This window comes from Nyctereutes procyonoides, unplaced genomic scaffold, assembly GCF_905146905.1.
Source record: "Nyctereutes procyonoides isolate TBG_1078 unplaced genomic scaffold, NYPRO_anot_genome, whole genome shotgun sequence".
NCBI classification, from domain to species: domain Eukaryota; kingdom Metazoa; phylum Chordata; class Mammalia; order Carnivora; family Canidae; genus Nyctereutes; species Nyctereutes procyonoides.
The window spans coordinates 11,777,198-11,882,208 of NW_026575132.1; the positions used below are offsets into that span (position 1 = coordinate 11,777,198).

General features: G+C 35.9%; 2 protein-coding genes and 1 pseudogene across 8 annotated transcripts; 2 read left to right on the forward strand and 1 right to left on the reverse strand.

The window, feature by feature from the left end:
- Positions 1–2,659: 2,659 nt before the first annotated feature.
- On the reverse strand, positions 2,660–27,019 carry WDR12 (WD repeat domain 12). Of its 2 annotated transcripts, none has more exons than XM_055345165.1 (14): positions 26,898–27,019; positions 26,254–26,319; positions 21,112–21,206; positions 18,387–18,481; positions 16,966–17,072; positions 15,955–16,070; positions 15,191–15,345; positions 13,984–14,029; positions 11,746–11,831; positions 7,107–7,247; positions 6,900–7,005; positions 6,604–6,736; positions 4,721–4,793; positions 2,660–3,544 (listed from the first exon to the last, which is right to left on the reverse strand). In XM_055345165.1, the coding sequence occupies exons 2-14, from the start codon at positions 26,292–26,294 to the stop codon at positions 3,467–3,469; spliced, it is 1,272 nt and encodes a 423-aa protein (XP_055201140.1). In that variant the 5' UTR covers positions 26,295–26,319; positions 26,898–27,019; the 3' UTR covers positions 2,660–3,466. The 2 variants fall into 2 exon arrangements, with proteins under 2 accessions (XP_055201140.1, XP_055201139.1); XM_055345164.1 differs by having other exon boundaries at positions 26,254–26,373; positions 26,898–26,973.
- Positions 27,020–27,102: 83 nt separating this feature from the next.
- CARF (calcium responsive transcription factor) lies at positions 27,103–97,128 on the forward strand. 6 transcript variants are annotated; one of them, XR_008666989.1, is made up of 19 exons: positions 27,130–27,165; positions 28,283–28,607; positions 31,300–31,467; positions 44,271–44,388; positions 45,270–45,497; positions 52,965–53,085; positions 54,108–54,237; positions 55,898–55,982; positions 59,266–59,455; positions 64,157–64,277; positions 66,351–66,494; positions 68,903–69,136; positions 70,742–70,904; positions 73,503–73,566; positions 78,818–78,948; positions 79,357–79,726; positions 82,026–84,390; positions 94,169–94,308; positions 96,983–97,128. XR_008666989.1 is itself a non-coding variant. In XM_055345162.1 (16 exons), exons 3-16 carry the CDS (start codon positions 44,311–44,313, stop codon positions 82,142–82,144), a joined length of 2,178 nt encoding a protein of 725 aa, XP_055201137.1. In that variant the 5' UTR covers positions 27,103–27,165; positions 31,300–31,467; positions 44,271–44,310; the 3' UTR covers positions 82,145–85,179. The 6 variants fall into 6 exon arrangements, 1 of the variants encoding a protein (XP_055201137.1); XR_008666988.1 differs by lacking the exon at positions 28,283–28,607 and having other exon boundaries at positions 27,103–27,165; XR_008666990.1 differs by lacking the exon at positions 28,283–28,607 and having other exon boundaries at positions 27,103–27,165; positions 82,026–82,203.
- Positions 39,790–39,891, forward strand: LOC129523075 (U4 spliceosomal RNA; annotated as a pseudogene).
- Positions 97,129–105,011: the final 7,883 nt, after the last annotated feature.

Here is a 105,011-nt window from a genome sequence, read left to right on the forward strand (position 1 = left end):
TTAGCTTATATAACAAAATAGTAACATTATTATTTTTTTTTTTTACAGCTCCCACCCCTACCCCACTCTTATCCCTTATTAGTATGTTTGATACTAGAAGTCTAGGATAGTCTAAAAATGTCAGTATTATAATAAATAAAAGTTCCTGGTGTGTGTTTTTTTTTAATTTATTTACGATAGTCATACAGAGAGAGAGAGAGAGAGGCAGAGACACAGGCAGAGGGAGAAGCAGGCTCCATGCACCGGGAGCCCGACGTGGGATTCGATCCCGGGTCTCCAGGATCGCACCCTGGGCCAAAGGCAGGCGCCAAACCGCTGCGCCACCCAGGGATCCCAGTTCCTGGTGCTTTTATTGGCAGTTTCTCATTAGTAAAATTTGGATTTCACTTGCCTTTTGAAACCTGATTCCAATTAATGAATTTTTAAATAAAAGGAATAATTGAATATTGATTGCCTTGTCTTAAAATGTTATTTTTTTTTGTCCTTTTAGGAGCTACAGTAGTATCAAAATTATTTCTCCTTATGTTTGCTTCATATATGTAGTTTTTCAAAATTAGAATACATAAAAATTTTTTTTATGAAAAGATTTCAATATTATCAAATTTCCAGAGAGTATGTGGTTAGCAGGATTGTTCAATTATCCAACTATGTGTATTTTATATCAATTTAAACTTTCATTTGTTCTTTTCCCCAACAATGCTAGGGAGCATTTTGATATATTATGCATTGATGACAATAGTTCCAAAATGGCCATTCGAAATTCACAGGACAAAGCAGATACTGGTCATCTATTCCTAAAAATCTATTACGTTTTCCTGCATTCTATGTAGAATTAAAAAATCTTATATAACTTAACTGTCTACCTGGATAATCTCTAGGTATTTGCCACAGCCAGGTTTTGTTTTCATGGTTTCCAATATAAAAAGATAATCATGTCTTAGATAAGACCTGGAGGCAGCTTTAACTAAATGAGGGAAGCAAAACTGAACTTCTTAGCATATGAAGAAATATATTTTCTTCCTTCCTCATGTTATTTCTTAGCTATCATTTCTGATGCTTTTGTGCTGCTCCCTGTGCCAGAGGGACCATCTCTACCTTCCCAACCAGTATCTGTCCAGATCTGGCTCAAATATCACTATTCTACAATATTTTTCTTGACATCCAACTTACTTCCCATAAAGCTAGTTGCTTCCTTTTCTATGCCACCTTTCTACCTTATATTTACATCTTTTATACATTTAAGTCACCGTTATAACTAATTCTTATTTATATAATATTTATATAAGTATTTCCATGGAAGGTTATCTTTTCTGGAGGTAGTGTCCATGTCTTAAACATTTTCTGCTTTTCTCCCCTTTCCTCCATCTTCAAAGAGACCCTGGTACATGGGAGAAGTTCAACCTTTGTTCTTGAACTATTAGGTAGACTTTGAGGCTGATTTTTAATGTTAATGCTTATCATTAAGCAGTAAGAAAGGAATTTCTTAAAACTTTGATGAGGTAAGAGCAAGTATCAACAAGTTTATGAATCTCATTACTACGGCAAGATAGCATAAGTAATCTTGTACCAATCAGCAGGTCCTGAGCACTGCACTGCCTCATTCCTAACTTTGCCATTGCTAGGAAAGCAGCAACACTCATTTTTCCACAAGAATCTTGGGAGCAGATAAGTCCATGTAAAGCCCTTGTCTCTGGTGTAACTAAAATAGAGGAAAATGGACCATTGAAAGGGAGACGCCTACTTTGGAGGAAAAGGTGGAGGATGGGAGTAGGAGACCAATATGTTCTAAGGGCACTGAGTCTTCTAGGCTTCAGTTATCCTCTCATACTTTTCCTGTTTGAAGAATAAGATCTAACCACTTGAGTTACACAAGGAGAAAAACTGGGCAGAAGATTGATCCCAGAGCCTTGATCTTTAATGTTACACCCATCCCAAAGGAGAATGCTTGAAGCATGAATGTATCCTTGGAACCAGGGTTGAGAATAAGTGAGGAACCAATAAGTGATGCCACTTCCTTTTCTGTTCACTACATCTAATAAATAGGCCTCTTTACCTTTGCTTCAACTACCTAGTGTATGCATACTACAACTGAAAAGCCCAGATTGGGTGTGTAACGAAAACCTTTAAAATAACTCTGCCCTTAAGGCTCATTCAGGGAACATCCAAAACGAGAATATAAATTCTTCTTTGTCCTATAGAAGTTAAAAAAAAAATGAAAGTAAGAAAGAGAGAGGGAAGAAAGAATACAGAGGGAGAGGGAGAAGATTCCCCACTAAGCCCAGTGTGGGGCTGAATCCCAGAACCCCAAGATCATGACCTGAGCTGAAGGCAGATGCTTAACCGACTGAGCCACCCAGCCACCCCTATTTTTTGGCATTAAAACATACTTTCTTTTAAGAGATGTTATAATAACAGTAGCTCTAGCTCTTGTGTGAAGATGAGGACCAAATCCTATGGAGAGACAGAGCTTGGGTCCCTAAGAGTGTGGAATGAAACTTTCCCAGACCTGGACTGCCTCTGGATTTCATCTTGTAAGAGAACTAAACTTCTGGCTTAATCTACTGCTAATTCGGCTCTTAATTGCAGCCAAGTATACGTATTATTTCCTAGACCTCTGTTAGGAACATTTTGTGAGATTTACTGAATTACAGTCTAGTGATGAGATTAAACTTATTTTCCATATATTAGAGGCTGAAGTGCTCTGCTTGAGGAATAAGTCACACTTTAAGAAGACATTTACATTAAACATCTGGTATATAATGTATGCATTAAAATAAATGCTAATGATATAAAATTTATAGAATATTATCTAATACTGATTGAAAGGTTTGTCTAAAGATTCTATTCTATACAAGGATATATTAGGGAGAAAGATTCCAGGTTACCATGAAATCTGTATGTAACTTCTAGAGGATTCTAACATCTTTAATACAAATACTTCACTTAAAATATTTCAACAAACTCTTCATTGGCAGCATCTAAATGTTTTAATTTTCTGAATACCCACAAAGTCTTATTATTTTACCCTAAGTAAATTATATTTCTAATTTTTTCTCTATTAGAATGTATTAATTTTCTTATGATGCTTTTTTTAAACAGCTAATGTACAAAAAACCTCAATTTTCCTCATCAGAAATAAATATCTGGACAATTACTATATTTTTAATACTTTTACAGCATCTCAAAAGCAAATCTTATTCAAATGAATACCTCTAAAAGGAAACTAAAAAACTTAGTTTCAAGAGTTTGCATATGGCAGAGAAGGCAGGTCACATTTTATATTTTAACAACACAAACTACTGTATAATAAATATAAAATGAAAAACAGTGATAGCAATTAACAAGGGTGAAAACATTATATAAACTTAAAGAGGCTGCTTTCTGAACCGTCACTGATACAATCTGAGGATTCTTTATCAATTTCATTTACAGAAACAATCTCTATAGTCAAATTTGTCATTCACTTTCATGCTCCCACGTGAGAAGTAGTAGGTGAATATCTGTAGGAATACAATTTATTGTCTGCTCCTCCACTCAGAAGTAACTGCATAAAGGGAGAGGAAAAAAAACACGTAAACATAATTATTTCATATGATAGTGAAACATAGTTAAATACCGATGATTCTGATTACAGAAGGAATTATAGATGAGCAGTTAACTCACATTCAGAGTTAATACTTAAAAGGACCAATTACATCAATTTCACTACCATATTATAATACACTAATATTAAAACTTTAAAAGTGATCATTTGAATTTGGTTGAGGCTACTGTACTTTCTATGAAGCATTTGTTAAGAAATGTAATAAAATTTAAAAGTCTGAGGGGTGATAAGAGTTTTTAATTAATTTCTATTTAAGAAAATTAAGGTTGTTTTTTTTTTTTAAAGATTTTATTTATTCATGAGAAACACAGAGAGAGGCAGAGACATAGGCAGAGGGAGAAGCAGGCTCCCTGTGGGACTTGATCCCAGGACCCCATGATCACGACCTGAACCAAAGGCAGATAGATGTTCAACCACCGAGCCACCCAGGTGCCCCAAGAAAAGTATGTTTTATAGGAGAGTATCTTAACTGTTTGCAGGTAAATGGATATTACAAATTATTCAAGTATCCTTAGGACCTGTATTTGGAAAGAATCCTTAGGCAATAAGAGCTAATGTTTACACATAAAAAGAAGTAAACTCTAATTCTTTAAGAACATTATATAGTCTAGACTTAATTCTGCAAAATTTAAGTGGGAAATAGATCTGTTTAGTCTAAAGGAGCAAATTTATGGACTTAAAACATTTCATTAAAATACTTGAGAAAAAGGGATGCCTGAGTGGCTCAGCAGTTAAGCATCTGCCTTCAGCTCAGGGCATGATCCTGGAGTCCTGGAATCAAGTCCCACATCAGACTCCCTGCATGGAGCCCGCCTCTCTCTCTCTCTGTCTTTCATGAATAAATAAATAAAATCTTTAAAAAAAAAATTGGGAAAAAAACTGCTTCAAAATTTTCAAATTTTACTACTCCTTATTATAAAAAACAAATTTGTTTCTTCTTTGAACGTGATGGGAGACTTTTTTTTTGCGATGTGAGATTTTTATGAGTAATATTAAGGAAAACTTAGAATACAGAATTATAATTATCAGATAGAATGAAATTAATAACTCCCTAAATACAAAGACCAGATTTATTCTCTATTTTTCCTCTTTACCAGATAACTAATAAATTCTTACCCCTGTGTCTGTCCAGTCTACGCTCAGAACTTTGTCTTCATGAGCAGCCAGATCATAGAGAGGAGCTTTACAACTAAAAAAAATCAAAGTATTACCATGTTATATGCATTTCACAATATTAAAATATATGACACATCATATTTACTTTTCTGAAAAGTTTACAGACTTTACCATCCTTGCCCCTATAACCAGTTAATCTTAAAATCCTGAGTACTTACTTGACCATCTCTCCTGATTTTCCCCTATCATTAGCAGAATACAGAGATTTACTATAACAAATATTCAAATAGGAAAAATGCTATTTATAAATATTTATTCATAATTAGTCTCATTTTCACACTTCCTTGACCATTTTTCTTTTACCATCAACTCATGACCTTATATATCCTTCGTCTATCCATGTATATGATGACAACTCTCAAGTTTCTATCTTTAGTCCAAACTCATTCCCTGATTTTGATGTGTATCCAATTACTCAACATGTGGATGTCTTATGGGCACTACAAATTTAAACCAACAAAAACAAAACTCTTGATTTTCCCTCATAAACTTGTTTCTCTACTCTTTTCCATCAGAATAAATTGCACCACTAATGGCCCAACTGCTCAGGCAGAAAATAATGGACATTATTCCTTGATTTCTATTTCCATATTCTGCCCATGAGCCTATCCTGCCAAAGAGATGTCTTCAAAATATACCAAGAATCCAACTTAGAACCTCTCTGCTTGGGATCCCTGGGTGGCTCAGCGGTTTAGCGCCTGCCTTTGGCCCAGGGCATGATCCTGGAGTCCCAGGATCAAGTCCCATGTCGGGCTCCCAGCATGGAGCCTGCTTCTCCCTCCTCCTATGTCTCTGCCCCTCTCTCTCTCTCTCTATGATAAATAAATAAATAAATCTTTAAAAAAAAAAAAAAAAAAGAACCTCTCTGCTTCCATTCTTCCTACCCTAGTTAGAGCCCCCCAAAGCCTTCCCCATTATTGGGTACTTAGAATGATTCCCAAATTCCTTACCATGGCCCATAAGGTACTACTCAGTACAACTACTACCTGGTTCATCTCCTACCACTCTTCTCCTTGCTTACATTCCATCAACACTGGCCTTCTTGCTTATTTTGCCAACACGCTAAGGTTTTCCCCACCTTGTCTGCTGGCTCCCTCTAATCATGGGAACATGATTTGTGCATGGCTAATACCTTACCATTGTTCAATTCACTAGAAAATCACTTTCAAGAAGAGCCCATCCCTAAAGAAGTATCCTTTTACTCTGCTTTACTTTCTTCATAGCACTTAACTACTATTATCAGAAACTATATGCTAATGGCTATATAAAGTATCCAACTAAAATGTTAACAACTTTCTAGATAATAACAAATCACACATCATAAGGTAGTGTAAGGATGTTAGAATACAGATTTAGGTAAACAACAAACAGGTATTTGATTAATGCCTCTCCATTCTACTTGTAAAAATATGTACGTAAATTGTGTATGCATTTCATTGGAGGCACTCTATATACAATATCAAAAAAGAGAACTTTAATATCTAGTTATCTTTTAAAATATGTATATTTATTTAATTTCCTACTAACATGTAATTTCTTATTTGATTACGTTTCCATTTATTTAGAAACCACTGGCTTCCTATATCATGTTTATATTAAGGTTCAAGATGATTTTTTTCAGAATGCAAAAAATAATCAATAATGAAGAAAATTCCTTTGACCCTGGCTTCTCTTTTAGACATGAATATTTATCATATCAGGTCATATAACCACAACTTTTTCACCCTTCTGTTTCTGGATAATCTTTTCAGCATTCATTTCATTGTCATTGTATATAATAAGTAATCGATGTATTTTCTTTGTAGATCATAAATAGGATTTACCTCCTTGTATCCCACAGTTTGACAATGTTATCTAAAGAGCCTGAAATCAGCTGCTGCTCATGGGTAGGAGACCACTTTAATGATGTGACCCAGCCTGTATGTGAGGTCAGGGACAGCGACACCAAAGAACCATCTGAACAAAATAAAAATAATAATAATTATTGAATTTTAGAAGATAAGTAGGTAGAACCCAAAACAATGTTTGTAGAAAATTATCTTTTAATACACTTCTCTAGTGAAAGGAGAAACTGATGTTATTTACACATATTTCTCCTTCAGTGACTTACACAACTCACCTTTAGTTCGGGGATCCCATAGTCGGATATGTCTATCTGTGCTTCCAGATGCTAAACGTTTACAAAGTGGAGAATAGGAGATACAATTAAACACTTTATTTCCTGTCTGAAAAACAAAGAGAAAGAACATTTGACCATGTGGACTAGAAATAACTATCTTTAGAAGCTCAAAGTTAATCAGAGAATCACTAAATTTATAAGTCTTACCAGAGTTGACTTAAGACTGCCAGACTCTACATCCCATACTCTAATTGTGTGGTCCCAAGATGCACTGCAGATTTCTTCAGCATCTGACCAAAGAACCGAGGAAATTGCTTCCTTGTGGCCAGAGAGGGTCACTATAGGAGTCTAGAAATGAAAGATACCCAAAAGGAAAAGCATTTTCAGTTTAGAGTAATTGAAACAATAATATTTACTTCTGAAGCCCCTATGCCAGATGCTTTAGCTTTCTTAGTTCTTTTTTTTTTTTGAAGGTTTTATTTTTTTTTTATTTTTTTTTTTAAGTAGCTTTCTTAGTTCTTTATAATAACCCTCCAAAACAGATACTTGCTTTTATTTTATAGATGAAGCAGAGAAAGGGAACTTGCTCAAGGTCATACAGCTTACACATGGCAGATTTAATTTGAACTCAAATATTACTCCGAAGTTTGTAGTCTTTCATCAATATCCTGCTGCCTTCCCATCTACTTTTTATTTTGAGAAGTATTAATATTAACCCTAACTCATATATAAATGTTATATATAGAAGTTAGCTGAAAAGCTCTGGGGTCAGAGAGATCTAGGTTTGACTCCAGATGCTGCCATGTTCTTCCTAACTCTTCCAGGTAAATGAATCTCAGGTTACTCTCACCCTTTCCTCAGCATCTTTTAGTTCTTTTATTCAATCTTTAAATAATGCCCATGGTTCATTTAATACTTCCAAATCTCTAATTTTTTCTCAAATTAAAATTCCCAAACTAGGTGTAATGTCTATCTTAAATATAAAGAACACGTGATAGAGAGAGGGAAAGAGTTCTGAAATGGGAGACAATCTACTTTTCTAACTTTATTATATTTAACCTCCTTAAATATTACCTCATATTATAATGTGAGAGGGTTATATCAGATCAGAGATCAGAAAAGTTTCTCATAAAGGTCCAGAAAGAATTTTAGTCTCTCTAGTCTCTGTTGTATGTTCTTCTTTATTTTAAAAACCCCTTAAAAATGCAAAAAACATTCTTAGCTCTTTGCAGTATAAAAATAAGCCACAGCCAATGAGCCAGTAAGCTGTAGTTTGCCAACTCCTGGACCAAATGACCAAATGACCAATGACCAAATGACCAAATGACCTCTCTTCCAGCTCTAAAATTTTTCTGGATGATGTAAAGGAGCCTGATAAGAGGAATGAGTATCAGAACTACTTCTGTCATGATCTGAAGCAAAATTAAGAGTAAGGTAACAAAGATAATCCAGCAGAGGCTCTAGGATAGAAAACAGCAAAGTAAAAACAAATGGGCAACAGTAGTGTTAGGAGATGATAAACTGTGTTGTATTTGGTTATGCAGTAGTTATTCTATGCATTTATCAAAAATTAAAAGTTACAAACCAAAAAAAAGTGACTTTTCCTAAATGCAAAATTTTTAAAAAAATAGGTAGGAAAGTCAACTTTGGCACTGCTTCAACAAATAAACTCAATAATACTGGAGGGGAAAAAGAAGTTTCGAGTGAAAATGAAAAAACCTGACTATATGTTAATGTATGAAGTGGATGACAAGTAAATTAACTGAATGGCAGTATTACTCATATTAATACATGCAAGGTACTAGAAAGAAAACCAGAGAGAAGATAACTGTTTTTGAGATCTGTCTTGTCTAATCATTTGGCCTTAAGAATCCAACCTTTCTATTATTTCTAACTGCAGCACAATTGTCACTTCAAACAACACTTCAAGGATTTCCAGCACAACTTCAGTTACTTATAAATGCATGAATCTAAAGCCTACCTACAAAAACCCACTTAAGTGAGAAAGTGAATATATTATGATTTCTCTCAAATAAAATGGACAATGGAAGCAAGCTTTAAAGTGCACACCTATCAACAAGGTACCAACTAGGAAAAAATACTTAAAAGTATTTAAGACAATGAATTGATAATATAGAACTCTTACAAATCAGCAAGAAAAAGATAGACAACACACCTTTGTTTTCTTTTTTTAATCGTGTATATTTTTTTCTTGCACTTTAAAAAAATGGGCTAAAAACATGAACAGGCACTTCATAACTAGGCATCAAAGGGCCAGGACTTACACTACACACCACCAGAAATCAACAAAATGATAGATTTTTAACAGTTAAGTAAATATATAACATATATGTTAAATGAAATTAGTTATGACAAAAAAATTGACCATACTGAGTGCTGGTAAGGATGTAGAGTAACTATGAATCTTTGTACACTGTCAGTGGAACTACAAACTGATATAACCATTTTGGAAAACTTTTTGGCAATATCTAACATTTGGAAAACTGAACCTGTACCTACCCTGTGACCCAGAAATTCTATTTCTGTAATTCTATAAATGCAGAAATGACTGAATATGTACACCAAAAGACAAGAACTTTCTTAGCAACTGTATTTATGGTAGCCAAAACTAGAGTCAATCTAAATGTCCACCAAAAGAAGAATGGATATAGGCTGGTAGAGTCAATGCAAAGGGATGCTATACATTAATGAAAAGAACTGTTACATGTAGCAGTATAAAGGAAATCTCATAGATATCACCTGAAGTTTAAAAATATCATCCAACGTAAGATGACCTCAGTTAGAATGGTGACTACCTAACTTTAGGGACTACTGATTGCAAGGGAGGCTAGAGGGAGTCTTCTAGGGTGTTGGTAATTCTGTTTCATTTGGTAATTTCATTTCATTCTGTTTCATGATTACATCTGTAAAACTCATTGTACACTTAACCATATGTATGTCAGAATTCAATTGAAAGAAAGGAAGAAAAGCTACCATCTGAGAAAGAAGTTCTTTAATTCAAGACATCTTTTCCTACTCACATATTTCTTAAGGTTGATCAGAGAGATGCATCACTAAATTACCACTGGCACAATATCCAACTGGTAAGGCACTCAGTTTTAATTTAAGACTAAGTGATAAAGAAGTTAAGTAGCTGCCAGATCATTCCCCTTGGAATTCAGCAGTCCATGTTTATATGTATTAAATTGGGGGCTGGGTGGCTCAGTTGGTTAATGACCTGCCTTTAGCTCAGGTCATTATTCCAGGGTCCTGGGAAGCAGCTATGCATGGGGCTCCTTGCTCAGTAGGCAGCCTACTTCTCCCTCTGCTTGTGCTCTATCTCTGTCAAATAAATAAAAATCTTAAAAAAAAAAAAAAAAACAAAACCCACACACAAAAACTTATAGGGGTGCCTGGCTGGCTTAGTTGATAGAGCATGCGACTCCTGATCTCAGGTCTGTCAGCTGGAGTCCCATGTTGGGTGTATAGATTACTTAAAAAAAAAAAAAAATCTAGGGACCCCTGGATGGCTCAGGTAGTTAAGCGTCCAATTCTTGACCTTAGGATTGTGAGTTCAACCCCCACGTTGGGCTCCACGCATGCGCATGGAGCCTACTTAAAAAAATAAATAAAAATTTTTTTTAAAGATTTATTTATTTATTCATGAGAGACACAGACTGACAGAGAGAGAGAAAGGCAGAGACACAGGCAGAGGGAGAAGCAGGCTCATCACAGGGAGCCCGATGTGGGACCCAATCCTGGATCCCAGGATCACGACCTGAGCTGAAGACAGGCGCCCAACCACTGAGTCACCCAGGCATCCCAAAATAAAATCTTTTAAAATCTATTGAGAAATTATAAATCACTACTTTCAGTTGGAACCAGTTAAGTGCTGTCTTTTATTGCATTTTATGTGAGTCTGACAAATCATTTTATAATCATACTTTATTCCTCCTTTTCAACCATTTCTTTTTAAAAGATTTATTTGGGTGGGTGGGGGGCAGAGGGAGAGGCAGAAAGAATCTGAAGCAGACTTGGCACCAAGCCAGAGCCAAGCTGGAGCCAGACATGAGGCTCAATCCCAGGACCCTGAGATCATCATCCAAGCCAAAACCAGGAGTTGGACACCTAACCGACTGTGCCACCTAGGTGTCTCCCTTTTCAACCATATTTATAAAATATCTTGTTATTGGTAACCATAAGAACTTAATATGCTTTATTGCACATTCATTACAGCTATAAAAAGTGAGTGAAAAACAAGTTTTCCTAAACCTGATTTAGTACCATCCTTCCCATTAAGCATATTAACATAGATAAGATCAGATTATGATAAATATTTTCCTAACAAAACAGAACAAATAAGAATCAGGACGAACTTTCTGAGTTTGATTTAACTGGATCTAATAGCTAAATGACAGAATAGAAAATCAGATTAAACTCTTGGTTTCTATTGATTTAGGAGACATAATTAGCCTTCCTTGTAAGAATTATATCCTCAGTGTAAAACAATATTAAACAGTCAGGTAGTGAAATGCTTCATTTAACTTGGGTGTAAGCTTTCACAATTAAAAGATTCTACTACAAAATGCACCATGAGATCAAACATAATAGCTAAATAATCGACCTACCAATCTGTAAGCCTGGCTCAATATCACTACATTCAAAGACTCAGATCAATGTTGCATAGTACAGTATGTGTAATAAAAATTTACAAATCTACTCCAAGAAAGCCTAATTATGATTGAGGTAGCAAGGCAAGAAAATGGGAAATTTAAATAGGAAAGATTAAATTGTCGTATATTTGTCAATATAGGCCAAATATAGTTAAGTTCTCAAAAATACTTACCCTTGTCAGTCCCAACTGTTCTGTTTTCTGTTTCTTTCTTGGTCGATTTGTGGGTTCCTCCAATTCATCCTCTTCATCTGTAGGAACTGTATCACAGAGAATTAAATTTGATATTTTAAAAATTTATGGTAAATATTAATTGCAAAGTCTTTTATCTATTTAAGTAATCTGTATGTCAAACATGGGGTTCGAACACATGACTCCAAGATCATGAGTTGGGTACTCTACCAATTGAGCCAGCCAGGTGCTCTCTGATTGCAAACAGTCCTAAAAGAATTCTTGTATTTTGGGCAGCCCCGGTGGCTCAGCAGTTAGCGCCACTGCAGCCCTGGGTGTGATCCTGGAGACCCAGGATCCAGTCCCACGTTGGGCTCCCTGCATGGCGCCTGCTTCTCCTTCTGCTTGTGTCTCTGCCTCTCTTTCTCTCTGTGTATCTCATGAATAAATAAATAAAATCTTAAAAAAAAAAAAAATTCTTGTATTTTGAAGTTAAATTTTTTTAAAAAGTTAAAAAAAAGAATTCTTATATTTCTGAGTATGTTTTCTCCATGTTATCTCAAGTGGTTAAGGAATAGCTATGCCTCCTTATTTTGGTTAACAGAAATTTATATTTAAAAACAACACCTGGAAAAAAAAAAAAACACCACCTGGGTTATCAATCTTCTAAAAGGAAAAAGCAAAAAATAGAGCACACCAAAATCATAAAGTCTAACCAGTTTGTTATTTTGCCATGTCTTTAAAATCATCATTATGAATATTAATCACTTTACCGTATCTATGAAAAATTACTTAGTATTAGTTCACCCACATTACATTTTTATTACAAAGAAGGGAATGACAAGGTTAAACAAACACATTAAAAGGAAATATAATCCAGTCATGTTTATTTTGACTATTTTACTTTTCTAACAATGAAATAAGAGTATCTCAGACAATGAAATATACACTAAAATATACTTTCCTACAAAAGGAAAATTATCCAAATAAACCACTTTCTGCCTCAAAACTATTTGCTTAAAGAGGTGCCTGGGTTGCTCAGTCAGTTGTGTCTGACTCTTGACTTCAGCTCTGGTCATGATTTTAGGATTATGAGGTCAAGCCTTGAGCTTTAGGCTCCCTAGGGCAGGAAGTCTGCTTGAGATTTTTTTCTTTCCCTTTCCCTCTGCCCTGCCCTCCAACCCCCACTCTCGCTCTCTAAAATAAATAAATAAATCTTTAACAAAACAAAACAAAGCTGTTTGCTTATTGGGAAATCTACTGAAATGACTTCTATATTTCTTGCCACCATTTAAGCTTTTCTTGATCTCCCAAATCAACTTTGTGAACTGTACGCTATTTTACTGTAATACGGTTATTCCCTCAGACATAATAGAGATTCTGCTTCTGTTTACCTCTTTAAGTAATTCTAGACCACAGTTCTTTTTAATTTAAATATCTGTGGGTCTTCCCTCTCTTTTTTCCGTCACTAATGTCAAAGCACCTTCCTCTAAGAGTCCTCCCTCCTTCAACTCTTCCTCTTCTAATTGTTCCTTTTATGATTTCAAAGTAAAAAAAATTAAGTTTGGCAAAACTGCATTAAAAACTTAAGTAAATCAGCTTAACTAAGAAATTTCTCTGGGCAGCCCTGTGTCTCTGCCTCTCTCTCTCTCTGAATGAATAAATAAATAAACCTTTAAAAAAAAGATTTTATTTATTCATAGAGACAGAGGGAGAGAGGGGCAGAAACACAGGCAGAGGGAGAAGCAGGCTCCATACAGGGAGCCCGACATGGGACTCGATCCGGGGTCTCCAGGATCACACCCCAGGCTGCAGGCGGCACTAAACCGCTGCGCCACCAGGGCTGCCCTGAATAAATAAAATCTTAAAAAAAAAAAAAAGAAAAGAAAAGAAAAGAAATTTCTCTAACAGTGGAGTCTATCAAAATGACTCAGAAAGTATTTTTATTTCCAGGTTCCAGAATAAGAGAACTCTGAGAACTAAGTTATGTCTTATTGCATCAATCATGTTGTTGGTTACTTGCAGCAATTCAGTGACACGGTTCAATAAATAAAAGTGTGGTAGAAACACATTTTGAAACAGAATGAAGTATATTAATTTTTCTCTATATGCTCCTTTATTTATGTCCTCAAAAGCTCTGGTCCATTTTTATGGAAAAATGTGTTAAATAGTATTCTTTCACTGAAATTCTTGAAACATCATTAATAAGTCAAAGTACAACAAAAACTTAATTTAATTTACCTGCAGACCAGATCTTTAGCATCTTATCCCAGGAGCCACTGCAAAACTAAAAAGATATACATGAAGAGAAAAAGAGTATGCAATATAATCATATTATTTGCCTTGTTTTTTACTATTTATAACTTAAAATCTTTACTTTGTTCTGAAATCTTTTACTACTATCGTACCCTCTGCATGGCTTCCTAGTCTCCTGGGAGTTGTATCATCAATCTCATGGCAACTGAAGGAGCTGCCATTTTTATATGGCCCTGTGCCCGGGCTATGGTTGCTTAGATCGAGGTGGGAAACTGGTCTATACAGCGCCCACAGATCTCTCCCTCCTCCAGGATCTTTTTTTGAAAACTTGTGTTCCACCGAGTTGAAGTTAGTCTTTTCCAGAGACTGATGGTATAATGTAAAACCTAGGAATACTGAAGGTCAGGTTTTAATGCCGTATGGAAAAAGTCCATCTGAAGTGCAAGAGAATAAAGTCAATTTAGGAAGATAAGTGAGGGAGGTATGTTGGCCACATTCAAGCTTCAGTTCCTGAGACTCAAATGCTGGTGATAGGATTATTCACTCCTTCCTGGATCTCATAATCTTTTAAACTGAAAAAAGTTCAAGATGAGTTTCTGTCTCTTATAGCCAAAAGATAAGGTATGAGTAATTCATTTAAGTTTTGACTTGACAAGGTAAACCTTATTTATGGCTCAAATAAATAATCATACATCTTTACCTCTGAATGCATGAAATTGTCCTCTGTTATGCTAATTGGCAAAGAAATGCTGAAGAAGCACTCTGAAATTCAGAATTTTAGGTAATTTTCAAATGGCATAACCCCTCAAAAGGCACAAGTAGTAAAACAACCTATATTAACACTAACCTTAGTGTACCTAAGGCTTAGATGATCAACTAGACATTTTCAATTCATGACAGCACTGAGTAGCTCAAAGGTTGAAAATGTCAATCACTATGAATAAAGTTACACTGCTTATTAATCTGATTTCATAAAATTTCTGCAGTTCATATTAAAGTTCTAAACCAAAGAAACCCAGACTGAAGAAGTGAATCATTATATCTCTTATTATAAGACTATGTACTTTGGGTTCAATTTCATATTCTTTGTTATGAAAGTAGGACAATCACAATGAATACATGAAGAAAAATTTTTTTGCATAGGAAGTTCAAACTCTAATTCAACAGTAGTAGTAACACACTAGCTACTTACTTTAGTTCCCGTGCTATCAACAGCTATAGAATCCACACTTCCAGCATGACCCCTGCAGCAGTGCAGGGCTTTCACTTTGTTTCTCTCCACATTCCACTCCCATAAGAGAATAGTTTGATCCATAGAGGAACTCAGTAGTAGGCAAGACAAATTATCTGGAGAAAGGAGATCAGAAGAATAAGAATAAATTAGTAAAAAATTTAAAATACACTGTATTCTGAAACTGAAGAATTGACTTATTTGTTGTGGAGAAAGACATTAGCCAGCTTTGAAAAATAAAAAGGGGCACCTGGGTGGCTCCATGGTTGAGCATCATCAGCCTTTGGCTCAAGGCGTGATCCCGGAGTCCTGGGATCAAGTCCCCCAATCGGGCTCCCTGCATGGAGCCTGTTTCTCCCTCTACCTGTGTCTCTGCCTCTCTCTCTCTCTCTCTATCTGGGTCTCTCATGAATAAATAAATAAAATCTTTAAAAAAAAAACCCAGTTACTTATGGTTTAAAAGGACGAGTCTTCAAAAATACTATAAAATATGAGTTTAACACAGTATTAACTTCGAGGTATATTTTGTTATAATTTAGTAAGGATTGAATTCTACCACTCTTACATAATCTTTTTCTTCTTGCAAACTATATTTTTGAAAGACCTCACAATAACTGAGGTATGAGGTACTTCCTACCCCATCCCCATTCTGCCCCAGCACTGAAAATGGCTTATTTCCAATTCCCTATGCAGGATTCCTTTCAGTTTAGGCAAACAGTCCTAACCTTTTTTCACCCAGGCCACATCTTTTACAACATCTGTATGTCCCACAATTGTCATTATTGACTTTCCTTCCAAGGACCAGATCCGAGAAGTCTTATCATAAGAACCAGTCAAGATCCTGTGAAGAGAAAAAAAAATTCTATGAAATACAAAAAGCTTTTTCAAAACCTGAAATCAATTATATTCCTAAAGCAATGACAAAGTAAACCTTCAGGAGTATACTTTAAAAACTTCTTTAACAGGAAGACTAAGATTTCAAATCACAACAGAATAGATCAGAAGATGTTACATTTGACTTCTCCTGACCTCCTAAAAGTACAAATGTAACTAAAAAATGCTAGATTTCATTTTCACTACTGTTGTAAACACTACAACTCTCAGGGAAATTGCTTGTAAAACCTAACGGTCCTTTGTCCTGAACCAGTGAAAACCATTTAACAGAAAAACAGTAAAACCATCTAAAGTAAAATTAAAACCAGTAAAAGCATCACTTGTATACCAGCTCCAGGAAGATATTCTTTAAAAGAAGTAAGGTTGTACTATAATCATAATCCATTCTCAAGTGCTATTCTACAAGTAAGGCCAGTAAGGGTTTGCACTGAGTCATCCATACCTGCTTGAATCTAGTCTTCCCTTTTTATTCCTAAAATAAATTGTATGATCTACATCTTCACAGGAGTAGGCTAGGAGATCTGTGGCTATACAAGGCTTTTTCCCCCTCTGTGAAACAAATGATATCTTTGGTCTTAAAAGCAACACACTCAAACAAAATGCCCTAAGACACTTGACTGATTCCATAGACGAATGTCACTACAACATCTTGAGACAGATAAGTTTCTTCTTAAATAAATTGAATGAAAAGATCTTCGGCATGGTTCACTGACACAGTTATCACGAAACTACTTTCACAAAGAACACAGAGTGAATCAACGAAAAATATTCACATAGTACATTTAAAAAGACTGATAGAGTAGCCTAATGAAATGGATAGAAGAACATTAATAGGGTAATACCATTCTTCTGCCCCTCTGACTGAACTGATCCAGTCATCGTGGAACAAGCATTGCTCTGGCTGAGGTGCAGTGTACTTCTCCACATATTCCAGTTCTACAACCTCTTCCTAGTCACAGAGAAAAACCAGAAATCAATGGGTAGGAAATATTAGAAAGGGAGACAGAACATGAAGACTCCTAACTCAGGGAAACGAACTAGGGGTGGTGGAAGGGGAGGGCGGGGGGTGGGGTGAATGGGTGATGGACACTGAGGGGGGGCACTTGATGGGATGAGCACTGGGTGTTATTCTGTATGTTGGCAAATTGAACACCAATAAAAAATAAATTTATTATTAAAAATAATAAGAAAGAAAGAAAGAAAGAAAGAAAGAAGAAGAAAGAAAGAAAGAAAGAAAGAAAGAAGAAGAAAGAAAAGAAAGAAAGAAAGAAAAGACAAGACCAGAAACCAATCAGGCGTACAGTTTTAAAACAATACACTATGGGGCAGCCAGGGTGGCTCAGCGGTTTAGCGCCGCCTTCAGCCCAGGATGTGATCCTGGAGACCAGGGACTGAGTCCCATGTCAGACTCCCTGCATGGAGCCTGCTTCTCCCTCTGCCTGTGTCTTTGCCTCTCTCTCTCTGTGTCTCTCATGAATAAATAAAATCTTTAAAAAAACAAAACAAATAGTACACTATGGAAATAAAGGACTCCCAGTTTAACATGTCTCCTTTCATGTCAGTCCCCTTCACAACTCAGAAAATTTGGAGCCATGCAAAAGGTGAAAATTTTATCTGACCTAACAGAAGTATTAAGAAATATTTAGACCTTGGAAAACTTATGCCAAAAGTGAAGAGGGACATGGAGAATAAAAAAACTTTAAAAGATAAAATCATAAAAGCATTTTGTTTAATGATGATGATGAAAGAGTTCTGGATATGGACAGTACTGATGCATACATAATATTGTGAATGTACTTAATGCCCCTGAATTATACACTTTGATAAAAATGGTTAGAATGATATATCTTAGTACATTTTATCACAGTTCTAAAACTTGTACAAAAAAGTGTAAAAGCTGTATTTTAAATTATAAAAGCAATATTAAGGAAGCTTTAAAAATTAGAGGAAGGGGGAACCACTATAAATCACAATAACCTAACTTGTAAGTTTTTGTATGCGCACATTTTGTACACTTTTATTTGTAGTAAACGTATATTTGCTATTCCCTTTCCTTGTCATATTTGTTCATCTGCATTTCTTAATACACCCTCAGAAGAGAGGATTTCAAAACTGAATACACAAAAACTGAAGTTCAAATTTCTAGAAAAAAACAGTAATAAAAATCTTGGTTGCTAAAGATTCAGGATGATTCTAAAAGTTTTCCACATGTCTAAGAACACCTGACATAAAATAGAGCAGGTAAACATTTGAATGAACTTACTGATGAGATGTTTTCCAGTTCCATGTGTTTGAGCAAGGGCAACCGGAGAAACTGGCCCTTGATAAGGAAATCGAACTCCACATGTTTGTGGAACTCTAAAAAAAATACATAATAAAATGATCACTCTTAGAGCCTGAAGTAACATTGGTAGAGATATATGAGTAACCCCAAAACAACAGGTACCTATTATCCTAGTTGGCCTCTAAATTTCTCCATAGCATAATCAGGCCATGTATTCCACTACCCTACATGATTTTTAAGAACAGATCCTTTCTTCTGTTGTTATAATTTTTTATTGTTATTGTTGGCATAATGATCTCTATTTAAAAAAAAACTTTTCATTCTCTGGATAATTCCAAATATATATAAAAGTAAAAATAACATTGTAAGCCCCCATCCTTATCACATATTTTGACAATTACCAACTCATGGGCAATCATCTATACATCTTACTCTACGCCTCTGCAGGTTTTTTTAAAATCAAACCTTAGAAATGCTATCATTTTATCTGTAAATATTTAGTATGTATTTCCAAAATATAAGGACTTAAAGTAGTGATGTTAAAAAATTTAATCACTATTCCTTTTAATAGCAAATATTCATGTTTTTTTGTTTCATAAGTCTTTTTACAGTGAATTTTTTAGAATCAGCATGTAAAGTCCACATATTATATTTGATTAATATATTTTATTTAATCTTTAGCAGTTCCCCCTCCTTTTTCTCCCTTGCCATTTATTTGTAAAAGAAACTGGGTCATCTATCTTCTAATATTCCTTACATTCTATATTTGATTGGTTACATCTCCAAGGTGTCCTTTAACATGTTCCTCTACCATCTATACATCTACCACCTGTACACTTGGTGGATTTAAACATGTAATTAGACTTCAGGCTTGCTTTTTTTTTTTTTTTTTTGTAAGAATACTTAAACACACAGTATTATGTGTTTCCTATTGCATCACATCCATACACTGGTATTACAAAGTATTTATTTCACAAATAATTTTTTTTTTTTTCCCTTAAAGAAAGAGTGTAAGCAGGTGGGGAAAGGCAAAGGGAGAAAGAGAATTCCAAGGTGGCTCCACACTCAGCAAGGAGCTAATGCAGAGCTCAATCTCATGACCTCAGCCAAAATCAAGAGTCAGAGGCTTAATCAACTGAGCCACTCAGGCACCCTATTAAAAGAATAATTCTTATTCCAGCTCAAACACTTTTTCAGTAAGTAGGATATATGACAGTCTTGTAATTTAGAAGTAATTACTTGTCAGAATCTCTATATATCAACAGATAAGGTAAAGACAAGAACCTATGGGCAATGCTATGGGACTATCTCTGAATGAACAATCGCCTGGTAGTAGTGAAAGAATTGCAGACCCTGACCACAGCCTTTGCCAAAAAAGAAGAAAAAGTTGTTCAAAAACATCTCAGGGGCACCTGGCTGGCTCAGTGGGAAAACCATGAGATTCTGGTTCTTAGGGTCATGAATTCAAGCCCCACATTGGGTGTTGAGATTACTTAAAAAAAGAAAAACAAAATAAAACATATCAAACTTCATAAAAAAATTATGGGATTATTTGAAGATGGAGAAGGGGAAAATATTGGGCATTACTTTATAACTCTCACCTCCCATTCCTCCAAGTAGGGTAGAATCAAAAGAACTCTGAAGTATCAGAAATACCCGTTTAAAAATATGCTTGCTTTGGGGCACCTGAGTGGCTCTGTGGGTTAAGCATCTGCTTTGGCTCAGGTCATGAGCCAGGAGTCCCAGGATTGAGCCCAAGTTGACTTATGATTCCTGCTCAGTGGGAAGTCTGCTTCTCCCTCTACCCCTCCCCCTGCTCATGCTCTCTCTAATAAATAAATAAAATCTTTAAAAATAAATAAAAACATGCTTGCTTCTAAATGGTGACATCATTGACAAAATTTTGTTTTTAAAGGTCATACTTTGTTATTCTTAATTTTTCTATTTTATGTATAATTTCAATATTTTTTAAAAAACATCTTATAATACAAAATGTCAAACATGCAAAAGTAGAGAACAATAATAAACCTTCATACATCTTCCATCCAATTTCAACAATTATCAACTCATGGCCAATCTTCTTTCATTAATATTTTCGCATATTTTGTTCATACCAGTTTTATGGGCTAATAATTTATTTTCATACAACAGCATATGTTTAATATTTATACCTTTTAAATGTTTTACTTGATATCCTTTATAAACCTTTATCCATTAATTTTTGAATGAATCCTAAATACTTTAAAAATACTAGTATTAATATTGGCATCTGTTATTACACAAAATAAATACTCAAATAGTGACATTGTCATTTTGCTTTGTAGAAGTGTAGCAAGTAAGACCCAAGCACCTAGATGCTTGTTCTATGCCTACCCATCCCAGGTCTCCTTACTATAATCAGAATGTCATAAATAACACTAAAACCTTATTTCTAAATCTCAACCACCTTATCTTCACATTGCCTTAAAATCAGATTAAATGGAAATAATTTTTTTCTGTAAACTTCTATCTCAAAGCACTTAAAAAAGTATCATGCAGCAGGGAAACATGTTTTACAGTCCCTAAGTTTTACCATTACAAAATACATAAAGTGTTATAAAACAAAGCCCAAAAAAGGGAAATAAAATTAAAATGTGATGTATTTTAGTGTAGTTAGTGGCACTGCACCCTCTCCTAACTTCTCAAAGCCTTTATTTATACACACCATTTTTGGCCTCCAGCAATTTATTGATGATGTTACTAAGGTCAGCAATTTCAGAGGCTGCAGGAATTGAGAAGGGTACATCATCTACCACATATCTGTAAAAAGGAAATGATATATCAAAGTCAAGTCTACAGATATTTTAACAAATGTGCATTTATTCATTCAACAAATATTTATTGGGTATCTAATAAATGCCAGACATTTTGCTACATGGTATTAACAAAAATGAATTAGGACATGATCTTTGTTCTCAGAAAGGGCCAAAGCCTGGTAATCAAAATACAATAAAAGCATGTAAGAATAATGTCATAAGCGTATATAGAATGGGAGAACAAAGAAGCTGTAGATCATTTCAACCAAAGAAAAGGATAGACAAAACAAAGTGTAAAAGAATACACAAGAAAGGTCTTTCTTAAGCTACCTCTGGAGAGTGACTGTCAGGTAAGAGGGGGCAGACAGAAACAAGGGGTGCAGAAAAGTAGCAAGAGCAGCAACCAATAGCAGCTAAACTGCCCACGCAGCCTATTCCACAAAGGGTGATCTTGCTCTAAACAGTGACCAAAAATAAGGTTAAAGAGACGTGCATGGAGTGGTTAATCTACTATGTGAAGTAATTTTTACTTCTTTCCCTAGGCAATGAAGTACCACTGAGTCCTAACGAAAGAATATCACTGGAATTTTGTTTTGTTTTGTTAGACCTTTTTGGCAGCACTGTTGAGACAGGATTAGAGGAACATACAATGGTCAAATTAGAAAACTCTTGTAAGAGAGAATGAGAGAAAATATGTGCAAATCACATTTCTGATAAAAAACTTTTATCTAGGATATATAACCTACACTTATAACTCAATAACAAAAAGATAAGCCAATTTAAAAAATGGGCAAACAGGGACACCTGGGTGGCTCAGAGGTTGAGCATCTGCCTTTGGCTCACGTCATGATCTCAGGGTCCTGGGATTGTGTCCCACTTTGGGTTCCTTGCGGGGAGCCTGCTTCTCCCTCTGCCTGTGTCTCTCTGCCTGTGTCTCTGTCTCTCTCACGAATAAATAAATAAAATCTTAAAAAAAAATGGGCAAAGGATTAAAATGTACATTTCTTCAAAGAAGATATGCAAATGGCCAACATTTGCATGAAAGGCACATGAAAAAGATGCTCTACATCATTATTCACCAAGGAAATGTAAATCAAATCATAAGATATCAGTTTGCAGTCACTTTAACAACTACAATAAAAAAGACTCGCAGTGTTAGTGAGTAAAGAAATTTAAACCCTTATTCATTACTGATGGGAATGTAAAATGGGGCAGTTGCTTTGGGTAAACTTGGCAGTTCTTCAAAAAGTTAAACACGGGGGGATCCCTGGGTGGCTCAGCGGTTCAGCGCCTGCCTTTGGCCCAGGGCGTGATCCTGGAGTCCAGGGATCGAGTTCCAGGATCGAGAGCCACATCGGCTCCCGGCATGGAGTGTGCTTCTCCCTCTGCCTGTGTCTCCGCCTCTCTCTAGGTCTATCATGAATAAATAAATAAAATCTTAAAAAAAAATTAAACATGGAATTATCACTTGACCCAGTAACTCCACTTCTAAGTATATACCCAAGAGAAATGAAAATATATGTCTACACAAAATCTTGTACACAGGGGCGCCTGGGTGGCTCAGTTGGTTAAGCAACCTACTATTGGTTTTAGCTCAGGTTGTGATCTCAGGGTCACGAGATTGAGCCCTGCCTCTAGGCCTGTGCTTAATTCAGAGTCTGCTAGGGACTCTCTCTCCCTTTGCTTTTTCCTCCTCTCCCTTGCACTCTCTCTACTCCTCTAAAACACATAAATAAATCTTTAAAACAACATCAACAACAAAACTTTGTACACAAAAATTCACATCACGACTACTCATAATAGCCAAAAAGTAGAAACAACCCAAATGTCCATTAACTTAAAAATTGGAAATGGAATTTGGTATACAGTATATTCATACAATGGAATATTTGGCCATAAAAAAAATGAGTACTGATACATATTACAATACGGATGAACCTTCTAAACGTTATCTTAAGTGAAAGAAGTCAGTCACAAAAGACTGCATATTATATAATTACATTTATACGAAATGTCCAGAACAGACAAATCCAGAGACAGAAAGTAGATTAGTGGTTGTCTAGGGCTGGGATTGGAAGGATTAGGGGGAAATAGCTAAAGGGTGATGAAAAATGTTCTAAAATTGTAGTGACAGTTGTACAATTTTGCTACTACTGGACATTTTAAAATGCGAATTCTGTTGTTTGTGAATCACATCTCAACAAAGCTATTACTACAAAAAAAAAAAAAGTCTAAAGCCTGAGTTAGAGCCATAGTTGTAGGGAATGGACAAGTTTCAAAAGATGTTAAGATAGAACCAGGGGCTCATCAAGACAAGATGTTAAGATAGAACCAGGGGCTCATCAAGACATGATACAACAAATTTCTTTTGCCATAATGAGGTAGACAAGGGGGCTTCAGATCTTGTAAAAATGTGGAGTCGCAATCAGTAGGTCTGCGGTGGAGTCTGAGATTCTGCTTTTTCTAACAAGCTCCCAAATGCTGCTGCTGTTGCTGATCTTCAAACTATACTTTGAGTAGTAGTAAGGCTACAGTTATATTTATATGTATATGTATCAAGCCTTAAAAAAAGGTAAGCAGTAACTTAGGTCCTCCAAAAGGTAACAAAACCTAGAATTAAAGTTTTTGTTTTTTCCAGAACACCTGGGTGGCTTGTTTGGTTGAGCATCCACCTCTTAGTTTTGGGTCATGATCTATGGGTCAAGAGATTCAGCCCAGCCTTGGACTCCATGCTCAGTGGGGAGTCTGCTTGGAACACTTTCTCTCCCCCTCCCCCCACTCATACATACACACGCCTCTCTCTCTCCAAGATAAGCAAACTTTTTTTTTTTAATTGAAGTTCAATTTGCCAACATACAGCATAACACCCAGTGCTCATCCAGTCAAGTGCCCCCTTCAGTGCCCGTCACTCAGTCACCCCATCCCAAGTAAACAAATCTTTAAAAAAAAAAGGTTTTTGTTTTTCCTTGCATTTACTATTGGGTCAGTAAAATGAAGCGGAAGGAGTAACATAATTCACATACACACGTATATGTAAAATATATACACATAGGTGAAAAAACCAGTCCCCCTCCATTTGATGCACCAGAATATACTATGTGTTAAGCAAAAACTTAATTTTTAAGTGTTGTTACCTTTTTGAAGAATTTAAACACACACATACACAAACATATATGTATTATTTGTTCATTTATCTCAGGGGTTAAAACATAATGGTCTATTATTTCTGAAAACTTCATGTAAATCTATGATTATCTCAATAAAAATTTCAATTCGAAAAAAAAATACAGGGACATCTGGATGGCTCAGCTGTTGAGTGTCTGCCTTTGGCTCAGGGCATGATCCCAGGGTCACGGGATCGAGTCCCACATCGGGCTCCCTGCGTGGAGCCTGCTTCTCCCTCTGCCTCTGCTTCTCTCTCTGTTTTTCATGAATAAATAAATAAAATCTTTAAAAAAGAAAAAGAATACGGGGGGGGGGGTGCCTGGGTGGCTCAGTCAAAACACCTGCCTTCAGCTCAGGTCATAATCCCAGGGTTTGGGGGGATCCAGCCCCTGTGCTCTCTGCTCAGCAGGGAGCCTGGTGCTCCTTCTCCCTCTGCCTACCACTCCCCCTGCTTGTGCTTGTCCTCTCTCTCCCCCATCCTGTCAATAAACAAAATTTTAAAAAAGAAAAAAACCATAGGGGTTATGCTATTGTACCACATTGCTTGAAAAGTATTTGGACCAAGTATAAATACTCCTGTGCATTCATGACACAGTTTAGGTATACTGCAAGCAACAATACAAGAGGAATGAATATAATTTACCAGGTCAACTCATAAAACTATGAAGAATCAAAGATATAATCTTAATTGAGGTGGGAGGTTTTTTAGTTTACCAATGACGTTAGCTTATTAATACAACAAATATTCATTATTTATCATCAGTAAGGGGAAGAACTTGACATTTGGTGACTCAGTCAATCCAAGAACTGTAATACACAGTCCCTCCCATCAAAAGACTTACAATATAGCTAAACAGACACTAAAGAAAAATTATGGGCAGCCCCTGTGGCTCAGCGGTTTAGTGCCTGCCTTCAGTCCAGGGTGTGATCCTGGAGACCCGAGATCGAGTCCTGCATCGGGCTCCCTGCATGGGGCCCTGCTTCTCCCTCTGCCTGTGTCTCTGCCTCTCTCTCTCTCGTGAATAAATAAATAAAATCTTTAAAAAAAATTAGTACTGTAATACATACGTTAGGTTTCAAATGAATGCTACTGACGCAAGAGCCGTGAGTAAAAATGCTCATATATACATGCATGCATATAAATACACATACATGTCTAAGTATGTATATAAATACACAAACTGTAACTGAATTGACTTTGCATTCTTTTTTTTAAGATTTTATTTATTTATTCATGAGAGACACGGAGAGAGAGAAGCAGAGACACAGGCAGAGGGAGAAGCAGGCTCCATGCAGGGAGCCCGACGCCGAACTGGATCCCAGGTCTCCAGGATCACGCCCTGGGCCGAAGGTGGTGCTAAACCACTGAACCACCCAGGGATCCCTGACTTTACATTCTTATCCAAAACCAGTTCTGCCAAACCGCTATTCAGAACTCCACTTTCCAGCCTGGTTTAGAAAAGCATCGTCTATGACCTCCTCCAAATAAACCTGTGTGTTCAGAAACTGTGAAACACCACTAGCCGGCAGCCTGTACCGACCAGGTCCATTGTTCATTCTTAAAAAGATGTACGTGGGGAAGCAAACCCGAAGCCCTTCAGATCCCTCCACACTCGCAATTCAAATCATACACAGCCTGAGAAGCTGGGCAAAAAAAAAAAAAAAAAAAAAAGGGATCAGTGATCGCAGGGATCCATTCCCGGGAAATCCCGGAAAGGTAGAACTTTCAATTAAGCCGAAAACTTGCAGAAGCCAGTAATACAGTGGAGGGGAGTAAAGGGGGGGGAGCGGAGGAAAACTGACAGCAAAGACAACCGAGGCTTCACAAAGTCATACTCTTGGAAAGGATCCTAGGGAGGCGAAGAGGAGAGGCAAAGGGTGCTTACTTCTTGTTGTCAGTGAAGAAGCGTGTCTGGAGCTGGGCCATGGCGAGGAGCGCGCACGAGACTTGTCTACGGAAGCGTAAGGGGGAATGGTCAGACAACAGGCGAGCTGGTCTCTTAAGACTGCAAAAAAAAAAAAAAAAAAAAAAAAAGCAGCAGCAGCTCAAAATTAGCTCGCACAGGTACGCGAGGAGATGCGGTCCGAACGGGCCTCCTGAGCCCGGAGCCAACCACGAGGCCGGTCTGACACCAGAGGCCCAGCCCACAAATATCAACTACCGATTCCCAGATTTAGGAATCATCGATTGGCGAAGCATAGTCTTAAAGGCAGACTGTCCCTAATTTTCTTTTTCCTTTACCGTATTTAGGCCTGTGATCGATTCTGAAGATACAGGAGAGCCCAGTGCAAACTGTTTCTCTCTCCCTTTTTAATTTTAAGAGGTTATCTTCAGACCCGATACCTCAAGCACACTTTCTAGGCACTACCACTCCCAGAATGCAGCGCTTCTCAGACGCTTAGCCACTGGGAATTGTAGTCTTTTTTTTTTTTTTGCCATGCTGCCCTCACGATTATTTTATTTGCATTAAACTTTTCCAACTCCAGCCAGGTATCTATTATACTGCCTCTGCCTTCAGCTTTAATTTACCAAAGGCTTTCAGGCTTTGTGTCTTTACGTATATTCCCAATCGGAACCTCACTCTCCCGAGACTTTCCGAGGGCTCCCGCCGCTGGAGCTTCAGGCTGTCTCTAGACGTAGGTGGGAGTCAGGAACGCGAAGACGAGAGACTCGAAAAGGAAACGGACGACGGTGGCCGATAGTGGTCTAGTCTCACAGTCCTGCGCTGCGCGCTCTCAGAAGGATGCGCCTGCGCATTGTGCTGGTCTCCATGGCAGGGCCTCGGAGCCAAGACGAGGTTGAGTAGACTCGTTTTGAATTTTCTCCCCTCTGCTCCGGCAGCTTGTGGACTTCCCTCCTCGCCCTGTGGGGCTCTCGGAGGCGGCGGGACTGGAGGAGTCGGAGGTTTGGCCGAGCTGTCCGCGCCCGCGGACTGGACGCTGCCTCCCAACCCCCATTTCTTTCCTTCCGCCTCCTCCCACCACCTCCTGACCCGCGCTCCGGAGCCGCCGCTGGCCCCCGCCCCCCGCCGCCGTCGGGCCCGGGTGGTGCGGTCCGCGCCCCGCCTCGGGGCCGTCCGGGGCCCCACGCGCTGAGGCCCGCTCCTCCCCTCCCGGGGCCGCGCTGTGGGCCTCGGGGAGGCAGGCTGCAGAAGGTGGAGGTTAGGTGCCTGGAGGAGGGTTGACGAGCCCTGGGATGCGCCACCGCCGCGGAGACGCACCTGGACCCCCGGGGCGGGAGCGCCCGGTGTGTGGTCCTTTGCGCAACCAGGAGCCCCGCTTCTTAGGGTGGTTTTGTTTTTTTTTTTTTAACTTCCTTTTTTTTTTAATTTATTTTTTATTTTTTTCCTTTTTTTTTTTTAAATCCCCCCCTCTTTATGAGCTCTTTTATATTTTATGGTTAGAAGTCGTCCTCCTCTACATTCTCCTACGCTTTTTGATCTCCCCCTCCTCCCCCCTCCAAGTCTTGAAGTTCCCTAAAAGGCCTCTGCCTGACTTGAAATGGTCCGGAGAGTTAACCCTAATTTGAATTTAGTTTCTCTGTGGGAGGATGGATGGAGAGATACCATGTAGATCTCAAAGTCACTTTTTAAGTCGTCCCCCCCCCCCCAAAAAAAAAAAGCTGCAAGAAGGGGACTTCAAGAGACAGCATTTTAGAATCAGGCAGAACTGGACTGCAGAATTTGTGGGCAGAGCGGTCTAGTGTGCAGGTGAAGACCAGGAAAGCCTTCTTCCTTCACGTTGCTTAAAGATGCGCTGCAGTGAAGTAGGCACCTGGTATTTAAATCAACCAGAGCCTACGCGGAGGTATTTAAACAATTGCAAGCGAAAAGTAATCTTTTATTGGAAAGCAATGATAATGAAAGTGGCACTATTTTCAGTTCACTCACCTATTTTTTTTTTTTTTTTTTTTAGAATGCGGGCTCTGGAACCGGAATGCCTCAGCTAGTTATTAACCTCTCTCTCAGTGCTACACTTGGGTCACTGCGAGAATTAAATGCCACGTAATATTTAGTTTATCACCATCATTATCATTGAGATGTCAGTTTGACTAGGAACTTTGCCAACGTGAACAAATAAGAGAAAGTAGCCTCATGGTTCGAGAAATAAAAAACAAAACAAACAACAACAAAAAAAACCCTCGTTGCTGCAGTCCTACCTAGGAAAGGAAGGACTGGGCTTGCAAATAGAACCTGTAATCTAAAACGTGGTCATTTAACCACGTGGACTCATCGTAATGGTGAGAATCGTGTGCCTTAAATAATTTAGACCACCTGAAGCTTGAAACACTTAACTGAAGTCTTGCTATTTAATCCATGTTTTCTGACTTGGATAGACGGGAAAGAAATTTGACAGTTTTAAACATTCTCCTTTGATAATTAGGTTCTGTTTCAGATAGTTTTGTTTTGTTTTGTTTTACTATTGTTAAAATATCATTGGTTAAAAGATCTTTTAAGAATTTATAGTGAGAAGGGTGCCTGACTGGCTCAGTCAGTGGAACATGCAGCTCTTGATCTCCAGGTTGTAAGTTCGAGCTCAATGTTGGGTGTAAAGTTTACTTAAAAATAAAGTCTTAGAAACAGCAACAAAACACACATATGTTTAGTTTAATAAATTTTAGCGATCATTAATTTGATATTTGCCAAAATAACAAAGTACAATACCAGATAGTTATTATCAGTTGATCTTAATTTGAATTGGAAAGTATGACAGTAAGATACAAAACCTAAATATATACTTAATAAGATAAAACTTCAATTTGCAAGGCAGAAATGTTAAATCCACTGAAGTACATTTTTCATTCAAGACCTTCCTTTAATTAAGGAAAATTATAAGTGTTCCAAGCAAACTGAACATCCACTGTGATGGCTTTGGTGTTTTTTTCAGTAGTGACTCATGGCATATTTGGTGTTCCTTCCATGCAGTACTTAGGGTAGTGCTTTTACTTTGAGTGTTTTTCTTAGAACATTAATTTCACGCTTTTTGTTCTTGATGATTTCCTATATGATTCATTTACTGTGGTCCTCATGAAGACACATTATTACTTGAAAAAATCACACCTTGGAAAATATGTCTATTATAGGTTTTTTTTCTTTTTTCTTTTTTTTCTTTTTGCATATAATGCCATGGTATATGATCTGAGGACTATGCATGGGCTTCAGAGTCCTATTTGTTTTGGGGGTTTTTTCCAACTTAGTTTTGAATCTGAGCTCTAATGCTCTCTGTGATTTTAGGCAAGTTACTTGACAGCTTTGGTTTTCTTATCTATAGAGACTCAAAGATCCAACTCAGTTATTGTGAGGATTAAATGAAATAATCTGTATAGTTTGCAAAGAGGTAAAAAGAGGTATGTATTTACAGGGTAAGAACTGTGTAGAAACAAAGATTATAGGGAAGTTTATAGAGAGGGCAAATCTTAGATAAAAGACATTATGAACATTAGCCTTAAGTTTTCAATGAAAAGTTAACTTATTTTAACTTTTTATTATTTTTATATATTTGCATACATTTAAATTTTTAATATTGACATAATTTTCCAAACCCATCTTTTACAAAAATAAATTATTCTATCAAATATTTGTGAACTAGGAGTCTTGATTTAATTTTTGACACCACTGATTCACAGTAATTTGGCATACATTGTAGAAGGAAACACTGGGTCATTTACCTACCCTAGAAGATGAGAAAATTTTAATTTTCTAAAGTACTTTTGAGCAACATTTTTTAATGTTAATAAATTGTAAGATCTGGCACTGATATTGAATATATTTCAAGATCCTTTAAATTTTAGGACACTAAAAGGTACCTAGAATTAGGAGAATCTCTAGGACTAAATTAAAAGTGGCTTCATCTTCCAGTTATCCTGTTTGGGGATTTATTCTCAGGTAATGGGTTTTAACAGATACAATTTACCATACAAAAGTTTGTAGAGGAAACAACAAAATAATTGAATGTTAAGACAGGATTACCTCTAAAGTTTTGAACAAATAAAATTCGTTGTTAAACAAAAGCAGTAGGTCAAATATGTACCACAGAAATCTGAGTGACTATGGTCTGAATAGTTTTCTGTCATGCATTCAATATGTATAAACAATAAAAAGTCCTTTTTCCCCATAAAACATGAAACTTCTAATTTAACAGTTTCTAATCTTTGCTGTTGGTATAAGGTAAAATCCACTTTTTAAATGTGATGTGAAACATTCTAGAAAGCAATTTGACAGCAAAATATAATGCTTTAGTGTGTGTTCTGAACTCCAGTCATTAACTGTCTATACATGTAATACTTCTTTTTCTTTTTTTCTGTTTATATAATCCTACTGTTTGCTTAAGAACTAACCTTGTCAAATCAATTCCAGGATTTTTTAGAGGGTGTAGTTTGGGGAGGGGGACCTTTATTCTTAAGTTTCTATGGTTCCAAAAAAAAAAAAAAAAGCCCTGTTAGTAAATATTTCATGATAGAAATGCAATTTGCTGGGGAGGTCTTTGTTTTCGGTAATAGATACAGAACATGAGTTGAAACAAAACTATAATCCAAATGCTTAATTTTTTTTATAATTTTTTTAAAGATTTATTTTTATTTATTTATGATAGAGAAGCAGGCCCCATGCCAGGAGCCCGACGCGGGACTCGTTCCCGGGACTCCAGGATCGCGCCCTGGGCCAAAGGCAGGCGCGAAACCGCTGAGCCACCCAGAGGTCCCCTCAAATGCTTAATTTTAGATAAGGAAACAGACACAGGTTAAGTCACCTACTACTGAACACATGCAGTTATTTGTAAAGTCAGTCCTAATCTTTTAGTTTTCTTCAACTAACTCAATTTAGGGTTCTAATGTACTGGGCTTGTAATGGCTATTTTATAATAAAACCTGGAAAATCTAATAGTTTTCTTCATATGTAGGAAAAGAAAATACATTGAATACCTTCTCATTACAGAAAAAAAATGCTGCTGTGAAGATGTAATTATAGCTCTCACACAGATGAAGCCACAACTATCATGATTTAGTGCTCCCAAAAGGAGGAACTTCAGTGGACAAGAGAGGGCATTTCTGAGAATAGTAGAATGCTTGAGGCCTGAATTTAAACTTGAACTACTATCTGAAGGTAATACTTTTATTTTTAACTAATTGAAAGTAACAGGTTTATAAAAGTTAACTATTATCTCTTATCTATTAATGAAAAATGAAATTACACTTGGTATACAGGTACTTCGTTCTGTTTGTGCTTACCAGTTGGAAGAAAGCATTTTATACCTAGCTACTTAATACCTTCTTTCTTAAAAATTTCACTTTGACATAGTTAATTGAAAGTAACGGATTATAATTTCTATCTAGCTTGTACTGACATTGAGATTAGACGGGAAAATTGGATATTTTAAGTTATCCTGCAGTTGTCAGGATTGTAAAGTCTTAACGCATTTTGATGGGGAAATCAAGGGAGGAAGTAGTATTACTTTTCTTTTCACTTCATTCAAATTAAAAAGAAATTTTTTTTGGAAAGGATGTCTGTAACATAGAAATATACTTTCAACTTCCAATTCAACGATGGGCTAGTCAATAGATAGTGAAGCTCCTTTTTTCCATAAAGAAACGACTTTAAGTAGCATTTTCCCAGTAAACACAAAAAACTTCTTTAACTTGTAGTATAGATCTACATACTGAAAAGGAAATTTTGAGTTTTCAGTTTCAAAATACAGTGGAAAAATATCTTTGAGTGGCAAAATTCCAGTTTGAACAAAGTCCTGAAGTAGGTGGTTTATGTTTGGCAGTGTTCTGTTAACAACATCCCCACAACCTTTGCTGCTGCAGTTCCTTAGGGCATTTATTCTGTCCTCTTCATTGCAGCAGAGCTCAGACCTCTGCTGAAGCCCTATTAAATGTTGTAAACTTGAAGTGTACTTGCTTTCTCACCTTTAAATTAAGCTTTCCAGGGTAGCTATTCTGAACTCATCTTAAATGAAGGGAGCTATATAAATTCACACAAATTTGGTAATGACTGATACTCTGTCCAGTTTTTTCTTTCTTTCTTTTTTTTTTTTTAAGATTTTATTTATTTATTTGAGAGAGTGAGAGAGAGCATGAGCCAGGGGAGAGACAGAATCCCTGCTGAATGTGGAGCCCAATGTGGGGCTCACTGTGGGGCTCCATGGGGGGCTCCATCTTAGGACTGCAGGATCATGACTTGAGCTGAAGGCAGACACTTAACCGACTGCATCACCCAGATAACCTGAGTTTTTTCTTTTAAGAGAAAATCCTAATAAATCTTTGCCTTTTACACAACTGTGGCTCAACTTTGAGGCTTTTCCTGGGATTATGCTTGCTGCATGTATTTTTGAGGCACACAAGATAAAAAAATAAGTAGAGAAATTTTTCTCTATAATGTATAAAATAAATGATTGTCATTACCTGCCCACCCCCCACACCCCCCAAAAAAGAGAAAATCCTTGTTAACACCAATGAAAATTTCAGCTAGGGTAAGAGAAAGTAAATAAAATGAAAAAAAATGTAGGCCAGTAGGGATAATTTGTAATAGGATCAGGACAGCTATTAGGAGATTGGTAGTGGGTTTTTAGAATTCTTTCTCCTAAGCTGTTTGCACTTTTCACTACTCCTTCCCAAGTCCCGCTTTTGAATGTTTGCAGAATGTTTTCTCAGTTACTGCAGCGCCTACAAGATTAGAACTCTAGCTTTTTCAAGGGATTAGAGATGTTTATTTATTTATTTTTTTTTGAGATGTTTAGATTGTTTGCAGGAGTGCTTTGAGGACGGCCTCTAGCTGAATTTCAATTAGGAAAAGTTGAGACCAAAATTAACAAAGAATTTTTTTTAGCATCTATAATTTGTTAACCTATCAAAAAAAAAAAAGATTTAAAGCCATGACTAATTAAAGAAGGAGGGAGTTTTATTCTGTTAGTTTGATAAAATTCCTATTGTAATAACGAAGAGTGGGCTTTGCTCAGCCACTAAGTATACTGGTAATTTTGGGAAAGTTACTTAATTGCCTGAGTCTTATTTCCTTCTATGTAAATTGGAGCAAATAAATGAATCACAGGGCTGTGAAATGATTATATAAAATGAAATATATAAAACACTCTTAGGGGCACCTGGGTGGCTCTGTTAGTTAAACCTCCGACTCTTGATTTCGGCACAGGTCATGATCTCAGGGTTGTGAGATCCAGCATGGTGGTGTGCTCCACGTTCAGCAGGAAGTCTGTTTCTCCCTCTCCCTATGCCCCAACCCCTGCTCCCACCCACTTTTTCTCTCAAATAAGCAAATAAAAAGAAAAACTTTTAGGGGCGCCCAGGTGGCTCATTTGGTTGGGGTCTGCCTTTGGCTTAGGTCATGATCCTGGAGTCCTGGGATGGAGCCTGCTTCTCCCTCTCCCCCTGCTGCTACCCCTGCTTGTGCTCTCTTGTGTGCTCTCTCTCTAAAGTAGATGGAATCTTCAAAAACAAAATAAAACCCAAGTGCTTTACCATAGCGCTCAATAATTGATAACCTTATAACCTTGAGCAGTAAGCCTCAATTTCCTTTTTTGTTAAAATGGTGGTAATAAGTTCTACATCACAGAATATAGAGTGATTATTAATAATTCTATATAGTTATTAGTATAATAACCATTAGATTATATAGCTATGAAAAATTAATAATCTTCATCTATTTTTTCATAATGTGCTTATATTTAAAACTCAAAGAGCTCTCAAAAGTATTTTGTTGGGTTTTTTGTTGTTGTTTTTAGAGATTTATTTTAGAGTGTGAGGTAAGGGATATGGGCAGAGAGGAGCAGAGGGAGAGAGAGTCCTAAACACATCCCACACTAAGCATGGAGCCAGACATGGGACTTGATCTCACAACCCTGAAAACATGACCTGAACCAAAACCAAGAGTTGGAGGCTTAACCAACTGTCTTATTCAGGTGCATCTCAAAAATATTTCTTAATCTTGATGTCATTATGTTTAGATAGTGAATGTTTCAACATATTTAATTTACTTTAAAAAATTGAATTGTATTCCTGACAGCAATTATTTTAGTTTTTTTTTAAGATTTATTTATTTATTTATTCAGAGAGAGAGAGGCAGAGACACAGGCAGAGGGAGAAGCAGGCTCCATGCAGGGAGCCTGACGTGGGACTTGATCCCGGGTCTCTAGGATCACACCCCGGGCTGCAGGTGGCGCTAAACCGCTGTGTCACCAGGGCGCCACCCAATTATTTTAGTTTTAATCCATCCCTCAATAGGACTTTATTTTCAGTTGAGTCTAACTTTGTAAGAAGTTTCTTTTTGAGTGCTGTTCTTTATTTTCCTACTCCGTATGTTGGGACATTTACAGGAAAATCAGTAGATTTACAGAAAAATTGAGAAGGGGCACCTGGGTGGCACAGTCAGTTAAGCATCCAGCTCTTGGTTTTGGCTTGTGTTGTGGTCTCAGAGTGGTGGGATTGAGCCCTGCCTTGGGCTCTGTGCTCAGCGTGGAGTCTACTTGGGATTCTCTTTCCCTCTCCCTGCCCCTCCCACTTGTGCGCTCTTTCTTTTTCTAAAATAAATAATAATTTAAAAAGATAGAAAGAAAGAGAAGAAAGAAAAGTCAAGCAGGGAATACAAAGATATCTGTATCCACCCCCACATACCCTGTCCTTCTTCTATCTGCTAGCACACAGTTTATTAACATTTTGCATTACTGTGGTACATTTTTTTAATTTAATTTTTATTTATTAAATAAACTCTATCCCCATCCTGGGACTAGAACTCATAACCCCAAGATCAAGAATTGCATGCTCCACTGACTGAGCCAGCCAGGCTCCTCTAGTGTGGTATATTTCTTAAAGTTAACCAATATTGATACATTATTTTGAACAAAAATCTACAGTTTGCATTAAGGTTCACTATTCTGTAATTTTATGGATTTTGACAAAACCTGTGTCAGATGTCATGTATCCACCATTACAGTATCAGAAAGCATTGTTTTATCACAATAAAAATCTTTCAACCTCTAGCAACTGTTGATCTTGTGTCTGTAGTTTTGCCTTTTGAAGAATGTCATATATTTGAAATCATATAGTATATAGCCTTTTCAGAGTGACTTCTTTCAGTTATCAATATGCATTTAAGGTTTTTCCATGTGTTTTTGTGGCTTTAATAGCCTTTTTTCTTCAATTGAGGTATGTATGACATAGCAGTTTCAGGTGTACAACATAATGATTTGACAATTATAAATATTGTTAAATGCTTATTGTGATAAATGTAGATATCATCTATCATCATACAAATTTATTATAATGCTGTTGACTATATATATTCTGTGTGCTGTACTTTTTGTGCCTTTTATTGTTACCATTATTTGAGAGAGATTGAACAGGGAGGAAGTGCAGAGAGAGAGGGTGGGAATCTTTTTTTTTTTTTTAAGAATTTATTTATTTATTTATTAATGAGAGACACAGAGAGAGAAGCAGGCTCCCTGCAGGGAGCAGGATACGGAACTTGATCCCTGGACCCTGGGATCATGCCCCAGGCTGAAGGTAGCCACTCAACCCCTGAGCCACCCAGGTGTCCTGGAATCTTTTTTTTTTTTTTAAGATTTATTATTTTAGAGAGAGAGAGACAGCATAGGAAAAGGGGCAGAGGAAGAGGGAGAGAAAGAATCTCAAATAGACTCCCTGCTGATCAAGGAACCTGACTCCAGGCTCCATCTCACAACCCTGAGATTGTGACCTGAGCTGAAACCAACAGTTGGACTCGATCCCAGGACCCCGGGGTCATGCCCTGGGCTGAAGGCAGCGCTAAACCGCTGAGCTACTGGGGCTGCCCTTTATGATAGTTTTAAAACAGATTTTATTTCTCTTCATATATGGTGAGGTCAATGAATCAGGAGGTGATTGCCACTGAAAAGATAGTTTATTACTCACAGTTCCTAAGAGGAGGGAAGGTGTGTCACATAGGGCCACACAAGAGAAAACCCAGGTCTGTAGCAGGCACAGAGAGAAGAGGATATCAAATCCTGGACATCATAACATATAATTTCATCTATAATATCATTCACATACCTAAAAAACAAAGAAATTTTTAATAAATATCTAGTCCATATTTACATTTTCCTGATTGCCCTACTCACATAACACATGCACACATTTATATATGTATATGTTTTTTCTTTTTGGTAAGAAATTTAAAGAACAGGTGAAATTCATATAACTTAAAATTAATCATTTTTATTTTTTTTAATTTTTATTTATTTATGATAGTCACAGAGAGAGAGAGAGAGAGGCAGAGACACAGGCAGAGGGAGAAGCAGGCTCCATGCACCGGGAGCCCAACGTGGGATTCGATCCCGGATCTCCAGGATCGCGCCCTGGGCCAAAGGCAGGCACCAAACCGCTGCGCCACCCAGGGATCCCAAATTAATCATTTTTAGATGAACAGTTTAGTGACATTTTCTACATTCGCAGTGTTGTATAAATATTACCTCTATCTAGTTCTAAAATATTTCCATTTACCCCAAAATAAAATCTTATACTCAGTAGGTAATTTTTTCCTGTTCTTGCCTTCCCCAGGCCTTTAGCATCTACCAACCTGAGCTCTGCCTATATGAATTTATCCATTCTGGATATTTTATATAAATGGAACCATGTGATGTGTGACAATTTGTGTCTGGCTTCTATCAGTATGTTTTTGAGGTTTATCTATCTTATCTATGTTTTGAGTACATCTATCAGTACTTTTTTTTTAAAGATTTTATTTATTTATTCATGAGAGAGAGAGAGAGAGAGAGAGAGAGAGAGAGACATAGGCAGAGGGAGAAGCAGGCTCCATGCAGGGAGACCGACATGGGACTCGATCCCAGGTCTCCAGGATCACAGCCTGGGCTGAAGGTGGCGCTAAACTGCTGAGCCACCTGGGCTGCCCTCTATCAGTACTTCATGCCTTTCTGTGGCTTAATACTATACCATTATATGGATGTAACACATTTTGTTTATCTGTTTATCAGTTGATGAACATTAGGGTTGTTTCTACTTTTGATTCTTGTGAATATTGCTGCTGTGAAAATTTATGTACAAGTGTATATTTGATGCTGGTTTCAGTTCTTTCTGGTGTATACCTAGAGAGGAATTGCTGTCATATGGTAATACTATGTTTAACTTCTTAAGGAACTGTGAAACTTTTTCATAGCACCTGCACCATTTTATATACTCATCAGCAATGCATGAGGATTCCATTTGCTCCATATCCTCATCATTGTTATTTTCTTTAAAAAAAATATTTTAAAGTAGGCTCCACATCCAATATGGAGCTCAACACAGGGCTTGAACTCATGACTCTGAGATCAGGAGTCAGTCAACCAGCTGAGCCACTCCGACATCTCTTGTTGTTTTCTTTTTTAAAAAGTATTATCATCCTAGTAGCTGTCAACTGGTATTTCATTATTGCGTTGATTTACATAATTCTGATGACTATGACTTTAAACATCTTTTTAATATGCTTGTTGACCATTTATGTCTTCTTTGGAGAAATATCTATTAAACTCCTTTGTACATTTTTAAATAGGGATGTTATGCATTGTTTTATTTGAGTTGTAGGTGTTCTTTCTATGTTATTTTCACTGATTTATTTATTTATTTTGAAGAGAGAGAGAGAGAGCTCAGTGAGGAAGGGCAAAGGGGCAGGAGAGAAGGAATCCCAAGCAGATGCCCGATTAAGTGTGGAGCCTGATGTGGGGCTATATCTTAGAACCCCAAGATCATGACCTGAGCTGAAATCAAGAATCAGACCTTAACTGACTAGTCCAGGTACCCTCCCCTTTGTATATTCTTTATATATTCTAGACCTAATCAGATATTTGATTTACAAAAATTTCTCCTGTCTGTGGGTTGTCTTTTTGTTCTTGTCATGATATTCTTTGCACAAAATTTTTTATTTTGATAATGTCCAATTTATAATTTTTCATTTTAATTCTAGTTTCTTTTTTTTTTTAAAGGGTTTTTTTTTTTTTTTATTTACTTATGATAGTCACAGAGAGAGAGAGAGAGGCAGAGACACAGGCAGAGGGAGAAGCAGCCTCCATGCACCCGGAGCCCGACGCGGGATTCGATCCTGGGTCTCCAGGATCGCGCCCTGGGCCAAAAGCAGGTGCTAAACCACTGCACCACCCAGGGATCCCTCTAGTTTCTTTGTGTTCTAGCTATGGAACCATTGCCAAATCCAAGGCCATTAAGATTTACCCTTATATTTTCTCCTAAGAATTTTATGGTGTTTTACATTTAGGTTATTGACCTATTTTGGGTTGGGAATTTCTTTTTATATACTATGAGGTAAGGGTTCATCTTCATTATTTTGTATGTGAATATTCAGTTGTCCTGGCACCAATTGTTGAAGAAAACTGTTCATTTTCAATAGATGCTTTTGGCACACTTGTTAAAAATTATTTGACCATAGATGTTTAGAGTTTCTTTCTGGACTCTCAGTTCTACTCCATTGATCTATGTGTCGATCCTTAAGTCAGTACTACATTCTTTTGAGAATTGTAGCTTTATACTATTTTGAAATTGCAAAGAATAAATCCTCCAACTTTGTTCTTTTTCAAGATTGTTTTGGCTATTCAGCTTCCTTGGAATTTCATGTTAATTTGACTTTTCCATGACTGAAAAAAGGCCGTTGAGATTTTGATATGGATTGCATTAAATCTCTTGATTGCTTTGGGTAGTATTACCATGTTCATGTCTTCCAATTCCAGGAGCATAGTATGTCTTTTCATTTGTTTAGATTTTATTTAAATTTTTCAGCAACATTTTATAATTTTCATGTACAAGGCTTATACTTCCTTTCTTAAATTTATTCATCACTATTTTATTCTTTTTTTTTCAAAAAGATCTTATTTATTTATTCATAGAGATGCAGAGAGAGAGAGAGAGAGAGCCAGAGACACAGGCAGAGGGAGAAGCAAGCTCCATGCAGAGAGCCCGACGAGGGACTCGATCCAGGGTCTCCAGGATCACGCCCTGGGCTGCAGGCGGCGCTAAACCGCTGTGCCACTGGGGCTGCCCCACTTTTTTATTCTTGTTGATACAATTGTAAATGAATCATTTTCTTAATTTCATTTTTGATTGTTTATTGCTAGGATAGAGAAATCAACTGAGTTTTGCATATTGATCTTATATCCTATAACTTTGTTGAATTTATTAACTCTGATAGTATTTTGGGAGCTTCTTTGGGCTTTTCTATATATAAGACTATATATGAATAGGGATAGTTGTACTTTTGTTCTTAGTATTTTCTCATAATCCTTTTAGTTTCTGTAAAATTTTTTAGTCATGTCCACACTTTGATTTCTGATTTTAGTTATTTGTGTCTTTCTTCTTTTTTTGTCAGTCTAGATAAAGTTGTTTTTTTTTTAGATAAACGTTTTTCAATTTTGTTAATCTTTTTGAAGAACCAAGCTTTGCGCAGTGACAGTATCATAGCCAATAAGGTATATTCGAGGCACGATTATTGCTAATTGAAAACTTTTTGAAGAGTCAACTTTTAGATTCATTAATTCTTCTGTTTTTCTATTCCGATTTTGCTTATCTGTTCTCTAATCTATATTATTTTCTTCCTTCTGCTAGATTTCAGGTTAGTGAGCTCTTGTTTTTGAGGAATAAAGTCAGGTTGTTTTGAGATTTTTTTTTTTATATAGGCATTTTTACTCTAAATTTCCCTCTGAGCAGTTTTGATATACCGTGTTTATCTGCCATCATCCCCTCCTGAGTTACATGTATTATTTAGTTCTTCGGTATTTTACTTCTATTCTTAAAACACACATACACAAAATTATAATAGCATTATCGTTTATACAGATGGTGTTTCTTTAGATTTTTTTTCTTTCTTCTTCTTTTCTTTTTTTTTTTAAGATTTTAGTTATTTATTCATGATAGACACAGAGAGATAGAGACACAGGTAGAGAGAAGCAGGCTCCCTGCAGAGAGCCGAATGCAGAACTTGATCTAGGACGCTGAGATTAGACCTGAGCCAAAGGCAGATGCTCAACCGCTGAGCCACGCAGGTGTCCCTATTTAGATTTTTCATAGAGCTTTTAATTTACTAGCTTACCATTTTTCTAGCATTCAGGGCTTCCTCTGGTATCATTTTTATTTTCTGTAATAGAGTTTTCCTTCATGCAGGATCTATTCATTGTAAACTCTATTTTTTAAAATCTTAAAGTATCTTTCTCACCCTGTTTTGTGAAAAAATATTTGAGCATATGTAATCATATAGTGATAATTACTTTTTTTAATTCCCATGAGTTCCACCATTGTTGCACTATATATATGTCTAATGTCAGTACTCCGGAGGAGGGTGATCTCATCTCTAGTTACATTTTAGATTTTCCTTTCTCTTCAGAATTTTGTACTTCTATTACATTTATTATGAATTTCTTTCTATTTATTTTGATACATTTTGTACTTTGTAGATTCATGTATTCAGTTTTGAAAAATTGTTAACTATTATCTCTTCAGATATTGTCTCTCACTCATTTTTTCTTTTCTATTCTTCTGAGATTCCAATTGTAAGTATGCTATACTTACTCTATTTTTCCTAGTTTTAAGTCTCTTCTTCATATATTTTACCTTCTTTTTTCCTGTGATGCATTCTGAGTAATTTTTAAAAATCTGACTTCTAAATTTAGTAGTTCTTTCTTCTGCATGTATTCTTCTATTTTATGTATCCATTGACTTATATTTTTTAATTTCTGAAAATTCTATTTGGTTTTCCTTCAGATTAAACTTTTCAGTCTTGTTTGAGTATTCCTATGATTCATTCATATATATCTCTTTGAACATTAAATGATTTTTTAAAAGATTTTATTTATTTATTTAAGAATTTAAGAGAGAGAGCACAAATGGGAGGTGGGAGGATGGGCAGAGGGAGCGGGAGAAGGAGACCCCCCCCCCCCCCCCCCAGTGAGCTGGGAGCCCAACTTGGGGCTGAGATCATGACCTGAGCTGAAGGCAGACATTTAACTAACTGAGCCACTCAGGTGCCCCTAAATGATTATTTTATATTCACTGTTAGATGATTCCAATATTTGAAGTTTATAGGGGGTGCTGACTCTTTTTTTGATAATTTTCCTGTTTTTTTTGGCACTCTAAGCTTATGTTTAATTTTTTTTTCAGATTTCATTTATTTATTTGAGAGAGAGACATAGATAGTTACAGAAATAGTGAGAGAGAGTAGGAGCAGGGAGGAGAGGGAGAAGCAGGCTCCCCACTGAGCAGGAAGCCCTACACAGAGCTCCATCTCAGTACCCTGGTATCATGACCCGAGCCAAAGGCAGACACTTCACTTAGCCAACTGAGCCCCAAGCTTATATTTAATATTAATGTAAAGAAAACTAATGCCTTACTTGGGTTTGTGTTCCTCCAAATAATAACTGCATTAAGCTAGACTAAACTTTTGTTTCAGGATCTTTCAGGTTCCTAGCCTTATTTTGGGATTTTAAGTTCTCCCCTAAGAACTACTTATCCTAGCCCCATTTTCCCAACCATTAAACCTGTGTATTAGCACTGCTCTTGCAGAAATTTTCCTCTTTGCTTGTGCTTATCACTTGGGTTTGGCTCTCAGCATTTGGTTTTATTTTTATGGGGGGAGGGATCGTAGAGGTCATTAGGGAATGACCTTTGATTTTGTTACTTCTTGTAGCAGCTCCCAGTCTCAAAATATTTTGTTTTAGATCAACTTTCTGTTTCTTGTTTTCTAGCAAGAGAGCCTTCTATTATCTAATATGCCATTATGTCATTAGTAGAACTTTGTTTTATTTTTTAAACCATATATAAAGGATATTATTCCTAAATTTTATATGTATCAGTAAAAAATTCAAAATAGAACCAGAACATTATAAAATAAAACTGCTCTTACTTCAGAGGGTAAGAGTTTTGGGGATTTTTATAGTAAATTAAATTAGAATACAAGTGATAATTTAAAATCTTAGAAGCAATTTTAAGATATTTTATATTTATTAAAAATAAGACTGATTTTTAACCTATTAAAATTTATGTATGATTAGAAGTATTTATAATATTTTGGAAATATGAAATGAGAACCTTGTAGATTTCCTGAAATGGTTAATTTTGCAAATGTATGTGTCCATGCTATCACAGAAGAATAAATTTTTAGTGTGTTCAAAAACATGTACCAACTAAGTCTTTTTAAAAATTATTATTTTTTAAATTTATTTCCAACTAAGTATTAAGTACAAGATATATAAATTTGTATTAGTGCTTAGGATGATTGAATTATTGTATATTCTGGTTGTGATGTGGTCACATGTGTTAAAATCCATAGAACTATACACCAAAAACAAAAAATTTAATTTAATGCATATTAATTTTAAAAGACAGTTTTCAGGATTTTTATTTTATTAAGATTTTATTCATTTATTTGAGAGAGAAGGCACACACAGTGAGGAGGGGGCCAAGGAGGAGGGAGACAAGGAGATTCCATGTTGAGCAGGGACTCCAGACTTGGGGCTTGATCCTAGGACCCTGAGATCATGACCTGAGCCAAAGGCAGATGCTTAACCGACTGAGCCATCCAGGTGCCCCAATTTTCAGGTTTTTTTTAAAAAGAATTTATACCGTCTTATGAAAAATAAAATTAAATGTGTGGGTTCTTAAAAATGTTACGTGAAGTTTATTTTATGTTAAGGTAATAGAGAATTAAGTGTTTGTTATAATGTATTAGGCCAAGGTTTCTGAACCTCATCACCATTGACATCTTTGTTGTGGGGGCTACCTTGAGCATTCAAAAATATTTAGCAGGACCTCTAGCTTCTCCCTGTTAGATTCCAGTAGTGTTCTGCTCTCAGTTTTTGACAACCAAAAATATTTCCAGAAATTGCCAAATATCCCCAGGGGGCAGTGTGTGTGTGTGTGTGTGTGTGTGTGTGTGTGTGTGTGTGTGTGTGTGTTTAAAGACAAAATCACCACCAGTGCTAACCACTGTACTCAGCCTATGTGGCTCAAACTTTTTGGAATATATATTTCTTTATTTTCAAAGTTTGTCAAGCCAATATTAGTAGTATAATGTATGTTATGGTAAAAGCTATATGTATAAAATCTCTACACCAAAACATCTTTTCTAAAATTATCTAATGCATACCCATGAAATTAAGAACCTTTATTGGTATTAAATCTTTGTAAAATGAGAATTTTAGAAGGATTTGGAAGAGTGAAAAATACCTGTCCCATAATAACAATCTTAATTAACTAGTACATGAGTGTAATTAAGAGTAAGATGAGGGGGGGGAATCCCTAGGTTGCTCAGCAGTTTAGCGCCTGCCTTTGGCCCAGGGAGTGATCCTGGAGTCCCGGGATCGAGTCCCGTCAGGCTCCCTCCATGGAGCCTGCTTCTTCTCTCTCTCTCTCTCTCTCTCTCTCTCTCTCTCTCTCTCTCTCTCTGTGTGTCTATCATGAATAAATTTTTTTTTTAAAAGAATAAGATGAGGGAACTACATAATGGTAATCTCTGCTTTGCCTTAAATGTGTTCTGGTGCTTTGGCAAGTCATTTACCAAAAATGTTTATTTTCCTTATAGAATGGAAATAATTGGGCAGCCCAGGTGCCTCAGTGGTTTAGCACCGCCTTCAGCCCAGGGTGTGATCCTGGAGACCCAGGATGGAGTCCCACGTCGGGCTCCCTGCAGGGAGCCTGCTTCTCCCTCTGCCTGTGTCTCTGCCTCTCTCTCTCTCTCTCTCTCTCTCTCTCTCTCTGTCTCTCATGAATAAATAAATGAAATCTTAAAAAAAAAATTCCCTTTAAAAGGAAATGATTTAATCTGAATTTTATAGGGTAACACAATAGAAGAAATGGGAGATTTATTTAAGACAAACATTCCATAAATATGTTAAGTGCTTTAATCACATACTTATATTTTTTCAGCTACTAAATAACAGAAGAAAATGGAATTGAATATACCAGCATGGAACAGGCTAATGATTCACTAAGAGTCAACCATAATGATTCCGAAGAATCAGAAACAGATTCTCATGTATATGAGGTAGGAATTCAACTGGGAACTTTTTTCCATTCCATTTAACAACTTTTTCAGGATGCCTGGATGGCTCAGTGGTTGAGCATCTGCCTTTGGCTCAGGCTGTGATCTCAGAATCCCGGATTGAGTCCCACATGGGGCTCCCTGCAGGGGGCTGCTTCTCTGTCTACCTGTGTGTCTGCCTCTGTGTCTCTCATGAATAAATAAATAAATCTTTTTTTAAAAATGCTTTTTTACATATAAGAAATAGTGTTACATTTGTTATATTCAAGACTGTTGGGATCCCTGGGTGGCGCAGCGGTTTAGCACCTGCCTTTGGCCCAGGGCGCGATCCTGGAGACCCGGGATCGAATCCCACGTCGGGCTCCCAGTGCATGGAGCCTGCTTCTCCCTCTGCCTGTGTCTCTGCCCTGTATTTTATTTTTTAAAGATTTTATTTATTTATCAGAGAGAGAGAGAGAGAGAGAGAGAGAGAGAGAGGCAGAGACACAGGGACACAGGCACAGGGAGAAGCAAGCTCCATGCAGGAAGCCTGATGTGGGACTCGATCCCAGTACTCCAGGATCATGGCCTGGGCTGAAGGCAAGTGCTAAACTGCTGAGCCACCCAGGGATCTCAGGTAGTTGTATTTTTAATTTTGAGGAATGTCCATACTGTTTTTCACAGAGATAAACTTCTATTTTTTTTTTTTTAATTGTAGCATTAGGGACACTGGGCTGGTTCAGTCAGTAGAGCATACTACTCTTGATCTTGAGTTTGTGAGTTGGAGCCCTGTGTTGGGTGTAGCTTACTTGATAAAATCTTTTTTAAAAAATTAAAAATACGCATTGTGACATTATATTTTACAAACACCCAAGTGCTTTTTTTTTTTTTTTTCTTTGCAAAAGCATCTAACCTGTATGGACTCCAGGGATCCTTCCTTTGGACAGAATGATTCTCCTAGAGATTTACCCATCACTTCTCATGAAGCAGATAATTCACTCACATCACAGAATATACCAGGGGCGCTGACTCAGACACAGACTCTTTCTGCAGAACAGTTCGATCTAGTGGACCAAAATGGGCAACCTATACAATATGAACTCCAGTCATTGGGGGATTCTAATGCACAAATGGTGAGTGTATTTTAGAAATAACTTGTTTTATGCTATTAAGCAAAATGTAATAACCTTATTAGATCACCTTTATTTCTTGAAACTGTTGATTTGCATTGCTTTGAAAATACTGTTTCCATGATGTTCATTTTTAAGTTATGTGAAGATTTTAAAAGATTTCCTTTTAGGACTACTTACAGAATGCTAAACCAATACTTCCCAGCCACTATGTCTAGGTACGCTGTCACTTTGAGGTTAGTTGGAAATGTGTCATAATTTGTAACTAGTGCCAGCATTTACATGTAACATATTTATTTTTGTGTATACATTTGACTAAACTCAAGGTTATTGCTTTACCTACCTCTCAGTCACTAATTTCCAGTCTCTTAAAGCAAAAGAAAGCAATGGAAGTACCAGTGGTATACTGGCAATTAGACATACCTTTACTGTTGGGTAGATATGTATGTGCCATGTAAATAACAATGCGTAAAAGTGAAAATATTGCTTTAAACTGTTAGCTGAAGTATTTATGGCCAAGTTTATAGTTTGAGTAGAAGAAATGAAAGATGGTTTTGATTAAAATAAAGATAATTACTAAGAAAAACTTTTAAGTTTCTCTCTGATTAATAAGAATATCCTTACATTAATTATATGAAGAATGACATATCTCTTGTTTACCTGTTTCCCAAATTTTCTACAATGGGTATTTATTAATTTCATAATAAAAATTATGTTAAAGATTATAACTTCAGTTATAAGTTATACCACAGGTGAGCAACCATTTTACCTAAAATTAATCCCTCTTTTGTTTCCATTCTAGAGTTAATCTATGTCCTATTATATGAAGGGTTATTTTAAAAGCACATTAAAGTCCTTTTTTTTAGTCTAAAAATTGTTAGAGTTCCCATTCTCTTTGTAATTGTATTAAACTTTCTATACAAAGTGGTCATAAAGGTGATTTGTCTGAGGTAGGAGATAATGCAGAGGGTTACCTGAAGCTATGAAATAGAAGATCTGTGGCATGAAGCATGGAAATAAATGTAAGAAACAGAATATAAGAAAGTATTTTCAACATTACTTTGGCTATTCAGGGTCTTTTCTGGTTCCATACAAATTTTAGGATTATTTATTCTAGCTCTGTGAAAAAAGTTGATGGTATTTTGATAGGGATTGCATTGAATGTCTAGATTGCTCTAGGTAGCATAGACATTTTAATGATAATTGTTCTTCCCCATGAGCATGGAACATTTTTCCGTATCTTCCTCAGTGTCTTTCATGAGTGTTCTATAGTTTTCTGAGTGTAGATCCTTTGCCTCTTTGGTTAGGTTTATTCCTAGGTATCTAAGCATTTTTTATGTAATTATAATGGGATTGACTCCTTAATTTCTCTTTCTTCTGTCTCATTGTTGGTACATAGAAATGCAACTGATTTCTGAACATTGATTTTATTTTTTTTAAAGATTTTATTTATTCATGAGAGACATAAGCAGAGGGAGAAGCAGGCTCCATGCAGGGAGCCTGATGTGGGACTCGATCCCAGGACTCCAGGGTCTCGTCCTGGGCCAAAGGCAGATGCTCAACTGCTGAGCCACCCAGGTGTCCCTGTGCATTGATTTTATAACCTGCCTCTTTGCTGAATTCCTGAGAGTTCTAGCAATTTGGGGGTGAAGTCTTTTGGGTTCTCAGATGGTGGCATCACAATTCCAGACTTTAAATTCTATTACAAAGCTGTGATCATAAAGACAGTATGATACTGGCACAAAAACAGACACATAGATCAACGGAACAGAATAGAGAACCTAGAAATGGAAAATCAACTCTGTGGTCAACTAATATCCAACAAAGCATGAAAGAGAATCCAATGGAAAAAAGTCTTTTCAACAAGTGGTGTTGGGAAAATTGGACAGCTACATGCAGAAAAATGAAACTGGACTATTTCTTACACCATACATAAAAATAGACTCAATATGGATGAAAGACCTAAATGTGAGACAGGAATGCATCAAAATCCTAGAGGATAACACAGGCAACAATCTCTCTGACCTTGGCTGCAGCAACTTCTGACTAGACACATCTCCAAAGGTAAGGGAAACAAGGCAGAAACAAACTATTGGGACTTCATCAAGATAAAAAGCTTTGCACAGCAAAGGAAACAGTCAACAAAACCCAAAGACAATATATTGAATGAGAGAAAATATTGCAAATGTTTTATCAGATAAAGGCTAATATCCATAATCTACAAAGAATTTATCAATCTCAACCCCCCAAAAAGAAAACAAATCCAGTCAAGAAATGGGCAGAAGACATGAACAGACATTTCTCCAAAGAAGACCTACAAATAACCAACAAACTCATGAAAAAATGCTCGACATCACAAAGCATCAGGGAAATACAAATCAAAACTACAGTGAGATAGCATCTCACACCAGTCAGAATGGCAAAAATGAACAAGTCAGGAAATAATAGATGTTGAGGATGTGGAGAAAGGTGAACCCTCTTCAGCTGCTAATGGGAATGCAAGCTGGTGGAGCCAGTCTGAAAAACAGTATGTAAGTTCCTCAAAAAATTGAAAATAGAGCTACCCTATGACCCAGTAATTGCACTACTAGGTATTTACCCAAAGATACAAATGTAGTAATCCAAAGGGGCACCTGCACCCCAATGTTTGTAGCAGCAGTGTCCAAAATAGCCAAAGTATGGAAAGAGCCCAGATGTCCATTGACAGATGAATGGATAAAGAAGATGTGTGTATATATGTACACACACACACACACACACAGTGGAATACTACTCAGCCATCAAAAAATGAAATCGTGCATTTGCAAGGATATGGATGGAACTAGAGGATATTATGCTAAGCGAAATAAGTCAATCAGAGAAAGACAGTTATGATTATGATCCTACCTATATGTGGAATTTAAGAAACAAAACAGAGGATCATGGGGGAAGGGAGGGAAAAATAAAACAAGACAAAATCAGAGGGATACAAACCATAAGAGACTCTTAATCATAGGAAGCAAACTAAGGGTTGCTGGAGGGAAGAGGGTGGGAGGATGGGGTAACTGAGTGATAAACATGAAGGAGGGCACGTGATATAATGAGCACTGGGTGTTATATAAGACTAATGGATCACTGACCTGTAACTCTGAAAGTAAGAATACCCTATTTGTTAATCAATTGAATTTAAATTAAAAAATAATTTTAAAAAATAAAGTTTAGGAAAGATCTATGAAAAAACAAAGAATGAAACTAGACTGTTTTCTAACACCATACACAAAGATAAATTAAAAATAGATTGAAGACCTAAATGTGAGACTCAACACCATAAAACTCCTAGAAGAGAGCACAAATAACTCTGAGATAGGTTGTAGCAACTTTTTTTTCTAATTAGATCCCTGAGGCAAGGGAAACAAAAGCAGAAATAAAGTATTGGGACTTCATCAAAATAAAAAGCTCTGCACAGTGATGGAAACAATCAGCAAAACTAAAAGGCAACCTTCAGGTGGGAGAACATATTTGCAAATGACATACCTGATAAAGGGTTAGTATCCAAAATATTTAAAGAACTTATAAAACTCAATACCCCAAGAAACCAATTAAAAAATGGGCAGAAGACACAAACAGACATTTCTCCAAAGAAGACATACATATGGCCGACAGACACATGAAAAGATCAACATCCTGATCATCAGGGAAATGCAAATCTAAACTACAATGAGATTCCACCTCATACCTGTCAGAATGGTTAAAATCAACAACATAGGAAACAACAGTGTTTGCAAGAATGTGGAGAAAAAGGAACCGTCCTCATGCACTGTTGGTGAGAATGAAAACTGATATAGCCACTGGGGAAAAAAGTATGGAGTTTCCTCAAAAAGTTACAAATAGAGCTACCCTATAATCCAGCAATTGCACTACTGGATATTTAACCAAATACAAAGACACTAATTCAAAGGGATACACGCACCCCTGTATTCATAGCAGCATTTTTTACTCAGCCAAATTTTGGAAACAGCCCAAGTTTCTATCTACTGATGAATGGATTAAGAAGAATGAGGTATAGATACACTGGATTATAATTCAGCCATTAAAAAAATAAAATCCTGGGGATCCCTGGGTGGCTTAGCGGTTTGGCGCCTGCCTTCGGCCTAGGGCATGATCCTGGAGTCCTGGAATCAAGTCCCACATCAGGCTCCCTGCATGGATTCTGCTTCTCCCTCTGCCTGTGTCTCTGCCTCTCTCTCTCTCTCTCTCTCTGTCTCTCATGAATAAATAAAATATATATATTTTTTTAAAATTAAATCTTGCCATTTGCAACAACATGGATGGAGTTAGTATAAAGCTAAGCAAATAAGGCAGTCAAGGGATCCCTGGGTGGCGCAGCGGTTCGGCGCCTGCCTTTGGCCCAGGGCGCGATCCTGGAGACCCGGGATCGAATCCCACGTCGGGCTCCCGGTGCATGGAGCCTGCTTCTCCCTCTGCCTGTGTCTCTGCCTCTCTCTATCTGTGACTATCATAAATAAAAAATAAAAAAAATTTTAAAAAAAATAAAAAATAAGTCAGTCAAAGACAAATTTCACTTAAACTAAATTTCACTTAAGTCAGTCAAAGACAAATTTCACTTAAAAGTGGAATTTAAGAAACACAAACAAAAAAACAAAACAAAAAACAAAAAAGAAACAAAACAAATGAACAAAGAGGGAAAAAAAGAGACAAACCAAGAAACAGACTCCTAACTATTGAGAACAAACTAGTCGTTACCAGAAGGGGAAGTGGGTGGAGAAAAAGGTAAAATAGATAATGGGGATTAAGGAGTGCCCTTATCATGATGAGCACTGCGTGATTTATGGAATTGTTGAATCAGTATACCTGGAACTAATGTAACATTGTATGCTAACTAACTGGAATTAAAATAAAAATTTTAAAAGGCAGTGATGTTTTGGGAAATATAGTGGAAATTTCGGGGGGTTTTGTTTAATAGACCATTTTTTAGAGTAACTTTAGGTTCAAAACAAAACTGAGCAGAAAGTATAGAGATTTCTCATAAAGCCCTTGCCCCTATACATGCATGGCCTTCCGCATTTTCAACATCTCCCACCAAATGGATCTTTTTTTAAGGATATTTCTTTCAATCAATTTTGTTTATGTAGAAGTTATGAAGGAAGTAGTAAAGATTCTGTAGTGACTGAATCTGCAATAGATGAAGAGGTTTTCAAGTGAAACAGGAATGGCATTTTGGATTTATTACATATATTGTACAGTACACAAAGAGCCCAGTAAATATGACTACTTATTAGCCAAGGTTTTCTGATAATGTCAATGCCTGACTCAAATAGAATGCTTATTTCAACAGATGACTTTTCAAAATTATTTGTTTCCATTACAAGATTAAAAATAATTAACTTCTTTTAGAATAGTAAAAGTAATATACTGTCACCATTATCAAATTACATGAGCTGAAAATATTTTTTTAGGTACCAGATAGAATTAGCTAAGGAAAGAGAAAATGAAGGAGATTCTTCTCCATTGTACATAGAAAACATATTTTCAAAATTAAGAAGATATTCCACAGATCATTCTTAATTATGAATTTTTTGTATGATTGAATGAATTATAAATATATGTGTTTTATTTGGATTTAGTAGTAACCACAGCAATATTTCTTATTTTCTAAGAATGAATGGAATATTTTTTACAAATCAAATACTTAATCTCATTTGAGGAGTAAAGGATTTAAAACCATATTATTGCTGTTACTTTTTAAAGTCCAGCAGTATTTTTTGTATTGTTTTAGTCTTTTTTTTAGGTTAAGTAACATCATTAGATAATGGAAAGAAATACAGAGTAATTTGCATTGGGTTTGAATTTCAACTCACCACTGTATAACCCTGTGTTATCTTGCATAAGTTGTGTAACCTCTTGTGACAATATCCTCAAGTATAAAATGTGTTTACTTCATATACATGTGATAAAGATTAAATACGGTAATGCATGTAAAGTCCTCCACTAGTATGCACTCAACAAATGTAAAGCAGTTATCATCATCAGAGTTTACAGTTGCTTTCTCATGATGAGGTGATAAGAGGTATAGCAAGATATCTTTATCTTAAGAAACTTGATAAGGAAGGGTAACAATTACTTACTCTTAATTTCTGGGAAATGTTTATGTATTTAAAGAATCTACTTTGTTGGGATCCCTGGGTGGCGCAGTGGTTTGGCGCCTGCCTTTGGCCCGGGGCGCGATCCTGGAGACCCGGGATCGAATCCCACATCGGGCTCCCGGTGCATGGAGCCTGCTTCTCCCTCTGCCTGTGTCTCTGCCTCTCTCTCTCTGACTGTCATAAATAAAAAAAAAAAAAAAAAAAAAAAGAATCTACTTTGTTGAAGTTTTTTTCAAATTTAATTTTTTTCAAATGACCCTCTTAAAACTAGGACTACAGTCTCTGTCAGGCATCAGTCATGTTTTCATGCATAGTATAAAGGCAGTCTTGGAAAGTAGAATGGTTACAAAGAGTTATTTGAGGGAGAACTGAGAATAACAGGCTTTGGGTAAAACACTAACTGTCAATAGAAGAGTAGTAGGGTAGGTAATAAAGTTTACAAGGTGTCTGAAAAGCCTGGAAATACAGGATAAACTTATTTTCAAATAATATATTAGTTTCTCTCTCTTTTTTTAAGATTTTTTTATTCATGAGAGACACACAGAGAAAGGCAGAGACATAGGCAGAGGGAGAAGCAGGCTCCCTGTGGGAAGCCCCATGTGGGACTCGATCCCAGGACCCCGAGGTCACACCCTGAGCCAAAGGCAGATGCTCAACTGCTGAGCCACCCAGGCATCCCTAGCTTTATTTTCAAATAATAGGCTCAAAATGTTTTTCTTCAGATACTGTTTTAGTTGACAGTCCTCTAAATTTAAGGCAATGGATTCAATTGGTAAACTGAAGGGAAAAAAGGAAATAATAAACATATGATTTTTCTTATATTTTCAGAATTTGGGGGTATTTTATGGTATTCCTTATGGACCATGACAGGATATATATAAATTCATAGATATAAAAATAAATTCTGTTTAATTAGATATCTAACAAGGTACTGTTTTTAAACTAATGAAAGTGACTTAAAATATGGAATAAATGATTACCATACAAATAATTCAGACATAGGGATATCATACAGTAAGTAGAAAAAGAGTAAATATGTTTAGTCCAGTCAGAGCCTTGTTCACATTACTAAGTAATTAGGCCTCATACATGTATAATGATTAATACCATAAGTGGTTAAGATTATAGGAACTAGGACCAAACTGCCTGTTTTGAATCCTAGCTTTACCACTTACCAGTTCTGAAACTTTGAATAAAATTTTTTATGTTCCTCAGTATTTTCATTTACAAAATGATGGAAATAATAGGATCTACCATATAGATAGGTATGTCTTCTATTAAATCCTTGTTGGTTTATGTATCTGATTTCTTTTTTAATGCTTCCAAGATGATTGTTGCTAATCCATCAGAAAATGGAGAGGTGCTCCGTGTAATTCCATCTACCCAGACAGGAATGGCACAAGTGATTATACCTCAGGGGCAGCTTGCGGATGTGAATAGTACTCGGGGTGAGTAATCATGAGATACAGGGGATTTGAGAATTTTTAAAGAACAGATGTATATTTCAGAAAATCACCTCATGAAACTCGGCTAAAATTGATCTCTTTGGGTAAGATTGCGAACTGAATAATTAGAAAAACGTTTTTTTAGCTCAAATAAATTTCATTTTTCAACTCCTGTCTAGGTTAGCTGTCTATTTCATTTTGGAATTCAATGAAGCTGGTTGACTCTTGCTTCCTCCCAAATCACCAGTGAGCATAAAATAAATTCTTCTCGATTATAATAACAGTAATAATAACAGCAACAATAACAAGAATATAGTGCTAATAGCTACTGGAGAAATTTTTACATTTGTATTTTTATCCATATTATTGTTATCCATGTGACTCATTACTCTTGTATTTAACTATTCTTTGCATCCTCTTTGCTCTTTTCCTCTTACCTTTTTTCCTTCAGATTCAGAAAGGAGAATCATGCTCTTCATTTTTCATTCTTTTCCTTATCTATTTGATAATATTCCTGTTAGTTCTCTTTTTTTGCTTCCTTTCCTTGTCTATGTGTTTCAGTCCCTTTTCTAACACCATAGCCACACTGTTTAATTGTTCATTCAGAGCTAATGACTTAAGAGTAGACAGTTTTACCTTAGTGATATGATTCTTTGTTAGCAGTTAAAACGTAAGGAAAAAACAATTTGCAGACAAAATGATAAACTTGGCATAGAAATGAAAAAGAGTTTTACATTTTCCTATTATATTATGAAGTTATTAACATAACAATTCTACTTTGATATCCTGTCTATTCGATATAAGCTTCAAAAACTTAATTATAAAATTTTAGTAGACAGTATTATAATCTGAAATGAAACAAGTTCATTAGAGAAATTTTTAATAAAGCATTATAAGTTTTGCTGTCTTTATCTTTAGAACATATCTTGCCTTTCCTACTTCAAATGTATGAGCTCTAGTTAGTTATATTCTCATGGTCTAATTCAAGATGTTGATGTTGCTTTGTTCTTGTTATTGCTGCTCAGATGTCTCTGAAGAGAAATCCAGTGATAGAAGTTTACCAACTGTAAAAGTAGATGTTCTAGCAGACAGTACCAGTAATTACACTCTTCATTCACAAGCATCCGTCACATTGCCCAAAAAGACAGTGGCCAGGTGAGTCAGTGGGAAAGAGGAGTTCATGTTTTGAAATCATCATAGAAATCTTTTTTTAAATTATCACATGTAAATTGGGCTGACTGTAGAAAAAATCAGAAATTCAGGAAATAGAATAAACTGTCATCAAATTATTAAGTATCTTTAATTATTTTAATGGCATCTTGGCAAGTAGGAGACTATCCCTGAGTGCTACTTTTCTTCAGTGACACCCGTTATCTTTTGAAGCAATTTGAAAACATCTGAGACTGGGACACCTGGGTGGTTCAGCGGCTGAGCATCTGCCATCAACTCAGGGCATGATCTGGGGATCTGGGATCATCAAGTCCCACATTGGGCTCCTTACAGGGAGCCTGCTTCTCCCTCTGCCTGTGTCTCTGCCTCTCATAAGTAAATAATAAAAATCTTAAAAAAAAAAAAAAAAGAAAACATCTGAGACTAATAGCATTTTTAGAATAAAGAAATGTCCATTCTAGTTCCTAAAATGTTTAATGGTTCATCATCTTTTTATGCATTTAATTCCTCTGTGGTGTAAAGTATTAAATGTTTTTTGTTAACATGTTTCTGTTTTTATTTTTGACAATACTGTTTATAATAATTTAGGCAGCTATAGACATAAGTTTTTTTTTAAAGATTTTTTATTTTATTTTTTTATTATTATTATTATTTTAATTTTTTATTTATTTATGATAGTCAGAGAGAGAGAGAGAGAGAGAGAGAGAGAGAGAGAGGCAAAGACACAGGCAGAGGGAGAAGCAGGCTCCATGCACCGGGAGCCCGACGTGGGACTCGATCCCGGGTCTCCAGGATCGCGCCCCGGGCCAAAGGCAGGCGCCAAACCGCTGCGCCACCCAGGGATCCCTAGACATAAGTTTTGTATTATTTACATTCTTTTAACTATTGGTGACAATATTTAAAAATTAACACAATATTTATGACATTTAGTCTTAGAGCTTGCCATAAAATCAAGTTAACTCTTAACAAGTCACTTGAAGATGTTTATTGGCTCATTTTTTTGTCAAATGAAAAACAATTATATAAAGAGAAGACTACAAAATAAGGTTTAAGAGAGATATATAAAGCACTTAAATTTGTTGGGGTTATAGATATTTGGAGGAAGAAACTTAGGCCTTTACTTTAGCAATTAATAAAATAGTGATGTTTAAAGAAAATTATAATTAATACACCCATCAACTGTATTGTTATTATTTCTTCTTTTGTTTTAAGCTTTTGTTTTTATTTTTATTTTTTAAAGATTTTATTTATTTTTTCCTGAGAGACACAGAGGGAGAGGCAGAAACACAGGCAGAGGGAGAAGCAGGCTCCGTATGGGGAGCCTGATATAGGACTTGATCCTGTGACTCTGGGATCATGCCCTGAGTAGAAGGCAGACGCTCAACTGCCAAGCCACCCAGGCATCCCTTGTTTTTTAGTAAACTCTACACCCACCTTGGGGCTTGAACTCATGACTCCCAAGATCAAGAGTCACATGCTCTTCCAACTGAGCCAGCCAGGCACGCCTATTATTATAGTTTCTTATTGGTAACCTCAATATATTGTCTTTAACACTGGATAATGAGATAAAACAATTGAATGTCATATGTGTGTTTGTGTGTGTAACTTGTAATATATATTTATTTATATTCTTCCCTTGTCCCAGAATGCTTGAAGAACCCTTTCTGGCTCCTCTCCAGCCACTTTCTTCTAACACACCTATGTGGGCCTGCCGTCTTAGGAGCTGTGAGGTGAGTTAAAAATAAACCTTACCTAGATTCACTAAATTGATATAATGCATCCCAAAATGTCCTCTTTTAAGCACAACTTAGAGACTATATCTGTAATACCTTGTTCATATTTATGCTAACTCTGATCTCATCTATTCTTTTATTCCATAGAGATTGTAGGCTCTGTTAAAACAGAGATCATATAAATCCCTTAGTGCTTTACTATCATTTTTTCTCTTACAACTCTTCTATAAAACTTCACTATCATGTTTCTGGTTTTTATCTATTTATTTGACCATTCCTTCTACTTCTTTGTTTGAACTTATTTCTTTTCATATTCTCAGTGGAAATTCTTTAAGTTTTACTGTTTGACCTTGCCTTATTTCTCTACATTTTATCCCTTGGATAGCTGATCAACTTTGTTAACTTTCAATTCTCACTTTTATAAAAATGATTTCCAAATCTATATCACTGGTTCTTTTATTATCCCTTTGCTCTTGCCCCAGATCTCCAGCTACTTACTGAAGTTTTACTTGAATTTCAACTCAAATTTACCATATGCTAAACAAATTACCATGTCACAACTAGCTCTACTTCTTAAATTCCTTGTCTTTTTAATTCTTTGGTATTTATTATCATTACCTTTCTTAATTATTTGCTTAATTATTTATTCATTATTACATAGCATTGAGCAGGGGAAGGAGCAGAGGGAGAGGGAGAAAGAGAATCTCAGACACTCCCTGCTGAGGATGGAGCCATCTCAGGGCTCAATCCTATGACCCTGAGATTAGGACCTGAACTGAAATAAGAGTTGGATACTCAAGTGACTGAGCCACTCTGGTACCCCTGATGAGAGTTTTTAAAATCGTTGTTATAAACTTTACAGAATTCTATAAACATTAAAGCATTAGCAATTATATGGCCAAAACACATTGCTTTACAATCATGTGCATTGTGTGGCTTACCTAATGTTACAAATCTTATAAGAAACTACTTAAAACTGTCCAGCAGAATGGATCATCACCAGTGAAGGATTCTTTCTTCTCTCCTAAGCTATATCAGTAGTGAAAAACAATTTTGGTTAATGGCTAAAGGAATGTTTTCTGCATTTTGTTTTGTTTATTAAAAATATTGTTTAATAGGGGTGTCTGGGTGGCTCAGTCTGTTGAGTGTCTGACTTTGGCTCAAGTCATGATGTCTGGGTCCTGGGATTGAGCCCTGCATTGGGCTCCACACTCAATGCGGAGTCTGCTTGTCCCTATTCCTCTCCCTCTGCCCTCTCCTCTGCTTGTGCTCTTTCTCTCAAATAATATCTTTAAAATATGTATATATATATATATAGGGGTGGGCAAAAATAATAATAAAATAAAATATGTATATATATTGTTTAATAATCCTTATTACTTTTTGACTTTTATGTTTTTCTATAAGCATTTATTAGGTTTGACTAATATGTACTAATTGGATAACTTTTAAAACTATGTTAAACTTTTATCTCCTGACAGATGCCTGGTTATATTGTACTAATTCTAGAATTTTTCTTGTCATTGACAACATTATAAACTCTATTCATTTTATTTATTAAAAAATGTTATAGCTGGACTTTATGTTTCTACTTTTGTTTGTAATCAATGTTTTGTGTTTTTTGTTTTGTTTTTTAAAGATTTTATTTATTTATTCATGAGAGACACAGAGAGAGATAGGCAGAGACACAGGCAGAGGGAGAAGCAGGCTCCATGCAGGGAGCCTGATGTGGAACTCGATCCCGGGTCTCCAGGATCACACCCTGGGCTGAAGGCAGGTGCTAAACAGCTGAGCCACCCAGGGATCCTCGTGTAATCAATATTTTGATGAAGAAATATCTAGGCTAGAAAGAAATGTGTAAGCCTAGGAATCTTTATTTTTGTTAGGAGAAATTGGAGATAATGTATTGCTTGGCATCAGGTTATCTCTTCTTAATGTGGCCCAAAGTGCAGCCACAACAGTATTTTGATACCTTCGTTCTTGTTAAATGTATTCCTGCAGGGTGAAATATTTAATCTAATAAAGAGGAAAAGATTCCTAGTCCCACATCTCTGCTCTTATTCCCTTTAGTGGGGAAACACACTTGGAGTCAGTTCTGGGTCTGTATGCATTTTACTGTAGAAATCACAGTTAACAGATTTTTCTCTATTGGTATAGAAAAAGCTTCCCCTCTTGTTGAGGGATACATGGTTGTGGGTAGATAATACCAATTTTTTTTTACATAATTTATTTATACCTTCCTTGTTTGAGGAAGAATGAAAACAGCTTACAGAAATACATAAAATATATTAGCAAGGTAGAAATTAAAATGGGAACTAAAGAATAAAGAAAAATAATAATGTAACCATAAAACGGAAGTTTATCTTAATGAACTGTATGTACACACATGTATGTATGTCCACATACACACACACTTGTCTATAAGCAACTTTATTTCAAAAAAGAAGCAACTCAGTTATTCTGTGTCCATTAGATAAAAGTAATTAAGTTAATTTCCATAAAATAAAACCATTAAAAAAATAAAACCATTAACTATTTTTGGTACTAAATTCAAACAATTTTCTCTCAGAGAAGGATCTTCTTAAAAAGAATCTTAATAAGCAAATTCTTTGATATCACTTAGGAGATACCAACACAATTTTCATAGGCTTTCAAAAAGATACATGTCGTATCAAAATTAATTTCAGGGCAGCCCGGGTGGCTCAGCGGTTTAGCGCCACCTTCAGCCCAGGGCATGATCCTGGAGACCCGGGATCGAGTCCTATGTCAGGCTCCCTGCATGGAGCCTGCTTCTCCCTCTGCCTGTGTCTCTGCCCCCTCTCTCTCTCTTTGTGTGTCTCATGAATAAATAAATAAAATCTGAGAAAAAATTTAATTTCAGCAAAAGAAAGGTAACCTAGTTAGTTACCTGTGGCTAGTTTTATGCTGACCTGATCGGATCCAGAGTTAGAACTTAAATATAAGGAAGAATGGGTATATAATGTGTTCCTCAAACCATTTTCCCTAAATATTATTTTTCAAGCAAAATTTTGATACTGATGATGTGGCCATGAGTTTGACATTATGTTCTCTAACAAATATTTAGAGAATATCTATTTGATAATGCTGGCTGAAAGTGGATCAGATATACTGATTGTAATAAGTCATTGATAGCAGGGAGAATGACATTCTCTTTTGAAAACTGATGAGCTTTTATCTTGGATAACCACTTCATTGAATTTTTTTGTACAATGAAACATATTTGCTAATAATTTTGTTATTTAATTTCTACTTCATTCAGAAAATTGGAGATTCATACCGTGGCTATTGTGTAAGTGAGACTGAATTAGAAAGTGTCCTAACATTTCATAAGCAGCAAACACAGAGTGTTTGGGGGACCCGCCAATCTCCAAGCCCAGCAAAGCCAGCTACACGCTTGATGTGGAAATCTCAGTATGTCCCATATGATGGAATTCCATTTGTCAATGCAGGTACTTTTTAAAAGAACTATTAAAAAAAAAAAAAGAATTACTTTAAAAGGTTCAGCACAGCCATGATCATTTGTGAAAATGTTGTTTTCCTAAAAATTTTGCACCAAATTTTCATTTTTGTGGATGATAACTGAATGTTAATTGATGAAAATGCACATAAAACTAAAAAGAAAATTGAAGTAAATATGACCAATTATTTTGTTGTGAAATTGTATTTTAGTGTATTAGAATAAATAATACTTAGATATTATGCAGATAAATAGAAAATAAAAATATTAATGGAGCCAATGTTATTAATCTAAATATGTATATCTGTTAGGTTTTTTTTTTTTTTTTTTATTGAGTCCAGATAAGTCTCTTGTCTCTTGATTCATCTTGCGGGATTTATTTATTTATTTATTTATTTATTTATTTATTTATTTATTTATTTTTGTGGGACAAATTTATATTCATTTTCTATAGCTTATAGTTTATGACTCTGGAGTTACTGTATAGAATTTGTATGCAATCTGGGGTTGTGTTATATAGATTTCCAATATTAGGATTCTCCAGTATCAGATGTCCTACATACACTATTCTGAAATATTGGGCTAGTGTGTATTAAAGTGATAGAGTTTGTGAAGTTTTTTTAAGATTTTATTTTTAACTAATCTCTATATCCAATGTGGGGCTCAAACTCACAACACCCAGGTCAAGAGTTGCATGCTCCACTGACTAAGCCAGCAAGGCTCCCCTAAAGCAGCAGAGTTTCAAACAATTTCCAGAATTTCACCGTAGGGCTAGTTATACATGAAAGAACGTAAAGATAAGTGATTTATTTTAGGACTATGGGAATGCTGATTCAGCTGGAAGAGTTGCAGTCTCATCCCGGCCCTCTGAGGATATAAAAAAATATGTGAAGGAAGATGAAATAAATATAATCTCTTCTTCCTAGGTTTCATTAGTATCCTATAAAAGAAATGCAGCATTTTCCCCTTCCCTAGTTCTAATTCCCATGTTAACTCTCCACAGGCAGCCACTACATAAATGTGGTGTGTATCTTTCCAGTCTATATTTTTATACTTTAACACACATATTTTATTTGTAATAATGTATTTTACTGTTTTGAATATTTTGAAATATTCACAAATAGTAAACTATAGACATTGTTATGTAATTTTTCACTCACCTTGATTTCTTGAAATCTATCCACATTGATACTTTTATAGATCTTAATTTAACCAGTACATAATATCCCAGCATATGACCAAACCACTATTTTTCTACTAATGATCATAGGGTGTTTCTAATTTTCAACATTATAAGGAATTCTGTAGTCAAACCTTAACAATATATATTTTCTGTTGAAAAGTTGTAAATAAGTTAATGGTGTATGCATTTAAGTGGAATTGCTGAGTTGCAAAGTATGCCCATTTCGTCTTTACAAGATTATCTCAAATTGTTCTCTGAAGTGATTGTACAGGTCCAAAATCTCTAAAGATTTTGGGCCACATGTATTTCAGAATTTTTGGAATGTTATAATATTACAGAATACTTCCAGCAAATATTCTGTAGACCATATCACATAATCAAATACAGTAATACTTTTTGGATAGTAATACTAAGAGGAATAAATAAAAGACTATAAATAGCGCCATAAAGTTCAGGTCAAGTTTTGTAGTCTGATGGGTTCCCCAAAATTTTGTTTTCTGAACTTTTTAAATTTCAGAATTATACTTGAGGAATTGACAACTTGTACCAATTTTCACTTGTTTCAGCAATGTGTGAAAATTTCCCTTTCTTCATTTACCTTAGAGTTGCACTGTCAGACTTTAGAAATCTTTATATTCTGGAAATTTTCATATATATACATATATATATCTCAAGTTAAAGGCAATATATAAAAATAATACATATATATGTCTTAAAGTTAAAGGCAATATATAAAAATGATACATATATATATGTCTCAAAGTAAAGGCAATAATATATGAAATCCCACGACTCCCCATCTATCCATCATCCAGCTTCAACAGCTATTAGCATATGGTCAATCTTATCTCATTTCCCTACCAACTTCTCCATTCCCCATCTCCAAGATAATTTTAGAGCAAATTCCAGATATCCTATTGCTTTATCTATAATTACTAAAATATATTTTATATATTAAAGTATATATCTCTAAAAGATAACTCTTTTATATATATATATATATATAAATCACATACTTTAAATGAATTAATGGTAATTTCTTAATGTCATAAAATGTCCAATGTTCACATTTTTTTACTTATCAAATAATGCTATTTCCAGAGGTTTGTTCAAATTCACATCCAGGGTTCACAGATTACATTTGGTTAATTTATCTCTTAAATATCTTTTCATCTAAAATTATTTCTCCTCTTTTCCTCTAGGTAGTTTATCCTGTAGAGCTTGCCATATTCTGAGTTTAGCTGATTTCATCTCTGTACTGTAGTTAACATGTTTTTTTAAAAAATCTCCTATATTTCCTGTGAACTGTTAGATCTGGAGGCTTGATTAAATAAAGATTTAATCTCTGTTAGTATTTTGCAAGAATACTTCATAGGTGTGCTATGTACTTGTTATTGCTACCTATGTGCAATACCTTTTTCTGATGTTAAGATTGATTGGTGGATTCAGTTATTTAAGAATATTGTTAAATTTTTTATTTTTGCCAATCTGAAGAGTGTGAGATAGTATTTTATTGGTTAAATTTGCATTTCCATATTTACTAGTAAAGTTCAACATCTTTTTATTGTTCATGTAATATCTTTTTTTTTTCATTCTGAATTGCCTATTCATAATCTTTACCAAGTTTTTGTTTGGTTCTTTATTTTTAAAAAATTATTTGTAGCTCTATATTCTGTATATTAATTCTTTGTTATATGTATTATAAAATATTGTTTTTCAACTTCTTTACCTTCTAGTGTCTTTTAAATTTAAGTATTTAAAATTTATATTTAAAATTTTTTAATTTAAAATTTTAATGTTGGCTTTATCAGCACTTTTATTTCTGATTGTTTATTTTATATTTGAAAAGTTTCTGTACTTGAATAGGATATTTTTACTTACAGCCATAACTTATAGGGACACCTGGGTGGCTTAGTGGTTGAGCTTCTGCCTTTGGCCCAGGGCATGATCCTGGAGTCCCGGGATCGAGTCCCACATTGGGCTTCCTGCATGGAGCCTGCTTCTCCCTCTGCCTATGTCTCTGCCTTTCTCTCTCTCTCTCTGTGTCTCATGAATAAATAAATAAAATCTTTTTTTTAAAAAAGCCATTACCTATATAGTTTTCACATTTACTTATTTATAGTCTATTGCTATGTAACAAATTACCCAAAACTTGATGACTGAAAACAACAAACATTTATCTCGTGGTTTCTGAGTCAGGAATTAAGAGTGGCTTAGCAATGTGGTTCTGCCTCAGGTTCTGTCAGAAGACTGCAGTTAAGGTGTTGGCTTGAGCTAAAGTCATTTCACCACTTGACTGGGGGAGGATCTGCTTCCTAGCTCACTCATGTGGCTTATTCCTTGCCACATGGGCCTCTCTACAGAGCTGCCTCACGGTAGACAGCTGAGCTCGCCCAGAGAAAGCAATTCAAGCAAGAGCAAGAGAGTGCCCAAGATGGAAGTCACAGTCTTTTTATAACCTTATATCAAAAATAACATCTTGTCACTTCTGCCATATTCATTAGAAGTAAGTTAATAAGTCTATCCCATGCTCAGGGGGAGGGAATTACGCAAGGACATGAGTACTAGGGGGTAGGGATCATTGGGGGCCATCTTAGAGGCTGGTTGTTACATTATTTTAGTCCCCCCTTATCCGCAGTTTCACTTTCCAAGGTTTCAGTTGCCTGTTCTCAACCACAGTCTGGAAGCAGATGATCTTCCTCCTGACATATTGTCAGAGGGTCAGTAGTAGCCTAATGCTACGTCACAATGCCTTCGTCATTCACCTCACTTCATCTCATCACATAGGCATTTTATCATCTCATATCATCACAAGAAGAAGAAGGGTGAGTACAGTACAATAAGATATTTTGAGAGAAAGAGAGACTTCATTCATGTAACTTTTATGACAGTATATTTTTAGAATTGTTCTATTTTATTAGTTATTGTAGTGAATCTCTTACTGTGCCTAATTTATTAAACTTCATCATAGGTATATAGGTGTAGGAAAAAAACATAGTTTATATAGGGTTAAGTACTATCCATTGTTTCAGGCATTCACTGTGGGTCTTGGAATGTATCCCCCGCGGATAAGGGGGGACTACCGTATTCTAACAATACAAATAGAAATAAGGAAATAAATAATTATAAAAGGAAATAAAACTTCACATGACAATATTTACTAATAAATGTAGCTTTTGTAATTTCTATATAAAAGAGTGATAAAAATTTTATAATTAAAAAACATGTATGTAAATATCCATTAACATTCAGTAAATGTGGTATTTTCAGATTTCTTTCCCATAATGTACATTTGGTAAATGTAACTTTTGGTTACATTTTTACATTTAGTAAAAATAAACTTTTAAATTTGTGTGTTTATATTAGTAAGACTTACTGATGTTTTCTTTCCTTAAAGTTGTGTAAATGAAAGTGTAAATTTTAATATTGCCAACACCAAGTTATTTTTATTATAGTGTCCAGAACAGATGGATACTTAAATTAATATCAATAGTTGGTTTTGGCCCACAGGGAGTAGAGCCGTGGTAATGGAGTGTCAGTATGGGCCAAGGAGAAAAGGTTTCCAGTTAAAAAAAATCAGTGAACAAGAGAGCAGGTCTTGTCAGCTCTACAAAGCCACTTGTCCAGCCCGGTAAGCTTTATTTTTTGTTTCCTTTTTACTATGTATTTATTTTCTATTAACTAATATACACATTTTTATTAAGCTTAAACTGTGCCAATAAGCATACGTGAAATCTAAGTTTCCTTTTACTCCCACTCCCTATGTCTCCCTTTTTTTTTTTTTAGATTTTATTTATTTATTCATGATAGGGAGAGAGGGGCAGAGACACAGGCAGAAGGAGAGGCAGGCTCCATGCCTGGAGCCTGACGCGGTACTCGATCCTGGAACTCCAGGATCACGTCCTGGGCCAAAGGCAGGAGCTAAACTGCTGAGCCACCCAGGGATCCCCCCTATGTCCCTTTTTAAGGCAACATCTCTTACCAGCTTCTTAAAGATCTCTCCAAAGATATTCTGTGTATATATGCATACATATATCCTCCTTTATACTCATAAATGTTGAAATCTCAGTAAAACTTACTAATATTTTCTCTCCTTAAAGTTAGGTAGTAGTATACCTTCTTTCTTGCTGTGAATTCGCATTGCCTTATTTCTATTCTGAATACCTATTATGGTTATTTACTGCACAACTATTTTGCTTCATACTAGAATGAATGTAATGACATATACCACTCTATGCTTTGCTTTTTTTTTTCATTCCCAGTGTACCTAAAAACTGCCTCCATATCTGTACATAAAAGGACTGATTCCTTCTTTGTTTTTATTTTAGAAATAAATAAAATCTTTAAAAATATATATGTATATAATTGACAATAACTTTATATTAGTTTCGTGGTTCCTTCTTTTTGATAGCCATAAAATATTACATTTGTGGATGAATTGTCATTTACTAAATTAGTCCTCTGATAGATATGTAGACTCTGAAAAATATTCTTTATTATTATATACAAAGTTGCAGTTAAGGGATTTCTGGGTGGCTCAGCAGTTTAACGCCTGCCTTCAGCCCAGAGCGTGATCCTGGACTCCCAGGATCGAGTCTCGCATCAGGCTCCCTGCATGGAGCCTGCTTCTCCCTCTGCCTGTGTCTCTGCCTCTCTCTCTCTGTGTGACTATCATAAATAAATAAAAATTAAAAAAAAAATAAAATAAATAAAATAAAATAAAATATTGACAGGTATTATAAAGACAGTTGCTCTACAGAGAGATTTTACCAATAATATTCATACTAGCAATGTATGATACCAACACAGTAAGTTTTAGATAGACGAAGACTATAGATTTGTCATTGCTTTGGGTTTTACATTTCAGAGAACTATTCATTGCTATCCAGTATGTATCCCTTGGGGCACTCCAGTTAAGCTTAGGAAATACACTGCCTGCCTCCAGGGAACTGATAGTTTCTTGACCTTTAGAGGTGAGTTTGGGAAATTCTGGTGCCATAAGGGTAGCCATGTTCTCATCATCTGACCGCTGTGTTTCTTCTGCCTTATCATCACTGGCTGAGAATGTTTTGGTGGATCTTCCCTTCCTGAAACTACCAGAGTTCCATTATCAAGTAAATAAATAATGCTTCACATTCTGAGGAAGTGGAAGAAACATTGGCTACCACATGGAGAATTGACAGTGCAGCACATGCTCCTTCATCCTCTAGCTGCCCAGACTACTGTCTCTCTCCTCCTGTAACCCACAGGCATGAGTTTTTTATGGCTTCCAGAAGAGTTGAGAAGAGGCAAATCCAGAAACAAAAGTTAATATACGGGGTGCCTGGGTGGCTCAGCAGTTGAGCATTTGCCTTTCACCCAGGGCATGATCCTGGAGTCCTGGGATTGAGTCCCTTATTAGGCTCCCTGCATGAAGCCTGCTTCTCCCTCTGCCTGTGTCTCTGCCTCTCTCTATGTATCTCTCATGAATAAATAAATAAATCTATAAAAAAAGTTAATATACATGAATATCCAGATATTTTTACTGATGTAATTATTGTTAATTTGCTAATATGCACGGAGAATATGGCTTCTTTTTTCTGCATAATCCTCTGAATGCTTTGTAGTTTAATTGATTTTTCTCTAAACTTTAATGCTTAAACTTCTGCTTGGTAAGTTTGATTTTCTTGACGTTATATATGAAATAATTTCTTCTTATAAACAGGATTTATATTAAAAAGGTACAGAAGTTTCCTGAATATGGAGTTCCTACAGACCCCAAAATTGATAAGAAAATAATCCGAATGGAGCAGGAAAAAGCTTTTAACATGCTAAAGAAGAACTTGGTAGATGCTGGTGGTGTTCTTAGGTATGACATTTATATAGTTATTTTATTTTTACAAATTAATTAGCTCCATTTACAAGAATGTTTTCTGTAAGAGAAATTATAATTGTTTTCTAATTACTTTATTAAGAATATTTTTTATGGGCAGCCTGGGTGGCTCAGCAGTTTAGCGCTGCCTTCAGCCCAGGGCATGATCCTGGAGACCCAGTATCGAGTCCCACGTTGGGCTCCCTTCATGGAGCCTGCTTCTCACTCTGCCTGTGTCTTTCATGAATAAATAAATAAAATATTTTTTAAAAAGAATGTTTTTTATAAGGGAATTGTCTCCCTAGTGGTTCCCTAGGTATTAAAATTTGCCACTGTATAAACCGTTGTGTTTATCAGCCAAACGTTTGGATAATGCCTACTTAAGAATTATGTATACCATATGGAAGATTTTCCCCAAAATGACACATGCATATTTAGCAACACATATCATTATATATTTCGTACTTTGTTTCTGATACTTCTTAGGAGCCGAACTTATAGTCACCTGTATATTCTTTTTAACCCATCTTCGATTACTTATAGTAGCCAGAATTCTAAGCTCTACATAAAATTCTATTTTATACTTGTTGTGCTTCAGATTTTACATAAGAAGAAATACTAGCTTGCTTTCTTACTTTTCTTTATGTTAGTTCAGGTGAAGAACTTATAATGGGATTAAGTGCATGGAATATAGTTTTGGTAAAAAATTTTTTTCTTTTTTTTTTAAGTTTTATTTATTTATTCATGATAGGGAGAGAGAGAGAGAGAGAGAGAGAGAGAGAGGCAGAGACACAGGCAGAGGGAGAAGCAGGCTCCATGCCGGGAGCCCGATGTGGGACCCGATCCCGGGACCCCAGGATCATGCCCTGAGCCAACGGCAGATGCTAAACTCTGAGCCACCCAGGGATTCCCTCCCTAAAATTTTCTTTGCGTATTGGCACCTGGGTAGCTCACTTGATTGGTTCTCCACCTCTTGGTTTCAGCTCAGGTCATGACCATGAGGTTGTGTGATGGAGCCCGGCTCTGGCTCTGTGCTCAGTGTGAGTCTACTCTCTCTCCCTCACCCATCTCCTGCTTATGTGTTCTCCCCTCCCTCTCTAAAATAAATAAATCTTTACAAAAATAAATAAATAAATACCTAAACTTCTGGAAATGTGAAAAATGAGTAGCCAATAATTAAATCATTCAGTTTGGAGAACATTGCATATAATTTTTAAATAGCCTCTGTTACATGTATAGTATTGGTCATTGCAAGCACTTTGTACGAAAGTATCGATTAAAACAATATGCTACCAGATTATTTCATTTTCCTAGCATCTGTGTTTTTGCAGTGCTATTTGAAAGATATGTACTCATGTTCTAGTTGATTCTCTTGTTCATTGGGGCAATAGGAGCTGTGTACAATAGAGGGGCTGTGGCACAAGAGAGGGGCTGTGGTGCAATAGAGATAGTGTATTGAGCTCCTATCAGAGAAGATTCTCCTGCACATCTCAGTCTTGGTAGACTCCAAATTATAGTCACCTTTTTTTTTTTTGGAAGGATTATAGGTGGGACACAGAATTTATAATTTGGTGATAAAAATCATAGAAAATGCACAGTTTAAAAGATGGTGACTTTGGAAGTCTTACTAAATTTACTTAACATTTTGAAATTTAAAATACCATTTTCACGTATACCTAACTGCTGTACACTCTTTAACTATAGGGCTATAGTGAAAGTATGTAAAGATTTATAAAGATTTTGATTTAATTGGGTATAGCCAACTTAGAAGGGAGTCTGGGTGGCTTAGTTTCTTGGCTGTCCAGCTCTTGGTTTTGGCTCACGGTGATGAGATGAGCCCAAATCAGGCTCCATGCTCACCAAGGAGTCCGCTTGAGATTCTCTCCCTCTCCTACACTCTCTCTCCCCCCTCCCCCTCTCCCCTTCCCCCTCTGCCCCTCCCCCAGCTTGCACACGTGTGCTCTCTTTCGTGTGTTGCACTCTCTCTCTCTCTAAAACAAATAAAATTTGTCAAGTAAAGCATCAAGCAGAGGATATTTTAAATTTTATTTACATTTATTGTTTTAAAATGTTTATTCTATTTATTTAATATGACATAATCATATAATCTTTTCTTAAAAGATTCTTTTTTTTGATGAGTTTTTTAAAAAGGGTTTTATTTATTTATTTGACAGAGAGAGAGCACAAGTAGGGGGTGCAGCAGGCAGTGGGAGAAGCAGTCTCCCCGCTGAGCAGAGAGCTGAATGTAGGGGTCAATCCCAGACTCTGGGATCATGGCCTGAGCTGAAGGCAGTTGCTTAACCAACAGAGCCACCCTGGCACCCCTTCTTGATGAGTTTTAACATAAGTAACTATGATTCTTGCCTTTGTCTAGTAACATAATTCAAAATATTTCTTCTTGTCAGGTGGTATGTACAGTTACCAACAAAGCAAGCTCATCAGTATCATGAATTAGAGACTTCCTGCCTCTCTTTGCCACCTTCCCCTTTTCCTGTTTCTTCTCTTGAAGAAGAGGAAACTACAATTAGGGATGAGAATTGTGCATTACCCTCACGTCTGCATCCTCAAGTAGCACATAAGATTCAAGAATTAGTGTCACAGGGAATAGAACAAGTATATGCAGTAAGGAAACAGCTAAGGTATGTAAAAACAAATTGTTCTTGTACATTTTTCATTTTTGTTTGTTAGTTTAAATAATATATTTACCATCACAGACATTTTCCAGGATGTATGCTATCAGAGAAGATAAGAAATATAATTTATTAATTTATTAAAATAATCTTATTTATGAATTGACCGGTTTTCTAGCAGATACTTGGCAAGCCATGAGTAATGACTCAATTTACTCATTTTAAAGATTCCATATTCAGATTGAGCAAATTGAACTATTTCTGAATTATATACCAATTGAATTATATAATAAATGCCTTTACAGAAAAAAACCTTCATAGAACTAAAGATTTTAAAACCTAGGCCAAGATACTTATTTAAGCTATTCAAAATGCAATTAAATTGTGTTACAACAAAAGAAAATGGATAGTTCTTTGTATGATAGAAGTTTACAGTAGCAGTCTGGTCCAATGTTATTGATACTCAGGTTACAATAACAATTATTATTATGTGGCACTTAGTATATGTGTGCCAGGTATTATATGCCCTTTATATGCATGATCTCATTTATTGTGACTCTATAAAGTTGGTATATTTGTCTCCATCCTGCACATGAGAAAATGGGTGGTATGAGTGGTTAAATAACTGGTTGAAGAGGTAGAGGTAGGACTGAAATCTAGATCTAATTCTACAGCCTGTGCTTTTTTAAGTACCATGATTTTGGGTACTTAATTGGCCTTATTCCTAATGGTCATCCTGTAGTCTGATCTGAACAACACAATGAGTATTTCCTAGGATTATATCTTAATTAATATATGATTTTCCCATTTAGCAGCTTTCTTAGACATTTTATATTCATTTTCATTGGGGCATTGTTAGAGCAGAGCCAAAATTTGGTAAAGCCATACATTATCTACTAAACTTGAACCTTAAGAACAGAGGTATAATACAACTCTAACATATGATCTATGGAATATAATGCATAAACCATATAAATTTTGGACTTTATAATAATTTTTATGTATTTTTACATATTGATGTGTCAATGCTGACTCCTATTTCTGTATTCTCTTTTGTCTACTTATAAAATTCAAGCAGATCATATTTCATATAGTAAGTGATGCCTTTTGGCTGAAGTGTAACAAGATGTTTATGCACATAACCTGGGTGTAGGCCCAAGCTCTCTTACTTACTGCTAGATGTTAACTTTGGCAAGTTATTTGACTTCAGCAGCCCTTAGTTCCCCTCTTTGTAAAGTGGGAATGATAACTGCGCTTACCGCACAGGATAATAGTAAGTGTTAAAGGAGATCCGTGGTAAGAAGTGTTCGGTACACTAGCATTCAAAACATACTATGCTTAAAATGAAAATAATGATTCCTTTAAAAATTCTTAAAATTGTCAAAGCTTACTCTAGACATAGAGATATTTAACCAATGAAAGTATTATGTTGCTTTAGTCTGCATGATTTCTTTGATTTGGTGTACAGAAAAAATTAGAAGTGGAAAAATATAAATTATAATGCTGTAAAACATGCTTTAAGAAGTTTATGCTAAAAAAGAACCATTTTCTCATTTGATCTGAAATATATTACTAGATTATTTATGTTTTAATTCTATTTTATGCTCTCTACAGAAAATTTGTAGAAAGAGAACTATTTAAACCTGATGAGGTACCTGAAAGACATAATTTATCCTTTTTTCCAACTGTAAATGATATTAAAAATCACATCCATGAGGTACAGAAATCCTTGAGAAATGGAAATAATGAGTATAACTCAGAGATTATTCCAGCAACGGTATGATTACAATTTCAATTCTTCATTTTATTATAGAATCTTTCTCAATGTCTCTTACTATTTGGCCTAATGGTGGAGTGGTTGTTATTAGGCCATACAAATAACTGTGATGAGGACAGCCCAGGTGGCTCAGTGGTTTAGCACCGCCTACAGCCCAGGGCCGGATCCTGGAGACCCAGAATCAAGTCCCACGTCAAGCTCCCTGCATGGAGCCTGCTTCTCCCTGTGCTTGTGTCTTTGCCCCTCTCTCTCTCTGTCTCTCTGTCTGTCATGAATAAATAAATAAAATCTTAAAAAAAAACAAAAACAAATAACTGTGATGAAAGAAAAATAGTAGATTTGGGGGTGCCTTGGTGGTGCAGTCGGTTAAGCATCCAACTCTTGGTTTCAGCTCAGGTCTGATCCCAGTGTCGTGAGATTGAGTCCTGCTTTAGGTTCCTTTCTCAGTATGCAGTCTACTTTAGTTTCTCTCTCCCTCTTCCTGTGCCCCCTCCCTCGGCCCTGAGCTTGCTCACTTTCTCTCACTGAAATAAATAAATAAATCTTTTTTTAAAATTTTTATTTATTATTTATGATAGTCACAGAGAGAGAGAGAGAGAGAGGCAGAGACACAGGCAGAGGGAGAAGCAGGCTCCATGCACCGGGAGCCTGACGTAGGATTCGATCCCGGGTCTCCAGGATCACGCCCTGGGCCAAAGGCAGGCGCCAAACCGGAGCCACCCAGGCATCCCATAAATAAATAAATCTTAAGGAAAGGGAAGGGCCACTTGGGTGGCCCAGTTGGTTAAGCATCTGCCTTTAGCTCAGGTCATGATCCTAGGGTCCTGGGACTGGGTCGGGCTCCCTGCTCAGTGGGGGCTCTGCTTTGTCCTTTTCCCTCTGCCCCCCGCCCCTGCTTGCTCTCTCAAATAAATAAATAATATCTTCTTTTAAAAAAGAAGAAAAAATAGTTTCTTTTTCAATGTGAACACTATGAACCTTCATGATGATTTGACTAAAATTTTATATTACTTTCAGAAGAAATATCTGAATTTCCAGCTCTGAGTATAATAACAATAGTTATCTTCATTTAAAAATCAATGTATTGGGGATCCCTGGGTGGCTCAGTGGTTCAGCGCCTGCCTTTGGCCCAGGGCGTGATCCTGGAGTCCCAGGATTAAGTCCCACGTCGGGCTCCCGGCATGGAGCCTTGCTTCTCCCTCTGCCTGTGTCTCTGCCTCTCTCTCTCTCTCTCTCTCTCTATCATGACTAAATAAATAAAATCTTTAAAAAAATAAAAATCAATGTATTTTATCTCTGTAAAAAGTATATCTTATTCATCAACAAATATTTATTGAGTATATATTGTGTATACCTCCCCCTCTTTTAAAAACTAGACAAGGGGCAACCTGGGTGGCTCAGTTGGTTAAGCATCTGACTTGATATCTGCTCAGGTCACGATTCCTGGTGGTGAGATCAAGCCCTGCACTTGTGAGGCTTTACCTCTGCAGGGTGTCTGCTTGAGATTCTTTCCCTCTCCTTCTGCCCCTCCCTGCTCTCTCTCTCTCTCAAATAAATAAATCTTAAAAAAATAAAACAGACAAGTTTCAGTAGGATAATTCAGACTTGAATACATAAAGGGATGATGTTCATTCTATATGCCATCTTTGGATGTAAATTTTACCTCATACTGTGATACTGTAATTATCCCCTGAATATTGGTCAGTTCTGTAAAAATTTTGCTAAAAAACTACTAACTATAATACAGGCAGTAATTATGGCATTAAATCTCAGTAGCAGGGCACCTGGGTGGCTCAGTCAGTTAAGTGTGTCTGACTTGATTTTGACTCAGATCATGATCTTAGGGTAGTGAGACCAAAGTCCCACTTCGGGCTCTGTGCTCAGCAGTGAGTTTGCTTGGGATTCTCTTCCTTTACCTCTCCCCCTTGCCCACACTTGCATGTGCTCCCTCTCACTCTCTAAAATAAATAAATCTTTTATTTTTATTTTTTTAAAGATTTTATCTATTTTAGAGATAGAATGAGCAAGCAAGAGAGAGAGTGAGAGAGCATGGGCAGAGGGAAAAACAGACTCCCCACTGAACAGGGATCCCCATGTGAAGCTCAGTCCTGGGATCATTCAGTCATGACTGGAGCCAAAGGCAGATGCCTAACCAACTGAACCACGCAGGCACCCCAATAAATAAATCTTTAAAAAAAATCTAAGTAGTAATACCCTTTGTTCTCCAAATTTTTATTATCCAAATTGTGTCTTCTTAACTAAATAGATTCAGATTTTAGCTACTGCTACTATTCTTTTCCACCCAAAACTCTCTTAATTATTCACTGTCCAAAGTTCAGGAAGTAAAACATTTGGTTAGCAATGATCTTTGCCATCTACACTTGCTATCCAGATTCGTGCTATCTGAACTTGGGAAGTTAATGTATTTGATAATGAAGTATACTTATGTTTTGAGAATATAAACAAGTGAAGAAACTAATTTCTGAATAAAGCACAATTATGCTATCACTGAATAAGATGATAGTTGTATTGATACTTTAAAATACTTTTAATATAAGTGCTTTATTGTTTTTACTGAATTAAATGTTCTCATTTCAGCTTCAATGGACTACAGATAATGGGCATATTCTCAGAGAGACTGTGACAGTTACATTTGCAGAAGGTAGGTTATCTTAAATATCTTTAATATATAAAATCAATGTTAAAGCTGGAAGATATTGAAGATATTATCTCACCTAATCAAATTTTATGGATAAGGAAACCAGGGCCCAAAGAGACAAGTGCAGCTATGTTAAGATTTGTCAAAATAATTCTAGCTGTTTAAACATATATACTTATACTTACTCCTATATACTTTCTCATATATATTAATCAGATGTAAAAAAGGATGAGATGTTGCCTTTTGTAATGACATGGATGGGCCTAGAGGGTATTATGCTAAGTGAAAAAAGTCAAACTTCTCATGAGAAAGACAAATACCATATGATTTCAATACATATGATTTTTTCATATGTGAAATCTGCTAAACAAAATACATGAATAAACAAAAAGTACAATCAGACTTACAAATACAGAGAACGAACTGATGGTTGCCAGAGGGGTGAAGTAGTAGAGGATGGGCCAAATGGGTGAAGAGGAATGGGAGAAGGCTTCCAGTTAGTATGAATAAGTCACGGGAATAAAAGGCACAGGAGTACTTAAGTGGCTCAGTTGGTTGAGCATCTGACTCTTGGTTTCAGTTCAGGTCATGATCTGGGGATCATGAGATCAGGCTCTGTGCTCAGAAGGAGTCTGCTTGAAGATTCTCTCCCTCTACCCTCCCCCCTCAAATAAATAATCTTTTATTTTTTTAAGATTTTATTTATTTATGAGAGGCACAGAGAGAGAAGCAGAGACATAGGCAGAGGGAGAAGCAGGCTCCCCATGAGGAGCCTGATGCAGGACTCGATCCCAGGACCCCAGGATCACAACCTGAGCCAAAGGCAGATGTTCAAACACTGAGCCACCCAGGTGCCCCAATAAATATTTTTGAAAAAGGCACAACATAGGGAATAGAGTCAATGTTACTGTGATCACATTGTTTAGTGATAGATGGTAGCTACACTTGTGATGAGCATAGCACAACATATAGAAAAGTTGAATCACGGTATTATACACTTGGAACCAATGTAACATTGTGTATCAACTATACTCAAATAAAAACAAAAATGAGGAGGGCCTGGCTGACTTAGTTGGAAAAGCCTAGGACTCAATATTGAGGTTGTAAGTTCAAGCCCACATTAAGTGCAAAGATTACCAAAAATAAATAAATAAACTTAAAAAAATAAAAAATAAATAAATTTCCTCACATAATCAGCTTTTATGCTTTATGACTAAAATTTTGAGACTGATTACAAGTATACCTGACTGTAAAGCTAGGCTACTTCCTATAATAACCTTAAGAGATCTTGATCAGGAAACTATTATTCGTTTTATATGGTTTATATGGTTTGCTTTTTTTCATATACTCTTACTTCTGTGTTCTCTTGCTATTCCAAGCTTATTTTACTCTTTTTTCTCTTTTCTGGAGATGCGTTTTCTCTGCTTCTATATGGCAAACTCTTCTCACTATTCAATTCAATTCCTTTGGCTCATTCTTTTGTATTTACCTCTGCGGTTAACATGGTATCCTTTTGTTTATATATCTGTATCTTTCATTATGATTTGAGCTCCTCAGGGGCAAGGGCTATATTTTATTCAAGTTAACCATACCTAGTTCCTAGCATAATCCCTGCTATAAAGGCAACATCTAAATAAATGCTTTAGAATAAATTAATAACTATATACAGTACAATTATTTCTTTATTCTTTAGCTCATTAACCTTTGAGTCACTGTGCATAGAAAATAACTTTCAAATTCTTTAACATTATTCATTTGTTCTGCACATATTTTACTTACTGTGGTAAGTGCTGGACATAAAAGAGAACAAGTAAGTTTCTTCACTGAATTTCAACTTTAGCAAGAGAAAAAGACACTAAGCAAATATATTCTAATTCCTATTATGAATATTGCCATAAAAGAGTTTTTCTTTTTAAAAAAAAATTTTTTTTTTTTTAATTCATGAGAGACACACACACACACACAGAGAGAGAGAGATGCAGAGACACAGGCAGAAGGAGAAGCAGGCTCCATGCAGGGAGCCCAATGTGGGACTTGATCCTGGGATTCCAGGATCACACCCTGGGCTGAAAGCAGGCGCCAAACTGCTGAACCACCCAGGCATCCCAACCATAAAAGAGTTGTGCAAAATTGTGTGAGAATAGTGACAGAGAATATAACTTAATCTAGGGAGTAGAGAAGTGACACTTGAGGAAGTGGCTTTTAAACTAAGATCAGAAGAATGGATAGGAATTTGCTAATCAAAAGATTACCATGTTTGAAAGGTAAGCAAGGTGTGAGCTTGTCATGTTTCAGGAACTTAAGGAAGCTGGTATGGTTTTAAGCATAGACAATGCTTGGAAATAAAACTCAGTATGCAAAGTGGGTTTAGGAGGCCCTTTGAGCTGTCCAAATGAAAGATGATAGTAGTGGTTAGTCTATAGTTATTGACATTTATACTAAAATTGGACAGATTTTAAGAGTTTTCAAAAGTTTTGGTTACTGATTGAATAGGTGTGGGAGGTAAAAGAATGGGAATGATCTGGGATGAATCCTGAGTTTCTTCCATGAGCAACTGATTGATAATGGCATTTACTGAGGTAGGCAGCACTGGTATAAGAATAGGATTTGGTGATGGCAAGGGGAAAGAAAAATGTTCATAAAATCAGGTATGGAAAGCTTAGGTATCAGAGCCATTTCAGTTGGGTGGATTGCGAAGAAGCTACATTGGGATGGTTGAAGAGTAAATGAGTGATGAATGAAGAAGTAGAGACAATGTGCTATGAAGGGAATATGGGGCTGAGGGAAGGTATTCTCAGATAAGACAGACCTGAAGAGAGAGATGAAGATGAAGGTATTTGATAGCTTTGGTGATGAGAAGTTGAGGAAATTACTGATAGTTTCTCTTTTCTCTTTAAGTAAGAGTGCTGAGAATGAAAAAGGTCTCAGGTAGTGTGGCCAAGATTGGACATCTGAAATCTTCTATCATATAGAGTGAGAGAAACCTAAGATTGTCAGGTACAGGTGAAGGTCCTGTTGAAGTTGATGATCATGAATTGGTATTAGTAGTAGCAGCAAGTTTCTTTCTCAGTGGCATTCCGCTTCAAACATGTAGGCTCTGGAAGCCATTTTCATTCAGTGTTAGGATTTTATCAGAGGTTATAACAAAAGTACTAAGAAGCAAGGGAGTTTAGGGTATTTGCAAGAGTGACTGAAACTGTAACTGTAGGATTCTACTAAGCTGAATGGGGAGAGAATTTTATTAAGGAAGAAGTTGATATATCTGAAGAAAACTGAGGAAACAATGGACTGAAGTTCACGTGAGATTAAAATAACAGGTCTAGTAAAGTACTTAAGGAGAGTCCCTGGAAAAATAAGAGTTTGTGATCAAAGAAAATGAGATGTTTGAATTCGCGATTTAATGAAGCCAAAAAATGAAATAAGTTAGAGAAAGACCTATACCATGTGATTTCATTTATATGTGGACTCTAAAAACCAAAACAAATAAGCAAATAAAAAGCAGAAACAGACCCATAAATACAGAGAACAAACTGATGGTTGCCAGAAGGAAGGAGTGGTAGGAGATGGGTACAATGTATTAAGAGGAGTGGAAGATACAAGCTTCTGATTCTGGAAGGAACAAGTCACTGGGATACAAGAGAACATAGTCAATGGTACTGTAATGGCATTGTATGGTAGCTACACATGAGATAAGCATAGCACAACATACAAACTTATGGAGTCAGGGATCCCTGGGTGGCGCAGCGGTTTGGCGCCTGCCTTTGGCCCAGGGCACGATCCTGGAGACCCGGGATCGAATCCCACGTCGGGCTTCCGGTGCATGGAGCCTGCTTCTCCCTCTGCCTGTGTCTCTGCCTCTCTCTCTCTCTCTCCCTGTGTGACTATCATATATAAATAAAACTTAAAAAAAAAAAAAAAAAAAACTTATGGAGTCAGTATATGTACACCTGAAACTAATGTGACATTGTGTATCACCTATACTTCAATTAAAAGAAATGAAGAAGCCAAGAAATGTGAGAGTGCTGTTTAACCTTCTCAAAAATTCTTTGAGGAAGATTCTCTTACTCCTGATTTTACAGATGAAACTGAAGCTTAAAAACCAAGTTAAGTAGCATGTTGAAGGTTACCAAGAAAAGCTAGCTGGTGCTTAAATCCATCCTTGTCTGACACCAGGGTCATTTTTAAAAATTACTTAGTTACTGTATAGAAGCAATAAACAGTTGTTGATATTGGTTTTGATTGGCTTTAAGAGATGCATATATTTGGGTTAATACATAAAAATTACATGAGAGGGACTATATTCTCTAAGGACAATTACTTTGCAATTGAGATACTTAAAAACAGATTTTTACTCTTATTCATTTACTCCAAAATGAATTATTAAAATAAATTTTAATACTATTATTATTGAGGACCCACCTTATGCTGGGTATTATCCTAGGTATAAGGGCTACCAAAGATAAATTAAGTTTGGTCTTTATAATTGAGAGGCTCAGTAAGTTTTATATATCCAGAGAAGCATGAGCATGGAAGTTAGATTGCAATTACAGTTGCAAATACATTATCTTTCAAGGAAAAAAAAATTCAATATCAGATCCTAGATATACTGAATTTAAATTAATGGAGGTTGAACCTAGGAATTTATATTTTTAAAAAGTTCCTGAATGAGGGCAGCCCAGTGGCTCAGCGCTTTAGCACTGCCTTCAGCCCGGAGCATAATCCTGGAGACCTGTGATTGAGTCCCACGTCAGGCTCCCTGCATGGGGCCTGCTTCTCCTCTGCCTTTGTCTCTGCCTCTCTCTCTCTCTGTTTCTCATGAACAAATAAATAAAATCTTAAAAACAAAAAAGTTCCCTGAATGAGGGATGCCTGGGTGGCTCAGTGGTTTAGTGCCTGCCTTCGGCCCAGGGCGTGATCCTGGAGTCCTGGGGATCGAGTTCTGGGGATCAAGTCCCACATCGGGCTCCCTGCATGAATCCTGCTTCTCCTTCTGCCTATGTCTCTGCCTCTCTCAATCTGTGTCTCTCATGAATAAATAAATAAATAAAATCTTAAAAAAAAAAAGTTCCTGAATGATTCTGATCCTACCAGCTCAGGGAATAGTGGACAAAATAACTTCTTGAAGTCCTTTTCAAACCTTTGACTTTATTTCCTATTCTAATTGTGACAGTGTTATAATAAAATGTAGTATCACATAACATAGAAGCCATAAACATTATTTTGTTTTGATAGCTGTTTTTTTAATATAACTTAGGAAATTCACCAGGAGAATCAATAAATACCAAAGTGGAAACAAATCAGACAAGAGGTTCTTTGTCTCCAGAGCCAGTCCACTTGCTTTCCTCACTTTCCTCATTTCAGCCAAAAATATTTACGCAACTACAGGTAGGTATCCAGTGAAATAGACAAAATTGAAGCTTTTCCCCTTCTTCCTCAATCACTCTTCTTCTAGGGATTTTATAGAATTACTATAGAATTATAATAATGACAAAAGATGTTTTTATTATTAATTTCCTGACTTTTTTGATATCTTGGGTATATGAGGAGCTAGCCCACACTATGGAGTATCTTGATATAAGATCATTTAAACAATACTTTTTGAAAAAGTTGGAATTGACTGTGCATGCAATAAAATTTAGTTGTACTACTTTTCCTTTGTTTTTCTCTTCAATATCTTAGCAACTATACTCCTATATTTTATTCTAATTATGTGTCAAAAGAATAATATATCCTATGAGAAAATTAGACATAGTAAATTTCAACATTTTGATGTAATTCTTTTTGGTTTAAAAGGGTTTGCAGTTGCAACCAAGATTCACTTCTGATGGATCACCGGCTCTGCTATCAGTAAATAACCACCCTTCCTCCAGTCCTTCAAGACTTCTGGATTCATTAGAAAGTACTGTAATGAATAATAATTCTCTACTTCTTGGTCAAAGTCATAGTCTTCAAACAGATACTTGCCTAACCCCAAACAATAGCATTATTACCTCTACCATGGGTAACCTTCCAGGACCAGATCAAAATCTAGCTGCAATGGACCAGCTGGTGGAAGTTGGAGATGTTGAGGATACAGAGAATATGGAAGGATGTGTTCATCGGATTCTGCTAGGAAATGTGCAGACCATCCCAATACAGATTATAGATAGCCACCCAGCTATTAGTAAGTTCAAAGCAACTTGTAATTTTATTTTGTTAACTTTTATAGACTATCATTACTATTACACTACAGAAAACATTATCATTTCTTCTCAGGGGCTTATAATATATAAATAAAGCAAAACTACAAGATAAAGGGGAAAATGTCAAGAACATAATAACTTTTAAATTTCTTAATTTTATTCTCTATCAAAATTATTCATTCCCTAATTACATAATTTTACATGGAAAATCTGTGGTGACATGAAATCAGAGGATCATTTTATAATGCATGAAAAAAATTAGAAACTTTAAAAGGAAAACATTTAGTGTAAAGATTACTGTGGAAAAAGTGTTAAAAGGAAAAATGGAATGGAGTGGGCAGATATAAATGTTAAAGATTTTGAGTTATAAACTTAAATCTTGAGTTCTACAGAACTTGAAAGGGACCTAGGTAAGCCTTGGAGACTTGGGTTTAATCCAAGACCTTGTTACCTTCACTTTGTAACAAACTCAGCTAACATAGTAATATATTCAAACTCTTACTTGACCCATATACTCGCTTTCACATAGCTATTCTAGATTGGGCACTTTTGTGGGGAAACATTTGTGATTTGCTTTGAAGAGCAAAAATCTTCATAGAAGTTATTGTTAGAACATAAAAAGTATTTACTTTCTTTACATTCTTAGTCATCATCCTTCTGGGTAAGGAAAAGTATAAGATAGTTCCTACCAGAAAAGAATCATTATCTTTTAAATTTATTGGAAGCATTATTTTTAAGAAAATTTATCCAGAGTTCTGTGGCAATTGTCACTACTGAATAAGTTTAGTAGAAGAGAGAGAAAAGGAATATATGTGAGTTAATCCTCACAACTTCCTGAATAGTTGATGATGTCCCCATTCTACACATAAGGAAATCAAGGCTCAGGGAGGTTAAGTAATTACCTAAAAGTGATAGAGCAGGAATTTAAACCCAGATTTATCTGCCTCCAAAGTTTTGTTCCATTCTAACGTGCTTCCTCCCTCTGTGTTGTACCAGTGGGTACAATGGGAGCTCTAATTCAGATTGCTTTTTTGTTTGTTTATTTGCTTTAAGATTTTATTTATTCATGATGGACAGAGAGACAGAGAGAGGAAGAGGGAGAAGCAGGCTCCATTCAGGGAGCCCGACACGGGACTCAATCCCGGGACTCCAGGATTGCGCCCTGGGCCAAAGGCAGGCGCTAAACCACTGAGCCACCCAGGGATCCCCTCTAATTCAGATTGCTTTAAAGGAGACCCTCTTTGGATCTGAACTTGCATGATTTATCAAGTTAGATCATGATCTGAGGGTCTACTTCACCTGAATATGAATTTTGAGGGTCATTCAAATCCATCTTCTACTGTTTTTTTCTATAGTGTGGACTAGCTCCTCATATACCCAAAGTGTGTTCAACGCACTTTCCTGAGCAAATATTAGTCCCTTTAATCCTGGTTCCCTATAGCAAGTCAAAACTGATATTGTGAGAAAGAGAGAGAAAGATTTTATCTTAGACATTCCACCTACCAGATAAGATAGTGTTGCTGGTATGCTGCTTTCAGATTAATCTGATCATAAGTACTTTAAAATTAGAATGGTAAGCACAGTGTGCAGTATTTCAGATAAGCAAACACATAGCTTGTACAGCTAAATCAGAACTATCCATTAAGAAATGGCACATTTTTTATATGTACTTATATAGGGGAGTTTCTTTAGGGAGGGAACATTTTCCTCGATATATGACCACATATGGAAACCAAATGGGAGTGGTAACAAATCTGTGAATTTGTAATATATATGTCTACTGTTTGCAAAATATCATTTTCAAATAATGGGAGGCTTCTTGACTTCTTTTTACATATATTCTTAAAGACAGTTAAGCTTAAATATAAGATAGTCCTCATAATTTTATTAAATTATGGACTGCTTTTTTGTCAAAGTATCTGTAAAGAATAACTATGGTTTTCTTAGTCCCTTCTTGTTTTCATTACCAGAAGCATACTGAAAGAATTTTTTTAAACTTCTCAACATTTAATTTTTTATAATTTTTCTTTTTCTTTTCTTTTTTTAATTGAAGTTTAGTTGACACATATTGTTACATTAGTTTCAGGTGTACACATCCTGTAAGAATTTATTATAAATGACTATTAAGATGTCAGAAGTACTGAGTTCTCAAACACACTGACGGCTTTTCAAAAAAACTGCAGTTTTTTGCCTTGCTTCTAAATTCATGTAATTATAAAGATTCCAGTGTTATAAGTTACATTAACCTTTAGGCTTTTTCTTTTATGTTTGGTTTTAAAGTTGAAGAAAATCCAGAAGGTACCATTTCTGTGAACCAAGTTAAGCAAGAACCCAAAGAACCTCCATTGTCTATGGAAACAAAAAAAATTTTGGACTGTAAGAAATTATCTGCCACATAAATTATTGAAGCTTTTCAGAATTTACAACTTGGGTGACTTCTGATGTCATAAAAAAGAAGGTGAATATTGTCAAAGCGCAGCATTGTGATAAATGGACTGAAGACTAGTTCAATGAGCAACTTTGATTTAAAACCGATGTTTGTTGCCAAGTCCATATTTTTGGAAGCTATTTTACTCCTCTCATTTTGTATAATTCTTATGCTTTTTGATTACTGATAAGGCCAGTATTTCAAAAGATCATTTGAATTTATCCATGACAATATAGTCTGAACACAAATAGTTACCTAACTCATACCTTGGAAATATCCAGTTTGAGGTCTGAATAGACAAAAACAACAACAAAAAGGTCTATGTGTGTGTGTGTGAGACTGTGTATATGTATGTTGACTTTTTAAAAAGTTACAAAAGAACTTTTTTCCTCTTTAAAGTTGTGACAAAATTCTTTACGTTAGCAGACAGGTGAGAGATTATTTGTAGTCTGTCTCATTAGGAAGGATAAAACAATAGTAGATTTTAATCATAACACAAAGCGCAGCATTCACATCTGTGGAAACTGTAGTTGCATTTTGGCTTCTTCCATTATAATTTTTATACTTAACACTACAAACCTATAACATAATAATGGTCATCTAGTAGAAATTTAAAGTGTCTTGGTAAGTACTCAGAATTTTAACTTGAATTAATCAGATAAGCAACAGAAATAAATGTATATTGCATGGATTTATATACTAATGTAGGGAAAGCACTACTTGTGGATAGAAACATGTAGAAATTAAGAGAATTCAGAAAGAATAATAGACTTCCCCTGGTGTTTACAGATGATTTGGGGGAACTTTTTGATATCAGGAGAGGATTTTTTTTTTCCTATTTTGTATCGAAGATTCAGCTCTGGTTGGAAAAGAATTTGAGTTGTGTTTATTTTTCTATGCCAGAGTTCTTACTGAATTGGTGGTATTAGAATTTATAATATTTCAAGGTAAGTATTTGTAGTTAAAATTTAGTTCATATTTAAAGCAACTGATGTGTATGTATATTTGCTTGTTGAGTAACAATATTTACTTGAAATGCTGATTAAGTCCTAATCACTATATTCATTGTAAGCTTCTGTTTTCTGGAAGGTTGGTAAACTAGAAATGTCAATTATAAACTGTCAATAAATCAATGTAAAGGTTTTTTTCAACCCAGAGACCATTTGTGGGTATAGTTAGGATTTTATTTAAAAGTAATAAGGATTTCAAATGGATATTAATGTTTAATATTCAAAGCATACAAGATATGTGAAATTTAACCATAATATTTTACATAAATATGAATCATTTTTCTCTTTTCTAAGTCCAGTCTCTCATTCTTAATTCACTTTGTTGCAGGTACACAGCATGTATCTAAGTATAAAGCATTGTTATATTAGAAGTGATTGGAACTCTTAAAGTCTTTGCTCTTTAGATTTATACCCTATTTAATATGAAAATGTATTTATAATCCTATTTAATAAAAAGTTAATATTCAGTTACATATGATTTTTAGTTAGAACAGCTAACTGTTCTAAGAATTGAAAGTATTTGATGTCAGCATTTTAGAGGCAGGCTGCTAAATCTGATTATGTTACTCTAAGTTAGACACAGCTCTTAGTTACTTCAACCCCAGATTTCTCTTAGTCTGTGTATACTTAAAGGGTATAAGTCTAAATTTATAATGTAGTATTATATTGTAGGTAATGATTCTTTTCATTTGTTATTTCTGGGTTTTATGGAAACTGTTTTCAAGATATTAAGTAATCTTTTCATTAATGGCAGTAGTTTTTTATTATTAAATATTTTATCAATTGAACTATATTCCTTTGGAGACATTCTATTCCTTTTTGATGTTGAGTTGTTAAGGAGAAATGCTTGTTAAGAAACAAACTCTAGTCAGTTACCTACAAGGATGAGAGATGTTAGAGCATTCAGACTTAGGCACTTGATCAAGAACAAAGCATAGTTAAAAATATTTCTCTCACTTCATTTTATGTGAATGTCTCTTTCTGGTACTGGGTTTTTGTGGGGGTTTGTTTTGTTTTGTTTTGTTTTGTTTTGTTTTGTTTTCTGTTTTTTCTTTCTTTCTTTCTTTCTTTTTATGAGGACAGAAAGTTACAGTACATCCTCCCCACAAACAAAAAACAAAATTAAAAAGCATGAAGGAAGGTTTAAGTCCCTAATTGTATACTCTTTTGGTTTTTAGGTAGAAACTGGAACTATCAATATTTTCATGTAAGTATTTCAATGAGTAGCTCTTTAAAAATGGCTTCTAAATTTTTAAAAATTCATTTGTCCTCTACATGCATGTTCAGTCACAGTATATCAGTATTATATTTTAAAGGTGCTTAGCATCACTTTTTTAAAAGTATGTTTACATATTTTAAATAGTAAATTATTTTTTAAATGCACAGGGTATTAAATACAAGTGCATAAAATTTTCAGTAGCTATATTTGGCATTCTCCTAACAGCTCTACAGCAAAGTTTGATATATGCTCTTTTGTGTCATGTATTACAAGGTGTAATATCTGTCATAAAAGTTGGACATTCAAAATAAGTAGTTAGAAATTCATAATTGCAACTGAGCTTTTTCCCTCATTGTAGTTTTCATGTTTCAAAGCCTCCCAGTGAATTTTATATACACTCTAGTGAATTATAAATAAATACCGCCATGGTGGGCTTTTCCTTCAATATTAATTTTTTCCATAAGCAGTTAACATGCTTAAAAGAAAAAGCTTTCATAAAAAGTACCTTGTCTTATCCGATGTTTTCTAAAAGTCACGAAAATGGTAGAAAACAGATTTTGGAAGCTGATCCTGCATTACAGTTTCTGATTTTGAGGCCTACCAGCTTGTGTTTCATTTTTACATCCTGTCAAAATACATACTTAATCATGTGAGTGTGAGAAAGATGTCATTTAATTTGTACCAGGTCTTTTTTAAAGTTTTAAAATGTGTGTGTGTGTGTGTGTGTATAGTAACTTAATGTATAGTGTCTTTGTTATAATGTAATATTTTTCATTAAAAATCCTGTGTTATTTTTTTCTTAAATTTGTTAGTTTTCTTTTTATACTTTTTTTCTGGGGATAGTGGTAGTTTTGTTCATCAGATGTTGAATAAACACTTTACCTGAGAACTTTGGCTAGAAATTTATGTTCAATTTGGAACCTGAAAGTTTTTCAGTATAACTGCCAGTAGTCCCTATTATCGTTACATTTAGGCACATATATGCATTTAGTACTCTCAGCTCAGCCAACCATCAATATTTTAAAACAATGCATGTAATAAGGTATTAATTCTTTTTCTATTACATCTTGACACTGTGACATCTTCAAGTACAGCTTTATATTTTTTTGGCATAATGAAAGAAGTATATGATTCAAGAAGGAGGGATCATCAGTGTTTTCCCTCTTGGCTTTTTTTGCTTTATTCCACCCTGCCTATTTTATAGGACCATAGAAAATCTTATTCTCTCCAGAAAAGACACTGTATTAACTGTTCCCCATCAGCTGATTTAGACATTAGACATGTTAAATGGTGTATTGCTTTGGTATCTGTAACTTCTACTTGATTAACTTTGTTATAATGGCAGAAATTTAGTGTACTTTTGGCACATACATGTTAGCTATGAAAACTAGCGTTAAATAATACAAATATTCATTGCTGACTGAATTCTTAAGACTTCAGGAATAAAATCAGAATCTTAAAAAAAAACTAATGGATTCTAATTTTGATTCATGAGAAGAATAAATTCTATAGTTAAAATTGAAAACCTTTGAAAATGTGATATCGGTATAATACTACAGGGGAAATGTTTAAGGGTACAAACTTGCAATTAGTAAATAAGTCCTGGAATTCTAATGTACACATAGTAAGTATGGTTAGCAATACTGCATTATAAAATTCAAAGTTGCTCAGAGAGTACATCTAAAAGGAAAGAATGGGGGGTAATAAAAAGAGGAAAGAATAATTGCGTGGCATGATAGTAATATTAGCTAGCTCTATCTATGGTGGTAATTATATTGCAAAATATAAATTAGCAAATCAATACATTGTATACCTTAAACTTAATGTTATGTGTCAATCATATCTCTACTAGGAAAAAAAAGTTTCTAAAACTAGAGGACAGAGTGGGAATCAGATATTAGCAGAGGTTTTAAAAATATTTTTTGAGGTATAATTGACATAAAACAAAAAGCACATATTTAAAGTGCACAATTTAATAAGTTTTGATATATGTATATACCTATGAAACCATCACCACAATCAAGATGATGAACATATCCATCACATCCAAAAGATCCTACTGCCTCTTTGTAATCCATCCCCTCTTCTTCCTGACTTCCATCCCCACCTCACCATCCCCAAACAATGACTGATTTGCTTTCTGTCCCTAGACATCAATTTGGTTTGTCTATAATTTTATAAAAATGATATAGTATGAACATTTTTTATCTGACTTTTGTCACTCAGCCTAGTTATTTTCAGATTTATCTCTGTCACAGGGTATATGAATAGTCCATTCCTTTTTATTGTTGAGTAGTATTCCATTGTACGGATATACCAAATTGTCCATTCATCTGTTGATAGACAGCTGGGCTGTTTACAGCTCTTGGCTATTACAAATAAAGCCTCTATGAACATTTGTATAAAAGTCTTTGTATGAATATATGCCTTCATTTCTCTTAAGTAATATCTAGGAGTGAAATGGCTGCATCATATGATAGGTGTAATTTAACGTTTTAGGAAACTGTCAAGTGATTTTTCCAAAGTGGATGTACCACTTTACATTCCTGTCAGCAGTATATGAGAGTTCTAGCCAGCACTTGGTATGGACAGGATTTTATATTATAGGCATTGTAATAGATATGTAGGAGTATCTGATTGTGGTTTTAATTTCTATTTGTATAAGGACCAATGCTGTTGAACATCTTTTCATGTGTTATGTGCCATCTGTATATCTTCTTTAGTGAAGTGTCTGTTTGAATCTTTACCTCATTTTTAATTGGAATTGTTCTTTTCTTATTACAGAGGTTTAAAAAGTATATTGTAGACCCACGTCCATTTTTTAGAAATGTTATTTACAAGTATTTTCACCTGATCTATAGCTTATCTTTTTAGTTTCTTAACAAAATCTTTCAAAGAACAGTTCTTAAGTGTGATTAAGTCCAGTGTATCTTTTTTTTTTCTTTTGTGGATCATACTTTTGTGTAAGAGACCTAAGAGATCTTTTCCTAACCTATGGTTAGAATTTTTCCCAAGTTTTCTTCTAAGAAGTTTTATAACTTTGAGTTTACATTTAGATGCATGCTCTATTTTGAGTTAATTTTTATATATGTGGTACAGGACTCTCTTGCATACCATTTTTTAAAAAGATTGTATTTCTCGACTGAATTAAATTTATACCCTTGATGAAAAATCCATTAATTACATATATTTGGATGACTTTCTGGACTCTGTTCTTTATCATTGATCTCTAGTCTATCACAGTGGTCTCAAGCAGGGCAATTTTGCCTCTAGGGGACATTGCACAAAATCTGGAGACTATTTTTTATTTTTTTAAAGACTTTTATTTATTCAAAAGAGAGAAAGAGAGAGAGAGAGAGAGGCAGAGACACAGGCAGAGGGAGAAGCAGGCTCCAAGCAGGGAGCCTGACTTGGGACTTGATCCTGGGTCTCCAGGATCATGCCCTGGGCTGCAGGCGGCTATAAACTGCTGAGCCACTGGGGCTGCCCTGGAGACAATTTTAATAGTGAGAGCTAAAGAGATATTCTGGTTTCTGATAGAAGCCAGAGCTTCTGCTCAATATTGTGCAATGCATAGGACAGTCCCCACAACAGAAAGTTATCTAGCTGAAAATGTCTGTAGCCAAGATTGAGAAACTGTTGTCCGTACTGATGCCAGTACCATGTTATCTTGATTATTATACCTTTATAATGAGTCTTTGAATCCGGTAATATAGTCTTTGAACCTTATTCTTCCTTTCAGATTTCTTTTGGCTATTCTTTTTTTTTTTTCCTTTTGGCTATTCTAAGTTCTTTGTTTTTCCGTGTGAATTTTAGAATCATCTTGTCATTTTCTTTTTTTTTAAATGCCTGATTGGATTTTGACTGGGATATGTAGACTATATAGATCAATTTGGGGATAATTGAAATCTTAATATTGATACTTTATTTTTTTCTCTGCAATGTCTTAGAGTTTTCAATGTATAAGTCTCACATATCTTTTGTCAGATTTATCACTAAGAACTTCTAAATAAGTGTTTTTAATTTCAATTTCTTTTTTGCATCAATATAGAAGTACAGTTGATATGTGGATCTTATATCTTAACAACCTTATTAAACTCACTTATTCTCATAGCTTTTTGGTAGATTCTGTTAGATTTTCTACATAGACAATTACACTGTTGTACATCTTCTTTTCCAGTCTGAATGCCTTGTATTTCTTTTTCACAACTGTTACACTGACTAGAACTTAAAGTAAATTTTGATTAGAACTGGTTGGAGTGGGGGGGCACCTGGATGGCTCAGTGGTTGAGCATCTGCCTTTGGCTCAGGTCGTGATCCTGGGGTCCTGGGATTGAGTCCAGCATTGGGCTTCCTGCGGGGAGCCTGCCTCTCCCTCTGACTATATCTCTGCCTTTCTCTGTGTCTCTCATGAATAAATAAATAAAATCTTTAAAAAAAAACTGGTTGGACTGTACATCCTTACCTTGCTTCTGATCTCAGGGGGAAAGCATTTAGTCTTTCACTGTTACAAGGTTAACCATATTTTTTGCATATGTCCTTTATCAAATTGGACAGAAATTATCAAATTCTGTTGCTGAAAATTTTTGTTAGGAACGGATATTTGATTTTGTCAGCATTAAATATACTGTTCATTTTATCTCATTATTGAGGCAAATCCTTTCTGAGTATTCTACACTGCTTTTGAATTAATGGGGTTTTCTTCTTTGGTTGATGAGAATAGGCCTCTTCTGGATCCTGGGAACCTTAGGAGGTTGTTCTTCCCCTGGTCTTAAGTAATTCCTTATACTCATGCACTGATTGTTAAATACTCTGTTGAATGTTAGAAAGTAACCTTCTATCAATCTCTGGAGTTTTCTGTGTAGCTCTTTCTTCTCCAGTACTTCATCTGACACACTCTAGTTGCTTTGGCCTTCCTCGATTTTGAGTTTCATCTCCTGTACTCTGGGAGGTTCTGTGTGGTTTTCCACTCCATCTGCCACAGCCAAGAAACTGCAGACAGCAATCTGGGATAACATAGTTTTCATCTCATTTGTTTTCCATTTTTCAGGGATCACTGTCCTCATTTGAATGATATCCAATGTTTTGAGAATAATTTTTTCATAGATTTTATCCAATTTTATAGTTGTTTCAGGCAGGAGAGTAAATATGGTCACTTGTCCTCCATCTTGACTAGATATGAAAGCTCTCCAGACAGTGTTGATATCATGTCACATTTGGGTTTCTGCAGGAGCAGTCAAATTGGGAGAGGACGTAGGAGGTTGTAAGGGAAGTGCAAGGATAGATTATGAAAAGGAGTAAAGTACAACAAATCTGAGTGAAGCAGGTAGGTATATCATAGTGGGATTTAAGGTACAGAATTGGTTCAAAGTAATTCTCCAGAACAGCCTGACTGTATAGGGACCACCTTTTATGGTATAATTTCCAATCTGCACTGCCATGGTTTCACCAATCATAGTGACTCAGCCTTCTGTGTGCCTCACAGAGTTAGGCCATGCAAGATACCAAAATTAATATTTAAAGATTTGCTTTAAAGGGACTTAGGGTCTCTTACAAACGATATATAACTTTATACAAGGTAGAAAATGGTAAATTTAATACTAGGAATATGGATAAAATCATATAAGAATTAAGAAGAAGACATTACATATGAGGAAGAGAACTGACATTTTAGTAAGCATCAGACATTTTTTTTGGTGCTTTATATTGTTTTGTTAAAGCACTTGGCATTTTGCCTGGCAAAAAGTAAGTAGTTTATTATTATAGCGAAGACTGGTTGCTAAGAGCGTATGCTCTGAAGTTGGACAGTTAAATTTGAATGCCACTTCCTCTTTGTTAGCTGTGTAACTTTGGACAAATTACTTAAACTTTCAGTTCTTTGTATTTTTCTTTCCTCTGAAGAAATAGTAGTAGTAGCCACTAACTAAGCTATTGTGAGGATTAAATGAGTTAGCCTATGTTGAGACCTTAGAACCTATAACACTCAATATATGTTCATTTTTATGATTAATATTAATAATAAGATTTTAAATCCTGAAAGGTAAGCATTATCCTTATTTTTTTTTAAGTAAGCTCCACACCCATTGTAGAGCCCAACATGGGGCTTGAACTCATGACCCTGAGATTAAGACTTGAGCTGAAATCAAGAGTTGAACACTCAACCAACTGAGCCACCCAGGCACCTCATCCTGATTTTCAAAATGATGTATCTGTTAGGGAGTGTCTTTGGCTGCATGCAACAGAGACATGATTACATACCTTAACCAAATAAAGAGGTCTTATTTTTAATGAAACCAAATCTGAAAGCAGTCTCACCAGGACTGGTATGGTGGTTCCATGTTGCCACCACGAACTCACCCTTCCTTAATCTTCTCATATGACCATCTCTAATATGTGGCTTTCATCTGTATACTTGCTGCTTTTTTGTCCATGATGGTTGCTCTACTTCCAGCATTGATCAGGATTCAGATAGGAAGAATGAATGAGCAAAAGGCCTATGCTGGATGAGTGAGCCAAAGGTCTCTCCTAGGAGATCCATCCTTAACTTTCATTTTTGTCTCATTGGTTAGGAGTATTATATGACCACCCTACTTATAAGGGATGCTAGGAAATGTAGTTCTTTTAAAATTCTAGACTGCTCCAAGAAAAATTATATTTTAATAAAACAGAATTCATTGACTATTGTTTAGGTCACTAATGGTGTCTCCCACAAATGGGAGACTGAAATTCAGAAATTCAGTAACTTGCTTGAGGTTGTAAAACAACTATTAAGTGATAAAGTTAATATTGGTAGCAAGGTCTGTCTAATACCATTCCATATTCCTTTTGCCACACAGTCCAGAAAATAAGTGATCTGTTAGGATTACAGGATCTTTGAGTTGGGTCTTTCATGACAGAACATTGACATGAGAGTAAATCCAGATGTATAAAATTCAAGGAGCAAGTAGAAAGAATTATAGGGCAGCTCCGGTGGCACAGAGGTTTAGTGCTGCCTTCAGCCCAGGGTGTGATCCTGGAGACCCAGGATCGAATCCCACATCAGGCTCCCTGCATGGAGCCTGCTTCTCCCTCTGCCTGTGTCTCTGCCTCTCTCTCTCTCTCTCTCTCTCTCTCTCTCTGACTCTAATAAATAAATAAAATCTTTTAAAAAAAAGAATTATAAAGCTCATTTGGGGATACAAATATAAAGTTCATTTTTTGTTGTTGTTGTTAAAGTTCATTTTAATGAGAACTTTAGGACTCAATGAAGGAAAGAAGTGGGGGTAAAGACTGAAAAGAGAGTGCTTAAATGGCAGAAATTCTAGAGGGCCAGACTAAGAATTTTACATTTTGCTTAGTAGGTGTTACATTTAAAGTTCTATCAAAAAAATCCATTAAAGGAGCCCATTGAATCAAAAAGCTATTCTAAAATCTGGATGAAATTTTAAATTTTGCAGATTTCTGAAGATAGGTATAATGACAAATGGAAATGATAGGGTAATCTTTTGATTACCATAATAAAATTGCAAAACAAATTTCTGGCGATGACTACTGTTATCTATAATTGCTTTATAGAAACTGTTGGGTTTTTACATTTATATTCTACAAGGACAGTCTAAAATCTTAAAGATGGTCATTCATTCATTCAATAAAAGACATATTTCCTGCCCTTTTGAAGTTTACTTTCCAGTAGAGGGAAATAGATAATAAATAATAAACATAGTAAATAAGTATATATATTAAAATAATAAGCATATTATATATATTTATATCTAAGTATATGTACTTAAATATATTATTGTATGCATACTATATACTTATACATTAGGTTGACAAGTGATGTAGTATAAGAGTGGAACAGAGAAAAAGGGACATTTGAGAGTTAATATGGTAAGAGTTACAGTTTTTAAATAGGGCAATCAGAATGGGCTTCACTAAGAATTTAAGCAAATTCTTAAAGGGAATAAGAGAATCTTGCAGATACCATGGAGAGTAGCGCAAAATAAGAGAACTACAGGATTGGGCAGTATTCACTACCCCTGAAGGTCAGCAACAAGGCTGATATAGTTGGAGTGGACTGAGAAAGTGAGAGAGTACTGGGAAATGAGGTCAGAGAGATAATAGGGAGTCAGATCACGTAGGGTCTCATAATCCATCATAAAGATTTTGGCTTTTACTCAGAGTGGAAATGGGAAGCCATTGCCAAGTTTTGAGCAGAAGAATGACAACATAATATGACTTGCCCTTTAAAAGGATAATTTTGGGGATGCCTAGGTGGCTTAGTAGGTTGAGCCTCTAACTCTTGATTTCAGCCTAGGTCATGATCTCAGTCATGAGATCAAGCCCTGCATGGGGCTTCATGCTCAGCATGAAGTCGGCTTGAGATTCTCTCCCTCTCCCTTTCCCTTTGCCCCCCACCCCCTGACTTTCTCTAAATAAATAAATAAATCTTTAAAAAAAACAAAAGGATCATTTGGCCACTATATTAAGAACAAACTTTATAGTTTATCTGTCTCTCCCTACTAGGTTAGTAGGGGCAGGGATCTTTGTCTTTTTTTTTTTTTTTCCCATTGATATGTGACTGTGGCAGATGCTTAGAAAATATTTCTGAATAAATTGCCATACATATTTAAGTTTTTAGAGTGTCCTTAAAAAAATAAAGGGAAAACAACCTAAAGACAGAAGGGGAAGTTGTTGAAGGGATAAAATTGCTAAAGAAATGTCTTTGAGTAGGAGAAAGGGAGTACCTAAGTAAAGGGCTTGACTTTGGATAGGACCATGGATACCTTATCTATAGATAGATAACAAGGGACACTACATGGGTAAGAAGCTAGTAGGTGGGTACAATTGAGAGTCTGGAAATTCTCTTTTGACTGCTTCAATTTTCTCAGTGAAATAAGAAGCAAGGCCTTTATATAACTGTGAAAATGGGTGTGTGGGGGAAGCATGTTGGGGAGAAAAGCTAGTATGAAAGTAATTAGGCAAAGGAGATGTAATATTATTGTTGGGTCTCCTTGATTAAGGGTGCATTTAAGGTTCATGTTCATAAATTGAAAATCAGATTAGTCAACATGTTTGTATGTTTTTGTTCAATCATTATTAATAGTGGTTGAGTATTGAGAACCAGACACTGTGTTACCTGCTGGCTGTATGAAAGATTAATAAAACCTAATCTTAGCCCAATAGGGACTCAATGTAGTGGCAGACAGTTGTATTTTTTTTAAGATTTATTTATTTTGGGGAGCACATGTGCAAGGGGAGGGGCAGAGGGAGAGGGAGTCTCAAGCAGACTCCCTGCTGAACTAGGAGACCAGTGTGGGACTGGATCTCACTACCCTAAAATCATGACCTGAGTTGAAATTAAGAGCTGGCTACTTAACCAATTGAGTCACCCAGGTGCCCTGTGGCAGACAATTTTTTAATCAACCAGTTATGAAATGGTGTGATAAGTACTATCAATTCAAAGGAAAAAACACTGTAAATCAAAGAAGTTCCAGGCAAGTGAACAATTCAGGTTATGGAGTGAACAACAGATTAGTCTAAGACGGCAAAAGATTGTGAAAGAATCACTTCCAAACTCTTAACCTCCAGTGTCCAATCAGAAAGGTATTATGTATAAACTTTGTGTAATTCCAATCAGATCCTCTTCTTTGCAACTCATCTTAAAAGAGATCCCAGAATTCATAAATATCGTACCTCTGACTTCCCCTGTGAGATACTAAGACTATCCAGATAGTATTTTCGCTTACTGCAGTAAGCAAAAACCTCAGTTTTGCTCTATCAACAGGTTATTTTGGAGGTATTTTAAAGGAGTCAGCGTTTGACGGTCTTGGAGGTCTTATCAAAATCTGGTCACCTTGGAAACAGCATAATTTTCTGAGGCCTTTTCAGCCTCCAGCACAGGGTCTCTCCAATGAAAGTGGTGAGGTAAGTTCATGTTGGGTTTGAGCTCTGATTTCTAATTGTGTCATCAGATACTCCAAATGCCAGTTTGTTTTGTTTAGTTTCATACTGCATCTAGGAATAAACTCTTTTTTTTAATCCATTGATTGATCAGGTTTGAAAAACTTTTATTTGGTAGAAATCTACATTATTATGGTCTATATTACTGTTTGTTTGCTCTTGTCATTTCTTCATCATACATCTATAAGAAGAGGTTCATAAGGATGAAGGTGGGTGTAAACTTGTAGGTTCAGAAGGTTTTTTTGAGACTGGCATCCTTTGGGAAAACTGTCTCAAGTAATTTATGAAAGTTTCATGAGATTTTGCCCACTCTTGTTTTATTTTGTCCATGAATGTCTGGTTCTCTTTAGCAGGGAAGTCCCCAAGTTTCACATTTGGCTAGAGTGTTCTCAGACTCAGGTTTATCTTTAGTTTGGTTCTGTAGCCATTCTGGGCTGGATTCCTGCATCTTATATGTATTTATGCTAGAATCAAAATGTGTCTTATTTACTTTCTAAATGATAAAAGAATTAGTTGGAATTATAATTGTTTTGGAGGGGGAAACTTCTGATATAAACACAATTATTCCTTTGGGGAGGTGATTTGAAGCAAAATGAACTCAATACCCAAATATACAGTTGTCTACTTTTAAGGCAAGAGGAAACTTCCAAAATATATTCAGTGGATTATGAAATTGCCTCCTTAAAAGATTCTTTAGCAAAGGCAAGAGAAAAACATGAAAAATTTAGAACTGTCTTTTCTAAATCCTTTCAAATCACAATTTGAATATGTTGTCCTTTATTCTTCTGTTCCACTTCCTTATCCCATGTTCCTCCATTTCCCTCTTCTGTCTCTCCTTTGGACTTTTTCTCCTTCCCTTCAAAATACCCCATAAGGAGATATTCTTGTTGGTCTAAAAGAGAAAGATCACTTTAGTATAATACGCTCTCAGTTTTATACTTAAAGTATTAACAATTTAAACCAGCTGTAATGATTGATTCCTTCTCCCTCATCCTCTTCTATGTACATGTATGTCAAAATACGTTTTCCTGCATCTAAAGTTTTCCCTCTCATTAATTAAAAAAATATAATTAATCTTTTACACTGATAATTTTGTATTTGACTAAAGGTGACTCATTTATTTATTTATTTATTTATTTATTTATTTATTTATTTTCCCTCTCTTTTTAAATTTCTATTCCTCCTCTTCTTTTCCCTCCTAGGGAAACATTAAGGATTAATTGACAAAAACAATTATTCTGTCATTATGTGCTCAATCTAGGAATGTATAATGAACAATTTCTAAAATAGAAAAATCATTAAATTTTGTTTCTTTTTCTTTAAAATTGCTTTAAGAGATATTTCTGGTTAAAACTACAAGAAAAGGGCCACTGTGTGGCTCAGTCAGTTGAGATCCAACTCTTGATTTTGGCTCAGGTAGTGATCTTAAGGTCATGAGAGTGAGCCCCAAGTTGGGCTCCCATGTTCAGCATGGAGTCTTCTTGTCCCTCTCCCTCTGCTCCTCCTCATGCTCATTCTCTCTCTCTCTCTCTCTCTCTCTCTCTCTCTCTCAGATTAAATAAATAAATAAAATCTTTTTTAAAGAACTGCAAGAAAAGAAGAAAAAAACCTTGGTTTCAAGATGAAGGACTTTGAAATAGGGTTTAAGGAGTTTGCATAACTTCATTTATAAATACAAAGTTTATATATTATGTAGAAAATGTTCATAAAATATTCCTGATGGAGGAATCATTGGACAAATTAGAATGAATTAATCATACTGGTTTAAAGGATTAAAAAACAATTATCTTCCTACTTTAATATATCAAATTAATGCCAACACAATATGCTAGTTTATACAAAAAGATAGAACATCTCATAATTTAAACTTTATATACTCCTTGCATTGATTTTATGGGACAAACAAGTTATTAATATCATTATTTCTACAAATTAAGCTTATAAAAATTTAGAGTCATGATTGACTAGATAAAATTGTAATGATATTGTTAAAAAGTTTTATAATCTTAAGTTATTTCTATAATATCAGAATTCTTAAGAACTTTATATTTGGGATGCCTGGGTTGCTCAATTGGTTAAGTATTTGCCTTCCACTCAGGTCATGATCCTGGGGTCCTGGAATCGAGTTCTGCTCCCTGCTCCACAGGAGAGTCTGACTCTCTGTCTTCCCTCTGCCCCTCCCCACCCCCCTCACTTATGCTTTCTCTCTCAAATAAATAAAATCTTTTTTTAAAAAAGAACTTTATATTTAACTAAAATCATAGTTTCTAGTTCCTTAGCTAACTTAAAGACCTTAGACAAGGGTCAAATTCAGTTAATTGATGGATAATTTTGAATACTTGGGTAAAATCTAAAGAAAAAAATGAGTGAAATTGGTCACTAAACAGTTTTATTTTGCTGTTATATATTTAAAAATAGATGTAGATTGGAGTGCCTTATTGGCTTAGTCAGTAGAGCATGTGACTCTTGATCTCGAGGTTGTGAGTTTAAGCCCTAAGTTGGGACTCAGCTTACTTAAAAAATAATAAAATAAAATAAAATAAGATAAGATAAGATAAAATAAAATAAAAAAATAAAATAATAAAATAAAAATAGATACAGATGTGAAAATGCTTTTTGATTTTTTTTTTTAATACAGGCTCCATACACAGTGTGAAGCCCAACACAGGACCTGAACTCATGACTCTGAGATCAAGACCTGAGCTGAGATCAAGAGTCAGACACCCGGCAGGCTCCCTGCATGGAGCCTGCTTCTCCCTCTGCCTGTGTCTCTGCCTCTCTCTCTCTCTCTCTCTCATTTATGGATAAATAAAATCTTTAAAAATTTTTTTAAAAAATTAAAAATAAAAAAAGAGACACTTAGCCAACTGAGCCACCCAGGCCCATGGATTTTGTTATATACATAGGTCTCCTTAAAATTTATAAAGACAATATGACAAACATTCTCTTTAGAAAAACAACTAAGCAATTTCTTATTTCCTATCTTCTACTTTTGTCTAGGGAGAAATAAAAGTTGGTCACCTAGGTTAAATGGAGCCAGTAAGGCTATACTCTGTATAGTTACAGAGAGATATGAATATGTATGCAAAACCATGTGTATGGTCTGTTTCTTTAAAAAATTGTTGCACTTAGGACGGTACATTGGGAGAATGCTGAAATGGCCTTTTTAAAGCAGAGCTTCAGCATTAGAGGCAACATCCTGAAAGGATGTTGATTCTTGAAGATGTAATATATGCCTTAAATCAGAGACCTCTCTATGGTGTTGTGTTCCTGACAGGAAGAATACATGAATGCAATAACCAAGGGACAGAATCAGAAATAGCCCCAATGACACACTGGGAGACTTTGTGCTTCCCATCCTTTTAATTCTGGGCTCTGTAGGGTTGGAAGTCCAGGTCCCCAAAGGGAGCATACTCTTGCGAGGGAACACACAAAAGTTTGTATACTATAAGATAAAGCTGCTGTCTGGGCACTTTGAAGTCCTCGTATCCAGGCACCAACAGGTAGGAAAAGGCATCGGCATACTGGAGAGGGTAATCAACCCAGATCAGCAGGAGGACATAGAGCAGAGGGACTGTGGAACCCAGATGATTCATTTGGGCACCTTTGGTTATTTCCATGCTCCACTATAATTGTGAATGGGTGCATGTAGCAGTGTCACCATAAGAACGATACGATTGCTTAGTCCCCTCAGAAACTGAGATTTGAGTCATACTGATGTGGGAAACAAAGGCAAAAGAAAAATTAAATCTCCTTACTACTTACAGCCCATTGACAAGTCCTTGATATAGGCCAAGTGGTATTTTCTCTAGGATCTTAGCTGTCTCAATGTGAATACTTTGCTAAGGGCAAAATGGAATGTTAGCCTGACCCCCAGAATCCTGTAAGTCTACTTTAACATATAAAAATCCCTTTGGAAACTTCCTTTAACCCCCAAAATATGTGTTGGCAGTCATCTCCCCAAGTATAAGACCCACCAATAATACATCTGAAAGTTCTCATGGCTAAGGTTTTATTAGACAGTAATAAATGACCTTTTCCCAACAATAGCTAGCCCCCACTCCCCCTCAAGACCCTGGAAACCTTGCTTCCAAAATTCCTTAGAGACCTAGGCTCTCCTTAACCCCCTCCCAACTTGAAAGTATATAATCACCACTTCTCATGACCCCAGTGCAGCTCTTCCTTCCCTGTGCATTAGTAAAACCACCTTTTTGTATCAAAGACATCTCAAGAATTATTTCTTGGCCATCAGTTCCGAACACTAGCATCTTTCCTACATCAATACCAGCAGTGAGCCTCGAGGACCTGGTGAGTTAATAGCTGAGGGTGAGGGAAATTAGAATAACTACTGGAAGTGGGAGAAGATGAATACCAGTTGTAACTCCAAAGATCAACTACAGTGTTAGAGGTTCCTTCTAAGTTTCCCCTCAGGAAAATGGGCCCAGAAGAACCATAGAAGTCTGGCACTCTGATCTGTGGGAAGAGATAAATCTGTTTAGCACAAGAGGTAGGCCACGGCAGCTATGAAAATGAGTCCCTCAGAGCTCCTGCTGCAGATGGAGTAATTGACAAAGGATCCCAGCTGCTATGCTCTGGATCTACCATGGTACTGGTACAGAAGCTGTGCTTCTCACAGGCTGCTCCCAGACAATGGCTGAGCATGGCAAAAGTACTAAGATGGTCCTACTTATGTGAGAAGGAGGACTTTTTGATGGGTTACTTGACTTGAGGTTTCCCCATCAGGCTTGCAGACTACTCAATACTAATGAGGCCCTTGTATTGAAAAACTGAAGTTAGACCCTCCAGAACCTCATAAACAACCTCCTCAGAGACACTAAGGTCTGTCAAGGTAGTATTCTCCTTACTGCAATAAGCAAAAAACTTAGTTTTGCTTATCAACGGGTTATTTTGGTGGTATTTTTAGGGAAATAGCATTTTAATAGACAAACGGAACCATCATTCAAAAAGCAGAGGGAAGAGCTTCACAGATAGGAGGAATAGTAATGCAAAGGCCTTGAGTTGGGGAAAAAAAGGAGAGAAAGTAGGCGTATTAGATGGTGTATTAGGTGGTCTATTAGATGAGGTCAGAAACGTACAGAAGGCCTTAGAGTCCTTGGTCATTGTAGTATCAATTTCATTCTGAGTAAAACAAAACGTTAGAGAATTTTTAGTGGAGAAGTGATACACCCGGGTTTATATGTTGTAGAATATGTTATAGAGGGACATGAATGGAAATGGAGGGAACAATTAGGAGGTTATTGGAGTGGCACAGGTGAGAGCTTAGGTGATTTGGATCTAGAGTGATAGGCTTACAGGAGGCAAAGAGAAATGGACAAATACAGGATATATTTTGGAGATAGAATCATCAGAACTTGCTGATTGTTTGGCTTTTGGGGGAGGACATGTGGGGATGTGTGTGAAGGAAGGGAAGGAATGACTCCAGCTAAGGTTTTAGCCTTGATCAACTATGTGAATGGTAATGAATTTTACTGAGTTGACGAAAACTGAGGGAAGGAATAGATTCAGAAAAACAAAGCAAGAGCTCTTTTTTGAACCTGGTTGGTTTTGACTTCCAAATGGAAATGGTAAGTAGGCACTTAGAGTTACAAGTCCAGACGTCAGCATTGTAGATAAACATTTTTGTGAATTATCAACATGGATGATGATGAGAAACTGGAGAACAAAGAGATCACCTGAGAGGGAAAAATGCAGATAAAGAAGAGAAGAATGCCCAGGATCTAGCCCTGAGGCCCTCCAACATTTAGATTAAGAAGTTAAAAGACTGACATGTGGGTGGCTCAGCAGTCTGCCTTTGGCTCAGGGCGTGATTTCGGACTCACACATCAGGCTCCCTGCATGGAACCTGCTTCTCCCTCTGCCATGTCTCTGTCTCTCTCTCTCTCTCATAAATAAATTAAAAATCTTTAAAAACAAAAAAAGAGAAGTTAAAAGGAACACCAAGAATGCTTAAAACTGGTCAATTAAGTCCACTTTGAACCTGTGAGGTAATGTTGGGGCAGGAAGTATCACAGATTAGATTAGTTGCTAATTAAAGCAATCTCTTCAGTCTCTTAGTTAACAAATACATATTCAGTGTATACAGTGTATTATCATAGCGGTGTTCAAGAGACATTACAATATAAGGTGGTAACTCCAGTCTAAATGCCGCTTACTATTCCAGATATAGATATATATATATATATATATATATATATATATATATGTATATATATATCGCTCCTCTACAATTGAGGCATATCAGATTTGTAGACTTGATTGTAAAAATATTTCAGAAAAATCTTTCTGCTTTCTAGTCTTTTTTTTTTTTTAAGATTTTATTTATTTGAGAGAGAGCACAAGTGAAGGGAGAGGCAGAGGAGGAAAGAGAAAGAGGCTCCCTGGCTCAATCCCAGTACCCCAAGATCATGACCCAACCCGAAGGCAGAAACTCAACCCTCTGAACCACTCAGGCGCCCCTGTTTTCTAGTCTTTTTTTAAACCAACTACCTTAAACTATCATTTTTTATCCTTTTTATACATTATTCAGTTTTTTATTTAATAAACATTAAACTTATTATTTTGCTTTTGCCTAAAATATGGTTAGGTAGGAGTAATAAATTCTGCCTTTATTATTATTTTCTTTTTTAGATTTTATTTATTTATTAGACACAGAGACAGAGAGAGAGGCAGAGAGAGAAGCAGGCTCCATGCAGGGAGCCCGACTTGGGACTTGATCCCGGGTCTACAGGATCATGCCCTGGGCTGAAGGTAGCGCTAAACCGCTGAGTCACCTGGGCTGCCCTAAATTATGCCTTTAAAAAGATGATTAGAATTTGGTAAATATATTAGCTGTGTTAAGAAGATCCTTCTTCTCTCTCTTTTTTTTAAAGATTTTATTTTATTTTATTTTATTTTTATTTATTTATGATAGTCAGAGAGAGAGAGAGAGAGAGAGAGAGACAGGCAGAGGGAGAAGCAGGCTCATGCACCGGGAGCCCGATGTGGGATTCTTGGTAAATATATTAGCTGTGTTAAGAAGATCCTTCTTCTCTTTTCAGGTTTGATTAACATTTGAAAATACCTTGTAATGCTTTGATACTAGAATTATATGAATAAAAAATACGGGTGTATTTGGGTTTTCAAGAATTTCATCAGGACAGGGATCCCTGGGTGGCGCAGCGGTTTGGCGCCTGCCTTTGGCCCGGGGCGCGATCCGGCCCGGGGCGCGATCCCGCCCGGGATCGAGTCCCACGTCGGGCTCCCGGTTCATGGAGCCTGCATCTCCCTCTGCCTGTGTCTCTGCCCCTCTCTCTCTCTTTTTGTGACTATCATAAATAAATAGATAAATAAATAATTAAAAAAAAAAGAATTTCATCGGGACAGCCCAGGTGGCTTAGTGGTTTAGTGCTGCCTTCCGCCCAGGGTGTGACCCTGGAGACCCGAGATCGAGTCCTGCGTTGGGCTCCCTGCATGGAGCCTGCTTCTCCCTCTGCCTGTGTGTGTCTCTGTCTCTCTCTGTGTGTCTCTCATGAATAAATAAATAAAATCTTAAAAAAAAAAGAAGAATTTCATCAGAATTTCATACAGGAAGAACAAAACAAACAAGCCTATAGTAGCTATAAGACAATTTGTGGCTTTCAGAGTAACAGACTTCTGTGTCAGTTGCATAATAGTGATTATTTATTCATGAAGTCTTTATTTCCATGGAAACACTGAGATCATTTTAATTTTTAATTACACTAGAGTTTACAGTTCCATAGATTTTAACTGTAGCAACAAGTGCAGAAGCTAGAGCTTTACCCATTTCCACTTTAAAAGGAATAAAGGAGAAAGAGAAGGTTTAAAATGATCATAAATTTCATTTAGTTACAATCTTTAGGTGTATAATTTCTCCTGAACCTACTCTTCAATTTTATGTCCAGTTAATTCTTCCATTTTTGTCTATACCACTTGGCTAAAAGTGTTTTCACAGGAAATACCTGCAATGCAAAATTCAACAATGGATGATGTTAAGATAGTTTGTGAGATGTATAAAGTTGTTGTGAAGTAGTATAAGAAGCAGAGGACTAACTCTGCCTGTTACTTAACGTGAATTATCTTAGGTGAATCACTTCATTTCTGTGGCCCTTGATTTCTTCCTCTGCAACCTGAAGACTGAAGTTGGATAATAGAATTCAGTGGTTCTCTGAAATAGGTTGGCTGTGCTGAGCCCAGGACTTGTGGAAACTATCCACATAGGCCCTATAAATATGTTGGTAATATTTCTCATGACATGAGTATTTGTCAACAGGAACTGGATGCAGAACAGTAATAAAAAGCTATTGAATGAAACAATTTGTTCACTAAATGGATCTGATAAAGATTTTATAGATAGGAAATATTTTTTTTAGTCCTTTTTCTGTATCATTAAATTTCCTGATACATAAGTTTTACTGGTTCAGTTCCTATTTGATCAAGGTAATTTTCAGAATGCAAATGATGTTTTTATAGTCATTCTATTTTATTACCAGTTGTTATTGGGACGTCTGGATGGCTCAGTGGTTGAGCTTCTGTCTGCCTTTGGCTCAGGACGTGGTCCTGCATGGAGCCTTCTTCTCCTCCCCCTGCCTATGTCTTGGCCTCTCTCTGTGTCTCTCATGAATAAATAAATAAAATCTTTTTTTAAAAATTACTAGTTATTAATCTCTTACTGTGCCTAATCTATAAATTAAAATTTATCATAGGTATGTATGTATAGGAAAAAACATAGTATATGTAGGCTTCAGTAATACCCATGGTTTCAGGCATCCGTTGAGGGTCTTGGAAAGTTTCTGGCATGGATCAGAGAAAATTTTTGTAATTTCTCCTCTTTAAACATAATTTGGGGATGCCTGGGTGGCTCAGTGGTTGAGCGTCTGCCTTTGGCTCAGGTCATGATCCCAGGGTCCTGAGATTGAGTCTCAGGGCTCCCTGCATGGAGCCTGCTTCTCCCTCTGCCTATGTCTCTGCCTCTCTCTCTCTGTGTCTCTCATGAATAAATAAATAGAATCTTAAAAATAAATGAATAAACATACTTTGGATCATATACAGTCATAAATCCTGCTTTTTTTAAAAAAAATTGAACACTACATTGTATTGAAAGTTTCTTTAAAATTGTTTTTAATAATATAACATTGCATATGTTTTTCACATCTATTTTATTCATCCCCAGATTGTTGAACACTTGTGTAGTTTCAATATTTTTAATGCCAGGGACGCCTGGGTGGCTCAGTGGTTGAGTGTCTGCCTTCATCTCAGGGCATGATCCCAGAGTCCCCGGATCGAGTCCCACATCAGGCCCCCTGCATGGAGCCTACTTCTCCCTCTGCCTATGTCTCTGCCTCTCTCTCTCTCTCTCTCTGTGTCTCTTGTGAATAAATAAAATCTTTAAAAATATATTTTTAATGCCAAATATTTTTGGTATAAAAGTCATTTTTTGCATCTCTGACTACTATGTTTTTGGTTTGGATTCCTACACATAAAATAATTGCTCAAACAGGGATGCCTGGATGGCTCAATGGTTGGGCGTCTGCTTTCAGCCAGAGAGTGATCATGGAGACAAGGGATCAAGTCCCACATTGGGCTCCCTACATGGAGCCTGCTTCTCCCTCTGCCTCTGCCTGTATCTCTGCCTTTCTCTGTGTGTCTCTCATGAATAAACAAATAAAATCTTAAAAAAAATAATTGCTCAAACAGCATAAGCATTTTTACTCTTGATAATATTATCAATTTTTTTCCCATAAATGTTATATTTATCTATCTTAAAGTATTTTTTGATTGTGCATCTAATCACATTCTCATGAGAATTAAATATAATCCCAAGACTTTTCTAGGGGTAACTGGGTGGCTCAGTGGTTTAAGCATCTGCCTTTGGCTCAGGTCGTGATACTGGGGTCTTGGGATTGAGCCCTGCACTGTGTTCCCTGCTCAACAGGGGGCTTGCTTCTCTCTCTCTCCTTCTGCCTACCGCTCCCCCTGCTTGTACTCTCCTTTATTAAATTAATAAATAAAACCTTTAAAAAATACTTTTCTAATTTGAAATACCTTACTTTTGTTCAAATTAACATGTTTTATTAGTGAGGTGCTTCGTATTTTTTATATGAAATACTATTTTTTTAACGATTTTGTTTATTTATTCATGAGAGACAGAGAGAGAGAGAGAGAGAGAGAGGCAGAGACACAGGCAGAAGGAGAAGCAGGCTCCAAACAGGGACCCCGATGCGGGACTCGATCCTGGTCTTCAGGATCATGCCCTGGGCCGAAGGCAGGCGCTAAACCGCTGAGCCACCCAGGGCTCTGAAATACAATTTTTAATGTGAAAATGGACACTAATCCATTTTTATATTGCAATTCAGTTTTTTAAAGAAATGAATTTCTGTTGGCTTTGTATTTCTTAAAAATGTTAAAAAACCTTTATTTTTTACTTTTAAATACTTTTATTTTTAAAAAATCTTTGAATTATTTGATTTATTAAAATCAATGAAAAACATTTAGGGAAAAGTAGTGGAAAAGAGATGGGTAAAGTTAACTCCCTTAGGATAGGGTGTAAATCAGTGGAAGAACTGCCCAATGTGAATCCTGTGTTATGTAATGTTCATAAATCCTATCTTTCTCCCTGCAGTCCTTTATTTTATAAAATACATGTTTAT

Excerpts from the sequence above, each read along its gene's own strand:
- WDR12 (XM_055345165.1), bottom strand. The coding sequence starts at position 26,294 with ATGGCCCAGCTCCAGACACGCTTCTTCACTGACAACAAGAA. Across the intron at positions 14,030-15,190 it reads TTGATAGCACGGGAACTAAA|TTTTGCAGTGGCTCCTGGGA; the intron begins GTAAGTAGCTAG and ends ATATCTTTTTAG. Across the intron at positions 6,737-6,899 it reads ATGGGATCCCCGAACTAAAG|ATGGTTCTTTGGTGTCGCTG; the intron begins GTGAGTTGTGTA and ends TATTTTGTTCAG.
- CARF (XM_055345162.1), top strand. The coding sequence starts at position 44,311 with ATGGAACAGGCTAATGATTCACTAAGAGTCAACCATAATGATTCCGAA. Across the intron at positions 44,389-45,269 it reads CAGATTCTCATGTATATGAG|CATCTAACCTGTATGGACTC; the intron begins GTAGGAATTCAA and ends TCTTTGCAAAAG. Across the intron at positions 66,495-68,902 it reads GATGCTGGTGGTGTTCTTAG|GTGGTATGTACAGTTACCAA; the intron begins GTATGACATTTA and ends TCTTCTTGTCAG.